Here is a 144,179-nt window from a genome sequence, read left to right on the forward strand (position 1 = left end):
AGTGGTAGTCCTTTGTACAAGGTGCAGGCAAGATCTCATCTGGAATATGAGCTACAGAAAGAAAAATGGAAACAGTTTAGAGATTGCTGTATACTACCTCTGTCTAGGAAATGAGAACACGACCTAATCCTAACAAAATATGATGAGAGGTGATCTTGAGTCCTCTCTGCTAGTCTGGCAGGCAGACAGCAAAGGTAAAGCGTTACTTAAGCCACAGAATGAGACGGAGTTGTAGAGGCTGGCTGTGAGAAAATTAGTGTGGGCTCTTGAGAAGACCATTTATAACCCTTAGATCAGTGAAGTTTAGGAAATGCAGAATACTCAACTAGCAATGCCCTGATGTTTGCTTGGTTCATGACGAGGCTGGGGCGTATCTGCCCATGCCAGCTGGGAACTGGACTTAGTGGCCATGTTCTAGGTGAGGAACGGTGCCAGAGCCTCTGATACTTACTTATTTCCCCTTTTGTCTGCAGGAAACTGAGGTGCTGGAGGAGGAGAAGTCAGTGCTGCAAAAAGAGATCGCTGAGCTCCAGAAGGAGAAGGAGAAACTGGAGTTCATGCTGGTGGCTCACAGCCCTGTGTGCAAAATCAGCCCTGAGGAGCGCCGGAGCCCACCATCCAGCAGCCTCCAGAGCGTTCGGACTGGAGCGAGCGGAGCGGTGGTGGTGAAGCAGGAGCCTGTGGAGGAAGAGATCCCGTCTTCCTCTTTGGTCCTTGACAAAGCCCAGAGGTCTGTCATTAAGCCCATCAGCATTGCTGGAGGTTTTTATGGGGAGGAGGCACTCAACACTCCCATCGTGGTGACCTCGACACCAGCCATCACTCCTGGCTCCTCCAACTTGGTGTTCACCTACCCCAACGTCTTGGATCAGGAGTCTCCTCTCTCCCCGTCTGAGTCCTGCTCCAAAGCTCACCGGAGGAGCAGCAGCAGTGGTGACCAGTCCTCGGATTCCTTGAACTCTCCCACCTTGCTGGCATTGTAATCCCCCCGTGGCCCCCCATTGCCAGTGTGTTACACCCCCCACCCAGCTCCGTGGGGGGAGCCCCTCTCCATGGGATTAGAGACAGGCACAGGATCGTTCAAGCACAAGGGCAGCAAGAACAAGGATGGGGAAGTGCTGCAGCTCCAGGAAGGAGAGTGAGGACCAACGTCAGCTCCCTGGAGGCAGGAAACGGCAAGGGTGGGACTGACGCACTGGGACTGTTTGGAGAGGGCAACGTCCCCTCTGTAGGGACTGCCTATGGAAACCTCTTCTCAGCCGTAATGGACTTGAGGAACACTCCTGGCCAGGACGGAAGGCGAGCTGCAGACAGTTGCTAGTCGTCCCTTTCCTTTGTGAATTGATCTGATCGGTTATGCTCTGTGCTTAGATCATTCTGGTTAGTTGACCTTACAAGTTCTTCTTTCCCTCTCTCTCTCTCTGCTTATCATTTCCAATGTTGTCGATCCCATGACATTTCATCCAGTTGCTTTGAAGTCTAAAGGCTTGTTAGGATCTTTCCTCTTGGGGACAGGCTGTGGGAAACTTTGCCTGGGCGGGAGGGGATGGCCAGGAGCTGGTGGGGGGACCAAGAGGAGCCCAAGGGCTCAGCGGCAAGGGCAGAGCTCGTAACTGTGCCCTGTGGCACAGACACAGTGAACAGAGCAGGAGCTCATGTGGAAGCCTTTTTTTCCTTAAAAAGTAAATACATCTGTCCCCTTGGGCTCCTCAAAAACCAAGTCAGCATCTCAGGGCCAAAGTAGCATCAGAAAAGCTGCTGGGTTGGCACTTACCAGTGTCTTTGGCAGGGTTTTAACCCCAACTTGGTAGATACCAAATCTGCTGCTGGACTCATTGTTTACTTTTCCTGGGCTGCCTGCTCTCTAGAGAGCACTGCGTCTCTTTCCCCATCAGGTTTCCTGACTCAGATGCTAACCTCTTTCTGTTAGTAAAATCCTCCCCTCCCGTTGGCCATGTTTGCAGACCATACTACCAAAAAGTGGCACCGTGTGCTATAAATCCAGGAGACTGGCAGTGGATAAGGAGGTGAAACCACCTGGTTGTGCCATCGCTGAGTTTTCCCTTGTTGGGAAACAAGGCAGCGCAGATCCACACAGTTGGTACCAGCAGGTGGTGTTTGCTCAGAGCTCCTCAGTTTCTGAAGCTGGGGGAAGGCAGGGATCCAGCCTCCAGCATGGGCCTCAAGGAGCTCCTGACCAGGCAGCAGTGGCATAGGTGATCTGATGGCCTGCTCAAATGAAACCAGAGCTTCTGATAACATCTGGTGTGACTGACAAATTGACACTGGAGGAAAATCAATTACCATTATTTGCATCTCGGTCATTGGCCTCTTTTTATGTTTTGCAATCTAATTGATCTGGTTTTGTTGGGGTTGACTGGCCTGAAGATCCGAAGCCAATCAGGGGGCTCTTCCTTCAGCCTTGGGTCCTTGTCTTCTCCAGCCACCTCTGGGCTTAGCGCTAACGTTTGCTACTGAGAGCAGTCCCGTGTGTAACCTATTCCTGCTTGGAGCCAAGCTCAGGCCCTGGCGATGTCAAGGCACTGATCAACCATGACCTTGTGCACACGAGGACTGCTCAGCTTGCCAGCTAAGCTGCTTACGGGATAGCTCTTTAGTCCAGTCTGAAGCTGTGGTGGCAGCTATTTATTCTGATGTGAGCTTTTCTTGTTTTCTTTCTTTTTTTTTTTTGTTTTTAATTGACTGAAACTTGGGTATTTCTTGGTCAGGCTGGACCTGGAGAAATGCAATATGCAATGACAGGGCCGGTGCTGTGAGATGCTAAACTGCTGCAGTCCCTGCCAACTCCACTGGGAACTAATAGGGCTCGGTCTTGTGGAGCCAGACCTTTGCTCAGCAGGGCTGGATTCCCTCAGACCCTGGTCAATGCCTATTCCTTGAGTCATTTCAAAGTGACACTACTTTGGCTGTAAAGGTAGACTTTATTTCTTTTCTTTTTTTTCCCCCCCGATTATTATTAATTTTAAACCTTTTTTTTTTTTTTTTCCAGAGCTGCCAGAAATAGAAAGATATGAGCGATCTTTTTCCTTTGTAAAACTGATTCAGTAATTCAGACTTACTTTATTGCTTAAACATTTCCAGCTTTATACCAGTGCTAGAGGTTTCAAATTGAGCTTAATGAGTAAAATTGATACAGGAGTCTGTTTGTCCTTACATGATAATCAAAACTTTTTATTTTTTTTAATAAAGTAGACATTAAATTTTCAGTAGTTAGCACAGAGGATCCAGTTCTCATAGGGTTTTATGTAGACGATGTCACTTTAGGTGAAACCACTGTTTCTCTAATTGTCTCCATTCTGCCAGGTGCTTGTTTGGGCCAGTCTGCATTGAGAATCTAAGGCTGCTCAATAAAATGTCCCTACATGTCATTTCTACCCACTGTGGGCAGAATGCAGCACTGACAAATGGTGAATCCTAAAGTGATACAGATGCTTTTGAGGCCAGTTGACCAGGATCGCTGGCAGGTCAGTAGCATTCGTGCTAGGGGCTTTAGGAAATCAGCTGCCTCCTCAGAGCTAGGTAAGCCCAGCTCCTAGGGGGACAATGAAAACATCTAAAATACTGTTAATCCTTCTTAACAAATATCTTTTAATATATTGCTTGTCCCCTTTTTGCTCGCAGTTCAGGTATGTTGACCATCTTGTTGGCTGCATATCAGTCTGCTGGGCAAACAGGCACTTCTAGAGGTAGGATGGAAAGTTTCTTGGAAAAGAAAAGGTTTATCTAGCTCTGACAAGTAGGCAGGTGGCATAATCCAATTGCATTTCTGAAAAAATAAAAATAAAAAAATCCTTAGGCGTGGCCTTCCCTGCACGCAAACCCCGTATCTGCCAGCCTCCAAACGCCATCCCAGCAGAGATGTTTGTTTTCACATTTGGCCCAGTCCTCTGTGATAGCCCCAGATCGGTCTCTACAAGTTACTTTAGCTTTTTTTTTTTTTTTTTTTTTTTCTCCCCCCAGAGAAAGTTATCATCCTAGACAGGAAGGTTTTAAATAAAGGGCCTTGCCACTCACCCATACCCTCTCCTCACCCCTATGGGAAAGGCACACATCCCAAGGAAGGCTGTAATTCCTACCTTTGCTTCTGCTCACTGAGTTGCTGCCAAAAGGAGCTGCAGCTGGCCCTTGCCCACTGCCTGTTGACTTATCATCGACCTTCTCAGAGGTAGGACAGGAGCATCCCCTTTCCTGTCCTGTGAGACTGATGGGAGCGATTTCAAACTGCCAAGAAAAGGGAATCACTTTGCTATCTGAAAGAGCCCTGAACACCTTGTGCCTGCCCATTTTCTCCCTCAAGCCTCTTTGAGGATGTCTGTGTTAGGACCGCTGGTCTCCTGCCTTCTGTATTTTGTGGATCAGCCTTAACTTTGTGTAGTTGTTGGCAGACAGGTACAGCTTGAAGTCTCCTGCTGTTTTGGTCTGGCTCTGCATACTTCTTTTCAGGTTTGCTGGTGTGCTTTTGGGAATCTTCCCCGCCCCTGAAATGGTATTTTCCTTGAGTACCTTACCTGATGATTCCTGAATGTACAGGAATTCCTAAATGTGCCTCCACATTCTTCTGCATGCTCTGGGGATGCGGGAGCTGTTATAACCAGCATCTGACCTAAAGTTGTTGAAGTCAATAGCAAAAGGCCCAGGGAATTTCAGCTGGTGTTAGGCTGACCCCCTAGTGACTGGCCCAGTGAAGCATCTAATAACACCTGAAGTTAATCAATGCCCAGCTGGGAGGAGCAGTAGCAGCCGCATTGAAGGAAACATTGAGCTTCTAGGTGATGTTTGCCATTCCAGTTTTGCCCTCGTTGTTCCTTCCCCCTCCCTGGTTGTGGCATTGCTTTCATCTATTCCTTTCTTGTAGGTGTGGAGACTGGGTAAGTCTCAAACTGCTTGTGGTGTGACGGGATTTGGGACCAACCTGCTGGGGACAGTAGCTCTCTGTTGTGTTTTTATAATTATTATTTAAATGATCTATTTAGTTCATCTGAACCTTTAATTTTGCTGCTTACTGTATGTAGGATCCACCTGGCCTTCCTCCTAAATGAAAAACAAAAACAAAAACAAACCTAAGACACCCCCCCTCCCTGGTATCTTATTATTTATTGGCAGGCAGCCATTTTGTGCCTGCTCCAGCAGATCTGCCCGCCATTAATTTAACATCCTCCCAACTCACATTCCTGGCGTTTGGTTGTTGCTTTTTAGCTTTTTGTTGATGATTTTTTTTTCTCATTCTAAAACAGACTTCTGAAATGTAAGAAACCTTATTATTTTGACACTTAAGAGTTCATTTTCATTAGGAAGGCCAAGTCAAACATTTTAAGAGGTGGGGGGAACAATCTACTTTTATTTCTTATTTATTTATCATGTTTACATCTTTTTTTTTTTTCTGTTAAAGACTTGGATATAATAAAGAAAGCATTAAAAGTACTCCCATCTTCTTCTTTTTTTAGGATAATATTTTTTTTTCCAGTTCTTTAAATAAAAGATTCTGGGTTTTGTTGTCTGTATAAAATGTAAAAAGAGATATGTTTCTAAAGATGCATTATCATTCCTCTGTGAACAGTAGGTGGAGTTGAGGACAAATCTCAGAATACAAGATAATAATAAAATCCCATCCTGTTTTACTTAATTGTTCCCCTTCTATCCTGTATGATTAAAGGGTTATTCCACTTTCTTGTTTGTGGTTACTTGATATTAAAACCATATTAAAATGTGTAGAAAATAGGTATCCAATTGTTTTTGCTCAGTGAGAGGATAAAATGTTGTATATATCTTGATATACTGTGTAGTTCAAAGTAACATCAATAAGGGATAGTGCATCTTTATTAGAGCGATAAGTTACTAGTGTCACTAAAGTCTACTTTAAGATCCTCAGATATAGAAAGGGCCTGATTCTGATTCCACTTTCCTGTGGAAATTGAAAGCATCAGTAGCATTTCGCTGCTGCGAAGTGAGTGTCAGAGGTGGAATCAAGCCTCAGCGATTAGTATCTGACCATGAGGATAATTGAAGGTTTGGGGGCACCATTATCTTTTTTTCCTCAAAAGTTTTAGCTCATGGTTTTTCTTTTTTTTGTCTGCAGTGAAATAGTTTCTGCCAAGGAGGTTCTTAAAGGTGACTGCTGAACTGGGACCCTTCTTTGCTCGTTGTGATCTTGGTATCGTTCTTGCAGTCCTGGAGAATCTCAGCTCTGAGGTGTTCTCTCTGGTGTTGTCTCTTCTCTGTTCTTGTTATTTTACTGTAATACAGGCCTACAGTATTTGCACTAAAACAAAAAGCTTGTTAGAGAAAGCTTGCTGCTATGAAAGAAAGAACATATTAAAATGGTTTTGCTTTTACAATTTTAACTGAGTAGCATTTTGTAGAATAAAATCAATTTAGATTGAAAAGAAAAATGACTTTTCTTTTTTCCTCTGCACTCCCTCCCCCATACTCCTTTCTTTCTTTCCCGTCCCTAGGTGGTGTGATGGTTTCCCCCCCTCCCCTTCTCCTTTGGTGCTCAGTTGTAATGATTGGCTGTATTGTTGACTATGCTGCTGAGAGTTATGACACTTGTAAATCTTGTTTTAATGACGTTGTGGACACTCTTTTGTATAGCAAGAGCTAACTGGAGTTCTTCTCTCTCTGTTAATTGAAGTCATTAAAAAGCTCCCTTTGCCATGAACAATTAAAAGCTTGCATGTTCCTTCAATATGAACAAATGGGTACAGCATTGCCAGGTGCCCGACTGTAGCACATTTCAGGGCTTCTTTCATTAGAGCAGCTGCAATCCAGACAGCTGTTAGTGGCAACAATGGTAAATGGGGCAGAGGCTAGCAGAACAGACCACCTGGGCTAAAAGGCAAATAATGCATTAATCCTTTCATCTTTGCTTCAAAAGAAAGGGATAGAACTAGAAAATGCATGCTGAGGTGACCTTATTATTTTATTTTTTTAATCCACTGCTTCAGCCAGAAGGACTCAAAAGCTTCTGCTCTGAAAGCTTGGGGTGGGGTGGACACCATGGTTGCTTCACTGGCAGCAAGCAGGAAGTTAATATGCAATTGCCTGGCTCTCCTGGGAAAAGCTGCAGTCTCTGGAGTGGAAGGAACCCAGACACGCCAGGTTAGGAGTGGACGATGTCATATTCAAGTAAAAATACAGTGGTGGGGAGGAGATGGTAGGTGAGTCATGGTTAGACAAGCTGGCGTCAGGCCAAACTGCTTGTTACTCATGGGTTTCCTTAGCAGTAATGTCTACTCTGGCTTCCTGCTGGTCCCTGTCCTCTCTCTCTCTTTTTTTTTTTTTTTTTTTTTTTTTTAACCCCTGTGTTCTCACAGTGCCATAGGGGAAGGTGATGAGAGATGTTGGTGCAACTTATGTGGCTCATGCTTGAAAATACTTGTGAAGTCATGGGGAATGCTGAAGGTATCAGCCACCAGAATGGGGAATACGTGCACACGCCTGTGTGAAGTGAGCTCAGCAGTCAGGAATCCATGTTGTAGGAAAGCCGACATGGAGTGTCGGCATGGGTCGGTGCAGGCTGTTGAGCTGGAGCCAGCTTTGGGGTGCCCCATGGGGCTGAGGATGATGCAGTGAGGGAGAGCCTTTGGGAGACTTTTTCCAAATGCACTTGTCCTGGTGGGGCTGAAGGAAAATAGTTATTCTGGGGGGGGGGCAGGGGGGGTGGCGATTATAAGGAAATATGCTGAAGGATCCATCTTTAAATGTCTATCTCCACAGAGCCTCGGGCACAGGGGAGTCTCCATTTTATCTCCTACTACACACAAGCTTTCCTGAAGGGGAGTGCCTCAAGGGTTTCCTGCCTCACTAAGGGCTTTCCCATTACACTGGTGCACAGAGGCATCCAGCCCCAAGTCTGTAAAACCAGCTCCTCTGGCAGCATATCCCCTTTCCCGCCCCCTCCCAAAAAATGGCTAACAGAAGGATACTTGCTTGCATGCCTGCTGCCACCCTGAAGTGAACCCTAAGCTCCTGGAAGCTGGCAGCATCCTTTGAAAGGGGTTAACGATGTTTGACTGCAAATGCTAGTTGCAAGGCCAGGCCTCCCACCTGATTTCCTTCCGGCACCGACTGGTCGCGGCTGTCTTTTCACCATTAGCTCACAGGTGCTGGAATGTCCGCACCGGTTACCATCATTTGGTTTTGAAAGATGAAATTACACAGCTGAGCAAACTGCTTCCCACCAGTCTTCTAGCTGTGGGAGGCTGAATTCTACTACATTGACATGGAAATTGTGTTTTTCCCGACATCCCCATCTTGGTTTAGATCTCCACTTCATGTAGGGAATTCCCCCTCCTTCTTAAACAGGCTTGCCTCCCCCCACCCTGCCATGCTCAGATCTTGTTGTGCAAGTGAGGGATCTGCTTGTTATCGTGGGGAGAGTGTTTGCTCCCCAGCAGAGTCGTGCTGGAGGGGAGGCTGCCTGTTCCTTTTGCAAGGAAAGGGTGCAAAAACCATCTGTGCCAAGAGCTGTGTTGTGATCAGTTGATTGCTGGGTGGCATTTTTACTGAGTACATGAACTAAGAGAGGTTCCTGGTTCTCTTTTACCTGTCCATTCCCTGTCATGCTAGACTCATCCCTCAATTTTCCTTGTGGTCACATTTCTTAGTGAAGTTCCAAGAACTGGTTCATCTCCGAGGCAGCCTGGTCTTCTTGCACATTCAGAATATTCTTTCCACAGCTCTAGCGTAGTTAACCTTGTGCTTTCTTCTGCTCTTTGATGGAGGGGACACCCTACCTAGGTAAGATCTTTTGTGGCAAAAACAATCCCAGAAGAGTGACCTGAATGTATTACACCAGAGGCAGCAAGGTGTCACGTGAAGGTTTTTTGGTGGTGGTTTTATTCATTTTTTTCCATCATCTTCTTTAATTTGGTCTAGAATCTGCATGAGCAGCTACAGGAACACTGCAGAAATTCTGCAGCCAGTGGAAAGAATAAGTCTGTGCTAAACTTTAAGAGAGCTTAATGGCAAGTGGAGCTGGAGTGGGAGTGTGGGGGAAAGGAGAGCATCCAGAATGCTGGTTTGAAGTGATGTTTCCACTGTCATGTGGGAAGGATGTGACAGAGGAAAACTGTGACATGGTTATTGCATCAGATACACTGAAGTGGAACAAATGATACTTTTTTTGTAAAAAGAAAAGAAAAAGGAAAAAAATACCTTACGGTCCTACTCCTACTGATGACTGTGACCTGATCCTCCTGAAGTTTTGTGTCGTCATAGCAAGTTCTTGAGTTCCATTGCAACGGTGCAGTGTTTCCTGCTCTGCCTCCTGTGGCATGAGAGGCCCCCATCCAGCAGTGTTTGGCCACTGTTAGCATCAGGAGCGATACAGATAGATAATCAACCTGGGTGGAAGCTGCTGGCACGCTCTCATAAGGCTGAGGTTTAAAAGAAGGTTCCTAATGTGTGTTCTAGTGCAGTGAGATCCAAGACACCTCAGGAAGACTTTCCTCGAAGAAGAAAGGGCAAGTCTCCCAGGGAGGTCATGGAGTCTCTGTCCTCAGAGATACTCAAAATGTAGGTGGACGTGGCTCTGAGCAACCTGCTGTTGGTGGCCCTGCTTGAGCAGAAGGCTGTACTAGACAATCTCCAGAGGTGCCTGCCATCTTCAATCATTCTATGTTTCTGCTTTTGGCTCTATGTAGTCCAGAAGTACTATATTGCAAGCATATTTCTTTTTCCTTCTGCAGTGTTATCGTATTTGAACTACAGAATTCCTCTGTACTAAATATCAGCTTTTCTGATGCTGGCTATGTGAGGTCAAACAGATAAGAGCTAGGCTGGGAGGAGGATATCATGGCAGACAAGAATGTAAACTGTTCGGCATGCCACAGTGTGAGTCTCAGATTTCTCTTTTTATTTTGCATGCTCTGTTCCACAGACTAGTGTGGGGGAAGAGAGGGAGAAAGGCCTTACATGGCTGTAATCTACAGCCTGCATCCCACAAATGACTGTAAATGACTGTACAACTCTGCAAGCTCATAGGCAGTGCCAGTACCCGTTGCCATTTGCCTTCTGGGGGCTCTCATACTTTTTTTTTTTTGTCTCTCAGGAATAAGTTTTTCAAGTTTCCAGGAAAGGTAAATTCGGATCTACAACCGGTGAGCTTAGGTGAGCACGTGGGTCAGGCAGGCTCCATCAGCTGAGCGTGCACACCCCTTCTGGTCCCCTCGCCCCCCTTCTGTAACCCTAACTGGGCTCCCAGACTCAGCAGCATTCATCAGCGTTCATCATCACTGATGACACACACTCCTGCTGTTTTTGATGTGAGCATCCACGGCAGGAGACAATGTTTGTTTGGGGCAGAAGGAAGAAATAGGTCAGTGTTTTTCCTTTGAGGAGCTCAAGTTATTCAAGTGCTGGATGCTCTAATATGGGCAGAAATGAACATTTACCAAGTTCATAAAGCACAGCCCTGCTCTGACCTCTCAAAGCCAGGGCTTAGGGCAGGGCATGAGCACCAGCCATGGGCAATGCCAGAGCCTCACACAGCAGGAGCCAGCCTCCATAGCCTTCATCCTGCGCTGATGAGAACTTAGCTGCAATCCTCTGCTCCTCCCTGCCTGCTACAGGTCATAGGGGTGATGGGAGATGTTAGCTGCCTTTTCTAGCCTCCAATTCAATGTTGTGTTTATGAGCCATGAGGACTGTGATTAAATCTCTACTCTGAGCAACGTTCTGAGGCCATACTGGTATCTAATTACCTTCTGCACTTCTGGCAGCTGAGGAAATGAAGATCTGCCTGTGGTGAAAGGGAAGGAATAGGAAAGGAGAGTGACGCCTTTAAAACATCGGCTTCAGGTGCTTCCCTTTGCTCTGCGTGTGTTCTTTGGTTGGCACCTGCAGCTGGGATGTGTGCTCACCCTGCAGCGGTGCTCTTCCTCCTCCCTGCTCCTGTCACCCTGATGCAAGAGGAGGCTTGCTGCAGCAGCCATCATCCCTGTCCAAACCTTCCCCTGGTTGCTGCAGGGATCGAGGTTGTGCAGTGGGGGCATGGAGCAGAAGGAGCTGTGCAGTAAGGATGTTGGCAACCCACAGATCCAAGGACACACCGTGACAGTAGGTCCATGACCACATGGACCTGCTTGTCTTTGGGGCCTGGAGGCAGGACCCTCCCAGGGAATTGCTTTTGAGAGTATGGTTGTCTGCTGTGGCTGGGTAGGTCTGTCAACTCCCTGTGGTGACTGTCCCTGTTTTGTTTTTTGTTTTCACTGGACACCAACTCTTAAATTCCCAGTGCTGCTGCTGCCATTGCTCCATGGGCATGTTCCTGGTGGTGGGGAGGGAGGAGAACCGTTTCCACCACACGGCTGTACGAGGGGCCAAATCCTGTGACCTGGTGCCATTGGGGAAGAAGCCATTAGTAATCCCTCCGGTGCAGTGGTCCCGCCTGCCCAGCAGGATCAATGGCGCCATCTCAGCCCCATTATGTTGACTCTGAATCAGTGAGGAGCGCCAAGGAGCTGGGAGGAGAGGGCTCCTCCCTGTGTGGGGCAGTGCTGCCGGCCCAGGACAGGCAGGCCTTCCTTTCCTGCCCCCCAGTTTTGGAAGAGGTGGTGAAGGGCTTGGCTGCACTCGGGCTAGCCCCGACCCTCCAGGAGGACGGGCTGAGCCCCTGTTAGGGCACGTGCCAGGCTTCCCAGCCCCAGAAGCACAGATGGGTGCCTTCCTGCCGAGACCAGCCAGCTCTGCTGGCAGGTAGAGGCAGGGGTGGGTCTTGGAGCCATTTCCAGTGAGCAGGCTGGCCCTGGGGAAAGCAGGGAGGCCGGGACGGTGAGGGGAGGAGGCGCCATCGCTCTCCTTCCCCACCTCCACGTGAGGCTGGAGGTCTGGCCTTCACAAAAGGGTCCCTCTGAGTGCTGGCCCATCCGTCCCCGCGCTGCTCACTGCCACAAAGAGAGCAGGCTTTTGAGCAAGACTATGCCATTTAAGGAGTTCCTCGGCTGAGTGAACCTCGGCTGACCTCAGGGCGCCGAGTTTCCAGCGCAGCCGAGCAGCAGCAGCGTTTCAGTTGAAAGCACGCCACCCAAAACTTCCCTCTGCGCCTCTGGAGGGGGGCCACGAGGGGTGGGCAGCAAACGGCTGCCAGCAGAAGCCAAGGCGGCATCGAGTCAGCAGCTCTTGGCTACGGCCAGGCCCCTTCCTAGGAAGGACTCTGCAGAGCAGCAGGACCAGCCTTCGTGTGGAGCAGCTCTGGCGGCTTTTGGCAGGCACCCGGCCCCCAGCACCACCAGGCGCTGCAAGTCGGGACACAGGAGCATCGCCCCAGTGATGCGGTGTTTACCGAGGTGAAAAACATTAACAACATGCACTCTGCTCCTCCTGTTGTTTCAACAAGATCAAGGTGTGTACGGGAGAGCCTCTGTGTATATACATGTGCACGCACACGCACTCACGGCGGCTGGCGCAGGGTGCTGCGCAGCACAGACATTTTTCCAGGCGGGCTGCAGTCAATACTGACAAATACAGCATACGTCCCGTCTTGCCCGCAGCAGCTTGGGTGCTTTCCTCCTGTTGTGAAAGCCCCTGGGTGGCTCTCAGCAGAGCCTCGGGTCCGAATGGAGCAAGGTCCAGCTGCTGCTGTGCTGTCAGGAGGGTGCTTTCCCTTGCCCAGTGTGCTGCACAGGACAGGGGTTCGGTGCAAAAAATAATAGAAGAAGGGAAAAAAAATAGTATGTGAGATCATATAATTAAAGATGGTATCAGAATGTCTAATTAGGATGACTGAGAGAACTTGGCTGGGAGACGCAGCCAAGAGCTGAGTTAGTGTGTTTGCCAGTCCAAAGCTCCTTAACAGTAATTAATCCTTAAATGTCCAATTGTTCAGAGTTCAAGGAAACACCTCCTACTACTGTACTTTGTGTTCCTGTTAAGCAAGGAGACACAGCAGGGCGTGTGCCCTTATTCTGTAAGAGCGACACGCCTAGGGGTGTTGTTAGGAACTAGACCGAAGGTTGAGTATAATTATTAACTACCTAAGAGTTCCCAGCATTGCACAATTACCCAGCCCGCCTTGCAGCTGTGCGTTCGCCCGATTATTATTATTTTTTTTAAATATAAATGCTGAGCTTTAGTGGTGCATATGTACAAATTACAGCCAAGTGTCGTCTGGTCCCCTTCCAATGCATTTTGTGTCACTAAGCCAGGAGGCTCTAGTGAAGGAGTCTGGGGGAAGCACACAGACATACATACACCCTGGGTGTGCAGCCAGGGAAAATCAGTGCTCCTCAGTGAAATTCAACAGGCTGATTTACATCAGTTTGTAAATTTGACCCAGAGATTTTTTTTTCCTTTGTTATGATGCTCTCAGTGACTCTTGTATTAACATAAAAGCCTTGTCTATTTACTCTTGTGGGGTTCTTCATTCTGTTTGCATTTTTGAGGGTTGTTTTTGTTGTGCCTTTTTTTTTTTTTCTTTGTTGATATTAGTAGGAGAAAAAAAATGAAGGAAAGGAACATGGGTTTGAAAGGTGAGCGGAGTTGCTTGTCCTGCTACAAGCAGCATTCACTGGGCAGGTAGGAGGGCTGCTGCTGCAGGCTTTGCGGAGTTGAGCCCTCTCTCTTTGGTGTCAGCAGCAGCATTGCATATCGCTGGCAGACAAGAGGGAGGCATGTGTCATTTCCTCAGATGCAGCATCATCTTTTAAGTCGCCTTTCTGCTTTTTTACCCTCTCCTTTTTTTAATTCACCCTCTCTGGCAGGCGTTGTGAGGGCCCAGCTGGGAGCCGGCAGGCCAAAGTTGCTTCTGCAGGGGATCATTAACTGGGGCGTCAGCCAAGGCCGTGCAGTGTTTATAAAACTCAGACAATTAAACGCCGTCGCAGCCTGAAAGGCTATAATTGGAAAGCAGTATGTGACAACGTCCACCGAGAGGGACCGGCACCGAGGCGGGCTGGGCCGCGCCGTCCTGACGCTGTTTGCCCAGTGCAGGTGGCAGGAGGCCGGCCAGGGCTGTGCCAGGCAAACGCCCAGCTGGGATGGTCCCTGCCCTGCACAGTTTACATGCTACCTACTCAAAAACAAAGGCTGGGCAGGGAGGCGAGGGGAAAAAAAGTACGAGAAGCTGTCTGGGGCATGTGGGCTGGGTGCCCCAAGTGACCATGGTGATGCAGGTCCATGGCGGACCAGGCCTGCTGCCCCAGGCTTTGGAAATGGCCATCATCCAGGCCCCATGCCCCAGGCAGGCCTTGGGGTGAGGGCCAGCAGGGTGCGGGCTGGCTGGGGCTCCATGGCTGCAGAGGGGGCAGCAGCCAAGGGCAGGGAATTTTTTTCATCAGGAGACCCTCAGCGGTGGCCACACCACAGGCTACCACTGGTGTCTTGCCCCTTTGCTGGTGCTGAGCCATTAGGGTTGTCTGCTCCTCCGGGTTTGTACAGTGCCCCTGCCTCCACTCTTGGCCTGTTTTGGGGCACTGCAGTGCCAAATGCAATTGATGTGTGTCCCTCATCACTGGCCCTTGGGATCAGCATCAGGCAGCTGCTAAATGTGCCCTCTGAGCAGATCCTCATAATGTCCGTCGAGCGGAGAGGATGCAGAGTACCGGACTGGGAGCACCACAGCCAGCACTGCTCCACGCTCTGCAACTGACTCAGTGCTGCACCGTGAGCACATCCCTTCACCTTTTTGTGACTCAGAATTTTCATCTATCAATTAGGGATTTATGAGGTTTAATTAAGGTCTATGAAGTCCTTTAAGATCCTCGCTTGAAAGATGCTGTGCAGGCATAAAGTGGTGTACGCAACGAAGAAAACAAGAGAAATTAAACGCTCCAGACGAGAAAGAAGAGAGGGCAGGTTTCCCACTGCTTGGTCTCCCAATTACATGCTCTGTGTTTGGATGGCAACCTCACTTTAACCTGTGGACAAACGAACTTGTTCACCCCTTCTTGCAGCAGACAGGCGATGACGTGCAGCAGCGTCTTACTCATTAGTTAGCCTTCAGTCATCTTTCCAGAAGTATGAGCAACTGGGGAAGGGGGAAGGGAGTGAGGGCGGGCGAGCAGTACGAATTCCAGAGAAAAAGGAAGTATCAGCAAGCAAGCTAGGATGTGCAAGGGCCTTTATCGCTGCTGCTGAGATCTAGCTCTGCATAGTAACTAACAGGAATAGATCTCATCTGTCCCTAGAGGTACGTGCCCTGGAGCAGGGAAGAGCTGATGAGTTACAGCAGAGAGGAAGCAAGAGAGTGTTCTTATGCAAGGCATCTATTTCAGTGTCAGAGAGGTGGTAGACTCGACTTCAAGGAGCCTGAGGAAAGCATTTGAATCTAGCTGGAGTGAAAAAAATCGTTTTATCTATGTGTGTATTTTAAGGTTAAGGCCTTGTTTGCAGAGGTTGCTAAACACATGCTTTGTTTGAAGCTCATGCTTAAATTTAAGCATGCGCTTAAGGCCTTTACTGAATGGGGACATGCCCAAATTCGCTGAGGCGCTTGGCGGAAACCAGGTCTAAGTGGAGGGAGTCTGTGAGACTAGCAGGACCAGGAAGGTCCTCAGGAACTGCAGAAAGCAGTGATACATGTACAGCCTTGCCACACTATTCATCAGGTCAGGATGACCTGGGGGAGAAATGGGCAAAAAGGAAGTTGCATCTCCAATCTTTATTTTCTCCTTTGCTTTCTGTACAAACAACTCTGTGGAAGCTGGCTCCAGTAGGTGTGGTCTGTGTATGCACTCTTGGGTGTGCCGCTTTGTTGTGTTAAAAGGACCATTCCTCCCCTAAAAGCAAGTTTCCAGGTTGTCACCAGCTGTCACATCAAAACTCGTGATCCCTCCCATCCCCCACCTGCAGGCCTTCCCTCTTAAGTAAGAAAAATGGAGTTGCCTGATGGGATGAAACCCCAGCCAGCACCGGGCTTGGTGTCTTGCCTTTGTCCCACACTGGTCTACTACCCCTCTGTGTGCCTTCTGGACTGCCAAGGAAAAGAGATCCACATTATTTGCCACATGCTAGAACAGCACCCTGTGTTTGGGGAGGCTGTCCTCCTTCTCATCTCCCCTCTTGGAAATGCTCCCCCAGTCAATCCAGCTTTCCTTCTGGGTTAAGCTTCCTGTTGGGCTGGCTGGTCTACTCTGTCTTTCTGAAAGTGCAGTGCCCCAGATTTGGCACAACATTTAGCATGGGTGAGCATTCTTCGGGATAAAGCATAATAATGACCTTCCGTGACATGCTTATGACACTCCATTAGCATATCCCCAAACAAATGTTTTGTAGGATTTTTTTTTTTTTTTCAATAGCAACATACCATTGACTCATATTTATTACATGATCCACTCTAATTCCTCCAGATTCTTTGCTGTAATACTGCTGCTTAGCCAATTATTCCAAGTCATTCATTTGTGAATTTAATTTCTCCCTCCCGATCATAGTACTTTGCTGTGTTTTTATTGAATTTTATCCAGCTGATTCTGAGTGGCTTTTGCAATTTATTGAGATCACTCAAAATAATAATGTGCAGATTAATTGTTCAGAAAATCCTATGCACAGGCCCATGCCTGCACCCATAGCTGGTTTCAGAGCCCAGCCTTTCCATCTTAAAAACAAAGGCCTCCAGCACTTGATGGCATTCTTGCAATGTTCAGCTGAAATGTCAGGATGAAGCCTGGCAAAGCTGTGAATTTTGGAAGGTTCTTTCAATGAAAATATGGAATAAGAGCATCTGTTCAGCTGGCAGTGGCTGTTGGTCTCCAATCATCTAGCAGTCGTTTGAATCAGTGATATTTTGTGTATTATTACAGGTCTTCAGAGCATGCAGTCCCTGGAAATACGGAAGCTTGAAATCAGTTCTGGCTGTAAGGGCAGGAGCAGAGCTACAGCAGCGGCTGCACGAGCGGACACCACCAGCTCTCATCGAGGGTCCCCTGGCCTGGGCTTCCCTCCTGAGGGCTCCAAAACCATAAGAGAGTTTTTCCCCGTTCCCAGCCAACGGGGCCGGGAACGTGTTGTTTTCTGGAGCAAAATGTTGTAGGAATTTGGTGTCCTCTGGTGGCAGCTGTGAGAGTTACAGCAGGCAGAAGCAAGCCTTGCCCTCGCCATGCAGATGGCAATGGGCGCCAAGGGGCCGTACCCGGGCCGTGTGCTCCAGGCGGAGCACTGATATTCCTTTCCATCTGCACTGTAAATATTCCTGTGCCTGTCTGGCACCCCTTGTTTCTATATGCTCACCCCTCCTATTTATTTTGTGCCTGGGAAGCCGCTCCCCTTTCAGGAGCGCTGAGGGCTGCGTGACCCTGGATGTAAGATTGACTTTGTGGTGGTTGCTTGTTGCTCATCTGGGATTTCTTCGTCTCACGAGAGGAAATTTAGCTTCTGCAAGGACTTCTCCACAGTTGGCAAAGGCCTTTGCTGCTTGCCTTTGCAAGGTCCCTAAGGAAAATAGCTGTTCCTGGTTTCAAAGGCCTTTTAATCCACTTCTTTGCAGGCACTGAATGTTACTGCCCAGGCTTGCCCAAATGTGGTTCCACTCACCAGGTGAAAAAACTGGCGAGTGAGAAGGCACAAAGCACCTGGACAGGCCACGCTTGACTCTTTTTTAGCCACAAAACAGGTGAGAGCATCTCATTGTGTAGATGGTGAATACTATGGTGGGAGGACGCATTTGCCACAACTTGCGGTGTGTAAAGTACGTCAAGGGAACATGCTGAGCCTTATGCTCCTCGCTCCAGGTGCCTCTGCTTGATCCAGACAAAAAATGATTGCTTGCCAGGAACTTGAAATTCAGTGGTCTGTGTTTGGAGCAACTGCCGTCAGAAGGGTCAAAGGGCCTCATTGCTTGTGAGGAAAAGCAGCCTTACCCCCTTTCCCCGTTTCACCAACTGTGTTACCACTTGGTAGTCTTCTCTGTTTCAAGAACAAAACAGGCATTAATAATGCAAAAGGAATATAGCACAGCTGGGACTGCCTCATGGAGGTAAGGGATATGTTTTCTGGTCAAAGGGATATGTTTTCTGACCTGTAGAGGCAAGATGAGAAACAAACTTCTACAGGTGAGTGAGGTTAACAGAGGATTTTTTAGGGTGTGGGTAGGTGGACTTAGGGAGCCTGTGATGCAGTGGGACCTATACAGGCTGACCTTGTGGAGCCTGTGCATGGTACCTTCTTGTGGAAAGAGCTCTAGAGAGAACAAGAGCGTCAGGAGCTACTCACACCGTTGCTGCAGTCACATCTCTGGCTGAAAACAGAGCCCCTTTGTGGTATGGATGCAAACAACAAAATGCTGGCAATGCTCGGGGAATTCCATAACCTAATGGAAAAGAATGGGAGAAAGGCAATACTAGTGTTTATATTTTAAAGCGAATCACAGCACTTTGAGACCTGGGCTTAAATTCACAGAGGTATTTATTTAGGTGTGTGATTTCCATGCAAGTTTTTGAGAATTGGGTACTTTGGATCTGAGACTCAATAGTCTCACCCCAAGACTCACAGGAAGAGAATCTATATTTTCTGGTCCCTGCTGTAAAACACCATCACCGTGCCTATCAGAGGCGGACAGACTGCTTCCTTTGCTATCTGCCTTCCTGCCAGTGCTGCTGTCTGACGGCTCTCCTAGCACCGGCTGACTCTCCAAGGCTGGGTCTGTAAACAGGGCTCTTCAGAAACCAGCATTATCTCCTGATCTGATAACAGAAGGGCCAGCTGAAGATCAGGCCATGGGAAGTATGTGGTCTTCTTGCAGCCCAGAGATTTAAACTAATCCTCACGCTGCAGTAATGTGAGCAAAGACTCTTTTGCAGAAGATCTCCAGATCTTGAGTTGTGCTGTTCGGCGCCCTCGGCCATAGCTGGGCCCCAGCTGACCAGCAGAGAGGCAGTGATGAGCTGGAGGACCCCGCTGTACCCAGCACCTCGCTTCTGTAGGGCTGGGGGGATTTCACCAATGGCATGATCTGCAGCCCACTCACCCTGAAAGCCCCCTCAGGGTATATTTTTGTGTGAAGCAGACCCAACACGGTGTGCATGTCCAAAGATGGGAGCTCTGCTGTGCCACTGTAGGTGTGGACAGGCTCCAGAAGCTCTCCCCAAGCTGGGTGGGGGTCACTGGCAGCTCCCCATGCAGAAGAGGGGAGCAGAGCTCACTTCACCCTGCTGGGTGCAGCCCCTGGCCCTCCCTTTCCCCATGGACACTGTGATAGCCTTTGCAGACACACAGCTAAGATGGAAAGAGGGTAGCACTTCATTCATGGTCTTCTTTCAAGTGCCAGGTACACCTGAAACTGGCTGCTGCGTCACTCTTCCCAGATCTGAATTTCAGTTTCCAGTCATATTATTAATTATTAATATAAAATTAAAGGCCCAGAAACTGCTAGAAAAGGCAGTGAAGAGCAGCTCCAGCTTTTGGTGGAAGGGTACACCAGTTTTTATTTGTGAGAGGTGAGGGGGCACGGGGGGACCTGTGCCAGCTCTGCATGCTGCATAGGGAATCTGGGGTGAGACCACCCTCACGACAGAGCCAGGCATAGCTGATGGAGATGTGCTTTGGGCTTTCCTTCCATGCCAGCAGCTGAAGAGCTTGCGCCCAAGCAATCAGACACTCACTGCAGGAGGTTGTGCCCTCCTGCAGGCACAGGGGTTAAATTTTGAGTTTCATTCCCTTACTGGGCCTGAGGTTTCATTGTAATGCTGCTGCCTTGGGCTACTGCAAGGAGGCTGATGCTTTGTAGTTTATCCAAAACATGGACATAACTTCAGCAGTGATCTCACTGATTTACTTATTACTACAGTTCGAGTCTCTATAGCAGCTCTGCTATATGCAAATATGCAAGCGAAGAGTCCAGTGCTCCAGTCACGTGCTCAGTTTAGACAATTTCACATTCAGACGTGTATTTGAGGCTTTGTGTTTGCACTTGTTTTTACAGGTATTCCTTTCTGAAAGCCATGTTAGAAACACCTAAGATCCTCCTTGCCAGCAGCTCCAGAACCTTGTGTTTTAAGGGGAGAGCCAAATATTAGAAGGCATTTTGCCCGCTCTCTGTAGCCTCACCATATGCAGAGAGGTGTTTTCCAGCTCCTGCCCGGATTGACCCAATAAACTTTTGGTTTCTCCTCCACTGAGTATTTGCGCTCTCTCCAGCAGGTGGTAGCAGCCTCCTTCAAACCGGGCAGCGCTCCCTGCTGCTGCGGGCTTCCTGCCCTGGGGCTGATGTCTCCGCCTGCCCTTGGCCTCCCTTCACGCCCTGACCCTCTGCTGCACTCCTGGCCTCGCCTGTGGTGGCAGATCTGTTTAGGTCCCGAGCATGCACTGAATTTACCAGCAATGTGGAGTGCAGCAAGACAAGACAACGGCACGTCGTGAGGAAATGTAACGTGTCTGACTGTGGCATATGATTTATTCATAGCCGTTCCACACTGCTGTAATGGTCTACCCATTACAGATTGGGGTATGATGGATGGAACAATGCCAGGATATGCTTCCTGAATAAAAAATTCAAGATATAAAGCCATAGCTAGGCAGCAGGATTAGCTGAAGCATCCACGAGTCACAGACAGGCTGAATCTTCAAATGAAATGGAGAATCAGCCTGCTTTATATTTCAACAACAAGTCCTCTGCTGTGCTGGTGTAATATCATAGCTCTGTGGGTGAGATTACATTACCCTCTGATATATGGCCTCTGCATATTAGCATCTGAAAGAGCTATTTCCCTAACATACAGTAAAAGGTTGTGTGTGTGACGGCAGTCATTTTGGGTTTAATTATGAGTGGTTGAGTGCTATGTTGTTATGTTTTCTTTAAATGTGCAGCCATAGATCCATTACTTTGTATTTTAAGACACTGATCCTATAGGTGAGGACATAAATAGATTGTCAAGGTTTCTGGTTTTCAATATTCTGCATGAGTAAAATGAATGCAGGAAAAACTCCATTGAACAGAGCAGATGAGGCAAGACCTAAAGGCCAGGCAGAGAAATCCATTGACTTTCCCACCTATAGCTCCCATACAATGGATAAAGGGTGAAGTTCTTAGGTATTATTATAACTTACCTAAAAACATAGCAATGGGACAGGAAGTCTAACTAACATGTTTGAGAGCACGTATCTGAATATATGTTTAGGAGCTGCTCATTTTAGAGCTGCAACAGGGGCCTGACTTTTGTTTTTGTACCTTTATGGTCTCTTGGGCCTAGATATGTGAAACAGGTACATTTGCTGGAGAAAGTAGAGGCACAAAACGTCTGCTCTTAACCACCATATTCCACACAAAGCTCATCCATGCACTTGTGTCATCAACTTTCTCATCCAGGGCAGATGACAAGAAGACTGACACAACACAGGCAAGGTCAGGTACGAAGTCCATCCAGCTGCCTTTCCCACCTGAGCAGCAGCAGGAGGTGCTTTAGGCAAGGCAGAAGATGTTCTGTGTAGGTCATTAAGTAATTAGCTCTGTGGCTGCAGTTCCCTGGGATATTCCTAAATGCTGTCAGCTGGGGGTTGGCTCATGGGCTGCAGCTTTCCACACCTTCTGTGAGATGTGGCTTTGTCCTTTCAGTAATGCAGAAGCTTCAGCTCATCTCTGACACCTTCTCTGTCTGTGAGAAAATTCTCTCTTCTCTCTTTTGCTAGCTTCTTTGATCTTTGCTGCCACCTGCTATTTGCTATTCAATCTAGGAGCTATTTTGAAGCTTGGATGGTAGGAAGAAGTGTTTACAGAAGACTTACAAGCCTTGCAGTTAGTGCTATTTCCCTTCTGGAGCATGTCACGGAGTCTAAAGGCTTAATTCTTACTCTTGGAGCTGTGGTTTATGGCAAATGTATGAATTAATGCTACCTTCCTTCCCTTTTTCATCCTTTGCTTGGTGTGCAGTGAAGAAGAGGCTTTCTCTCTAAAATTTTAAATGCTTCCAGTTCATTAAGGAGGCTGTTTCTCAGACTTAATGAGAAGTTTCTGCTGAGGAATGAAACAGCCACAAACCCTTATACTTAATGACTAAGACCATTAGAGATAACTCCCATCTGCACAATGCCATACTGATTCACAGGCCATGATGGCCTTGACCAGCCTCACCTGGGGCCTCACCAACCCTGCCAGTGGCCCCAGGAGCTCCGTTTCAACCCAGTTTGGGGATCTGCTGGCCTCTATGCTGTCCTTACAGTGTGTAAGCCTCTCATTTTTCATCATCTTTCTCCTGGTCAAAGGAGCCAGGGTGTCAAACTATGTTTCTTATTGTGAGACCCTGAAGTGGAACAAGCTGCTCTTTCTCAGCTTTCTCAGAGTTGATTATGCTGTTATGTTGGAGGTGAGCAGCTGTTTGTACTGGTGAGGCCTATGGTATGTTTGTGCTGGGATGAAGGGTGGAAGAACTTTTCTCCTCTCTCTGCAAATTCCTACTTATATGTTATCCTGCATAATAGTTGTTCACATTCAAAATAAATCTTACTTTCCCATTTTTTTGCAAAGTGAAGTGGGTGCACGGTCTACGTCCAATGCATTTCCTCAAATAATATCAAATTTCAGTCATAAAGCCATAAAAAGCCATTTGAAGGATGTGCTATCTTGACTGAGCTATCAGGGGTGTCAGTGGTTTGTTTAAGTATTTTAAGCTCTTTACTGAAGCAGTTGCCCTTAATCATTCTCCTATTATCTCTGTAGGAGGTCCAGTTGGGTGTCAGGAGGCTCAGAAAAGACCAGAGGACAGTCCGGTGCTTTGCCTGAGGACAACAGGCTCCTCTTCAGAGGTTAGATCTTAATGTTGTAACTGAAGGAATAGCAGAGTCTTGCTTGGGAGTGTAATGTTGCAGTCTAGCAGTCACTTGTGTGTGTTCTTTGAATCTGCAGAAGTGACCAGGCTACTGTGATGGTTTTGCAGACTTGGGCACGCTGCTTGCATGCTCAAATACTTGACGCTTGGGTTGACTGCCCAAATCTAAACACTGATGTGGTCCTACTGTCTTGTTTGAAACTGACATGAATTCCTCTGCACTGCTGGAGTGCCTGTGGTGCACTATAAGCATGGTATGCCCTGAACTGGCAGTTTAGCTGTCAGGTCATGGGGCTTGTTCAAATCAGGAAAACTAGTGTATGAGTCTGATCAGCCTGGGCCTTAGGACCATACTAGTTTGTGGTCAGCTCAGTGTGAAATTCTGTTTGTTGAACATTCTCTGACATAATGAGGGCAGAGTGAGCTACACTGCTTATCACCAGTGCTTTGTCTTGGCAGATATCTATGAGGAATGTCACAATGAAGGAAAACTTGCCAGAAGGGGAACTACTGATTCAGCCCATGGGGTATAAGCAGAGATCTTCACCAATGTGCCCACTGCCAGCACTGATGGTACTGTACTGGCTTTGCATTACTTCCCCCCGTACCTTTCTTCTTATTCTCCCACTATCAGGAACTTCATGGGCTCACATGCCAGGAGAGGTGATACATCCCTGATGAGGTGTTGGGGCTCAGCCACTTGTGAGGGATATATTTACATTATCTCACTACAGAGCAGGGTTTCACAGCACAAGGTAGAGCTGCATGGGATGCAGGGCTTACTCTCCTCGCTCAGACTGTGACCATCCCATGCTCTTCTGTGTGTTTCTGTTCTTCACGCTGCTCTGGGACTCAATTAAACTTAGGGTTTTTGGAGTTTCAGTGAGTTAAATCACCTTTCAGAAGGATGCAGTGGTTCTGGAACGAGTGGAAGAGAGGCGCAGCATGAGGCTGTTTGAAGATGAGGAAAGATCAAAAGGAGAGAAGAGGAAGAGCACAACTTTGGGTGGATGTGGGCTGCTATGTAGTGCTCAGCTGCCCTGTAGCCTCAGGAACTGAGCCTCCTTCCGTGTTCAGTAGAGACAGGCTAATAAGTTACTGTGTTGTGCGCTGCAGGAAAGAGCCTTGACTCTGCTGGAAGTTGACCTGTGTGACCTTAGTGCTGATGTTTGCTGAGAGCTCCCCTGCAAAGTGACCGGTTCTCTCTGAACACAGGCAGAAGTCTTAACAGGACACTAGATTTCATTATATCCCATGAAAGAATTTGCATGGTTTGCTCTGTGTGTCACTAACAAGCTGTTAAAGCATTTTAAAGTTGAATGAGGGCAACATGTATGCTATATGCTAACTACGCAAGTCTTTAAGTGCTCATTCATTGCACAGGCAATAAAATACACCTGCTAGTCACGTGTTGTTCTGCATGGTGTTTATCACTGGCAGCAACCTGAAAGCTACTGCTGCTCTCAGCTGCAGTCTTCTCTGATAAATCATGTGGCTGATGTCTCAGAGGGAGACAGAAAGGATGAGAAAAATGCCGGGTTGGAGTGCCTAGTGGAGAAGAAGGAGAAGCTGTGCCACTTTACTCCTTTGACCCATGGATGGGGCTATTTATAAACTAAGGTTGCACAGCTCCTTGAAATAATAAATGCAAATGTTATCATTGTTTTGCTTTCCAAAGGTAAAGAGGCTAATAAATTTTATGGCTGCTGAGTTATCAACCTGGTAGAATATAAAGGAGGAAAAAGAAGGGAATTTCTTTCCTTGCAGCCGTAAACTCTAACCAACAGCACTCCAAGTTATCTGTTCGTAGAGGCAGTTATCATGGAACTACTGTTAGGCCTGTTTTTCCTTTGGTTGCTTTCCTTAGAAGGTAAGAATTGAAAGGTTCTTTGAAAATTCTGGTTACACGGTATTTAGGAACCTATATTTTTAGTTGTTGCAAGGTGGGTGTATAGCACAAGTCTTCAAGCAGGGTGAAGAAAATATGAAAGTAAAGCTGTGATCTTGCATGTAATTTGGGGTATGTCTGATCATTTTAGATAAAAGATAGGTGCATTGGTTCCCACTGTTCTGGGGAACGATTGCATCTTAGGCAGGCACTGAAGTTTTCTCATAAGAAAAACAAATAATTAGCTAATGGTGAGATCTGTCCCCAAATGGTGCAGAAATTCAAGGAAGAGACAAAAGTTTTCTCCAAATTCATATCTATGACAATATTCTTTTCAGTGGTAGAAGACTGTTTGGATGGGTTAGGCAATGTCCTGACACTTAGGGCATCCTTATTCTGCTTTTCCACAGACTTTCTGGATGACCTGAGCAAATTGATGTAGGGAGAAAAAAAAAAAAGTGAGGGGTGGTGATGCTGGGGGGTGGATAAGCCTTGTTTGCTGTAGTGGGTCTGTGAATTCCACACTTAGTGCCAGATACTGAATTTGGTAGATGCTCTAGGACTAAAAAAGCTGTGTATGTCTTGGCCTTATTAGCTCTTTGCTTCATCTCTTCCTGTATGAAAGTAATGACGAATAATAGGACTGTAAGGTGCTCCGATAAATAATTAACTGTTAGGAAGTTTTTGTTCTTAACACAAACCAAAGAAATGATCACAGTTTGGCTTTTTAATTTAGCGAAAGAGATGCATGGAGACTGGAGTTCCTGTGAAAACAATTCAGGAAAAAAAATGTTGATTGATAGCAGCCTGTAAGAATAATTATCTGAAACAGGTTAGCTATAAGAGCAAGGGAAGAAAGAATAGAACTTTTATCCGGGTTTTGGAAAAAATTTTAGAAAAATACTTTTTTTTTTTTGTTAAAAACATATTTTTTATTTTTTATTTTTTATTTTTTGTAAAAGTTTTTTGTTGTTGTTAAAAAAATCGTTATACTTTTTTGTTAATTTTTTTTTTTTTGGAGGGGGAAGGAAGAGATGGAGAAAATCAGAAATACAAACTAGAATTTAAATGGTAGAGTAAGGGAGTAATGGTAATATTGGAAGCAGCATGGGTAAAAAAAAAATCCTATGGAAAGCATAAATCCAAAGCAAACAAAGAAAACTAAAGAATGTGTGATCTGGTAAGTTAAAATATAATCAGACAAGCCAAAAATGAATCTATGGGGAAATGAGGAATCATTGCTAAAGCAATAACAAAATAATACATTTTCTTTTAAATACATGTGAAATGGGATCTGTAGTGCTGATAGATACAAAAAAAATGAAAGCTGAAGCCTGAGAGAAAGCCTAATATTTTTTTTCCCTTTGTTGTCTTCTGCACAAGAGCTTAAAAAGGCCTTGCACTAAGAACCTTTCTGTGGAGGGGATAAGCTAGGGAAACTGTCAAATCTTTGAACAAATTGATAATGAATAGCAAAAAACCTGCCAGGATGAGATGATACTCGCCCAAGGGAGTGAACTAAACAAATGTGTTAACTGTGTCCATGTGTTAACTGTTGTGCAAACTAATTCTTCAACTGGCTTTGGTGTTGGGAATAGAAAATGACAAATGTGAAGCCAGCTTTTAAAATGAGCTCTGCTTTAGGAGGATTTGAGGACCTGCAGTGGTAGTGGTACAAAAGTAGTGAGGCTGGCTCCTGTACTAGCAAACGGGTGACACCAGAATAGAGGAGCAGGATGCACTAACTCGGGGTTAATGTGATGTAATGGGGAAGCTTCCCTGTGGAATTGGTACAGAAAGCCCATGACAATGGGTATGTGCCCATGGATTGTTCATTTGAGGGGTTGTTGGATTTCCAAAAATCTTTTGACCAAGAACTTCAGACACCCTTGTTAAGAGCTGTGGAATAAAGAATCGGACTGTGAATTTTCAAACTGGGAAAAGGGGAGAGACAACCTGCAGAGTCCCAGCGTCACCTGTGCTGGGACGTGTACTTTCAGCATATTTGGGTATCAGATAAGGAGATGTGCTAGCTTGCTAATGCAAAACTGCTCAAGATGCTCAAACTGAAAACTTAAAGGGAATACATATGGTGGGCAGAACTTGTTCTAGCTATGCACAGTGGTGAACTCTAAATTAGATACTGCTTCACAGTATGTAGCTGTCTGAACACATCAACTCAGTTTTAGCAACAGTTAAGGAGACAATTTTAAGAATTAGGGAGAGAACAGAACAAAAAAAAAAAAACCAACATATTTCTAATGCTGTGCACAAGTCCAGTTCACTCACCTTGTGAGGACTGTCTAGCCTTTTCATGTTAAAAATCATATGAAAAAAACTTAGGAGGAGAATAGAGGGGAAGAGTGTTCAGACTTATGAAACAACTTCCACATGAGAGGAGATAAATAGGCTGACTATTTAGCCTAGAAGAAAGATGGATGGGCATATGGAAAAAGACATACAGATGTGTGCAAAATGGTGATGTTTGTGGAAGTATGGAAGAACAGCATGAAGGAGCCAGATCAAATTATTAGCTGGTGAGAAGGGATATTTTTGAGAATAATCAAATACGATGCTCCTTTGCCAGAGAACTTGTGGGGAAGCCAAAAGTGTGAATGAGTCAGAAAACAAATAGCAAATTCATGGAAGAAAGGTCTCAGGAGTTCTTCAGCATTAAGTAATTGCTTGCTCAAGGAGCCCCAGAAGCACAGATAGTTATACTTCCATGGTATATCACCCCAGCTGTTTTTTTCCATGCTGTCTCCCTAAGAACCTGAGTTTGGCTGGTGCCAGAGGCAGCATCCCAGATTAGACTGGCCTTCAGTCTGGTGCAGAATGGCTATTCTGAAGTCTTTCAAATATTGAGACTTCCTTCCCCCTCCTTACAATCCTGGAAACTGGGACTGGACCCTCTTTCTTCCCCAGTGTAACCTGTGGATCTGTTCTCAAATAGGGTTGAAATCAGTGTTTAATAAAAAAATCTCAAAAATACTGAATTTCTACAGCAGGTTGGCATAACGAAGATGAGTCCCCTCATTGCATGTGCTTCTGGTATCTCAGATGAGAGCTGGGATCCTGGTTATTGTCCTGAGTAAAATGTCATCTAAAAGCATGGACTGAGCAAACACACATTTTAAATAAATGTTACTCAGCAGTTAGGCAGCAACTGTTTGAATTTTCTACCAAGCACCATAAAAACAGCTGGAGTTTGTGAATACTCATGGCTGAAACTCAAGTGGAAAAATAATGCGTGGAAGTTGGTGACAACTATTGAAAATGGGCAGTGTGGCTTGAGGGATGGGCTGAGGTGGTCATGGAGAGCGGTGGTGGCTTTCTGCCACCCTGCTGACCATTGCGAGTGCCAGGACCCATCTCAGGAGGGGTGTGGGTACCCCAGAGCCCCCTGCCCATGCCAGGCGCATTTCCTCCCTGCAGTGCGTGCTGCCAGCTGTCCTAACCCAGGTGTGTCTCGCCTGCTGGGCGGAGCTGGCTCTCCATTTACATTTTGGTATGGAAAGAAAGGCATACGAACAGGTGTATGCAGCAGGACTAAATATTCCCAGGTTGGCTTCTGAATGCTAAGGGAGAATTATTCTAGGAACAGAATAGGAACTTGCTAGACCCCAACGGCTTTGGTGTGGCACACAGGACAGCTGTGAGCATGCTGTGAAGTTCAGCTGAGGATCCAGACCCAGGCTCCATCTCAGATTTTAGAATAAACTAAAATCTATGCATACAAATCCAAGTGTATACTAAAGGAAAGAGAATAATGTTTGCTGAAATACCTACAGGCCTGACTTTTGGCTCCACAGAGTATTTTATCTGTCAACACTTTCTAGGAAGAAAATAAATTGCTGCTGTTTCTGTATCACTATGGCAAACCCACAACAGTGCGACGTTGCTCTCTGGATGTGGAAGATGTAGATTAATGTGAATTGTTCCTTTTTGAGGAGTTTCTGCTTTTATGTGCTCAAATGACCCAAAGTTTGTACAGGGCAAGACTAGGTTGTGCTCTCAGTGCATAAAAATTGGGGGTTGGCTCACGTGCATTTGTAGCTGATTGCAAAATCACCTTTTGTTAATGGAATTAAATGTTTATTAGCTGTCCTAGCTATTTTGTACTTTCCATGACAAATAAAGATAGGTTGCTTTCTTTGAGATACAAAGCTAAGTTCCGTCATAACTCAGGAGAACAGCAGTGTATGAACTGGGCTGAAGGGGAGAGTGGTTAGAAAACAGTGGTTAGAAAACACTGAAGGGTTTTTAGTGCTTGTGGAGGATGAGGTCTATCAACTCTGTATATGACTATTGTATTTCACCGCTAATTTCAACAAATGTCATCTGATTATAACAACTAAAAGCTTATTCTAGCGTAACAAAAAAAGAATATATACTTGGCTGTTGGGGTGCGCTTCATCTTTGGAAAGTAGGGCAGACGAGAAAGGTTACAGCTCTCAGAATTGTGTGGTTTTAGGTTTATTACGTTTTTAAAGGCTTTTTCTAAGGTTAAAAAATTTGTGCAATTCATTATTACTATTATTATTATTTTTTTTTACCTTTTTAAAGGACAGACGGCTCATCTCTTGGAAGAACAAGGGAACCTACAAGGGAAACTAAAGGTAAAGTATGAGAACAGCTTTATAATTTTTTTTTTTTTTTTTTTTCCTTTTTCAATATCTGTCACCTCTCTGGCTGCTGCTTCCTCTGAGGCTGTCAGGAAAAGAGCTCAGTGCACTAAACTGTTTAATTTTGTAAAGAATAAATGCATAGCAAATGACTCAGCTATGTGGTACTGCACTTTGAAGGCCTAATCAGGACATAAAAGTTTCTCCGAGCAACATTTGTTATTAGGTTGCACATCCTGTACGTAGGCTGGCTGTGGTTAGTGCTTGTTCCTTGTTACTCTTTTAGAAACGGAAGATCGTTGTCTTTCATCTTTCTTTGAGGTACTAGAGGTGGGTCATACCTATTGTCAGGATGCAGAAGGGCGTTAAATTATTGTTCCTAGTGATAGTCAGCTGTCTCTCATGCTGAGTTTATTTGCATCATTCACATCCTTGCCCTAAATAGAAGTTTTTCTTTTTTTTTTTTTTTATTTCATAATTTCCCTCTTTAGTGCTTTCTATGATCATATGGGAATTTTGCCAGTTGCCAGAGACCCAGAACATGGGCGATGCTCTTGGTTCATTTTACCTTTCCTGTTGCATACCAGAGCTGTGGCTTTTTGTTGTGTACGTTGGGTACCTTGCGGTGTGTGGGGATACATGCAGAAGCTGTTTTTGTGATTTCTTCCAGATTAAGCACTTGCAGTCCACAACAATGACCGTAACAGGTTATGTTCAGCATATTTTGTTGCTTGCTCTGTGGGAATTGGTAAGAAAGCTAAGCAAAAAGTGTAGAGTTTTGGAAGAGTGGATTTGACAAGTCCAAGTCTATATTTCCATGTATTTCTAGCAGTGGTGTAACTGTTCTTTCAAATCACTGTTATATCAGTAAGGGCTTGGTATTGTGTGAGAATGGAGCCTCTATGTCCCCTCCTTTTATCAATTTCCTATTTGGACATAAGTAATCAACCATATTTATTTCTTTATGTCAAAGGCTCTAAGAAGCTTCCAGCTTTCATGTGAGCATGTGATGCCACCTGAGACTCCTTCATCTTCAGGTTTGTGTCTAATATTATCCTTGTAGAGGCTTTCCCTCCCACCAATTATTTTAGAGTGGTTGTGGGGAGAAGGAATTCAGCTGTTTTGAAGGGCTTTATGTGTGGGGGATGTGACTGAAGTAGGGGTGAGCTCTGTGAAATCCTTAGTTTTTTGGTTTTTTTTTCTTTGTGTGTGTGTGTGCTCATAACAATACTTAAGTTTCTTCAGATGTTAATTGAGGATGCTGGTATTACTTAAATCATTCAGCACTGTGTTTTGTGGTTTCTTCTTGCTTGATGGCTGAACATTTCAGTGCATCTGAAGTATTTACTGAGCACCTGAGTAAAGTTCCTCTGTCTGGCTGACTTAAAACTGCCAGTCAAAAAGATCAGCATAGACTTCTTATTGCACTGTTTTAATAAGTTTTGCCATATTAAAATATGCTGGTGAATGTAAATTTCTTTCAAAGTTACTGTTCTTTTCTAACCTGGTCTTCGACTTTTCTGCAGTTCATGCTCTGAGGCCAGCTGACATTACTGCAGTCACTGCAATAGGAAATGTGCAAAGAGTAAGTACATCACTGTGTGTGCTGAACGTGACCCATTTCCTCCATTCTGACTCTGTGATGAGGTGATGATGAACTGAGCTGATGCTGTAATTTGGGGTCCCGGTTAGGGCATGGAACTTTCCCTGAGCATCAAAGGTTTCTGGCATTTTTTTTTTTTATTATTATTTTTTTTTTTTTTTAAAAAAAGGACTGGAAATACCTGCTGTTCAGTGTTCCAGTGTACTGTGAGTACAAAAATAGCCATCTGACTTCATGACTTCATGCAGGAGGAAATTTGATCACAGTGCTCTTGCAGAGAGCCACGGTATTTGATTAGCATGCTTGGATTTTCCTAACAATGAGCGGAACAGATCGAATAACTAGAAGAAGCATTTGGGAAAACTCAAACTGGAAAAAATCTACAGTATTGTTGATCACCATTAGGACAAATCATCAACAAATGTAGTAGATTTTACATCCCATTTAAATGTTTCCATCCTGCAGAGACTGGATTCCTGTCTAAAAGTCAGAAGCTCTAGATGAATCATAAAGATATACTTCTGATGTATAAATCACTGGGTGAAGATCTACCTGTTCTGATACAGTTAGATTTGGATAATTTTTACTTCATAGTTGGATGTAAATATCTGAAATAGATTTGAGGCCCAATTAAAAGTGTTTAACCACAATTCTCAAGCTTTGAGGAAGTATAGAAATGTATATAGTGGGCAAAAACTGGGAGCCATTTTGGGGGCTATAAATCCCAAGAAATGGGGGACATTCTACTTTGTCACAAAACAACCTTCAAATTTGAAATGGTATTGCTTGAGATATTATACATTTCCTTGGTTTAAAGGCTTTCAAAAAAATAAAAATCAGCAGTCCTGGACTCCCTGCAAATACTTCCCTCTTTGGAAGAAAAAGTTTTGTCTTAAATCTAAAGTTTCTTCACCCTCAGACTGGAGGCGTGGTCCTTCAGGCCAGGTCTTTTTTGTGCTGATGTCTTTATTGCCTGTGGGTGGTGCCATAGAAAAATGTATAAATGATCTTCTAATTAGTATCTCCTTTCTTAGAGCAAACGTATGCCACTGTCTCCTCCTAGACTATTTGAAATCAGTGGAGTTCCTCTGTTTGTTAAGGTGTTGTTTTTTTCAACAGACACTGTGTTGGCAGAGTTCCATCCATGTAAATTATCTAAATGACTTCAGGTCATGTCCCTTGTTGAAAAGAAATAGAGAAATGCAATATGGTTTATAACAGCATTTCATTTGACTGAATTTGAGTTCAGCTAGTCAAATTTTATTTTAAGCCATATGTAATAAATTCATTAATGAAAGCAGTACCCAAGAAAAAAAATACCAGACTATGAGAACACACTGTAATAAGGAAGTGCTGCAAATGACAGCTCTGGAAAATAATTTAAATCTGTTGTAAACTGCAACATAATGAAGAAGAATATGTAGAAAACTGCTACTTAGAAAAGAGGTGTACAGCAGGGGAACAGTGTGTGTAGAGCTAATTTACCCTATGCTTAGTGGTATTCTTATTGCCTGCTTTTTCACAGACACCAGGACCCAGCGTTCATCAAGAAGGCTTACTCCAAAGGTAACCATGAATTGCTAGCATCGACTTCTGTCATGATCCTAGTTTATAAAATATCACAAGGTGGGAATTAGGTACAAGCACTTCTTATTGTTATCTAGAAGGGAGAAAGCCCATTTAAATATAAAAGATTTGTGCCACTGGATCCTTCCCCATCCTTAGTTAACAGAAATCCTTTGTACTTGGAATTATTTATTTATTTTAATCCAAGGTATGCAACTACCTTAAGGTTGCAATAACCTTCATTAAGACTTGTTACTCCATGATGAATCCTGTGTAGTAAATATCATCCACTAGTTAGAGACCAGAAAGCAGAGATTTATCAAAGCAAAGAATTAACCTAGGAGTGCCAATACCCTGTCCTCTGCTTGATTGATTCCCAGTGTTTGTGGGCAAGTTCTACACCACTTTCTTCTTTATTGCCCTTTTAGTAGATCTAAGTCAGTGGGAAGAATCATATAGTTAAACCTTGTAGATGCAAATCTGTGTAGCTCTTTTGAGGCATTCCAGATGAGGATTTGGCCCTGCAAAGGCAAACTTTAGAAGACTAATAATTTTAAATGGTTGCATGAACAGCTGTGTCCACTTATGTATGCACACAAAGAGGTCCTAGCATTGCTTGTGTATATGCATAAGCACAAAAATTGCAACAGGCAGAGTGTGGAGAGGCAAAAGAATGAGATCCAAGACTGTGTTCTTCCTCAGCAGTATCTGATGACACGATGGTTCTAGGGAGAGAAAGTTTCATTCTTAATTTCAGCAACTGCTGTGAATATGCAATCTGAGCTGTAGCTTATGTAGTAAGAGACTGGGGCTCTGCTGAAATGTAAGTGTTCTTTGAGAAATGGAATAACAGCTTCCTGTTTTTTCTTCCCTTTCTATAGCACAGGAAAGAGCCTCCTTGACGTGAGCGTGGAAACTTTAGCAGGTGTGTCTTGCTATCACACAAACTCAAACAAATTAACTAAATGTCAAGCTGGCCGAAGATCAAGGGCTTTGTTGGGCTGCAGCAGGGGTTCAGCACAAGCATGCCACAGGGGTGTAGGGGGAGCCTGAGGGAAGGCACACATGGGTGCATGAGTGCAGTGCAGGCTGGTCTACCTGTGCTGGCTTTGAACAGGCCATCTGGGTAGCCCCAGTCCCTGCTGGCATGTCTTCACCGTGCTTGCTGCCCACACTGTCCAAGTGTGAGCTTGTGTGGGTTTGCTCCTTCTGCTGCCACGTGCTCAGAATTTACACTAGGACTGCCCTTGATGCACCACATACATGCATTTAACCATGAGCTGGTCGTGAAGGTAGCCTTGACTTGCTTGACAGGAGTTGCAGGTAAAACCTTCAGGTCCACTGAAATGCTGAGTTGAGTGGTGGATAGCTCCAGGGTCCTCCCCTCCAAACCTTCCAGTGTCTTAATGACACATCCATTTCACTAGCTGGGAAAGTGGATTAAAAACTGGCAGCTCCTTAGTGCTTCAGGAGCTGTCTCTGCATGGCCCTTCTCAGTAGCTTCATTTCTACAGCCACTTGTATTTAAATCTGCCAACACTTCTTGTGGCTGACATGAGAGGTGGGGGTGGATGTTTCTGACCTGAGTGTGGAGGAAAACTCAGACATCAAACCTCCAGTTTTTAGGAGCTATCACCACTGGGGAACAGCTGCAGATCATCTCAGGTGCCCCTCATGCCTGCCAGGAGATCACCAGGTCTTACATGTTCAGCTATGTTTATAGTGAAATTGCAGAGTAGTAGTCCCATGTATCCAGAAATAGCCTAACCCATGTATGTCCTTCAGCTCTCATTAGCAGTTTTAATCCCTCGGTCCTGCACCAGTCTCCTCTGCCTGGCACAACGGGATCAGATGGTCAAGCCACGTAAGTGCAAGGGGTTTCTGGCTGGGCAGTTCACTCATACCTAGAAAGGTGGAGGATGGATGTGTCTGATAATGGAGCACTTCATGGGACACAGAATGTGCTCAGTACCAGCTGAGGCTGCACAAGGCTCCCCAGGGACAGACCCTGCTATGGAGGGTCAGTTGTCACCTCTCAGAAACAGAAGGAATGAAGCCCCCATGCGCTTTCAGCTCTGGAAGATTTGACTTAACATCAGGACTCCTTCTTTATAGCTGCAAAACAATGTCTGAGCTCACATAGAATTAGAGTGTGCCTACCAATCTGTGTTTACTGTCTTCATCTCTCTAAGTGCACACCTGAAAGTGAGATGTCTGAACATGAGCTAATCACCCCAAGCTCTCTGTCTAGCTCAGACAAGTGTCTAATCTTTACATATTTAGGAGAGAAAAGTTGAAAATCTGAAGTTTCAAATGTTATTTGACTTTATGACAAATCAGCTAAAGCTTTACCCTTAATGATGTCTTGACAGATTCTTTCTTTGTGTTTTTCAGAGACCTCCTGGATCAAGCAGTAGAAGTAGTGAAGCTCATGAAAGAGAATCAGGTTTGCTTAAAGCACAGAACAGTTCAGAGCTTGGTCTCCAAGCTGGAAAAGGGGGAAGTGTGATGAAATACCTTAAACACCACTTAAAGGTCTCTTCAAAATAGAAAATGCTGTTTCTTGAGGTTAATAGACTTTAGTCTCTCTGATGTAAATAGTATCAATCCTGTACCTTTTAAGATATGAAGTTTTATTCCTCGAAGTATCCCACCTGGTTTATCTTTGTCAGATTGGCTGAAGAGGTTGGTATGGAAGCCAGAATTTTTGTTTTGCATTGGTTAAGGATGCAAGACCTCTGCTAGCAAGATTCCATAACTGTGCCAGTGTTTCTGAGAAGCCAACCCAAAATTATAATTCTTGAAATTTGCTACTGCCTCCTGGTCTCTCAGGATCATGTTTTTTAAAATGCCAGTAAAGCTCCAGATATGCTTTGGGTGATGTCAGTGGTTGATGCTGGTGAGAGCTGAATTATCACATGGCTGAGTGCTTTGAAAATCCCATCCTGGAGTTTGACATACTTGTTTTTTCTTCTGTTCTTAACCCCCAGGCACGTTATTTTGTAAAAAAGCTTTGACATAACTGGCAAATGTAACTGCCAAAGTGATTCTGCTGTTGCCTGCTCCTTGTAAAGGCAGCACACCAGACTGCACATGAATGGATTTAGCATAAGTTTTTTGTGGAACTGCAGGCTTCTAAGCAATTTTCTTTGTGACTGGCGAGTGTTGCCTAATGAACTTAGCACAGATGGACAGGGCTGTAGCTCTTAGATTTTTGCTCCACTCTACATCCCTCTAGTGTGACCCGATCTCTGCAGTTCAGGAATGGTAACTCTGTCATCAAGCTGCATCAGTAATAGAAAGAAACAGCATCAAGCTTTGTGTTGAGATGTGCATGCTCGTTTCCAATGAACCCTCCAATGGCCACAGTGATTTCTCTGGCTTTATCCTGAGATTTTTAGAGGAATGAATTCAGCGTTAATGGCAGCATTGGCTTCCATCCATTTGCTGCTTTCTCTAGGACAAGCTGTTGAGTAGGATGGAAGGCACTGGAGTAGCCAGGGTTATGGGCAGTGGGCTACTCATTGGGCTTGCTGATTTAAAGCTATAGCAAATCTTACATGAGAAAGGAAAATGACAAATAGGGCTCTTACCATTGTGTACCTTTCAATTTTTTATTTTTATTTTTTCTTTCAGATGATGGATTTCCAAAATGACTGGAAATTGATCACAGTTTTCTTTAGTGCTGAAAACCCGTGCTCTTCCTGTGCTTTCACACAACCGGTAATCTTTTCTTGGGGTGGTTAGCAGTCAAGGCAGGTGATAAAGTCACTCTTCCAAGCTCTACCCTTTGCCATAGTGAACCAAAGCAGTAGCTGGTTCCAGGAGGTTGGAAAGACACTAGTCAGTAATGTAAGCTTCTGATGCACGATGTGTTTTGTATTTATAAATGTGTACATGAATTAGAATCTTAAGTCTGAGATGACATAGTAGAATAGTTCTCCTACTGGTTTTGATGGTGTTTTTCATCTCACAGGAGAAATGCATGTTGGAAAACCTGGAAAAACTTCAAGAGGTCTTGGACTTCTTATATAAAGAAGTAAGATTTATTCATCATTTTTTAATAATCTGAATCCTTTGATTTATTTTTTTTTTCTCTCCAGTCTCCCTTACTATGCTGCAGCTTATACCAGTGTTCAAGTGACTTAGAATATACATCTCATTGACTTCAGTCTTCTGGCTGTATTTATTGGCAATAAGTGTTTTATTTAAGCTTTACAAATCTGATGCATACAAGCAGAAAGCTAAGCAGTTACCTGTCCATCCTTTGTTACACAGGCTGATGTATTACTCAGTCTGTTTTTAAAGTGATTTGCATTAATAACGAAGTATGTCAGTCTAGGTCTGAAATTTGTTCCTTTTTAACTGTGGTGTTCATGAAAATAAAGCTAATTACTGGATGCATGGAGCTACCTAGGCAGTATACAGGCTGCTAAATAGATGGTGGTGACTTGTGTGTACCGGGGAAAACACCCATTAAAGACCTATATAAAGATATATATAATGTATTTTTTCTCTCATTATGTGTCAATTTTAAGACCTCAGTGTTTCTAAAGGTTTTCTAGCTGAGTGAGCTAGGACAGATCTACTTCTTTAGGAAGGTTTCTAAGAAATGCTCTGCACTGAGTCTTAGTCTACTAATGAGCTAGATGAGGATGTATCACTACTAAAGCAGAATATTAACTGTTTATCTGAAATACTTCAACAGCATGTTCCAAGAATTTTGTGTTGCTGGATTGAAGGCCTGAAGGGTATTCTAAACCTGCTCCAGTTTCATTACATTAGGCCACAACCACTCATTCCTCTCAGGCTAACTCTGACGAATATTATGTATGGGTAGAGTTTCACCCATGCATTTGCTTCAGATTCCCAAAGTGAAAAAAAGTGAAATATCATTATGTAAATGGACAGCTGCTTTCTCCTTGGGGGAGAGGTGAGGCAGGATGCACGAGTGCTTGTGCTATTACACAGAATGTTTTATCTCCAGGCTTTGCATTGGTACATTGCCACAAAAATGGTATTTCCTAGCTTCTGTGAGTTCAATTTAGTTGGCTGGCAGCCATGTAGTTTATGTAAAATGAATTTTTGGGTCTCGGTCAAGACGTCATGGTCACAAGTATTTCACAAATGATGATTAACATTATTCTAGATGGCAGGCACAGGAGTAGGGTTCAGGAAGGAATTGGCAAAGACTGTGATCATTGATTTTATGAGGGTAGAATCCCAGCCCAGAGGTAACACAGGTGACGTTATAGACATTGTAATTCACTTTTACTGCTATTTGCTAATCTCCAATTGCTAGTATTAATATGACTCTTTTTTACTTTATAACTGCAGGTTCCCAAAGCCTTTGTAAATCTGGTAGATTCCACTGAGCTCACAACTTCTTTTCTTGTGTGCCAAGATCCCAATAATGCAAGGTAATGGAGATTCCTTTAAATTTTCAATACTGTTCAGACACATAGCTTTGTATATATATTAGTTTTATACCTATCAGGTAGAGTATTCTGAATGGCTTTGTGCTCTTAACACCAAAGTGTGTCAAAGGTTTTTAGATCTCCCCTTTGTTTTTGCAGGCATAGATTTACTGGGAGGAGTAGGTGCTTTAACTCAGCAGCTTGGGTAGCACATTTCAATAACATGTACTGTGGTGGTGGTGGGTTGACCCTAAGCAGTAGCCAAGCACCCACACAGCCCCTCTCTCATTTCCCTTTACCACATCCCAACAGGACAGGGGAGAGAATAGGAATAACGAAACCAAGAAAATGTGGGTTGAGATAAGACAGTTTAATAGATGAAAGGGGGGTAGGGGGAGATAAATGACTCAGAGGTAATAACTCACCACTTCCCATGAGTGGACCAATGTCCAGCCAGTCTCCAATCAACAGTGACCTTGGAAGACAAATTGCCCCTCTTCTCTTCTACCTCAGGTTTTATTTCTGAGCATGATGCTATATCAACTGGAATATCCCTTTGGCCAGCTTGTCACTTGTCCTGGCTGTGTCCCCTCTCTTGTCCAACCCCAGCCTGCCCACTAGGTGGGACAGCAGGGAAGAAGAGAAAGCTTCAACACTGCAAGCACTGTTCAACAATGGCCAAGGCGTTGGTGTGTTATCAACAGTGTTTTAGCCACAAACCCAAAACACAACGCCATATTGGCTAGTGTTAAGAACGTTAACTCCATCCCAGCCAGACCCAATAAAGTCATTATGGTTGCAAGACTGTACAGTCCACCCACTCCTTGAAACTCGAGTTGAAAATTCTGAAGGCTCTTTAAATGCTTAGGTTTCTAGGTATCAACATTCACAATATTCACAAAAGGAATAATGGATATTAAAACATATTGTTTGGCAATATGGGAGCTACTGCTTGGGCTTAGGGTATGGTAGCATGGAACTTCCAGCTTTCCGGTTCTTCTGTGGTAACTGCTTGCATAGATGTTTTCATCCATCTCCTTCTCTCAGCACCTTGTAAAAAAAGTGCGAGTAGCTTAAGTCCCAGTTTAGTAGGGAGTAGGAGTGTGCACATGGGCAGTTATGATAGAGTAGTTTACAGCTGATTAGATTACGCTCCATTTTACTCCACAGTAATTTTTTTTCCTGTGCTTGTGGCATAATACACTGTATATACTAATATAGTAATTCTGAAGTGCTTTACAAGTTTTGCAAATATATGGCTTGGGAGATGTTCTATCAGTCAAGGAAGAGGTCTGGCTGCTGCATTACTACATGCATATAACAAGCATAAGCAGAGAATAAGCTTTCCTTGACAAAAATGATTGCATGGAGAAATTCTAGCAAGCTTTCTTATCAATGGGCTCTTGAAGCTGTGTTTATCTGGTTGAACAGTTCTATCAGTTTGTATGCTTTGTGCTTAAGTATAAAACTCTTGGGCTCATCTCAGCCTCAGGCCCAGATCCTCTCCCAGATAAAAGTCTCAGCATTTAGTTAGCAATTCCTCATCTTTGGACTGTGCTTTCAAAGAAAAATATGAGCCTATAGCAAAAGAGGAAACTTAAACGTCTAAGAAGAGAATAGTGGCTGACATTTCCAATCCCATGTTAGTATCTAACTTCAGGCACTGAAATTTGGAACATAAGTGGGATTTAAAGTTACTTCCTTTATTAGTTTCTCACTAACTACAAGTGTTGTTTACACAAGAATTAGTGGATGAAGCCCACTTTATGCATAAAACTCTCTTCATGTATTGTATGAGGTTCTTAGATGACTCTCTGTGTTCCTGCCTGTTAGGCTTTAGTAAGATGCTCATCCTGAGTTCATTTTTTTTTCCACTCACCAGCACTAATAAAAGCATTTTAACAGAAATACTGCTCTTTTACAGGTTTAGCTAGTTTTGTGAAAAGGAGAGAGTGCCTGATCTTGACAGGTGCTTACTGCTTACACCTGCAAGCCCCACAAAAGGTTTCTCAAATTCTCATTTATCCAGACATTTTCAGCTGAATATACCTTTGTTGGAACCAGGCTGATCTCAAAAGTATCTTATGTTGTTCCTGTCAGCTGCCTTGGGAGAGGGTCTGAGTTACTCTGTCAACTGCAGAAATACAGGGTGAGATCTGCATACTGAGTAGGTCAGAACTTTTGCTGAGAGTGGCCAGCTGCTTTATAATGTCTAGCCACCCTTTAGCATAAATAAGCTTTTGAAGCACTGAGCTTCCATCCATGTTTCTAGATGGAGGTCTTGTTGATAAACACTAAGGCAAAAATTCTTCTGGAAAGTATTTTGAGTGTGTTCAATTTTCCTGTGTGATTATAGACAGGGAAGTATTTGAAAACCAGTGCAGCACCTATTTTAAGCTTGAACATGCTGCTAGCTTGTAAGACCCTGTACTAATCCAAGTCTGGCATATTTTTCAACTGAACAGGCTTTTGGGCAAAGCAGTAGTACAAAGCTCTGGACATGGAAATATATACCACTGATTATATACGTTAAAAAAAAATACAACTCTATATAGCTTTGTCAGTGTATGCAATAATTTAATCTTCAATACATGCTTGTCAGTGGCTTCAGAGTCTGTGTTGTCTTGTTTATCTATTTATCTTAAATTTATAATGTCCTCGTTTTTCATTCTCTGCAGCAATCCTGTTGGGAATCAGTGCAATTGTGTTCACGAACACTCCACGCTAGATGATAACATACTGAGGTGGTCCTATCAGGTATGATATATTCTGTGATGCTTGGTGCTTGTGTTGCTAGATATTTCTCTTCATTTTCTAGATTAAGCTAAAATGAGAAGTTAAGGAAGAAACAACAGTGAGGAAGTTGAAAAACTGTCCTTTTACCATGTCTGCAACAATTCTGACTGCATTTCTTGGGGGCACCAAGAACAATGGAGATGAGTTCTCTGTATAACCTGAGTCACCTTAGTGTCTTTTCCAGTTTCCAACAACACTATAGTTCCTGGCAACCTAGGATTTGTTATAACCCGTTAGAGGAATGATTTATCTTGTCCTGTAACTTGGCTGTTGATGCCACATGACTTAGAGGGAAACTTTCTGTAAGACAATGATAGTCGTGCTGGAATTCCTTTAAAAATGGCGGGGAGGCAAATAACCATGATATTTCATTTCCTCGCTAAGCATGCTACTCTTTCAAAGAAAATGATAGTAATTCAAGGTAGCTTTCTTGTAGCCACAAGGAGTTTCTAAGTATTGCATAAGAAGATTTCATTAAATTACTGTCTTTGTTCTGGATTACAGAATTTGATTCTTGTGGTTTATTAGGGATGGAGATAATCTAAGTTCGCTTTAAGCTCCAATGAATTGCACATATATTACACTGTCTGCATAATAATACTCATCTGATTATATGGTTGTCTATTCAGGATGCTTGGGGAAAACTGCTAGAGTCTGCGAGGTATGATCAAAAAGATGACTTCACTGTTGTTCTTCAGCCTTCTTTCCAAGAAACAAATCTGTTGCTCAGACTGGTGAGTAGATGCAAGATGCTCCATTCTTTCTGGATTGTGTCTGGTGAGACTGAGTGCAATATTCAGCTGGCTTTTTCCTATCGAGGCTGTATAATGCCAGAAGACAAGCATAGTCAGGTATACAGGATGCACCTTGGCATCAGATGCTGAGGTACTGACATTGGAGCTCAGTTCAAGCAGCAGCATCCTGAGATCCTGTGTTTTTTGAATGCTATGTTCCTGGAGAAATCAAATCATGGAACATCTGTAGAATAGATCACAAGTGTCCAGAAACTGACAATGCTGCTAGTTTTTCTCTATCCTTGCAGTCATCATTGTTCATTCACCCCTGATTATGCTTATGTGTGTTTGGAAATGAAACCAAAGGAAGGTAACAAGAAATATTTAAAAATGGATAGGGGAAAAGGATAAAAGATTCATAAACTGTATTGGACAGTAGAATTATCTCCCTGCAGGTACACTGAGATTAATGCAATCTGGGATCCTGGAAATGAATTTTGTACACAATTTGTTTCTAGTACAGCCAATGGCAAATACATATTGATAGGGTTGCCTGGAATGTCAGACATCCTTCACCACAGGTAGTTTTAAACGAGAGCTCAAAGGTTAAGGTTGTCTGAGACCTGGCAAAGGAGAGAGGAAGATAGGACTTCCTAGATAATGGCTAATTCAGCAAGGTATCAAAATCCAACATAAAACACTTGGTGGCTATTTGTATATTATGTTGGTGGTGAATCATGGTCCAGTCCTAGGCATTGTAACAACTCCTTGAATGTGTTTTAATGCTGTTGCTCCCCTCAGCTCAGTATCAGAACAGAGTGGACTGTAAGAAGGAAATTTTGTCTTCTGGAAAGTCTGGGGTCTGCTATGTTGCAAAATCTTCCTTTGCTGTTGGGTCATTTTATGGCAGACTTGTTTTGTTGATGATTGGTCCATGTACAAATGGCAGACTTACCTTTCATGACAGGACTTTCTCTCTTAGTAAATAGCTCTGTTATTGCCTTCAGTGCCATCTTATGTCATAGTTACCTTCTTTGTTTCCCCTGATCTGTAATAGCAAGCCACCTGACCACCAGGCTACCATCTGGAGTTTCCAAACTCTTCAGTCCCTTTCATGTAAAAACAAACATGAGCTCTTAAGACAAACTCTTCATGCTTCCCCTTTTTTAACCCCTGTAAGTGTTAGCTAGAGAAAGCGTTGTTTATTCCAAATTGTTCATATGATCACATCTGCAAGTTTCCCTGATGTCCTGTATGTCACTATTGTGATTGTGTTTTGTTGTTGCTCCAGTGGTGGTCTTCTGCTGACACTGTGGCTTACGGCACTTGGTACAGACTCTTCGTAGCAACTCTGCACTATCTAGGCTTTGAGTAGCAGGGCAGGAGGGGGAGGAAGAAAGTAGGAAAGAAACATCCCATGACTGCTATCCTCAGCTGTGCCGAGTCTGCTCTTGGATACTGCTGTCCCTTCATTTCTGCCTTATGGCGATAGATACAGCAACCGCTTACAAGAACAGCATCTGTTCTGTCTTGACACACCACCAGGAACTGAGATCCACAACAAATGGCTTAATGGGAATACCAGAGATTGTGATTCTTGTAGATGCAAAAATTTATTTTATGAAAAGAGAGCTTCTGTGGCTGAATGTCTCATTTCTTCACGCAAAGCATTTTTTCATGGTCTTAATACTCTCTTTCAGGACAGGGATGACTTCATCACCACGTCAAAGACAGAAGTGGAAAAACTGGAAGAAGATTATACTTTCTTGTCTGTGGGTCTCTGGAACAACATGGTGAGCAGCATCACAGACACTGGACCTAGTACAGAGGCTTGGTAGCAACTCGACACTAGCCAGGCTTTGACTAGTGGGGAGGGGAAGGAAAGTAGGAAAGAAACATCCCATGACTGCTATCCTCAGCTGTGCAGAGAGTCTGCTCTCTAGCAATGCTAAATGCCCTACATTTCCAGGACAAATTGTTCTGTTCCGTGGCTGCTACTTCCTATGAATTGCTTTTTAGAAAGGCTTTCAAAGTAGCCCTTCAGGAAGTCCCAGGGAATAAGAGAGAGCTGTGGCAGACCCTTTTGCTAGCCTCACCTCTGTGGCAGAGTGGCACAGTGACAACCAAGGCTTGTCATAACCTGAGATTATAATGATTATACCCTTCTGTCTCATCTGTTTTGTATCCATCCCACTCTTTACATTGTCGGTTTCCTTATTAACTGTCATCTGCTGCTGCTGTTGCTCATAGTAAAAAGGCAATAGACAGCGTTAATGAGCTCCTGTAGCGATTCAAGAGCTGGATGTCCTACTCAGCTAAGGAAGGCATCAATGGTGCCTTCTAATGGAGGAGAGGGGGTGTCTGAAAGAAATATAGCTTCTCTGACCCAATCAAGCTTGAACACAATATCCAGTTCTGCAACAGGCTGTTTTTTTTTTTTTTTTTCTGGAAGCTTGATCTGTCAACACAGTTTTTTTACACATTTGTATGTGTAACTGAGTGTATGCACATACAGCTGGAGCAGTTTGCATTTCAAAATTGATGATGGAGACAAATGAAGGAAAGGGAGTTGTTTTCCAATATGAATGAGATTAAAAAAAAAAAAAGGCAGGCACATGGTTTTGTACTCAGCAGAGCAAAGCAGAATTCTATTGCTTAGTGCATATTATGTTTGGATATGCCCTGATACCAGTGGTTTTGAATAAGTTGTTAATAATACTGTTCCTTCTGGCTTAGAAACTCTCAAAATTTTCTCTTTTATTAAATTCTTATATCACATGGTTATAAAATACACAATCTTATTTTAATTAAAATGAATTTGCAATGGCCAATTAAATTAAATTTAAGGTAAGACTTCCTTTTTCCTTGTTTTGCAGTCCATGGGGTGTTAAGCTTTTCATCTGAGAGCACCAACTATTTCTGCAGCTGTCTGAAGCATGACTGAAATAGTTCTATACTGCAACTGCCTTTTAAATAACCATGCTTAAAACCAGATGTATACGGATTGGTGTGTTCTTCTTTTATGCTAATTCTCGCAGTAGTAATGCTATCATAGTGTTGACCATAGAATGTCTTGGGTTGGAAAGGATCTTTAAGATCACCTAGTTCCAACCGCTCTGCTATGGGCAGGGATGCTATCCACTAGATCAGGTTGTCCAAAGCCCCATCCAACCTGGTTTTGAACATCTCCAAGGATGGCGCTTCCACAGCTTCCCTGGACAACCTGTTCCAGTGTCTAATCACCCTCTGAATGAAGAACTTTCTCCTAACCTCTAATCTAAATCTCCCCTCTTTTAGTTTAAAACCATTCCCCGTGTCCTGTCATTATCTGCCTGAGCAAAATGTTGCTCTCCATCTTTTTATAAGACCCCTCTAAATATTGAAAGGTCACAATGAGGTCACCCCAGAGCCTTCTCTTCTCCAAGCTGAACATCCCAAGCTCTCTCAGTATTTCTTCATAGGAAAGGTGCTCCAGCCCCCTGAACAACTTTGTGGCCCTCCTCTGGACCTGCTGTAATAGTCCCACATCCTTCTTGTGCTGGGGGCCCCAGACCTGGATGCAGCACTCCAGGTGGGACCTCACGAGGGCAGAGCAGAGGAGGACAATCACTTCCCTCCACCTGGTGGCCACTCCTCTGTTGGTGCAGCACAGGACGCAGTTGGCCTTCTGGGCTGCAAGCGCACACTGCTGGCTCGTGTCGAGCTTTTAGTCCACCAGAACTCCCAAGTCATTCTCTGCAGGGCTGCTCTCAATAAGTCCTCCCCCCAGTCTGTGTTCATGTCTGGGATTGCCCTGACCCAGGTGCAGCATCTTGCACTGGGACTGGTTGAACCTCATTAGGTTCACATGCGCCCACTTATCTAGCTTGTCCAGGTCCCTTTGGATAGTATCCCTTCCTTCTGGTGTATTGACTGCTCCACTCAGATTGGTGTCATCTGCAAACTTGCTGAGAGTGCACTCAATCCCATTGTCTATGTCACTGATAAAAATATTAAATGTAATCATTGATCAAAGATATTAAACTAATCATTTAAGGAAGTAGGATTTACAAGAAAAGGCCCATTATTCAACCAGATGACAAAGCTAGAAAAATTTTACAGTCTCTCTAATAAAAGATATCTTTCTATGTATGTCTGCCACTTTAGATAGTTAGTAGGACACAGTTAAAAGTTGATCAGCTGTTGAAGCTTTAACCTTGAACAAACATGCTGCATCCAGTTATCTTTTTTGCTGTTATCTGTGACGCTCCTCATAGCGATGTCAAAGTTTCCATCTCAGTTCTTCTATTGGAAAGTAGATGCAATGATAAGATTCATGTTGGCTTCTTTACCGTTGTTTTGCTTTGGTCTCATGAAGTAACTAGCTTCACTAACTGAACAAAGTAGACACAAAGTCAGATTCCTGTAGTCTGAATTTGAAACATTCTATTTCTGTCAGTTCTATAAGAAACTGGGTGAGTTACTTGTCTCAGTATTGCCATCAGTGGTGATGTTTACAGAGGTCACAGTTACTACCATCACTTAAACACAATCTCTAAGACTCTAGAAAGAGGTGGCATGTCTTCCACAAATATTAACCATTATAAATATCAAACCTAGACAAAACCAAACCACGTGAGTCATGAATGGCCTTTTACATCTGTTTAGTACAGTATTTTCATCAGCAATTTTTTGAAATGAAATGCTGTATTTTTTTCAACGAGTGCAGAAAATGAATACTTCTGATGAGAGAGTCCAGAGTGCTGCCAGATGCTCCCATTTTGTGCCTCTCCAGCAGGAATTGTTTGCAGCCAGCTGAACCAAGTTTGTCAGAATTTGAGTTTCATCTAAGTAGATCAGTGTGATCTATTATATTTTCCAGAGCTTATCTGTTGGAAACTGACCTCCAGGTCTGAGTAATATCCATCTCTCTTTCCAGACCATGCAATTACTAGGTTTCAAGGGCTTCTAATGGTTTTCACTTTTTTTTTTTTTTTTTCCTAAATATCCCATAAATCTTTTCTTTCTATGGCCACTTGCTGTCCAACTTTTCTGATTTCAATTTATGCAAAAGGTCAGTACTAGACATCTTGAATATTCTTTGCAAGGAGTTACGATAACATCATCCACATTCTGAAGCAGCTATGTTGCTTCCTCAAAACCTAGGCACTGAAGAAGGGGAGAGGGACAGGATTTCTCTCCTGAAGTTTGGGAATTATTGCAAATGTACTCAGTTAATCCAGCACTGGTTTCTCTTTTCTGTCCTCTCAAATTCTTAGACTTAGGTGGCAACAAATTCCTTCTGTCCCTTCAGATATGGTCTCCCTTTGAAGCTTCTGCCATCAGAAGAGCCTTGTTTCCCTGTGCCTTTTTTCTTTTTTTTTTTTTTTGTGTGTGTGTGCACATTTCCTTATTTTCAACTACCGGCTCTATTTTATTTCAGTGTTTTTTCCTCAGTGTGAAGTGGCCCCTGTAGAGAGGGGACAATCTGGAGGAAGAACAAGATGTGCCAAAGCCACATGTTGCTGTTGGTATGAAGGAACAGAGGTCTTCTCTTAACAATTCCTTTTCCCTTTTGCTTTCCAGCTACCTCCCTTTAGTGGAATTTTCTTAGCACAGCTGGCAATTATCATAAAGGTACTTTCCTGGGTAGGTTTCCTTAGCTGGCTGTGATGGTATTCTGCCATTTTAGAAAAGCAGATGGCATGCAAGACTCTTTCAGTGTAAAAAGCACACTGGCAAGTGTCCTTATCCAACAGGGTTCATTCTAACTGTACTTCTCAGTAGAGCTAATAGTTTATGCTGACCATGTAACGTTTAAAAACAAAACCAAAAAAACCCTGTTGGGAACTGCTAGGAAATCAAGATTATGATTTATTGTGCAGCAAGCAGCAGAATGAAGAGGTGCCTAAAAACTGCTTTCAGAGTGTTTCTCTCCTCCTGCTTCTGCTGGGCTCTCCTTATATTGACATATGTCCTTATGTTGTTTTGAGGCTTTGTACCTGCCTCTTCATTGGAATGATTAACTGCTACTTGGCCAAAGGACAAAACCTTGAAAATCTAGTGGCAATTGGCAGTAGCACTGGACTTCAGTCTAGCTGAGAAGCAGCTGAGTTAGTATGTGCTAAGGACTTGTCTTAAGCATAGCTGGGTATTTTCCTGAAACCCTCCTAGTTATCTAGGAGCAATGCAATTCAAATGCTAAGCACATCAGAGAACAGTCAGCTAAATGACATTGGGTAGTTAGGAAGGGCTGAGAGAGGCTGTTTGTTTACTTGACAGCTTTGATGTTTACCACAAAGGGTCTGATTAATTTTGGCAAATGCCTACAACTTCATCTGGGGAAATGTAAGAGGGCAAAGCTCCTTTCATGTGCGTAAAGAACTCAGACAAGAAGCTCTTGCACTCGTGTCTGGCATTCTTTTGTGTAACAGACAAGGCCACCAGAAAGCACCCTGCAACCCAGAGAGAAACAAACTGAAACCAGGCAAGAACCTGAAAGGAAACAGTATCTGCATGAGGCTGTACATGTCTCCATTCTGCGCTTGGTGGTTTACGCTCAGTCAGAAACTGCTGCAGTTCCAGAGCAGACCAGACCCTAACCTGTCTTTATGACAGATGTGCTAGGATTCAGGGTAGGTTTTTGCTGAGCACAACACATACTCAATGTCTGACTTCCTATGATGAGGACCTCAGGACCTTGCAGCTCTCCTGAAGAGGAATTGTCTGTTGTCCCTGAGCAATCTGGAACAAATTGCCTTCTGGAGAAATTCACTTCCATCACCCAACGACATACATATGTCTAATGCTTATTTGCAATTCATTCCTAGCCATGAAATACCACTTTTGTTCCATGTTCTGTGGGGTGATTCCATGCTGGTAGAATATTTCCTTTTAAGAATACAGTTAAACAGCTATTTTATTTTTTGTTGTATGAGGATGGGAAAGCATCAGCCCCCAGTGCATTTTCTCTCCAGGCTTCATTATTTTGCATACTTCAGGGATATTCCTTTTATTCTTCTTTCAAAAACAAATACAAACCCTCTTCCTTCAAGTGCTTCTTTGAACGAATCTGACTTTGTAAGCCTCTTCCCTATTTTTCTGATTTATTTTTTTTTTCAACGTTATCTTCATTGATGGAGCAACCAAAATAGAATACTACATTCCTGCCCAGAATATATCAGTGACGTCAAGCCTGTTACTGCTGCATTTTTCAATGCCTTCAGTCTGGTTTCTTATGTAGTCTGTTGCTTCTGGCAGCTGCTGCTGGTAGTGCAAGCTGAGCAGAGATTCACTGAGGAATTTAAAACAGTGACCAACTCCTTTGGGTGTGACTGCAATTTAATTAGCTCCCAGCAAGGTGCATGAACAGGTGAAGTGATTCTTCATGGTATTTACCACATTGTGCTGTCAGTACTGAGTTATGAATTATGGATTTTTTTTAATCTCTCCATCTTGTTGGAAGGTAAACAAGAGCCAGCAAATGTAAATATTATCAAGCCTCTGTGCAGAGTTGGAATGCACCTTTTGCTGTTGTGTCATATGTGTGTAAATGTAGATAAAAGAAAGTGTTGGAAAAAATAAGTGTTGGAAAGTGGGATAAATTATCAAGGCTTTAGCTGAATGGGTTATAGCCATTACAGGAGTGGTGCATGATCTTTAATTCATTCCATGTTTCTGACTGTTGCCAGATGAGTTTGCAGCGTAAGGAGCACATGAAGGTAGTGTTCACAAGACAGAAGGAAAGAGTTAATTAAACACAAATGTATCACCAAATAGATTATTTTTAGTTTTCCATTTATATTAGGGATTTTGTACTTTCTCCTGAGCTAAAGCAGTGTGGACTTCAACAAGCCCTCAGTGTGTAATCTGAGTTAGAGCTGAATTTCCTCAGAAGTTTCAATAATACCATTTTTACTTCAAGGTTTCAATCAGTTGCTTTTCTTCCCACACAAAAGTCCATGTCTTCCCTCTATAGCTTAATATATAGTAAACTGTAGAAAGCTGAATAAAGCTTTCCCAAGCGTGCTTTTCTCAAATGTTAGTGAGCATGGGCTTTCACAGCCTAGCAGCAGACAAAAAAAAATATATGGTAGTTGAGGCTTGTGTGGATGGACAGGATGCTGCAAAAAGTTGTTACTTAATAGTGGATCTGTGATAACCTGCACTTTGCTTTCTCATAGCCAGGCCAGCTGGGAACTGACTTGTTAATCACAGCAAGGTAAAAACTGCATATTGTAAGAGGAGAGAATGAATCATGAAGGTGGTTGGAGCTATACTTTTCCCAGAGCATGTCCACAGTTACTGTGGTTGAGCTGATAAATAGCAACCTGAATGCAAGCAATCAAATGCTGTGGTATGAGATCAATGCCTGCTGGCCAGCATTCCCAAGAGCAGAGTTAATGTGTGGATGGTTGCTTTAATTATGATGGAATGACAGTCTGTTCATGGGAGAGGCCTTGTTTTCCGATCCTAGATTTTGTAGGTATGCATACGGTATGTCGCATGTAGATTAATCATAAGCAAAGCAAGTTTTTAATATGCATTAATGTGTTGGAAAACTTGAGGCACTAAAACCTTTGAGTTACTGCTGCTCTCCCATCCCTGAACAGCATGAGTACAAGTCCTGTGTTCTGTCCCTTTCCAGATGGAGCCAGTTGGGCAGAAGAAGCCTTACGATTTCACAAAAATGCTTCAGATCCAATGTCCATCTCAGGTAAAAGGATTTCCTTATTACTATGAGATTTTTATTTACTCTTTACAGAATTTCCAAGCTTTCAAATATTGTTGTCATCTTCTGAATTTCTTAGAAACATGAACTTCCCTAGGGTACTGCACTGCAAAAATTTAACATTCCTAAAACTCATTGAATCTTTCATTTATTATGATGAAACTCTGAAAGCAAGAGCTTTAGGTAAAGTTTAGTTAAATCACACTACTGTGTCAGATAATGCAGGCTAGCTGACTTTTGAATAACAAAATAATAAATTGTGAGTAACAAGTAAAGCATTATCAATATTAAAAACTGTGTCAACAACAAAATTGAATCCATACATTTTTCATCCTTTGACTTTTCTGTGACTTGACTCTGTCTTCTGTCAGATTTAACTATTTTAGTACATGAAACTGTCAATATCCCAGTAGCGTCTTCAAGGTCGGAGCATCTCTGAGGTTTAAAAGAGCAGGTTCTTGAATGTTTTTGCATTTAAGCACCAACTTCAATAATGTAATAGTGATAAAACATTACTAGCATCAAAAAGCCTCACTGAACAGCAATTAAAGCATCAAAGATATTGAATTATCTATTTTGTCTGATGTTAGGTTTGAGGCAGGAGGCAGTGCTCTGCCTAGGGCGTTCCAGGGCTTAATTTTCAGGTCTAACCTGGCTTACTTCACCAGTGCAATTTCATTCAGAAATAAATATTGTATAGATTTTCTTCTCTTGGAAAACATATCCAGAAGAATGTAATGTCAGCTGACTGTTTTCGCTACTGTTGGTTTTAAAATAATAATAAAAAAATAATGCTCTTACTTCTGCAGGAAAATCCATATTTGTTCACGTATAGAAATAGTAATTACTCACCTACCCCAGAGACATCAAACATCAAAGAAAGATCTCAGGTACAGTAAAACTGTTTACAGCAAATGGACTAAATGTATTCCAGGGAGTGGGGCAGGTGGGTGGAATTGTGTTGGAGCCTAATTAAACAACGTTACTTGGGAAAACTGAATAAAAAGCTCTATTTCCATGCTTGACTAAATAGTCAGACACTTAATAGCATATTTTATCCTTGATGGATTTTGTAGAATGTAAATCAGCATAGAGGTCTTCAGCCAACCTATAGTAAATCTTGTATTCACTGTTAAAAATGTATTTTAAATGTTTGGATAACAATATTAAGTTCCCTGGGATAAGAATCACAGAATCACAGAATTTCTAGGTTGGAAGAGACCTCAAGATCATCAAGTCCAACCTCTGACCTAACACTAACAGTCCCCACTAAACCATATCCCTAAGCTCTACATCTAAACGTCTTTTAAAGACCTCCAGGGATGGGGACTCCACCACTTCCCTGGGCAGCCCGTTCCAGTGTCTAACAACCCTTTCGGTAAAGAAGTTCTTCCTAAGATCCAACCTAAAACTCCCCTGGTGCAACTTAAGCCCATTCCCCCTCGTCCTGTCACCAGGCACGTGGGAGAACAGACCAACCCCCACCTCGCTACAGCCTCCCTTGAGGTACCTGTAGAGAGCGATAAGGTCACCCCTGAGCCTCCTCTTCTCCAGGCTGAACAAGCCCAGCTCCCTCAGCCGCTCCTCGTAGGACTTGTTCTCCAGGCCCCTCACCAGCTTCGTAGCCCTTCTCTGGACTCGCTCAAGCACCTCCATGTCCTTCTTGTAGTGAGGGGCCCAAGAAGATAGTGGAAATGGTGCCCTTTAGTTTTACTGTGGAAGAAGCTAGATCAGATTGGTGTGACGCTACTGTTTGGGTTCAATTTTGTCTAATCTACGCCATAGCAAAACTAAAGAAACAAGTGGTGGTTTTTTTTTGATAGTTGCAGATTAGCTGTGCAGAAATAAACAGACATGATTTTTTAGTTATAGTCCTCTGATTCTGAGCAGAACTTTGTACTCCTAAACAGCTACAGAGGGAAGGCATAATGCTCATCTTTGTGCTCCAAAATACAGTGTCTAGACTACACCTGTACTTAAAATGGACTATATGTCATTGGAATAGTAATGCATATTCCTCCTCTCACTTTAATGCAACTCCACCTGTTTTGCTAGTTACTAATGGCATGCAGACCTCTGCAAGGGACAAACAATACCTGCTGATCTGATTTTAGAAATAGTTATGGTGTAGGAGATGAGAAGAAAAAGGGGAGAGGGGGGGGAGATAAAAGTGAACAGTAGGGCAAGACAAACACATGCCATTTCCATAGCCAAGTTAGCTTCCTTGAGAGCTCTAGAGAGACCTGGGGCAAATGTGTGTCCTTGGGTCACGTGCCACTGTTCATGCTGGTGTACTAATGGTCATCCTTCACTAACAGTAACCCTGGGGTGTGTTTCTGTCAGCGGGCTACAACCCAAATGTATTAGGAGAGCTGAAGTAACACAACCCTTCTGGATGTGTTCTGCAAGCCTGGTACTGCCCAGCCATAGCATTCACTGTAGGCCTACAGCGCTGTCCAATGGCCTGGCCATTGTGTTGTAGGGCTGTGCCTCAAGAAGGCAGGCTTGTGGCCTGCTGGCGAAGGTACAGTTTAGTGTTGGGATGTTCCAGTGATGTTCAAGAAGACTTTCTCAAAAGAGTGCGAGCTTGCCTAGATCAGAATATGGATGCACAAACAGTTGCTTAGCTAAACATAGCATGGCGCAGAGTCTGAAATAAGTGGCCATAATGGTACGCAAGAGCAGTGCTGCACGTGGCCGTGCAATTTGTGAGCAGTCTGAGCTTGTCTGCCATCAGAGGGTGGTTTTTGGCATGGCCCAAGGAAAGGCTGATCTGGGTGGATGTGCACAAAGTATGTGGAGGAAGTCCATTAATGTAATGCTCTTAGACATAAATGGTTCAACATGACCAGAGCATGATGAGTCTGATGTAAAGTCTTGCACTATCTTTTCCCAGGAGAGGAGTTATGGAACAAATATTCCTTGTTACAACCAGAGACCTTCTGATACAGTTCCAGTTTCAGGTATGGTTTTATGCAATTTTATTGTAGAGCCGCTTCATCTGATGGAGCAGGACCTGTTTTTAGTTAGAAAAGGTACACTTTTATTTGTAGCGGTGCATTCTATTGACTGTGATTTAAAAATCCTTTGTAACAACGTGGATGGTTGTATAGCAAGATGCAAGTTTTCCCTCAGGGATAGTGAAAGCTTATGCAACTGCAACTTCCATGTGCAAGCAAAGAAGTGACAATGGAAAAGCCAGGAAGTTGTCAGTGCATAGAGCCACACAGAATCCTGTCCCAGGTGTGTTTTGTCTTCTCTCAGAAGCTATGATGATAGAATCATAGGCTTGTGCTGGTACTGGAGTGTGCCTGCCTTTCAGTGGTTCCCACCGGTTGGAGGGAACATGAGTCAGCACAGATATAAGACCTTACTGCCTCCCTTGTCAATGTAGCTAATTTCTAACTAAGGTACCAAAAATCACTTGTTTGGATGTCAGCGTCATTGTGTGTATTAAAATACTGTCCTTGTAACGCTTTATGCTCATCCTAAATAAAAGTTCTGATAGCCATCACATTTTTTTTATTATTATTTCCTCCTTCCCTAATGCTGCTTTTATTTTTATCAGTTCATAATTTGAGACCAGCAGATATTCAGGTGATTGCTGCCCTGGGAGATTCACTCACAGTAAGTAAAGATCATTGGATAACTAGCGTTAAGCAACAAAGGAGCACTTCTGAATTTTAATCCAAGAGAGAATGCATATAATTATGCCCTATTGGGCCAAACAAGTCTTCATATACTCTTTTCCATGCTTCACCTTGTCTGACTGGTAATCAGATCGTGGGTCATATGTGTGGATGGTTCTCATTTAAAGTCCACAAGAGTGCTGAACAAGAAAGAACTGCAAGATTAGATTGTATAGCAGCAAAAACACCTTCCTAGAGTAGACTTGTAACGCATTTTTCCTTATTGACTCTACAAAGCTCTCAAGGTGCTGGCCTTCAAAGCCATTAGTAAGCAGCATAAATAGAAAGAAAAAAATCTTCAGCTAATGTATAGATGTATATGTATGATAATACCAAAGTCTATAAAGCCATGTCCACCTACACTGACTAAATGTTTGAGTAAAATTATGGTAGATCATGAGGCATAACAAGTAACTTGTCTAAAGAATCTTTTAGCATCATTCCTGGAGATAACTACCTGAAAGGTTTACTCCTAGACTGATGGTGATTCTCCAATCTGTGATGACAGCTTCGTTGCTCAGATTGTAATTCATACTTCTTATTTTTGTAATAATTACTACATTAAATGTTTGTAATCCCTTTTCTTGGGGAAGCTGGGAGAAGGAAGACAATCACTGTACCATGTTTTAATGTGACAAACATTACAAAAATTATTCATTCAAGACCATTGCTATCTTATTTATTCCTTATGCAAATTTAGAATTATATGAACATTTTGAACACACTCAGCCAACTTTGTCTCACTTCTTCTAATCAAGAATTTGACAGAGGAGGGTAATTCACTGGAGCAGAGTTGTAATACCCTCAGCCCTCAATTCTCTTGAGAACAAAGATTTGTTATATTTTGGGAAGTTGATGTACCTTGACTCATTACGATCCTCTTTAATTACTTTCACTAGCATCAGTCAAAGAACTAGTTACTGTAGCATTTCTTATTTTCTGAAGGTGAACTCCACTTCTCTGTTTCCAGGCAGGTAATGGGGCAGCATCCAAACCCCATGATGTTCTGGATGTCCTGACTCAGTACCGAGGTATTTCTTGGAGGTGAGTCCCAAGAATTCCCACCAATGGGAGGGAAACCCTTTTCTTAGAGTTATGATATGTATACTTGATTCTGGGAAACAAATGGAGACTAGTGGAGAGCAAATTTGACTACAATTTTACATGGAGGCAGATGGTTGTGTTTTTACTCATGTTAAATACAATATTCAAACTAGCAGCTACCTAGAGTACGATGTAGTGTGGCTGTGTACATAGATGAAATGGGGTTCTCACCAAGATGGCCTCTTTCTCCTCTCATTGTTGCAACAATTGCAAAGGGGACTTCTAGAACTCATTGCACCACTTAGGCATTTTGTGTTTGTCCCTGCTATTTCTACTGTTTGTCTGCTCTACCAGCATTTTAGCCCATGTGACCTGTTTGTCTCAGTTAAAATCAATGGTCTAAAAAAGGCAGAATGCGATCTTTTTCCTGCTGTTATTTCATGCATAGTCTCTATTTCCTTGACCCTTTCCCAGTATTGCTTACATCACTCAGAACAGCTTATCAATTAGTACAGAACCTTACGTATGCAGCACTTTAATAGACAGGTCCAAAAGCTATTCTGAAGAAAGGTAATCATATTCACTTACTAATTTGCAAGCATATGACTTAACACCAGGCCTGTCAGGCTGATTTTCTGCTCATCATTTCTTACTCATTTGAGAAACTGCAGCTCTATAGAGGTTTGAAGAGGTATTAGAACACCTCAAAATATTATATTCCAAATTAAAGGGGTACTAGAGGGATCCAACTTTTAAGATTTTGATCTTTAATAATATTCTACTGATGTTTTTGTAAAAAGAGTATACAGGCATTCTGTATAGTATAAGGAATGGAAAAGAGTGCATAGACAGTGAATTTTACCAGTCTAGTAGTAGTCTTCCAGCTGAGTGAGATTGGGGTGAGGAGTTGGGAGGTAGGAAAGGTATTGAGTGTACATACCACTCTTAAATATATACTTTTAGAACTTTTTATGGGTACAAAGGGTTTGTTAACTAGAAATGCAAGTAATAAATATTTTAATAGGGACAACAATAGCTAAATGATAGCTTTTTAAAATTCTTATTTCTGTCAGCAGTGTTTTAACATATGACACAAGATGCGAAGACTGAAAGGGCAGTTAGTGTACAGGGATATTAATATAATTATGATTATGGCAGTCTCTAATTTGTCACCCTTCTGGTATGCACACAAAGAGCTTGCTTTGACTTAATACAAACAACCACCAGAGAACGTGCTGTGTATATGTGTAGAAAAATCATAAGGGGGAGCTCTCTTACTTAGTCCGTCCGCTACCTTAAGAAGTCCATCATATTTTGGAACTTTTTCTTTTTTTTTTTTTTTTTTTGAAGTGTTGGAGGAAATGAAAACATAAGCACGGTCACAACACTAGCAAGTAAGTGCTTTTTACTGTAAACCTGATAAATATCTAGAGCTGTTTATTAAAGAACCTGTTATAAATAAAATAAAGAAAAAGAAGTGAATACAGACTTCACAATTTGTAACATGGCAGAATGGATCACTTTGTATTCAATGTCCAGTGCTGAGTAGAAGTTGTGTAACAGCCAGACTGTAATTTGTTGTGCATGACTTAACCGTGTATTTTGTAATTCCCAGGGGTTTGGTTGTTTCTGTATTCTGTTGGTTATAATTCTGTCTAAAATGTGTTGGGGATAGATGAACCAAACATCTCAGTTCATAGCCTTTTTATGTGTTTTAGAGGTCAGGGCATTTTAGATTTGGGGTGTTTGTAAGGTTGCTTTGCACTCTAAGATCTACAGCGGGATCTAGGTCTTTGGGGTTAACACATCTGGGGAGATCAGGCTAAAGGATTTGATTCCTACCCATCTCCAATTAATGTAATAGTATGTATCTCCTGCCTGAGCATACTCAGCCTCAATTACCAGGCAAAAAGGCATAGCTAGCCCATGTGATCGTATTAGGTCATGATGCATAGAAGTGTTCAAGGCCAGGTTGGATGGGGCTCTGAGCAACCTTGTCTAGTGGGAGGTGTCCCTACCCATGGCAGGGGATTGGAATTAGATGGTCTTTAAGGTCCCTTCCAACCCAAATCACTCCATGATTCTATGATATCTGAATGCTTGAAATTCAGAAATCTGAAGGCAAGGTAATATTTAAACATTTACTATGCTTAGAGGTTAAGTTCTTGGTAGGTATCTCTTAAAGCTTTTAAATGCTCTGTTACTAAGATCTAATCTTTATAACCTCACTTGTTACCTGCTAAGTAAGCAACATTTCAGGGTGCTCTCTTTTTCTGCAGATATTCTTCGTGAGTTCAACCCAACCTTGAAAGGGTATTCCACTGGCACTGGAAGGGAGACTACAGAAAATGCTGCACTCAACCAAGCAGTGGCAGGGGATAAGGCAGAGTAAGAGAAAAACTTTTATTTCTAATAGAAAGTTTACTTTTCATTTAAAATTCAATTCTAACTAAAAAAAAAAAAATGTGGAAACTGTGGAGTTTGACAGGAGTGCAGATAAAGCTGATAGGCAAACCCAAATGCAATTCTTTTGCCGTTTCTAGCAGGAAGGCTGAGTGATGGGGCTTTTAAAGTTTTTCTTATCTCCATCAAATACATCATCAGCAAAGGCCAAGATTCTCAAATATTTTCAAGCAAGAAGCCCAAAGCACTTTACAGGCACCCATCAGAAAGCTTCATATCCTGTTGTGAATATTCACGTTTTATAAGAGGTATATTCAAATCCTTTTGTTGACAGGACCACAATTTCATGTAGAGAAACCAAAAGAAAATTATGAATTGCTTATGGCCAGTCTGTGGCAGAGCTGGGAATTAACTAGACACCACTATGCTCAGTCTTCAGTGAAATTCATATAATTTTTTTTCCTCTTGGGAACACTTCTTATAAAACATGCATCAGTGGCTTGAGGCCATGTAATAACATTGACACACGCATGGATACTTCAGTGATGTGTGTATTAATAGCATCTGTCTGATGTTAGGAAGGAGTACGGTGCACTTGTTTTGTGGTAATGCAGTTATTTTCTATACAGTTTATAAAAGTGTAACTATGCAGCATTTGCAAAGAGGTCAAGTACCTCTTGGATACCATTTTCTCACTTTTTTTCCCTCATCATTGTCTCAAAACAGCCTTTTTGGGTAATCATACCTCTCATCCTGCATATAATAAAAACTGGGGTCCCCCCCCCCTTTTTTTTTTTAGTTACAAATGCCAATTCATCGGCTTTCCTCTTTACCTTGGCATCTATACAGAATTAACTTTTTTATTATAATTTTTAGGGATGTTCCTGCACAGGTTAGAAGACTGGTGGATCGAATGAAGAATGATACTGTGAGTTTAACATGTCATTGATATCGTTAGAAGAATGAAGTTATGTGGTATCATTTGTTTCTAACAGCACCACAGACCAACAGCAGATGCCAGACATAAAGCTATGTGTACAGCAGTGTACAGTGTAGCATTCCTTAGTACCAAGTGTGAGTCAGTACAAAATCATCTATAGTTAACTGAATTTGTACCAGCACGTGATAGGACTGCTGTGGTTTAACCCTGCAACTGGCTTAATACCACACAGCTGTTTTATGCTTGATGCCCCCTCATCTGTGGTGGGATCAGGGAAAGAATTAAGAGTGCAATAACTTGTAGGTTGAGATAAGGATGGTTTAAAAAGAAGGGGCTAAGAAAAAGGGGGAGTGGGAGGGGAAAAAAAAAAACACACAACAAGAAGAATAAACAAAGCAAGTGCACAATGCAATTCTCACCACATGCTGACTGATGGCCAGTCAGTTTGTGAACAATGAGAGTCCACCCCAGCCAACTCCCCACAGTTTTATCACTGAGCACAACTCCATGTGGTGTGGGACATCCCTTTGGTCAGTTAGGGTCAGCTGTCCTGGCTGTGCCCCATCCCAGCTCCTGGTGCACCCCCAGCCTGCTGGCAGGGCAGCATGAGGAGAAGAAAAGTCCTTCACTCTGTGCAGGCACCACTCTGCAACAGCTAAAACATCGGTGTGGTATCAGCTTTATTTTCATTTTAAATATAAAACACTGCAGCACACCAGCTACTATGAAGAAAGTTAACTTTATCCCAGCTAAAACCAGGATACATTTCTTGTTATCAAACCCAGATAACTGTAATCTCCCCATCATTTTAGCACAAGTGGCTGGTAATTTCAGTGCAGTTGCCTCCCCTCCCAACCTACAACACTCTGTAATATGACAGAACTTTTTCTCTGATAGGATTTTGCCATGATGCTGTTAATTATCATGTAAGCACACGTTTTTGCCAGCTGTGAAGATGCATGCTGGATGTTGAGGGCAAATGGCAAGTCATAAGGAGTGACCATGTGAAAAACTAATTTTTCTTTAAAAACAACTTAGTCCCTTTTATGAGTTAATAACCAGCTGACTTTTGCCTTACACGTTTGTTGTTGGGAATTATCTGATTAATGGTCTATAAAACACATATTAAGCTGAGGATTACTTGCATATTTTTCACGTAACTACTGCTTTGATTGTTTGCTATTTGTATTTTGACAAATGTGCTATGCAATCAGTGACCTAGGTTACGTGATATTATTTTGGTTTACCAATTGTGCATTTGGAAAGCAGCCAAGAAGCCTTCAAGGTAACTGTGTGTACGTGTCTAGTATAAATATTCTGTTGAATACATATTGGTAAAAATATTTACAGATACCTTCCTTTTTGTGCACTAGTAAACAACAATTCACTCAGGCTATATCTGAAATGAGATTAACAGGGGTAGCAGCTAACAGTGAAGTGTTTGGATAGTTTTCATTCCAACCAGTATTTGTCGAGGCCTCTAAGCAGTACTCTGTCATATTTATTGGCTTGGAAAGATTACACAAAAGAAATTAATGCAAAAAACTTGTATTTAATGAATTAACTAGAAAGAATGTTCACGTTAGTGGTAACACATCTTTGATTTAAGAGCTCTTTTTTTCTCTTTTAAAAACACCTGTGTAGCTCAGGAGGAAATTATTCCCCTCATTCTTTTAATTTGGATAAGTACATTTTGAGACCAAGCTACTGAGCAGTGTGTTTATCAGCTGGGATATGTTGCCTTCTGCCTTCAGAGACAGATACTTTCAAACCACTTGAGGCTGATATACTATTGCTGCTTTTCTTCGTGGTGTTTTGCACTGAAAAGTGTCAAGATATTGAGTACAACAGCAGCTACATGGTACAAATTATATCTGAACCTGCCCTCAAAGCCAAGAAGGTGTATGCTTACTGTAGCATAATTACTTTGCATTGGTTATCGCTTTGCAAAATCCTTTCAGAGAAAAAATACTATATTTTTTTTAACAGTGTTGCTAAATAGTCAATAATGCCCCTCAATTCTATGTAGCTTCTCTCACAGCAACACTGAAATATGTTGCCCTTCAGGGTTTTCCAGCAGTATAACTGCATTATTTATGACACAATAAAATGCATACTATCATTTTTTGCAATGAAGATGTATTCCCAGAGTTGCAGGAGGAGTCAGTTGGTGCGTACACAAGACACTATTAAAAAAAAGTGTACAGATGGATTTTTTTAAGCAATAGTTTCCAGAAGCCAGTAATTTTGGATGGTACTATTGATATTATAAACCTTATTTAGATCATAGTAGTTTGTACATCAAGTCATGACTACAAATTCATTTTGTTGTGAAGAGACAGAGAAGTACAGGTCCCCTGAGGTCTCCTGAGAAATATTAAATTTGTGTTTAGTCTGATGCCCAGCCTTTATTATTATTATTATTTTTTTCCTCGTAACTTTCATTCTGTCTCTTTTTGTGTATAGAGAATAAATTTGCAGACTGACTGGAAGCTTGTAACACTCTTCATAGGAGGAAATGACCTATGCAAATTCTGCGAGGATCCAGTAAGTCACTCGCTGCCTGCAGCGTGATCTTGGCCAGCCTGGGCATTGGGTCTGTGTGCGCTGCACTGGGTGAGAGGGCACTCAGTGGGGTAAGCACGTGAGAACCAATAAGGCAGGTCTCATTTCTGCAGCTCTGCTGTGTAGCTGTGCTGAGACCTTTAGTTTGTTCACCCTAATGTTATGATAAAAAGAGAGATAGCTTTAGAACGCCTGTAAGTTACATAATTGTGGCTGCTTTCTTTTGCTGTCAAGTAAGATAACTTTCTGCTGTCTAATCACTTTACCACCTGTAGATAAAAGATACTGTCAAGGTTTTTCCTTTTTCCTTTGCCTTGTGCACGGTCATACAAGCGTCTCACTTAGTGTTCTCTTACTAGCTTCAGTGCTATGGGAATGGTTTTACCCACAGCTTGTGCTGATGCAATTACATATAGTACAACACAGTATAAAATATATATGCATACTATATGTAACCTTTGATCTATGCGATTATAAAGTAGGTGAAAGACTGGCAGACTTCTCAGATAGCAATGAAATATTATTGTCTTATCTACTTACAAGCAGCAGAGCACATAGTTTTGATTTTTCATTATTAATTTCAGATCAGAAAAAACAACAAAGAAGCACAATAAAATGGTTATAAAACAGTGAAGGAGCAATTTACCCATTATTACTTTCTGCTCCTGACCCAGACACAAAATGGTGTTTGCACACAAGGGTGGGTGGCTGGGAGATAGGCCGGTATCTGAAGTTCAGGATGATTCTTCCTTTATGTTGCACAGCTACAGATTGTGCCAACCATCATGCTCTTGGTGAACTTTGATTTAGGGAATGAATAAGGGAGCTGGGCTGTCCCCTTTTGTAGAGGAGGCCAGTGGGGGGCTCACAGGGAACTTGTGCTTGAAATAAAATCAAGGAGAATTAAGATGAGAAAGGAAGAACTGTTTCTAATGAGGAAGTTTATCTGACTCTGGAATAGTTCCATGAGTGAAGAAATACAAGTCAGATGGAGACAGTTGAATTAGATGATTCAAACCACTGAGGCTGAACAGGGAGACTGATGCTAAGAGGCAAGTAAATGAAGTGATTTAATTCCTAGAGAACTACAAAGTTTCTCTGGTACATTTTTCTGTGTAGCACACAGCTGTGCCAGTTAGTATTTGTAGGAGGTAAGGAGTACATGGGAGGCATGTTGCTAATATTCCATACAGCAGAAATAATAATACTCTTACAAAAAAATGATCTCTTCCAATGATGGTCCCCATTAATGAGGTGTTAGCTGTGTTTTTAAGAGTGGCCTAAACCAGCATGGGGTGGAGGATGTTGTAATGACTGATAATGCACCCTGAATTTGAATCTCCCTCGCTGCTATTCTGTGGCTGCTAGATCTTTTCTTGGGAGTAAGGCAGCTGTGACAGGAAAGAAGAAAAGCAGAGAGAAGTTCTACAAAAGACTGTTACTCTCGACCCAAGACTTAGAAATGTGAACGCTGCTATGAGAGACTCCAGTTGAGCCTGCCTGAGTAAACTGAATGACAATAAAATTAAACCCTCTTATTTCAACAGATACGCTATTCTCCTGAAAACTTCACCTATAATATTCAAACAGCTTTGGACATGCTTCACAGAGAGGTAAAACAAATTCTTCTAGGATGTGGGAGTGGGGAGTGTGACCTGTTTGTAAAGCAGTCCCTGGTTACTGATTGAAAACTTAGTTCCTTGCACAGATTGTTGCATATTAAAAAATAAAAATTAAAAAAAAATCTTTGTGAGAGGCTGAGAGGACTGGAGAAATATTTTACAGAAGGAAAGAGGATGTGCTGAGTTCTAGCTGATGTGCTGTAGAAAAAAATATAAAAAGTATAACATATGACCAAACGTGATTTTCAATGACTAGAAAGTGCTTTGATATTTGTTACAATCATAATCTATGATTCTACGATTGTATCACAAATAAATATATCTGCGGTCATGAGAAGAGGTTCTGATGCTGCAGATGAGGGTGAGGCTGATGGTGAGACTGCTCAAAGAGTTAGCAGTTGTCTGAGCCATGCTGGAATCTGTCACGATTTGTTTAGACCTTTTCAAAGTCATCATTTTCAAGTGACCAGACGTCACTTTTTAAAATAAAAATAGCCAGTGCAGGCAGGGGCTGTAACTTGGTATTGTCCATGAGGGGGATTAATTATTGAGAAGGAACTTTGCACACCTCTGTTATAAATAATGCAAGCTGCCTGAATCAGCAGGCTGCTAGCTGAGGTCTGCTGTGGCTGTGTAAGGGCAGAGGTGGCACTCTGTGCTCCAGACGTCGGCTATGGGTTTGCTTATTCTCTCGGCAGGTTCCACGGACGTTTGTGAATCTGGTGACAGTGCTTTCCATAACAAGCCTGCGTGAGTTATACGCAGAGAAAAACGTCAGCTGCCCAAGGACTCTTATGAGGTTTGAAGATGATTTATTTTACAGCTCTCACTTTTGCTCACAGAGGGCTGGAAGGTCATCTTGGGAAACTTTTCTTAAAGGGAAAAATGTTCTACTATTTTGTCTGTATATGCACATGCACCTACACGTTAATTTCAGCTTGGCATATAGAAATACCTGCCTTTCACTGATTCTGTATCTGAACCCCGCTGTAACCACTTTTTATGGAGCTGCCATTTCAATGATTTATGCTGCCAGGGAGTTAAAGCCTGAGCAGAAAACTCAGCTGTGCACTCTGTGGGCAAAGACAGAAAAAAAGAGTAGGAGAGTTATGTTGTTTGCTTATGTTGCTTACATTAATCTAGTTTTATCTGCAAGATTACCTTTATACGATCTTAAAACTCTCCCTCTTGCTTCTGTACTGTCTGATCTCTGTAATCTCATTGCTGGTTACTAGTTTCTCTGCTAATTAGTTTCTAAAGTTGATGTCTGGGATATTTAGGCACACCACCTGTTGCTTTTTGGATGAATAATCCTCCCAGGTCAATGTCAATCTGCCATTGCGGTGGCAGGTCTGGGCCACAGTGACCTTGTGGTGACTCAGGCAGTGTCTGGCATGTCCCCCTAGGCATGTTCCTGGCAGGGCTTACTTGATGTCAGAAAAGCAAGAAATTACTGCTTTTCCAGACAGACACACAGAACAGCCTTGTCCTGTGTGTGTAGGCAGCCATTATGCCTCTTGCTGCTTGGGTCAAGGAGCTTGTGCCAGGTATCAGGCACCACGGAGTGCAAGAGCTTGCTTGGAGGCCAGAACCACAGGAGGACTACAGGGCTTCCTGTACCCAGCTGCCCCACTGAAACATCTGCTTTGAATTCATCCTGCTGGATCCCTTCCTTCACAAGGGAATCTGGAGTTGCTTGACACGGCTGGTAAAACTACGTACTTTCAGGTGTCAGAAGAGGAGAAACATACTTGTGCCCCCCTTGGTGTGATTTAAGGACTCTATGGTGAAATCAGTAGGAAAACAAAACAAAACAAAACACACAAAAAAACTTTTACATTTAGAGCACAGGTGCTTCTGCATCTAGTCACAGTTTCATTTTAACAAAGGTTACGGGTAGAGTGCACATGGATCTCGATATCCTAATCATTGGACAAGGATAGTTAGTGGAGCTCTTAAGATTAGATTATCTCAGAGTACTTATAACCTTATCCCATCATTTCAAACGCCATGCTGAATTTAATAGCTGTCTGACAGCAAGCCAAGTTTACAGGGAACTGAGAAGACCCTGTGTGGAATACCAACTGCCACGTTACCTATTTGAAGAAAAACCCAGAGGAGACTTTTGACTTAGAAAGCTTGTCTTTCCCGAGAGTCACAAATAACCGAAAAAAGAGGTTATCTCCCATAACATTGCTTTGCTTGTGTTATTAAAATATTTCTGAAAATATATTTTAGGCTTGTTTTACCTCTCATACAAATGTTCTGCAGAAGTAGAATCATGTTGTTTTATTAGTTGCTCTCTATTCAGACAAGTTTGGAGGTAGGGACACATAGACTTTATACATATCCACATTTCTATGGGAAGTATTACTCAGGGATGCTTCGTTATGAGCAAATTACAGGAGTTTTTAAAGGAGTCATTTGATCTCATTTGCGTTCACGAAGTGATAAAGAGGCATGCCTGGGGATGCCTCCATGGGGAGCACCAGAAGAAAAAACTCATGTGCTAGAGGACCTGTGTGCAGGGAGGGATAAAGGTGACTAACATGAGTTCACAGAAATTTAATATAGCTCAGGTTGGAAGAGAAGTTAGGGGTCATCTACCCCAAGCCCCTGCACAGAGCCCGGCCAGCTTCGAAGGTTGAGCAGGTTGCTCCAGGCTGTGTTGGGTCAAGTTGCGAGTCTCGCCGAGGACAGAGGACCCAGCTTCTCTCTGGGCATCTGGTTTGGTGCTTTACCACCTTCCACATGCTGCAACTTGGGTTTAAAGCACCCGTCCTCACCCATTCCCACAACTGGGAGCTTCACTCCAAGCAGCTCACCTGCTGCGTAGTTACTAATGCATAGTCAGGTGACCCTAGGTGACGTAGTTAGGTGACCCTAACTCCCTTTAGCAAGGCCACAGGTGCTGCAATAGCTGGGATTGGGACTTTGTGGTTTCTCTCTGCCACTCCTTCCTTTTCCCTCTTGTCCTGTCTTCATGATTTTATCCTTAATAAACATGTTTCTGTTCAAGAATCAGGGTTGTGCAGAAACTCAAAGATGACATTTAATCCTAACATTGAAAAATCTGTCAGAAAAAATCCCCCCCCAGAGAAGCTTTTAACCCTGTGGATTTTCTGCTTGTGAAAGGGAAAAAGATGAGCTGGTCTCAGCATGTTGTTCTCATCCTGCAGGCTTTTGTGTCCTTGTGTACTGAAATACGATGACAATTCCAGTGAGGTCGAGCAGTTGGCCATTTTCAACAAAAGGTATCAGGTAAGACTAAAGCATTTTATTTATTTATTTTTACACATTTAGTGTAATCTTCTGTTCTCTCCTGGCAGTAGTGTGGGTTTCTTTTTGCTTTATTTATTTATTTTTCTACCTGGAATGAGAAACAGTGCAGTAATAGCAGGGTCTGTGGTAAGGGACTTAAACAAGTGACCACAGGGGTGAATATTTGGAGTTGGAGAGCAGTTTGCCCTTGTTTTAATGACATATTTGTAGTTGTGATGTAACAACAACAGCAAAAAAGCAGTTGTGAGGGCGATGTGAATTAGCTCAAGATCTTTACAACTCTGGTTCACTAAAATAACAAGACAGATAAGTAAAAAATCTGTTAAAGAGTCATAGAAAGTAGAGGGCATCAGTGTGCCAGCAGTTTCTTGATCACTTATCTTGTGGGAGATAAGATTAAGTCAAAGAATGTGATAAATTTGGAATGAACTTTGGGCACGGGCTGCCAGCCAAACTGAAAACACTTCAGTAGCTCTGGAAGAACATCTTTTTGACAGAAAACCTAATTACTGAGCATGTTGCATGCCTGTGTCAGTCAGGTGACAATCCACAGGCTGTCTTGCTGTAAAGATGTCAGGGAAGAGTCTCTGTAAAAGACCTCTGCGTTTGCTGCCTGGCACAGGCTGGCAACCGCTGTCATGTCTGGGTTTCTGCACGGAGGAAAGGGAATGCCTGCATAAGATGTACAGTAATGAGGGGCCCAGTGAGCTGAGTGTAAAAGAAAGAATGATGACAACTTGTTTTTTTTGTGCTCTTAAAGGAAAGAACCAAAGAGTTAGTGGAGAGTGGAAGATATGACACTAGGGAAGATTTCACAGTGGTTCTGCAGCCATTCCTGACTCATATCGACATGCCAAGAACAGAGGTAAAACGAAAACCAACAAAACCCCTACACTAAATCCTAGTGCAGCAGAGATTTTTTAGAATTGTCTTGACTTGTTTTGGCAAATGTGACCAGCAGTATTCTTGCCTGATAATTCTTATAATCAGCTAAGGTAACATTTAAAATAGCAGAAAATGCTTATGGAATAACGTGGAGATAACGGGCAACAGCAATCCACACCTTGATGGCACTGTTTTAGACACTGAAACGTTGTCCACTCCCCTACAATTACAGACAACCATGCAGAAGATACTAGTTCAAGGTATTCACCAGGGAGCACTCATCCTATACCCCCCACACATCACAGAGGCCCTTCCAGTACTTTGGTAAAGCTAAGACTTTTAGAATAAAAACCCACGTGCCATGAAAGACTATAATGTGTGAGTCTCTGGGGAAATAAAGAGTATGATCAGTGTCTGTGCACAGGTATTCTGTACCCAGGGTCAGAATGGTCTGTGTTCCTTAATACCTTGAAAATCATACATTAAAAAGGCTCAAAGGGCTTCTCGGTCTTGAGTTACTAGAGTTCTCCAGTCCTGTTTGATTCTCTTGGTCTCAGAGACCTTTGCAGCTACATTAGTTTGAAGTTAAGTGGGAATTTCACAGGGAATAATGCACAGCTTGTTGCATTTTTACTACCCTCTGTGACAGCACCCATCTTGTTCTCTAGGAGGGGTTGCCTGACAATTCATATTTTGCCCCAGACTGTTTCCACTTCAGCCAGAAGTCTCATTCCCAGGCTGCACGTGCTCTGTGGAACAACATGGTAAGATTTTAAAGGTTGTATTTGTCTCACTTTGTCCTCTCCATCCTGCTCTTAGCAGGAAAAAAAAAAAAAAAGAGGGAACTACTATGTAACTATACTTCTCTCTTCTAAACCATTAATTATGTTTATAAAAGTTAAGAGTGTTCTTTTGAAGAAAAGTCACCTGAGCTGTTAAACCAGTCATATCAAAACAATAAATCTCAGGATATGTTAAAGCTATGAGTGTTGGACTTCTCTGGGGAGATACTGCACACCTGGTACTGATCATCAGACTGCATTTGTTACGTATGGGGATTAAACTTCTCAGTATGAAAAGCATCAGTGAGTGACAACACCGGAGAAGGTGTTGAGCAGAAGGTGCAGTGAGCAGCATTTGTCTTGCTGTACTGCAGGGGTGGTTCCAGCAGCTGGCAATGCGGTTACCCTCTGCTCTCTGATGCTCACTTGCTTTTCTTCTCTGCCCCCATCTTATTTCCCCACAGCTGGAACCCGTAGGGAAGAAGACAGACAATCAACAAATAGGAAATGAAATTTCTCTCAAATGTCCGAGTGAGGTAAATAGCAAGCATATCTGTATTCGTGTGGGGGTGTCGGGGGTAGCTGGAAGTCTGCTTCAGTCTTCACCAACTGCCTGGAGCACTGTCTCCACGAGCCGAGATGGAGGGTTGGGGGTAAACTTCCTCACAGTCATGTATCATAGTCAGCCAAAACACAAGGGCAGAGTGTTTTGCCTGCCTAGCATCTGTGTTGGATGAAAGACCTTCAGTGAGGGAAATAGAGCAACACTGGCACTGGAAAGGGTGGCTTGGCAGAGGCCAGTGAAGCTACCTCTGGCTGGCATGAACCTTTGATGACAAGCTTCTTGTTAACCATGCATAGCATGGGTGCTGTGAGCAGGGTCCTTAGAGCATTCTGTAAATTCTGGCTCTGTAAAATAGTGCTGTAGGTTTACACTGTTATTGGATATTTAAAATGCCTTTTTTTTTTTTTTTTTTTTTTAATCCCTGGGCTTTGTTTGCATTAAGTTGATAATCACCTGTAGACATCTAAGAACTTGGGGAGTGGAAATCTCCCTGTATTTTTCTTATGCTTTGCATTGACTCAGATTGTCTCATTTTTCAGGCTGAGCCATTCCTGAGGACATATAAAAACAGTAATTACACATACCCTAACCAAACTCCAGTAAGTATCAACATCAGCATCCCTCTGTTACTGTGCTGCCATTTGTTCCTGTATGGCCATGAATCATGCTTTGCACCACAGGTGATATCAGTCTTTGGCCAAAGGGCAAAGAACAGGAAAGTATTCCTTGAGTAAGGCAAAATACATCCAGAAACACCTGTAAGGACACATGCTCAGACAGCACAGTTATCAGTACTGGATGCTAATCCAAACAACGCTGAATATGACTACTGAATTGGGCAACCAAGACTTGTCTTATTACTTACACGTTAAACATGCTCTGGTTTATCCGCTTGGTCTGCTAGGAAGATCCGGGTTACTACTGACTGTATTTTCTATCCAAATGATATTCATCTTTCTTCTTCTCTTTAGAATTATGGAAGCCAACTGCTATGTGAAGACAGATCTCCATCCTCCCCTTCTTCAACTTCAGGTAGTCTTACCTGGTTTGTGTTAGGAGGCTGAATTACTTTTAACTGTCCTTATTTTTGCTGAAATGATTGCTGGACTGTGAAAATACTGCTCAGAAAAGATGTCATGTTTTTCAGCAACTACTTAATAGACAATATGCCAAACCATCACATAAGGTAACATTCTAAATAGCTTCACTCAGCTTATTGACAGTGGAGAACTTCAAAATACCTTGCAAGAAAAGCCAAACTTGTGTGCTGACACAGCTTTTAAGTGATACCACCTACATCTTAGAGAAGGGGACTGGAAACACAGCTTCATGCATGTTGGTCTGGGATACAGCAGTATTCAGTTGTTCAATTAACTTCATACTGTCTTCTCCTTAGTCCTTCTCTACCTTCTTAAAGCTTTTAATATGCTGTTCCTGGTTTATACAACACTGCATTTTTTTACCATTAGCTTAGTGTTGGATGTTGATTGCAATGTATTGTTATTTGCTCCTTGCTCTTCTGTCTTTTTGGTAGTAATGTTAGCTATTGAGGGGCTCGATAATGTGCATGTGCTGCTGCTACAACCATGGAAGATGAGCTGGAGACAGCTCCTGTTTAATCACCTGGGTATTGCAAAAGCAATGTGGCTGAGCATCAGAATGCACAACAACGTGTTTTACATATGGAACCATGAAAATGCATGACTGTTCCCTATCTGGTTTCAACTGCGTCTCTCTCTTTTGTAGTGCATTCCCTAAAGCCAGCTGATGTGAAAATTGTAGCAGCCCTTGGGGATTCTTTGACGGTAAGAAGAGAGTTTTTACTGTTCTCTTGGTAAAACTACAAACATGTGCCATCTCTGGTGGAGGTGAAATAGCTGTTGTACCTAGATGTAAAGATCCAATCGTTTGCAGATGGTAATAGACCTAACAGCTAGAACAAGAAAGGTGTCAGTTCCCCTGCACTATGTTCCCCTCCCCCCCCCCCACATATATTCACATGATTTGGAACACAGACAAATCCTTTAAAGAGATGTTTAAAAGGTTTGCTGAATTGGAGACTGAAGAGATCAGATGTTGCTGAAATCAATGGGACTTAATGCAAGCATTAGGGTCCAATGTTTTGAAGTTCTTATGAACAGATCAGTGAACCTGTCCTTTTCCCTCGGTTCTTTCTGGAATAGTGTGTGACTAAGGGATGCTGGAAAATAGTGTTGTATTTACGTTATCATTAATGGATGAACAGGGATGAGAACCCTCTGACTATCCATTTCAGGAGATACTCAGAAGGTTTATTTTGCCTGTTTTAACTCTTAGCTAATTTCCTTATTGAGATGTAGTTCTTGCTGAGGATGATTATCTTTGGTAGGCTGGAAGGAATATGTGTCAAGATAAAGACATCCTAAATTTTGATTACATGTTTATGCCCATTTTTTTCCTACCAACCAAAGACTGAAGCTTTACAACCAGTTCATAGGAAACGTTGGGTGGAAAGACATTTGAAATAAAGGATCTCTGAATGTGAGCCTTAACAACAAAGACATGGTTAGTGCTTACAAACCATGAAGCCTTTACAACTGTCTGACAGGCATGTTGCTAAAACTCCTACATGCATAAATAGCATTTCAATGCAAACATGCAATGTTGATCAAAGCAAGATAGTATCTAGCTGCAGTTGCAATATTACAATATCCAGGCCCCTGCAGGTGATTCTGTTTTTAAGTATTGTATGTAGAAACTGATAATAAACTCTGTTTTAATAGAAGCAGCAATTCTGCATTGCTTTCTGATCTGGACTTGGCCCATGCATAGTTATTCTGAACACCAGCCTTCCATTAACTCAGTAAAGCTTATATAGGGGAGAAAATGTATTAGCATGGTTTTAATCTGAAGTATTAGTATGATATAATCTAAAGTAGCAGAATCTGTGATAGCAGCAAATAGTCTACCTGGTATTGTGATATAGTAAAGTACTACCTAATACACGGATTTACATGAGACCAAAGCATCACAGCTGGCAGATGCTCTGCTTCTGAATTCCCTTCTTTTATTAAAGAGGGATGTAGTTGCCAGCTTGCCCTTCTTCAGTATAAGTGTAGAGGGTGCTTTCTTTCTTCCTGTTATACTACTATAAAACTCACCATTTAGCGCAATATTTTTCACATAAAGATATTACAGTGCTTCTTTCTGAGATATGTTTGTTTTCTGTGTTGAGTTTTATAGTGTTCCTTATTAGCCTGAAAGCTTTATGGGGTTGAGATGTTTTCATCATTCTTGAGTAATGCAATGTAAATGAGTTACTCAGCTCACCCAGACCTACAAGGAAGCTTTTGTTTCACTGATTCGTCATTTATTTTCTGCATTATATACAGTATGATGCTTGTAAATAATTACAAAAAGTATTGATGCATTTTTCAGGAGGAAGGTTGGGGAAAAGCCAGATGTCTTCTAAAGCTTTAGAAGCGTTGCATTCAGAAGTAAATAAAATGACTAATGTGTGAATTACTATTATGCTTTAATTACTATTATGCTTTCATTTCATTGGGTTTATGAAATATAATGCCCAGGCTGGAACGGGAATTGCCTCATACAATCTCACGGATTTGAACACCGAATACCGGGGACTGTCATGGAGGTAAGTTTTCCGGCAAGGTGATTAGAATATGTGTACTATTTCCTGTGCAAAATACTATCTTCCACGTGGTCTATGGCTTTCAGCTGTCAGAAAGTGGAAAAGGATTTGCTTTCTGGCTAGCATTTCTTGTGAAGATGTATCAAGATCCAGTATTTGTCACAAAGCTGGATTTACGCATTTTTTTTCAACAATAGAGCTTCAATTTGCCTTTTAACTGCTCTCATGCTTTTCTCTTCAGCTACTGTGACAGTTTGTATTTTTGTGGTGGGTTGGAGATCCACAAAACTGGAGAAAAGTCATTGGAACAAAGAAATTAGGCCGTGTTGCTTTGGGGAGTTCTTCTCAATGTTCGACATTTCTGAACTTTTTGTAGAACCACGAAAAACAGTTTAACTGCAGAACTTTTACCACATACCACACAAAGTCATAAATGATTAAATTGGAGGTAGGGTGACAAAGTAGCTGAATTGACACTGACTGAAGCAGTTCTATGCTGTCTTATCCCCTCTACAAAAGCCAAAGTGTGGCCTCAGTGTGGCCCAGCATTTTAAAAGCTGGAGAGAACATATTCCTGTGCAGAAAGCCCAAAAAAGAGATAAAAGAGCTGATGCCTCGGCCGTATGTCACCTGAGGGACTAGCTGGTTGGTACTGCCTTAGAGCAGCTTTGTGAGGCTGGAACTGGTTTTCTGCCCTGAAAATCTGCAGTACTTTACGGCTCAGTCATTCAAAATGTAGCTGTCTCAGGCATTTTCTGGTATTTCATAATGATTAACTCTGCCCCTGCAGAGCTGCATGCACATAAATTTTTCTGATGAGCAACATTACTACTGAAACCTCAGCTATTTTCCCCAATAGCACTTGCACTTCTGTCCTTTCCAAGTAATATGATAGTTTGATAGTTACCAGATTAATAACCTTTCACCTTTTCTTATGAGGTATAGAAGGTTTTCTCTTTCTGTGTTGTCTGTGTCCAGCTAAGAGATGAGTGACTTGTATTTATCTTTCTCATTTTAGTATTGGAGGGGATGCCTCGTTAGAGAACGTAACAACTCTACCTAGTAAGTAAATGCTTTGCTAGATCTAGCTGGCAAGTCTGGAGAGAAGGAATGGACTGATTCATAATAATTTTACAGAGAGCTCTAAGCCATCTGAGAGTAATTCACAAGACCTACCTTTCAAAGAAACAATATCCTAGGACTAATGAAAAAAAGTTTCCTTCATCAGTGACACTGAGAAGCAGCTAGAAATTTCTTTCCTTCCTTTTCCCTCTCCCTTCTCAAACTGCTTAGTGAGTGTTATTTGAATTTCTAAATAAGCTTGCTATGTCCATGCTTGTGGTGTAATTAAAACTTGCTTCTAATAAATATTCTACCACAGTGGTTTTTTTTTTTGTTTTGTTTTGGTTTTTTTTGTTTTTTTTTTCAAAAAGGGATGCTTACAGAGAGCAGACCTCTTGGGTAAATATATCTCACTAGCTGGTGGTAAATATGTCTCACGTAACCTGAATGGAATAATTTTAACTTTGTTTTCACTGAAACTTGCAACTTCTCATAACTCAGCCTACTCTTAATGTAAAACCACTGGAGTTTCAGTTTGGATTAACTAAAATAAATTTTCATCTGAAGAATTGACAGATAAGTTGTCCTTTTGTGTGTTGCCCATTATTGCAAGTGGAATTAAAAAGGATATCATTAGAATGTCTTCTTGATTGTTATAAGCAATTAATTGATTCACAAGGTACAACCTTTGACAAAGCCTTCATTAAAATGTGGGTAAATTCAGTCTTGGAGATTAAGGTAACTTTTATGGTTTACAGCGTGACCATTTTCACACTCAGCTCAGCATGTTGCTGTCTGAAATGACTATTGAGATAATAAAGTGTGGTGGGAGTTCACCAGAACTGCACATCTGAGGCTTTCTTCAAATGTGTCAGTAGTATGAGATGTTGCACAGCTGCAAAGTGGACCCAGATCCTCTAGCTAAAAACAATCTCCTGCTTTAACCCTCCTGGGTTAAAGCCCCTCTGAGGCTCATGTCACAAAGTCACCACAGCATGACTGGGGTGGTTTTAATTTAGACTTTAACAGCTACAGCATGAGAGAGAGCTGGACATGGTAGTCCTTGGTTCTGGTCAGCTGCTGGTGGCAGTGCACGGCACAGCAAGCATGTCTTCTCTCATCACTGCTAGCTGGTTGTCCTTCTTGCTGTGTGGTGGATTAAATGAATTGAGGCTGCAGCAGCTGCAATGTGCTGTCAGAACGGTGACAGTGCTGATCTCACTCGGCGGGGAACAGATATATTTTCTCTTCATTGTCATCTTTCTTTTTCAGACATCTTCAGAGAGTTCAATGCTATGATCGAGGGCTATTCAACTGGCACTGGGAGTGAGAATGATGTGAATGCATTCCTTAACCAGGCAGTTCCCGGAGCAGAGGCTGAGTATGTAGCTTTTTGTTTTACTTTTGCAGGTGATGGATGCTTCATCTACTTCCCTTTCAACTGTCTCAAATGCTGACACAACTTGCTCTGAACAGCAAGCAAAACCAGTCTAGTTGGAGCTGAAAATTAGCTCAAAACATATTAAATGTATGGGCTTATTTCATACTATAACTTTCAAATGAACCCAAAAGTCCAGGTTATGAAATCCGTAAACAAGAAATTAACAGAAACTGGTGGTGGTTTCTACACTTTCTCTTCAACATCCATTCATTTGTCTATTTGTCTATAAATATCTAGATCATGGATGTTTTCAGAAAATGAACATGAAGTGAATTGTTAAAGAGTTACTTGGAGAAAATCTATATGAAGTCTCCCATAACTGGCCTCAGGCATATGGATAGGCAGGCAGGAGTGGTTGAGAGAGAGGAAAAATCAGCCACAGTCTGGACTCCAGAGAAAAAAAAAGAATTACTAATGGTCATATGTGGGTTTTGGTGCATTGCAGATCTTGTGCAGTTGTAGTCAGTTCTGCAAATTTAATAGGAATTGTGATGTCTTGCAGTCATCTGAATTTGGCTTTTTGATTTTAGTCACATCTGGGAGACTGCAGGAGTTGAGCTTTGATATACTGCTTATCCTAGAAGTCCCGGCTTCTCATTGAAAGACTCTGTCCTATTTAATTAATGAAACAGATGGCTGCTGGAATTCAGTCATAGTTTGGGCACAGATTTTGGCGGACTGTGCCTGGGTTTGACATTGTTAGTTGATATTACCCAGAACTCCATAATTTAATATTTTTGTTTGTTTGTTTAAAGAAAAAATCATCTTCTTAAAGAGGCCTTGGGAGCGACATTCAGAAGCCAAGTGAGGTGTCTGAGTTTGCTGTATCTAAGCAATGATTGTTAGGATTTATCAGGTATTGTTTATCACTCCTTTAGCACACCTTGAGTAACTTCTGACTCACACTAGTAATCTCAGTAAACGCTTGTATTTCCTGGCAGAAATGGTCTGCTAGGTCTCCTGACATATGTTACAGCCCCTCATACCTCAGAGAAGGGATTTTGTTTCCTAGTGATGACTGAATGTGTCTGTTTCTGTGTGTTGGTGAAACACTTCCAAGGATTATGGCTCTGATTGAGCCACTTACTAGAGTTTATCACCATGCTGCTAGATGCAGCATGTATTACTTGAGGTTTTGCTTTTTATAGGAAAGAATGAGATAGGTGGTTGTCTTACATTTTATATCAATGAAGTCCTAAAGTAAAGAATTCCTGTAAACTGCTACAGCAATACCCCTGAACTTTGAGACACCTCTTTTGGAGTTCTTTTCCATCATATTGTGGTGGATCTGAGGAGATGTATGCATCCTAGTTTAATTATTGAAATGCATTGCAACATAAGGAAATGTTTCTCCTGTTTTAGATACTTGGCCCTGGAATGATAATGCAGTCCAGCATTTATTCTTCATCACCTAAAAATATATCTCTTCCTATTACCGAGAGGACAAAAATAGCCCATGAATATCAGCTAATGCTGATATTTCAGAATTGCTACCTTGCCTGTCTCACTGTTGGGTGCCAGTCTGGAAACTGTTTTCCAGAGGTGCTGGGCCCTTTCTGAAAGGAGGTAGTTCTGCACCTTTACTAGCTTTTGAAGAACAGGACTTATTGAAGTGAAATCACTGTTTAGTTAAAGTAGCAGTATAGACAAAACTTTCTTGATCTCACCCCGATTCATTGCCAAAGTGCTTAAGTACATGCTGGAATTTAGGATGTGTCTAAAGCATATTGTTGAAACAGAGCCTGGCTTATGTCTCTGATTGCACTTGAAAAAATGAGGCTAAGAACTTAAGACTGAGAGAACAGGTAACAGGCACTGTGAATATCTGTTTCCCATTAGCAGACTTTCTGTTGATTAAGATCTAAATTTGGTGGAGGCTGCAGCTCAAGAATGGATGATTACTGCCACTGCTTCATTCAAAATGTTCAGTCTTACTGACTGTGTTGGCTCAGGATGCATCAGCACTTCAGTGACTGTACGAGAAATGAAAGGTGTTGCAGACTGCCAGCTCAATAAGGGACATTTTTCTCTGCATTAATATTAAAGTCAGTGCCCTAGCGTAGTATCCACAGTAAGAACAGAAGGAATTTTTAACCACTTGTGATAGTTTTGGGATATAAATAAGTAGGTTGTGACTTTGGATAAGGGTAATAGTGAAGGGAACAACTACATATGTGGGGTGCCTGTGTCACAAGTAGATGTGTGACAGGGCTTATTCCCCATTAAATACTCTTATGTTAGTGTTAGATCAGTATTTGGTTGGAGAAGGGTGGTGAGGAATAACTCCTGTTCCTACAGCAAATACAGCATTGCAAATGAGAACTAAGCTCTGGTTACTGTACAAAACAAGTAGCATGCTTATTAATGTCATATGATGCCCAGAGAGGGCTACGAAGCTGGTGAAGGGCCTGGATCACAAGTCCTGTGAGGAGTGGTTGAGGGAACTGGGGTTGTTTAGTCTGGAGGAGAGGAGGCTCAGGGGAGACCTTATTGCCCTAAACATGCTACCTGAAAGGAAGCTGTGGGGAGCTGGGGGTCAGCCTCTTCTCACAGGTAACTAGTGATAGGGCTAGAGGGAATGCCCTCAAGTTGTGCCAGGGGAGGTTCAGGTTGGAAATTAGGAAAAAATTCTTCTCAGAATGAGTGGTTAGGCATTGGAACGAGTTGCCCAGGGAGGTGGTGGAGTCACTGTCCCTGGGGGTGTTCAAGGAAAGGTTGGACATGGTGCTTAGGGACATGGTTTAGTGGGTGACACTGGTGGTAGGGGGACAGTTGGACCAGATGATCTTGGAGGGCTTTTCCAACCTCAATGGTTCAGTGATTCTATATACAGAGAAGTGTTTGTAACAAGAACCTACTGGCAGATGCAGCTCCAGAGCTGCCTGGAAGGCCAAGCTTTCTAACCACTTTCTCTTTTCTATGTATATTTGAGTATCAACATGTCAGGGCAGTCAAACAAGGTTGAAGTGTACAGCCAAGGTAACCCAGAATTAGTAGCAATTTTATATACACATATATATGAACATACATATGCATTTGTATTTCTACATATATATATATATATATGTTTGTGTATACATTCAAAAGAGAGAGGGTGTTAGCATGGCTATTGAAAAACAGCAAGGCTGTCATCTTGTATAAGTGATCTTGGAAGTTGCTTGGATTTTTAATTTGCTTAGAAAGGCAGAGTGTGCAAAGCTGTTTTACACAATTGGAAATTAAGTATTGACTTGGGGTGCAGGCTACAAGAATGGGGGATGTGTACGCAGTGAACTCTGAAACACCTGAGCTTTACAGGGCTGGGTGAACCATGGTGTGTGCACAAACATTGCTCAAGAGGTCAGTTAAATATTGAGACTTGGGATTCCCTCCTCGTTTTAGTACACGAGGAATAGATTGATAGTAGCCCATTTCTGATCAGGCCATCTGCTAACAAACATGTTGCTGTGTCTGTCATTTTAGCTGCTAAGCAGTGTAGTAGAAAGCTGAACTTATGGTTCCACATTAATTATTGAACTTGAGAAAAATCTGTATTCAAATCCAATTCGATGATGACTCTTCATAAAGATGTGAACATGTAGTTTGATTACTGCAAAATGAGGGTTACACTGCCTCATCGTTTAACTCTCCTGGTATCTGACAGCTCACAGATTTAAGGTGTCCAAAGAGCATTAATGTGTGCTCTCCATAAGGTTGTATTGTTCACTCATTGGTTGCTCTTCTTCACAGGCACTTACCAACCCAAGCAAGAACTCTCCTGAGACTAATGCAAACTGATTCTGTAAGTTGCCTGGGACTCTGATCTTATAGCACAAGTAGAAACAGGTGTTGCTTCACATGATAGATACATCTGTAAAGAAGCCAAGTGCATACCAAAGAAATTTGTGCTTACTATTTTCTTCTTTGTTACAGAGAATTGACTTCAATGCTGACTGGAAAATCATAACCGTGTTTATTGGAGGCAACGATCTGTGCAACTATTGCAAGGACCCCGTGAGTATTAGAACCGGTTAACTAAAACTGTAATAAGACTGTGGTATCAGTATGTCAAGGGAAATCCACAGAGCCTTAGAGCCGTCACAGAGATTATCAAAACAGCAGTACGTACAATTCACAATTGAGGTTGCTGCAGACAGTGCCCTGATTAAAAAACAAACAAACAAAAAGTACAACAGTTACCAGCAACCAAGTAAGATGGTTGTGTTCTCTCTGGCTTACTCCAGGGTAAGAAACACTTTTTGTCTTTTCTGACCATGAGCAAAAAATGGAAGGGAAGAAAAGCTTTCTTTGCCTGATCTGGTACCTGCTCTACTGCTAGCAAGGCCTCATTAGATATCCCAGAAAGAATTATACTGCTCTGAACATCACTGTCTGACATCAGTCCAATCCTACAATGGTTGTCATCACTGCATAACTCATATTGTAGGAAAGTGCTAGGGACAGGTGAGGTATGTATGAGGGAAGTGCATGCAGTGCAGCAATGTATTCAGCAGCAATTCATTTGAATTTTATGCTGCTCTGGATTGTGAAGAAGCCTTTAGGGCTGCTGTAAGGAGGTCATGGGAGTTGAGTGGGCAGGTGATGGGGAGAGGCCACCCTTCTCTGTCAGATCTTACTCTCTTACTTTAAATATGAAAATTTCCTGTGAGTGCTTTCAGTTCTCCTGCAACCACTTGTGCTTGGGAAATGTGCTGCTTCTGCAGTAGCTTTGCTAGGCATCTTTGCTGCTACCACCAAGTATTATAGCTTTATTTATAGCCATGTCCTTGACTAGCAATGATTTCACCTGATTTTATGAGAGCTTATCAATTGGCTCTGAGCATGCCTGTGGCTGCCTGATTTATGCTTTTCAGCACGTGATTAGGTTCCTTCCCGCATCCTTATGTAAAGCACCCAGTGGACTGGTTAAACATACAGCTACTTAACAAGGTTTATTTTAAATCCAAAATTTGACTGAGTCTTTATATCTTTTAGATTAATTGATATGCATAAAATTCTTGGCCTCTAGAAAGAAGCAAGAACGTTTTCCTGACCACGGTGTTGTATAGCACAAAAGGAAAAGAATTAATGTGATTCTTTATCCTTTCAACCCAAATATCTTGTGTCCCCATTTAGCAATAATCTCTTCCGTTCTCTTTCTATTAGGATCACTACTCAGCTGTAAATTTCACCAGAAGAATTCAAGAAACTCTTGATATTCTGCATGGGCAGGCAAGTATTGTGAAATTGTCCTGGTATTCTAGCTTAAACTAGTGTATAATTGATTGATGGGTTTCTTCCATTTTGGTACCAAATGTTATCTGCCGACTTTGATATGAGCAACTGCTCATGTATTATCTGAGAGTAGTGAGATGCTGTTTGAAATGAGAGACAGCAGCACTGAACCACGGTGTTGGAAAAGGATCAACAGCTGAGTTGCAGTTTTGTGGGGTTTGTTACTTTTTTTTTTTTTTTTTTTTTTTACTCCTCCTAACAAGGGAGAAAGGGAAGAGGCGTTGAATGGCTGGACTTTGGCTTAAATTAACTGAGCTGTGGGTTGTATAACCAGTTCCTTATAAGGTGAAGTCTGACTTTCCTTTCAGGTTCCAAAAGCTCTAGTGAATCTGGTTGACGTGATAGACATCCTCCCTCTGAGACAGTTGTTTGTGGATACTCAAGTTCCGTGCCCCACTTTCATGGCAGAGTAAGGCTTGTTTGACTTTCTTTTGTACTTGAACTTATTTTTTGTGATGATAAAGCAACTTCTTTCTCCGTGCTCTTTTCATCATAGAGAAGTATGTCCATAGCACTACAGTCCTATGGGCATCTCATCCACTGCTGATATCATTCTGCCCGATGGGGTTGCCATATCTTGGCTTTGATCTAAAAGATTCCCAAGTACATTTGCTTTGTTGGCTGCAAGTATTCCAGGCAGCTCCTTATACTAGTCTGTGACTATCAAGTATAAGTAATGGCAGGCCAGCGTTAGTGCAGTAGCTCACAGATGCTACTTGGCAAAGTTTATGAGTCAGGAGGACTGAGCTGCATGTTTTAAACAGTAGGGGTTTTGGTTTTTTTTGTTTGTTTTTATTTTTTTCAATTTAGCTGAGACTTATTAGGACTTCTGATGTTAAGGTTAGATAAAATAAGGCACTCTGAGCTACTATTAAGAAGCAGAAGTTTAGGATTCCTGAGCTATAGCAACACTTGGTTTAGAATAAGAGTAAAAGCATGTGAGGCTGTTTAGATTAACACTGGAGAGATTAGAACATAAATGTCTAGTGATCACATCAGAAGGCAAGGCTTGCATGGGATTTGGGGCTGGGACTGGAAAAGGGCTAGTAGCACTAGGATTTCATCTGGACCTGGGAAGGCTTACTATTGTAAGATTATACATATACTGTAGTATAGTTCTACTTACTTGTGGAACTATGCTTTGTTTTGGGCTGCTTTTATTCCTGCCCAGGGCTGGTTAGGATTAAGCTCTTGAGCTGGTTAAATTAGGACTTGCATAATAATTCCTTGGACTCTTGTTACGGTAGGAGAGGATATGGTCTGTAAATCAACTTGACTGAAGACCTTCCTGCCTGAAGACGTTATGGTTCTGGCCTTTTCAGCCTGCTGTTAGCATAGATGTGTTTAATCCATAAACCTGCTTATAATAGCTGAGACCTCAAAGCAGGGACACCTCAGAGTAGGGTGACTCTTAACAGATCATTAGTTTTAGTGAAGCTTGGCTCACCTTATCTTGAGTTAATATTTGGGTACATAGAACTCACTGGGCTGCTGCTGCCTTTGTTTCTTAGCTCTGAAGTTTACAAAATTTGCCGAACATGACTAGCTTGTAGTAAGCTAGGCTCCTGCATCTAAGGTTAAGAGTATAGATGGTTGTGCCGTAGAATTTAGGACTTTAAGACAAGGAGATCTTCTGTGCATTTCATTCAGGTTTGAACTATAAGGTTTCCTGTGATACACAATGTATACTTTATTGTGCTTGGGTTAAAGTTATTTATACAGGGTACCTCAAGATGGGGTTGAAGTCTACAAGTATTTGGATTTTATGGCATTTTGAGGGAATATGAAGTATTTGCAGAGTGGACAGCTATCTCCAGTTTCAGTGGCCGTATTGTAATGAATAATTTACATTCTTTGCTGATCCTCCAAACAAGAACAAATTTTATATCTTGGGAAGGCAAAAGGAATTGTTGATTGGAAAGGTATCAACTCAGAGATAATACAGGCAGTAAATTTCAAAGATCTGCTTCGAGAGGGAATGGCATGTGTCTTTCTCTATCAGGCTGCAGGGACTTTGGATGCCAAGAATGGGACAAACTGGCATTGTACAGAGTACCTCACCTTTATATGCCTGGGGGTGAAACCAAACTGGTATTAGAGTAGTATTGTTCATGAGGCAGAAAATAATCCAAGGTTAATCCAGAAAATAATCCAAGCAAAATAAACCAAGGTTTGAAATGGTAAACAATTGCATGGACAATAAGACACTTTCACAGAAATTCAAGTGTACAAATTTCCTTGTTACTCCCATGTCATGAGGGTCTTGGGTGGCCAAGGACAATTTGCATTCTAAAATATCTAATCCTCTCTGTTTTTGTTTTCTCCTCTAACCTCTCCCACAGTTATCTGTGTAGTTGTGTTCTCACAGGAGAAGAAAACTCCAAAAATTTAACAATGGTGAGGGAAGCCACCAGAGCTTACCAGGTATGTTTATCAAGAGAGGTGCAGTTACTTTGCCTCCAGTTGAGATGAGCTTTTGATTACCAAGCAACCTGCCTGTTGATAGCAAATCATAGTGGCCTTCAGGGTAAAATATTACTATGAGCTAAGCAGGAGTTAATTTGATGTTATCAAGAACACCATGTGATGAAAACCAGAAGTAAATCTCTTCAGAAAAATAGCATTTCCTGATACAGATGGACAGGTGAGAGTTCAGTCACCAAAATCCTGTCCCTCACAACTGCAGTATTGTGTTGCAGGCTTCTCAGCCACTTTTGCAAGACTTATCTTTTGCCAGTGTCTCTGTCTATTTCAGTTAACAAGCAGAAGCTTCCTAATGATTCTTGGTCTCTCTCTAAAAGAAAGAAACAAAAATGCAAACTACAACAACAAAACAGTTTTTATGCAGAGATGTTAATGGGTTATTGGTGGCTGTTTTTGATTTCTTGCAGCTTGGTGTTCAGGGACTGGTGGAGTCTGGCAGATACGATACTCATGAAAATTTCACAGTGATCATTCAGCCCTTCCTCCGAAATACCATGATTCCTCTTGGACAGGTATGGTCTAAAGAGACTTCCGTATGCAAAGAATTAAACGTGGGTATCTAACCTTTACAGAAAGTATGCAAAATAGTTTCAGCTTGTCATGTGCTTTTCTTATTAGAACTTGTTGATTTTTAGTATAGTAGATTAGATTTCTTTGTATAGTTATATGCTCTTCGTTTTACATATTGTTCTGTCAATTTGAATTGCTTTTTTGGACAACGAATCAAACCTGAATTAAGAGGTTGGTTTGCATATGTTCTCAAGGATATGTAAATACTTTTCTTTCTTAAAATATAGCGTGATTAATAAAAGATGGAGATATTAAGTTACAGTTCTTAAAGCAACCTAGCTACGTTGCTCACTGAAGACTAGAACATCGCCTCCTCTTCATGTCCCATAACTTATGTGTCTGACAGAAAGAGAAGTTTCTATGATCTAGAGGAAATAGTAGTTTTACGTACTGAGCCCCTTTTCCTGTTATTGGCAACTGTATTTCAGTTCCTTGAATAAGTCCCAGCAAGCTATGAATCTAGGAAGTGATCTGTACCTTCTCTGAAAGTGAAACTCCACTTGCTAATTTTCATGTAGATCTGTGCTTCTTTCTCTCACCTGGAACTAAATGCGGATACAGCAAAATATTGAACAGGGTTTGCCTTAGCTATTGAACCAATAGCTAGTGATAAGTTTGAAGAGTTTCAAATACTGCTACATATAAAACTCTTAAATTTAGAAAACTGGTTGAGAACTTCACAGGTGAAACAAACAAACAAACCAGGCTTTTATTATTATTTTTATTATTATTATTATTTTTGATAAAGCTGGCTCCTGTGAAAAGCCATCCTTAGGGGTTTTGGTACTAAGGTTAGGAACACAAAAATAAAAATAGGAGAAGCAAAATGTTTCTGTACTTTTTTTTTTATAGTCTCACAAGCATTAGCTGAGATTTTAAGAAAGTTCAGGGTGTTGTCTCTTCTTATCTCACAAAATTCAGATATTCCTGAACTGAAAACTCTGCCTCTAAACTTGGCAAAAGATCGGATATAGATCCAAATGCTGGTAGTCATCCTCATTAGCTTGCTCAAACACACTGAATCAAAAACCTGCTCAAGTTTTGGGGGAGGACTGCTCTGAACAACAACAACAACAAAACATTATTTCAGTTATCTGTGATCTAAACTCTTGTCTCAATATTCACGTGAAAGCCAAGGTATTTAAATGTCCAAGCCTTACTTCCTCCAGATGTCCCAGTATCTGTATTAAAGTACAGCTGTGCTTGGAAAGGAGACTGTACCAGTACTTGGTCAGTTTGACTGCCTTCTCTCAAGCACTTGTTTTTTGCTCCTTTCAAGCTTGCAGAACTGACACAACTGTGAGAAGATGGATGGCCTCTGTTCCTTCTGATACAGTGTCTATAAGATACTCATTCACATGCAAAGGTACAGCAGAGCATAATGGTGCCGAGGCAGCCAGTTCTGGTGTTGTGCCAAGGAGAGGATCCCATTTTTCTCACAGAACTCAGAGAGAGACTAGATACCAAACTCAAAATGGTGTTTTTGCTGCTGCTTTCAGAATCTGTCCTTGGAAGCACATAAGTATTTCAAGCTAAGCTTTTCTGGTAGCTAGTGGACCTGCTGAAGCACGCTTTGTATCACCAGTTGTTGAGGCTTTCCATACTGGAGTGGCAAGAACAAGTAGAGTGAACCTTTTGCGACTGGCTCGGATCTGGCCTCAGCAATCTGAAGTTGGAGCACTGTGAGTTCTTCTGTGCTTATATGTACTTTATTCTTTCACCTGTAGGATGGGCATCCTGATGTCTCCTACTTTTCACCTGACTGCTTCCATCCAAGCCAGAAAGGCCATTCTCAGCTTGCCAGGGCTCTCTGGAATGCTCTGGTAAGGTGACAGGCTCTGCACACAACACAGTATTTAGCTAGACCTGTCTACCATTAAGATTATGTAATAAACATTGCAATGAAATCCTAGATAACTCTGTAACATGGTAATAGGTTCCCAGCATTTGTTTCTTCTTTTCCAGTCAGGTATCCTCAAATTTCTGCCTGCTCACAACCTAGAAGCTCTTGCCCCTTAGTTTCTGTGGGGAAAGGAGGAGTGCTGTTAAGTGCATGATCAATCAGTCATGATTTCAGCTGAGCAGCTTGAAATCTATTTCACCCATTGTCATGCAGTCAGGATATTTACTAAGGATGATGTTTCTATGGGCTGATATGAGAAACCACCAAATAAAGAATCGTGACTACATATGCCAATTTAAAATGAATTACTTAAAAGTGTTTTAAATCCTTGTATTGTGAGAATCTCACTAGGAATTAAAGTAGCTTTAATTCAGTTTAGCTTTGCAACCTTTGAAAATGAATAAAACTTGGTAACAATGAGTCATAAAGATTGGTTAAGCAAACTCATTTTACTTAGGATTGTAGTGCAGTAGGAGTATGCATGCAGTCCGGGGCAGTATCTTAGATCCCAAATGGTAACTTCTTTATACTTTGGGGTAATGTCTTAGCTGAAATGATTGCCTGCAATCATCAAGCAGTACCTCTAATTAAATTTTGTTTAATCTTCTACATATAAACAGCATCTTGTTGGAGCTGCCATCGTGCAACTTAGCAATAAAAACTGAGGGATTCTTAGTGTTTTCTCTTTTATGCAAGAGAACAGAGTTTACAACCTCGCCTTCTGGCAAAAGTCCAGGGTACTTCATGTGCTTGCCAAAATCATCCTGGAGTTTAAGCTGATCCAGCATAGCTTTCCACTTCCCATTTTAAACTTCTTTCTAGAGTTGCTGTTTTGTTGCTCAGTTGCCATGTTCCTTCTGAGGAGCACAGGCATTTCAGACTTGGGTAGATCAAGGTCTGTAAATGCAGGCAGTTTAAAAAAAAATAATTAAAAAGTGAATGGTGCGTTTAGATTATTTTGGATAGAATTGTTATACAAATGTAAGATGGGCTGAGAGAGCTACAAACATTTGCTTATTTATTTTTGTCCCTCCTAGTTACAGCCTGTAGGCCAGAAAGCTGACTCATTTAACTTCATGGTTGACGCTGTCCTCAGCTGCCCGACTCAGGTAAATATACCCATGTTGTGGAAGATGGGTATCAGGCAGCCCTATGCGCTTGTGCGGCCTGCATTCAGCAGTGGTTCAATACGTCTGGGGCAAGTTTGCTGAAAACTTTCCTTCTCTGCTTACCTCTGACTGAGCAGGTGCCATCAGTGTACCTGCTCTGGTATCCCTCGGCCTTTTATTGTGCAGTAAATGCTGACTGAGAACGTGCTGATTTGTGTTTTCAATTTTAGCCTAAACAAACGGGCCTTTCTTCATCAATGCAGGCTCCATTAGTAGGGGACAAAACCAACTATGCAGTCTGTACAGCCTCTCTTGGAGGGAAGAGAGTGCCATATAGTAGTCAATCTTTTATTCCCCTCTGCTGACAGAGGTCGAGGTTTCTCCAGAGCTTACATCAGTGTCTTTTGAAATAATTAAACATCAAACAATGTTTAATAATTCGTGGAAAGCTTAGGAGAGGGGAATGTTAAACTGCTAATAAGGATCTGGCATATGTCATTTTGCCACAAGGTGCTAAACAAAAATCTTGCTTCTGAATTTTAAAGTAAGGAGCATGGTTTCAACATTCAGATACCTGTTTTGCAGCTTAGACAATTACTTTTTTGGTGTTACCGTATCTTGATGACACTTGCTCTGGATTGTGCCATGTGTTTTTTGCCTAATCTCTCTCTCTCTCTCTCTCTCTCTCTTTCTTTTTTTTTTTTTTTTTTTTGTAATTTATTCTTTCTCCCAGGCTAAACCCTTCCTGGCAACATATAAAAATAGCAACGACACCCATCCAACCGTGGTTCCCACCAGTGAGCCAGCAGAGGTAACTGCTGCATACTTTGCTGCATTTCAGACAAACTATGCAAAATGGTCCCTGTTTGGTGACAGTTCACACATCATCCTGAATCTATAAATGTGATAACCTATTAGCACTTTTCAGACAGAGAAGCGTACCTTGCATTGCATCGTTTTCTATGTAAACAAACGTTAAACTCTTCTTTTCCCAAAAGGCAGACAAAATTAATTGTGTCAATTGGTGCAATTGTATCAAAATTTTTCTCTACAGTAAGTCACCCGAGGCGCATCATTAACTCATCCCTAACAGTAGGGGAAGAGAATTTAGGATCCTGAGTACCCAGATGATCTGAGGACTCTTCTCTGGTCACTGTACTCCATGCACTCAAGTGTGCTCAACCTGTAGAGGGCAGTCCTCTTTACTTACTCGATTTGCTGCCAGCTGCAGAGGAGGTGATGGGGATCAGTCCTCAAAAGGATTCACTTTCCATGATGACTGAGCAACTACCACAGGGCAGATTAAACAAACAGCAGAAACAAACTTTGTGTAGGACTTGAAGAAATGGGGCAGTAACTTGCTCTTGACAAATGGTTGCTGGCACGCAGAGTTTCTGCAAGGGTGGCTGTGTTTTGGTGATACAAATATGGTTGGGGATGGCAGTCAAAGTGGACTGGGCTAGTTGAACATAACGGGGGTCCTCATACCTAACTAAATTATGAAAATCTCTGTGAGTCTTGAAGGTTGCAAAGAGCAACCGCTGATACTGTTTCAACGAGCAATAGTTTGCAATGTTGAAATAGGATTTTTGTCCGTACAGATAAAATTATACTTTTAATGTGTAATTCTTGCACTTACTGAATCTCAATGGCAATAGCTTTTGAAGTGATGAAGTACAGGAAAGAAGCAGTAGAGAGAGTAAAAGAACAGCTTCTGCTCTGATCTAAAAATACTCTCAGCTGTCCTTTCTAACTTCTAGAAGCATCCTTTAACTAGCTGGTTGACAGTAGAGCCTATTACACCATTATAAAGGAGAACAGACACATTTGTCTTGACATTTTTTAATATTATCTATGCTTTCTGAAGACCACTATCTGTGTAGTTTTTCTCTGAAAGGTAGAATTGTACAATCACAAAATAATTCAGGTTGGAAGGGAACCTCAAGGCATCCGTAGTCCAACCTCCTGCTCCAAGTAGGGTCAGGTCTGAGATGAGCATAAGGAGATATCTTTGCTCTTACAGGGACTGCCCATTACAATGGTTATGGTCTTTCCCTCACTGCCATTCTAGCTAACATTGATGAATTCTACCAAAGAGCATGGCCAACACGTTCATCAGCTGCCTCTGCTGGTGAATGTGATGTGTAAATTCAGAAATGTGTGGTTGACTTGGTTTCATTACTGGTGGAATAAACATAATAGTTATGACATCTCTTACAAATGTATGGTAAAATCTATTTATTTAGAGGTTGACGGTTCTGTTTTCTGAAACTTTGTAGGGTTGAAATTTTCTTAAAATTTTATGTTCAGTGAAACAAGCATTTTTTGAAAATTTCCAGGAAAAGAATAGGAAAATACACAAGAAATAGTAATTATGTAATGCATGAATATAATGTAACTTTGTAGAGGCTTTTGTTTACTTCTGTTTTCTTTGGATTTACACCTGGTATCTCTTTAGACAGAGCATTTCTTCAGACCTACCTCCTAGATCATGGACAAAATCCCAAGGCTCTAGAGGAGGGGGAAAAATATATCCTTCTTATTGAACCTTTGTTATAAGTAATATTTCTAGATAATACATTTTGGCTTTGACAAAAAGATATGTTTTGGCTAGAAAATGTCACCAAAAGTAATTAATGTTTGGACAGCATTCCATAAAGAAGAGGACACACTGATCTTAAAGGTCTTTTCCCACCTAAATGATTCTATGATTCTGTGACTGTTCCGCTGTATAGGCACCAAAATAGGATCTATTTTTGAATTTGTTTTTGCCCTTTGCTGTACAATTAAACTATATATGTATTCCATGTTGTCTTCTAACCATAAGGTGACACAATTTGATAAACTATCATTTCAGAATTGGGGCAGTGACCTGTCGTGTTCAGAACAGACTCCATCCAGTCGTGTCCCAACATCAGGTGAGAGTGAACTCATAAGATAAAATCCCAAATAGGAAAGATTTCACCTTTTTTTGTTCGGTTGTTGTTTTTTTTTGTTTTGTTTTGTTTTGTTTTTTCAAGATCAATAAGATCTTGAAACTGCAAATCCTAGATAGAAAGTAATCAATAAAAGCTAATATGCTTAACTGTAAAGCAGGAAAGTCCATCCTGCCATACGTGACAAGCTTTACAACACAGCAGGTGTGCTCTCTGTGGATAAATACAATTATATTTATCAAATCCATATATCATATATAGCAACATGGCAGATTAAAATTGCCTAGGTAGGTTAGTGGCTCAGCAGGTGTGATTTACCTGGTGAGCCTTGTCTGATAGGAAGTGCAGTAGCAGTGCTGTTCATAACTGGGAGGTTTTATGGGCAGATTGCTAATGGGAAGTATTGATCTACGTCTCAAATCTTAGAAACCCTAAACATATCTAATCCATTTTCACTTTTTTCCTACACGTGAAAAGCTTTTTTAAGGTCCATGTATTTCCTTGTTGGTTGAGTACACTGTTGCAAGCAAATGGCAAGAAGTTTTGCCTTTTGCCTAGCAGGTATGTAGAACTTGAGGCTCATTCTTCCTAAAAGTCTGTAAAAATACCATCAGGTTGGAACTAAAGACTTGGACCTTATTCTGCTATTTATTCTGATAAATAGTATTTTGTGTCAGTTATTAATCATGATTTTTCTTCTACCTCTTTCAGTACATGAGCTACAACCTGCTGACATCAAAGTCATTGGTGCACTGGGAGATTCCCTGACTGTAAGTACTGCTGTATTGCCAGGTTTAGAATGAGAAGACTAAGAGTCGATTTCTACCTATAAATGGTCATGTCAGGCAGAAAGCAAATTGCTTTGGCTTGGCAAAGCAAAGCTCATCTACCTGTGCCCCTTTGAGAAGAAATAGCCTGAAGGGATCTGAGTGACATTGGCAGTTGTGTAATCCAGTAATGAATAATTCAGGCCATGACAGAAATGGGATCATATTCTCCATTGCACAGAATCTATTCGAGTGTTTTTGAAAAAGAAGAGGTCTCCCTTATAGTAATAGTATTTTCTGACATAACAAGCAAGAGGCATTTCTCATGCAATAAGAGGTCTTGCTGAAAATTCCTATGGAAATAACTGACGGCTGACCAAAGTGCTTCTCTCTTGAGATAGTTCTGACATTTCAGTATATCAGAATTTTGCTTTCAGCTGTTGCTTCCTGGGTTAGGCACCTTTCAGTTAAAACTATGATGTATATCATGTACTGAGAAACGCACACTGAGAATAAAAGAATCATCATAGAAAATAAAGGCCCCAGAAAAAAAGAATAACAGGGAATACTGCAGATCTGCACTGAAGTTTTTTGAGGAAAAACTTCCAAAATTACACAGCACTACAGAATTGTTCTGGCATGGGATGAGGGCAAATATTGGTGTCAACATGTCAACAACTCCTGAGCTAAACTGGTGCTCATTCTAGCAGCTTCAGCTCCTGTAGAATTCAGGAGGAGTTGAATGGACTGAAGCCTTCAAATGGTCAGGCTTATCAGCTGGCGGGTGTGCATATCTTCATCTCCTCATTAACTCTGAAAACTGATTTTGGTGTTCCTGATGTAATCCTGGCTTCCCGCCTGCTGAGCTTTGAGCTTTTCTTAGAAGACATCAGTAGTGATCCTGCAAACCTCCCTCCTATCCATTGCTGCAACACTTAAAATTAATTGCTTGATTTCTTCGCCCTAGTGCACACATCTCTTCTTTAAATTTTCATTCTTCAGTACATGAAATTTCTTGGAGATCTGTAACAATATAATATAATATTTCTTGGAGATCTGTAATAAGGGCCAGACACTGATGCTTGAGGACTTTGTCTTAACAGTTGAGCAAGGCAATTTTCATACTTTTTCATACTTTTTGTTCTTATTAGTTGCCAGTGCTACAGGAAGGTGTGACATTTTTTATGGGAAGTAGTGCTGGTTGGAGCTGAGGCTGGGGAGGACACAAATAGAGTATTCCTCACATACACACATTTGCACACACAAAAAAAGTCTACTATAGCCAGTAGCAACACGTACTTTGTACTTCATAACCATCCCTCATGCAGAGGGACTGCAGCAAAGATCTGTCTTACTCCACTAAGGCATACCATGAAGTTGTGGTTTAACCAAGAAGGCAGCAGCGCACAGCATAGCTGCTTCTTCCCCCCTCCTCTCTCCTCCCACCTTATGGGATGGGGGAGAGGACTGAAAAAGGTAAAAATGTAAGAACTTGTCTGTTGAGATAAGAACAGTTTAATAAGAAAAGAGGGGAGGGGAGAAAAAATAGAACCCAATCAAGTGATGTACAAATCAATTGCTCACCACCAGCCAACCCATGCCCAGCCAGTCCCTGAGCAACAGCAGCCCTCCAGCCAACTCCCCACATATTTATTGTTCAGCATAACACCACATAGTATGGGGCATCACTTTGGCCAGTTTAGGTTAGCTGTCCTGGTTACATCCCCTCCCAGCTTCTTGCACACACCCAGCAAAAAGGCCTTGGTTCAGTGCAAGCCCTGCTCTGCAACATCTAGAACACTGGTGTGTTATCAATGCTATTTTCACCTTAAAACACAGCACAATACCATCTACTATGAAGAGAATTAACTCTGTTCCAGCTGAAATTAAGACACGTCTTTTTAGGAGTACACACTGAAATTAAGCCGTTAGTAAAGTATGAAACTGCAGAAGAAGAACTCGTTTTCATTATTGCTGTCCTGAATGTGAGTCAAGGTGCTGACCTTGGTAGAAGCTTTTGTTTGTTCGTTTGTTTTTTAATTAAATAAGCTGCTTTCCCAGTCCTGTGAGCACTCAAATCCATCACCAATTTCTTTGTTATGGTGGCTTTTCTTTATACTAAATAATAATAGTAGTAAAGTTCACACTGCAGGAAGACTGTTCTCAGGCTAGATGCAGTTGGAGATTAATGAAACGTTGAGCAATTTAGTCATGTCACTGGCTGGAAATGCATCTGTCCAACTTCTCAGCACCATTGCACTGTGAAAGCAATAGATATGCCAACACGCTTATCTGTATTGGCAAAAAAAGAGCCTGCCTACACCTCACTAAGTCTGCGTGTTAGACTAGCAGACTGGGTCCCAGAAGAGAAAAGTGGGTTTTGCACCAAAGATCTGTTTTCTTGGCAGATTAAAAGCCAGCTCCTCTACTGATTTATTTATAGCTAAACTGGCAGGGAATTTTTCATTAGTGTTTTTCCCTGGATTATTAAGTCTCTCAAAATCGGCTTTCTTCAGGAAATGCCAGAATGAAGCATTTTCCATTAGAAAAATCCAAACAAATAAAAGGCTGTAGATGTTAATCTGGTTGCTGAAACTAATATTAGAGTTGCAGTTCCAAAGCCATATGTCTTTGGCCTTATAGCCTGATGCCCTTTGGCTGGGCTGTATCTCCTTTGATGCTCCACGCTCTATTGTCTAGATGAGATGCTTTTGAATATGAGGAGAATGCCATGAATTTCAAGTGTAGGAGATGGAGGGCTGACTGGGGGCAACATATGCTGATGATTAAGAACATGGTAGTACGCTTCTGCTGTAACAGAGATACTGGAAAAAAAATGCCTGGATGCTGAATAATGTTACCTTAATCACTTTCAAATCACATTCTCTGTCATAAACTTGTAGCACCTTTTTCTTCTAGTATTTTATAAATGATTCTTTCCATCGTTTCCAGACTGCTGTAGGAGCCAAATCAACAGACCTACAAACAGACTGGAGGGGACTTTCCTGGAGGTAAAAATGCTTAGTTTTCTCTCTGGCATTTTTGTCCACAGACACAGTTAAAAGTGCAGGTCACCTGGTTGAGTAGTTACACACTGAAAAAAAAAATGGAAATGAAATATCCCATGTGAAGGGGTGTGCTGACACAGCTGTAGTAGCTAAATTCTACTTCTATCAAACCGATTTCTCCCTGCTGAGACTAAATATAGGGGTAGGGTAGGATGCTGAGAGTGATTATGCTGGCTAAGGCCTTGGGGAGTCAGAACTGGAAGAGAAAGGGAGTGATTTTTGTGTTGTTAGTTTTATGTTTGTTTACTTGTTTTATTTTTTTAACCAGACCTGATTGCTACCAGCAGGCTCCTGTGCCCCCGTCTGGCAGTACTAGATTATTAATATGAGTAAATTATCTCAACCTCCTACTAGTCCCTCTGGAATTTATTCAAAATATTGCTGCTGTTGTTGTGATTATCTAATACAGTGTCTAACCCTAGAGAATCTAAGTAAGTGCAGAGTGGCATGAACACAGTGAGAACACCGCATGCGCATTCAGTGAAGATATCCCAAATATATTTGCAGTTACAAAGTGGGCAATGACGATATATATTAGAGTGGATATGAGTCTCAGTGTCCACAGTAGAGTGGAAGGAAACTGCCTATTTCATGTAGGCAAAAGTATGTATGGTAGATAGCGTTATGTTTATTCATCTTCCTTTTCTCCACTCTACCCCCACCCTAAATGCATATGCAAGCATAGACATGTCAGAGGGCCTGACAGAGGTGGTATAAGAAAGTATTGGCTTGTTACAAAGATGTTATTTGAATGGTAGAGGCAGAGGCTTTTTTCATAATCAACATTGCAGAATCCCAAATGGGTGGTTAATGAGCATTTAATGCAGTCTCTCTTCTACGCGTAACTGCACACAAATGTAATTTCAACAAGGTCACACGGAGCAATGTTAGTGAGGAAAATTTCCTTTCTGTGATGGGCATCCCAGCATGTCCATATGAAAAATTATTTCTCCCGGTACATTCTATTCCTAGTTTGGCATAGTTTCTACTTTAGCTGAAACCCTGCTTGATTTAATCTGAAATCTCCTTTCAGTACTTTCCCTGAATTCCTACTTGTCCTGTGGTTTATATTCATAGCCTTGTTTGAGGTTAGTCTTTTTACCTTCCTGGGCTGCTACAGCAACATATGGTGACAAAAAGACAGATGGTTGCAGAACTAATCCTACTTTGTGATTCTGTTCTTTCCCTTTGTAGTATCGGAGGTGATGGGACCCTCGAGACCCGAACTACTTTACCTAGTGAGTATCTTGGAAAACCAATGTGAGTGAAAGGCAAGGCAAGTAATTACTCTGAAAGTAGTCCAAGTAGATGCTAGGAAACATCTGGAAATGATCACACTTTCCTCCCAAACAGTGGGGGGTGCCCATCTGTTGTGGATATGAGCAGTTCATGAGAGTCACAGCTGAAACCCAGGCTGACCTTCCTAGCTGTAAAGCTGATTCAGCCCCTCCACATCACAGGATCTGCATGTGACGGTTGCATCCTTTTGATACAAATGATGAGGAGTAAATGTGCTGAAGGTGGCAGAAGTCCCTGGCAGATCTGTTCCTTCTTTGTTTCATTTTGTGCTTTCCAATGACAGGCTGTAATGGCTGTGGGCAAATTAAGAGTTATGAAACAATTAGTGATCCATTTAGAAAAGATTGTTGATAAGGTTGTGGTTTCCTGGTGACTTCTCCTAGTGATTTCGAATTAGTAGATCACATTGAAAAAATCTAAAAATACTATAAATTTCTTGTCGTAGCATTCTGTGTAACTGGTTCCTGTAGTTGCCATAGAAACCACTAAGTGGTCAGTGTGACTATAAATTAGAGGGGAATTGGTTCACAGTGGTTCTTCTATTTATACGTGATCCATGCTGTGGAGCAGTTTGAAAATACCTGACATTGGTGGTAATAAGATCTGATATGTAACATGATGAACAACATGTTTAAGGAAAAACAGAAAATACATTTCATTATGTATACAGCACTGTGAGACTCTACAAAGAGGTTTCAGACAGCACTACAGACACAATAACAATAATAGTTTTCAGGCACCACGCTTCACTGCTGAGGGTTTAGCTGAAGCCTATAAACATGAATAGAATTCGCTTCTCTGCAATAAATAATACCTTAATGAGAAGCTGGAGGAGCGGGAGGTAGAGGACTGTATTTGGAGCATCTGCTCCTGTTACACGAAGGGAAGTAACCATGATTATTTAGGCACTCACACTCCAGAACAGTCAATTCCCTGGGAGCTGTGTGATTTTAGGGTTGCCAGGCCCTGGCTCCTCAAGGTCACAGGGAGAAATAATTTTGTACTGAAGTCAGCACAGTAACTTAAGTCTCCAAGGCAGGTATGTCTATAGCAACAATGCTGGTTGTACTGTGGATGGTTGAACATTGTGTCTTCTCTTTTTAAGATATCTTGAAAAAATTCAGTCCAAACATCTTTGGCTTTTCCACTGGTAGCAGCAAGGAAACAGCTGGATTCAACGCTGCACAGAAAGGTGCCACTGCACGGTAAGTTCAACTGCAACCAAGAAAGGGTGGGACCTCTTCTCTCTGCAACCAAGTGGGTAGGAGAGAAATGATGGGCTGGCAGATTATTCTTGAACTGTATCTTAAGGTTGAGTTAATGCTGATGATTTACTTGTACCGTGAGTGTTTCTGTGGTTTGATTACTGATTATATACTTTTAAATTCAGTATTTGGGGATTTAATGTTTAAGTTTTCTAAATTAGAGATAAACTCCCTTTCTTCGTTTGACCTCTGTGCAGAATTTCTGAGTCACTGCCTTAGTTATGCTTCTATTTCTATTGGTACCTTTTTCTGCCCAGCCTTCAGTATGTAGCTCCCTGCTTCACTCTCAGGCCGTGTTTGTAATGAGAAAAAGTTTGTGACCATCTCTCTGTTATTCCTTGATGTCTGGGAAACGTGCCTCAAACTAACAAACAGAGGCCCACTGCTACCCTATTTAATACCATTATCCCTTTAAAGGCATTAAAAACTATCCTTTTTGTAGTGCAAAGAAAAAGAGTGTGCAGCTGGGAATTGATTCATTTTCCTTCTTGAAGGAAAACTCCACTAGTTTGTTAAGAACCAAAATATATGAAAGTTCGTATTGCATGTACTTTGCCTGCTCTATGGATACTCACGGAACTTGTTTCCAAGACTGTCTGTGACACCTCCAACAGTTATTAAATTTACTTCAAGAGAGTTTAGGGTAGCTAGCAAAGCCTATGCAGCTACTAAGTACATCATGGGTGCCCTGAGCAAAGGCTCAGCACAGTCATTATGGCTCTGGGAGTGCTAATAATGTAGCCACATTTATGTAGCTGCTGGAAACAGGCAGGGCTTAAGCACAGTCGCTTCCTAGTATGTCAGGAGCTCCAGTCTCCAGCTGGTGTCTCGGCATGGCTTGTGCTTTGCTCTGTGGGTGTTGCACCCTGCCTACAGCTGAGTTGGGAATCTCCAGCCCAGCGATTCCACAGTACAAGCAACATCCTCCAGCATTGTGACAAGCTGTAGGAATTGAAGGCTAGGTCAGGAAAGCTGGTTAGGTGCCCAGCTTCGATGTAAGCACCAAACTCCCCCCCCCACAACTTGAAAAGGAGTTATGCAGCTAAATGTCTCTGTACATGTGGGCATTAATGTTTTTCTCCAAACAAAATGCGGTTAAATGAGCTCTGAGATAGGTAGAATCCATCCCAGTTGCCTGCCACTTGGCAGCCATCCTCACTGAGGCCATTTTGGATCAGATTATTTGTGCTGCTGCTGCTTCTTGGTCCTTCTTCTTGCTCTTCCGTCTGAAGCATCGCTTTCTCTGTACTGATTTCTTCATCTCCTAAAGGTCCCTAAACTGAGGAGCAGGAGAGCAAAATGCTGTGCTTTCAGAGCATGCACCAAAAATGCGTCTGTCCTCTCTCTACAGCAATATGTCAGCCCAAGCACGTGAATTGGTGGAGCTCATGAGAAGCAGCTCGGTAAGTGGATTGTTCCTGAGAAACATCATGGTTGGAAATTTGGGCTGGCCCCAAGTGCTCCCCTTGTCTCTGGGAGATGACTAATTGATGGGACATTTGAGCAGTGACGAGTGCTTTACTGATGGAAGAAAAATCGATGTCCTCGTTCTGGTGTGTTTTCCAAGATACGTGTGCCAGGGACCAGTCATTGCTATTAGGAGATTAACACTTACCTGTGCAAATCCACACAGGTACTGTGCAAACACACAGGGCAGAGACTAATCCTCAGGATGGGCTGAATCCCTGCCACATTACAAGGTTTTTGGGGAACTGGCCAGGGGTCTAGTGTTGGGGACCAACCTGCTGTTGCTGCTCTGCTGAGGGCTGCAAGGGGCGCCCACCAAAAAGGGGACTCACTTTTAACAGAATGGCAGGTGCCGTATTTTAAGATTTTGGGGGGGAAATATGGGAGAAGGCTGAAGCTGTCCTGCTCCAAGTGTGGGTTGAATTTGTCTGGGTGTCTGACTCTGTGTGATTTGTTGCTCCAGAGTATTCCCTGTAAGGGAATTGGAGTGCCTGGTGCTCCTTGGCTCAGGCTGAATGGGAAAGGAAGGTACTGCATAAGCAGGATTTGTTAAAGCATGTGTCTCTGTGTGCCAGCACTCCTGATGGATGCTGCATGCTAGCCCCACTGTCAGTTACCAATTGTTTGGCAGAGTGAAGGGAGCTGGCATGGCTCTTCAGTAAAATAGTACATGGCTCTAGATCTTTGTTTTATTCACTGCTTTTTATGCATCTTTAAAAAGAAGGGGGAAAAGTCCCTGCTACACTTTGCCTCTCCGTGAAAAGCTTTCTGAGCAAAGTATTGGTTAAAGAGGAGAATTCAGACCTATGGGTGATTCCCAGGCCCTTCCTCTATTTGTGGGATCCTTTCACAGATGTTTGTTATGTAAATGCACCGCTCTAAAAATAGTTGCCTTTGATTCCTTTCTTTGTACTGAAAGCTACAAAATGTTTTGATGAGATCCAGCTCTCAGCAGCGCCTATTGTTAGATTGTGGTGACGTGGATGCTGCAGCTGCCCTTATATGAGCTCGGTGAAGTCACCGGCCTCCTGGACTCTTCTATTTTCATCTGCTCTCCGTTCCCTGGGGCACCCCTCTCCCTCCTGGCCATGGGGGCAACGCTTGCCCAGCTGGCAGGGATCCCCAGCAGCTCCAGTTCCCCAGCTCCCGTAGGTCACTCCAGCATCCCCTCCCAGCACTCTTCGTCCCCACGCTGCCTGCAGTGCTTGGCCGTGGCTGGCAAATGTCCCCTGCCTGTCCCTGACCCGAAGCTGTTATCTATTTCAGCACGCTTGCTGCCACAGACGCACGTCCCATGCTCAGCCACCCTGACAGTTTTGTCTGCTGAAGGGGCTACCCTTACAGAAGCCAAGGTGACTTGCAGCTAGACTAGCAAATAACTCACTCACAACCCCAGACAGACGCTTTTCTGCTGCTGTCTTAACTCAGCGTGCCTCTTTTCTGCTGGGCTGTCTGTACCCTCTGTAGCCCCATCTGTAAATGTTACCTCTACATGCCTAAACGATGGAAACCGAAATCTATTTATTTTATGTGCCACTAGAAAATTAACTTCAAGGAGGACTGGAAGCTGATCACTATCCTCGTTGGAGGCAATGACCTGTGTCAATACTGCTTTGATAAGGTTTGTATCTCTGAAGCAGGCATGCTTGTTTGGGCACTTGGCAGGTGACCAGCCCTGGAAATTTAACCTTTCTCTCCCTCCGTGAGCCAAAGCTCCTCTTTGTTTAAAAAGCACTTAGGACTACCATGCCTTTCATCTGCTTTCATCTGTATTGTATCAGAAAGAAGTGCACAGCTTTTAATTTTGGGGCACTGTAGCTCCGGAGCAATGCATTATTTAGGAACCATCAATCTGCCCCGTATTGAACAAAGATATAAACTGAAGAGCTCTTCCAGCTCAGCTGGACAAAGTAATCAAGACAGTGTGGTGTCTTTGGTGTGTTGTTATGGGGACACAAATGAAGCTTTATTCTGGGAAGTGCCTCCATGTAATAATTATTGGGGATGCCTGTTTCTCACTTCAGAATGACACCAAATGAAATACCATCCATTTATAGTGAAAAAGATGTCTTACCTAGCTGCCAGGAGCCATCTCCTCTGAAAAGGTTCCTATAACACAGACTATGAGGGCCTGGGCCCCAGCTCATTGAAATAACTGGGGATCATTCTCTCAGTTATGGTCAGTTTCCTTTAGAGACCGCTGCAGGCATTCTTTGGCCCCCATGGCTGCACCTCAATAACAGAACAAAGCTGTTCTGCTGATGGGTTTTGTGTGGTCTGGCTGCCTCCATATCAGTTTCATCAGACCAGCAGTTTAAAAAACAACATAAAAAACCAAAGCAGCAACAACAAAAAAGCAAAACAAACCACAGAATGTATTGCTCTGTTCGTAATGTGGTCTGGGTCTCATAAAAGACAACATGAAACCTGAAGATGGTGTTTATGGAGTCATTAATCAGGGAAAGACTCTGCCCAGAACTATTCTATACCTCTGGATTTTCTGCAGAGATTAAATGAATACATTAGTGCCATGGAAATACAAGCACTATCAACCTCTGTGCGTGTGGCAATAAACCTCTCGATCCAAAAATATATCTGCCGTCAGAAGGAAGAAGGAGCACTGAGCTGGTGTACCTTCTCATGGGACACCTGGCTACTAGACAGTCTGTGGACTCAGTTGTTCTGATAAAACAGTTAAACTTAATTACTGAAAGAAAACTGATCCAATTGTATTTTTTTTTTTTAATTACCTAGGAAACCTATTCAGTGCAAAACTATGTGAAGCACCTTCAAGACACTCTGGACATTTTCTACGATGAGGTAAGCTTTTAAGATACCCTAGCAAGCTATGTTCCTGGCAAGCACCCTGGTGTTTTTCCTCAGCTCTGATAGACTTTCAGTGATTATGTTTCATATGAGGTTATCTTCCAAATAGCTGGAGTCATAATGCAGCACTGACGAGCAGTCTAACAACTTGTGTTAGACAATACCCTGAGACAGTGGGCTGCAGTTTTAGGAAAAACCAACTGTGCAAAGTTTAATTTACCCTAGAGAAAATGAAAATGCCCCAGGGAGTGAAGCAGCATTTCAGCTAGCTTGTGCTAGCTGCCAGGGATTTTTTGGCTGACATCCACTATATGTACGTCTCCTTCTCCCTCCCTTTATACATTGCCCTTGCGCATGCCATTGGTTGCAGCCGGTGGAGCTTGCACTGACTCACTGACCTGCGGATGGCACTTCGTTCTCGCTTTGTAGTGGTATCATGTTCTCTGACTGGGTATGTCTGCTTATTATAATCCCTGCAGCTTCCAAGAGTCTTTGTCAACATGGTGGAGATACTAGAGATTTCTGGACTGCGTCAGATCGCAGCGAGCTCTTCAGAGTGCACTCTGACAGGAATGTAAGTGAGCAGAACAGGTCTTCACCTTTAAAGTGCTTGGATTTTTTTTGTGTGTGTTTTTTGGTGTGTTTTTTTTTTTTTTTTTTTTCTGATCAGTCTAAACTGCTGCTACAGTAAGATAGCCACGTTGAGCTTTCTGAGCCACTTTTATTGCTGCCTTTAGATGAGTAACACTAGTTTGCATCAACTTTCTATTCTTCCAATACTTAAGCTAAAAGGCATGCACGTGTAGATTGCAGTCAGTTTTCTTAGCTCTAAAGCAGTATATCATGGCATAAATCACTATACAATTGTCGTACTACTGAACTTCAAAGCCATTTTCACCTAGCCGTTCTCTGCTCCACAGCTCAGGCTGACATCCCCGACGCCTCTCTTTGCATTCAGTGCTGCATCACCCGTGGTGCAGGTTGGTCTACTGAGTGCACAATGCATGACCAGGAGTTCCTTTTCCCACCAAATGCAGGAGACCAAAATCTCAAAGAAGACTGAGGGAAATGATTTAGAAATTGGCAGAACCTTCAGAGGAGTCAGTGTGGACATAAAAAGGCAGTTTAGTCTAGCAGAGTAAGGTATAGAAGACCAATGGTTGGAAGCTGATGCCTAATGAATTCAAATGAAGTAAGGCACAGGTTTTTAATAATAGAGATGATAAACTGCTAGAACACACTAAAAGGGAAATCAGTGAATCGACTGTCTTGCTTGATGTTTTCATATTAATTCCAGACACCTTCTTAGAGGATGTATTTCAGTGAATCATAAGTTATTACCTCTTGTTATAGGGGTAACAGAATGAAAAAAACAGTGGTCTGAGGAGTCACATCACATGAACAATTTCTCTTTTCTACCTTTAAACCCCCAGATTTCTGAAATTCTGCTGTATGTCACTATGTACTGTTGTTTTTTTCATTTGAAAACATGATGTGATGCTAATGTGTGACAAAGTAAGTGCATTTGTCTGACTTTCAAGAGTTGAGTCTTGCAGCTCATACCGTCTGTGACAAGTGTTCCCTGAAAATGAAGTCAATGAGGACTTTTTTTCCAAAGCATCTGTCCTTTCCTAAGTCAACAAGGAGGATCTCTCTCTGCATGTAAACTTTGGGCAGTTATTCTGAGCTTCTTGAACTGACACATTGCTGAAACACTGCATAAATGACTCAGGGTTGGCTTTTAATTTCTTTCATTGAAGGAATATTTGCCCGTGTTTCTTAAGCCCCAAGGAAAACTCTTCTGAACTACAAGAAATTAAGAGAGTTAACAGAGATTTTCAGGTAACACCTTGATTCTGCTTGATTCTGTAAGTGGTCATCTTCTATTGTGTTTCTTCTTATATTTATTCTTTCACTCTCCTTCCTCTCTTACACATCCTCAGAACTGAGAGGGGTGACGTGGAAACAGCTTGGCTACAGTTTAAAACCCTAGCCTGCTAGCTGGCTAGCAGCAATGCAAGTCTTTCCTGCCTTATGATTTGAGCTCAGTTCTGAGCTGGCAGCAGATTGAAACTGGTTTTGTTTCCAGTTGCTGTTTGGACAGCTGAAAAGGAGTTACTGATGACGTCTGTTTTGTTGATACGTGTCTGTTATGAATCCATTGAACAGCTCACATGAATTAACATGCCAGTGCAAGGATGACAAATTACCTTGCGTCAGCTCTGTTGTCGTAACTCTTACCAGAGAAAATGAACTGAACTAACCTGATATTCCTTTCTTTTGGCATGGGCTGAGAGTCAGTACACAGATAGCTTACCATGGGTCAGCTTGCTATCTGAGAGTAACTTTTCATAGCCTCAGGCTTAAAATTCACTCAAATTTAACAAAGGCTATAAGTAGACACTGGAGCAGAAGATTTTTCTTTCGTTGTTCCTGTGAATACAGGGATTGCTCTGTTAGATCACAGTATGTTCTCCATTCCTCCATTCTGTCTCTGGCAGTGGATGTTGTCTGATGAATCTGACCGTGCTCAAAAGGTCCATATCAGAAAACATTCATATAAACTTATTCAGGGGGATGTTTTCCTTAGCTAAGGGAAGGGGACTAGGACTGTTCTGAGACATGACCGGGAGCCTTAGAGTTTAAAACCATAAGCTTGCAAGTAATAGTAAGATGTTTTTATTATCTGTATGAATGCCTGTGCCCATAGTTTTCAAAAGTAACAGGTGGTTTTCAATGCTTACGCATTATTTTGTTTCAAGCACGCCTTTCTGAAAAATTAAGCATGCTTTGAATGTCTCAAGTTGGCATTCTGAACTCATCCTTCATTTCTAAAAATTTTGGTCATGCTTCTTTTTCTAATTTGCTGTAAACTTTAATCTTCTTGTGCTTGTGACACTGATTTCAGTAAGTGAGCTATGAAATACATTTTTGCCCCCCAATTAAGCACCTTTACATTTCAAATTATCCTTGCTTCTTTGCATTTTACTCATGAAAATCTCTTCCAAATTATTTTCTTTGCCGTTCTCTGGACTGCTTAATACTGTTCAGCTGGATTTGTACTAATAAGCTGTGCTTACCTACACTGAAAGAAGTACAATATGCACGTTTTTAACGATAGTTAGATAATGATAGATGAGCCTTGCGAGTTACTTTTCTGTTTCCAACTTTGCAACTCCATACAGGCTGAAGCCTTACAGCTGGTCAACAGTGGTCGGTACGAACAGCGTGAGGACTTTGCAGTTGTTGTGCAGCCATTCTTCCGAAACACCTTGTTGCCCTTGGATAGGGTGAGTCCCATTTTTCTTTCCCATCATGCAAGGACCAATGTCTTGATTTCTAAGTCAGTCTTTTCATAAGGCAAGGACTGTTTTTTCTTTTTTTGCACAGTCTACCAGCACACAAACATTTGCAGTGGGCACACAACATGTAGGCACCCTCTAGCTTCATCTGAATTGCATGTCCCCTTTTGCTTCCACTGTTGGAGGGCTTGGTTGGCCTTCACCACAATTTTCTTCCAATTTAGGTTATTGAATGTGTTCAGATTACCTTCACATGAAAACCAGCACTTGGGGAAGATGCTGTATGCCTAGCTCACCCAAGGCTGGAGAAAGCAAGCAGCCTTTGAAGTCAAAGGCTGATTCTCCCTTCTTTTCTCCAGCTCTAGCATTACATATACCGTGTAGTAAAGGACAAATTCTCAGCATGAATCCTGGTCAAAACTACTCAGTTTTACATAATACTTATTTTGTCATATCATCCCTATTTTGTTCTGCCAGCCTTCAAGTCCAAAGAATGATTATCATTTTGACAGTGATGAAGCAGATCTTCCCTAAGACAGACATTTGCCTCAGCTGGGTAAACCGAGTTTTGATGTTTCCTGAAATTCAGCACAAATTTCAACACCTGAAAGGTTTTAATCCTATGTCTGAATTGTGGAAGTTTAACAAGCAAAAATAAGCAATTAGATTTTTTTTTTAAATGATTTTTTTCATTGTGGAGCATTGTTCAATGGCAGGGTCCACATAAGAGCTGTGACTATTAGTTTAATGACAAGTCTAGATTTGCTATCGAAATTGCAGTGTAAAGTTGAGCAGGATGCATTACACTAAAGATCTCAAGATGTGGTAATCTGCCCACAGTTAGGAGCACCGAACTTTATGTGCATTGTCAAAACATGAGCATATTGCATTTAGAAAGGTACCAAAATTGTAAAGCGGTATGGCAAGTCCAGTGCACTTTTTAGATACAAATTTAGATATTGTCAGGTCTCAAAGCTTAAAGTGAGCTTAGAAATGTATTTTGCTTTTATTGCAGGATGGCAAGCCAGATCTGAGTTTCTTTGCTGCAGACTGCTTTCATTTCAGTGAGAAAGGCTATGCTGAGATGGCTATGGCTCTCTGGAATAACATGGTAAGAGGCTACAAAGTAGATCTCCATGTGCTTGTGGTAGGAGTCCCAACAAAAGGTCATGAGAAAGGTGTCTAAAACGAAAACAGTGAGCATATCAGTTTTATTTCTTGTTAACAAGAGGAGGACTACTGAACTGAGATCCTTCTTAATCTGCATTGCTTGGGAACACAACCCAAAGCAATTTTGTTGCAAAACAAACAAACAAACAAAACCACAGTATAAGCTGTTGCTCATTCAACATGAGAAACCCTGAGAATTTCAACGTACTCTGGAGGAAAAAATCCCTTCGGATTCTGTAATTAATATGCACTAAAGCAAAAAAGAGCCCAGTTAAACATGCAGTCCTGTAGTTTCCTGAAATGTCTGTTGAACGAGCTTGCCTATCTTCAGTGAAGTCTGTTAGATTTATTATGAAAACAAACAAGTGATTGAATTTTTGCTGCCATTAATAGTGTGGACATGTTGTATCACCCACTCTAATATCTGAAGCAGTTCTAGCAGAGTCACTGAAATTAACGAAGGACTAAAATCACACCTATGATTCCTCTACTTGCAGTCACATTCCTTCTGCTCTTTTAGGGGAAACGGTAACTTTTGAGCAGTGCTGGCAGTGTGTAAGAGGCATATGCTGGACTTGATAACTCCACGGTAACAGTCACTTGTGGAACGATGTTGTTTCCCACAGTGGAAGGAAGACTATGGCATTTTCATGCCATGGGGACACTTCCTCTTCTTGTCTCATAACCAACAGTTCCCAAACACACTGTGCAAGCAGAAATGCTGTATCCTGGTTTGTGCAAGAAACAGGCATAAATGGAAGAGAAATTCTTTTTGCTTTACTTAAAAGTTTGAGCAAGATAAGGAACTTACAGCATATTTCAGAATGAATTTCAGCACAAGGGCTGGGAAATCCAGGGCAGAAATCTATGCAGTTGCCCAGTGTCCAGGGTTATAGAAAACAGTGCATGCACTTGTGCTAAATAATAGATTTGTACACACTCCGCCAATCTGCCTGTTTTTCAATGTCAGGCTTCACTGTCTGGGACTCCAGCTGATGGCAGCCTGGTAGGCTTCATAGCTCTAACAGGGCTAGCAATGGCCCAGAAACCCCTGGCAAACGTAAACAGCATCCCAATTGTGTGTGGCTGCAAGTCCAAGGAGAAAGAGGCAGTACCTGGGCATATGGTCCCCTTAAAGTGGGTTTGTTGCCATGTGGTATTCCTGTCAGCCGTTACTCATTCCTGAATCATGATTAGTCCTTTTTCTATGCCACTGGAGTTTTATTCTGTCCAGACTGTCACTCATTTCCTACGCACATAAGAATATTGACACAGCTTTCTACTGGGTAGTGGAGATCGGCTTCTTACTAATGCAAAGTACAACTATTCAATCCACAGGGCTCTGTCGATTCGTGTTGATTGGACTATTTCCTAGTTAAATCTAGTTCTTGTAATGCATCCCTGCTTTTCATTCGTTGTCCATGTACAGAGAGGTTGTGCAAGCTTACTGTGAGGCTGTATTGTTTTTCTGTTCCCTGAAAAGCTCAGCAAGCAGTAGGCTAATGGCCAAATGACATGGATTCTTGTCAGTACACACAAAGGGCCAGACTGTGCCTGGCCACTGCGTGAGTATGCAGGGGTGAGGATGGCTTAGGAAGCTTCTCCCGCACCCTGGTGATCTCTGCCCTTCCAGCTTCATGCAAAGCAAAGCGTGCTCCTGCTCTCTGAAGTCAGAAAACTCTGTAGTCATAACAGGTCCCCTTTGGTTCCAAATCCACCTCATTGGTCCCCTGGCCCAGGAGAAGAGCGCACAGACAGCATGGTTAGCTTGTGTTATGCCTCCACGTTTGCTATATGCCCTTAGAGGAGCCATGTATTTCTTCAAGAAATTGTTCTACACTCACGGGCTTGAGGGTGCTGTCATCTTCAGAGCTCAGAAGCTAATGCTGCTCCTGAGGTACAGATCACAGAGTTGAAGTGGGGAAAAAAAAAAAGAAGAAAAAAAAAAAAAAAAAGGCTGGCTGCAGAATTTTGCATCATATCATCCTTTGCCTGCTCTATGCCAGACTCCTTCCCAAGGGGTCTGGCACGGGCAGTGTTACAATTACCTACAAATAAGCAGTCAGGCAGAACGCTACAGGAAATGAACCACATATCTTACAGATCACATCAGAATTTGAGCTGTTCCCTTTAAGATGCAATAAAACTACCAAATTCAGTCTCCACAACATTAACTAGCAGGCAGGGTAAATGATTAGGACTCCTGAGTCCAGCAGGACCCCATAGCAATAAGCAAAACCTGGCACTTTTTTTTTTTTTTTTTTTTTTTCCTCTATCATCTTCTCTGCACTTCCTAGCTTTCTTCCCTTCTCCGGTCATATTTTAATACGGGAGGCACCAGCTCCTGCATCTTGCACTGGTTCATCTCTCTCCTTTGATTTTCAGTCTATTTCTGTTTTGTATTACCAGACTAGAGAGAGGAAGTATTCCCGATGTTTCCATATGGGAATCTGATTAGTTAGAATTTTTCTCCATATTGTGTGGTGTTTGTCAGGGTGTTGTTTCTCTCCAGCATACAGCTGACGCTTTAATCACTTGAGGACAGTAGATGTGCATATACAGAGCAGCAGAAGCAACAGCAGCCCTCTGTACTGTATTCCCAGAACTGCTGGATGACAATTTTGCAGTCCTCTGTGGGCCAGTCCTCAAGTCATTACTTCAAGCATGTCTGTACGCAGTTGTAAACACTTCAGTTAACGTGACTGATCAAGCTTCTTCTACTTGTTAGCTTAACTATGGTAACGGATGGCATGTGGAGTCCTTGCCAACCACAGATGTTGTGCCATTAGCCTGGACATATTTTACTTTGCATTTGAAATGGACTCAAAGTGAGCCTATGTTCAGTTAGTGCAGCTTAGCTGACAACTGATGATATAAAAGGCGCTGTTTAATTCACTTCTTGCAATCTTGTGAACTTAACCTTAGCTAAAACTCCAAGGGAATTATTTGTCTGAGTGAAAACTGCAAAGGTTGGTACTGCCTCATCCTGTCTCTGTAACTCTGCATCGCCTTTGGAGCTGCTTCCACCACCATGACACCTAAGCATCTTTCTTTCAGTAGTGTGTGCTTAGTAACGTGACTAACATCTGTTGTGTGATTGTTTTTTTGTGGTTTATACTGTCATTTGAGATGTCTGTGGCAGACCTGGGTGAATAGTGAACCACTTGGCTTTAGCAGAGTATGTGGTAGTCAGTTATTTTCTCCTGCACTTAGTGCAAAAAGAGGAAAGGCTTCTCCTGTTCCTTGCTTCCTGAGGGAATTTTTCTGCAGACAGTACCTCAGATTCTTGGTGTCTTTAGTTCATGAATGTTAAAATGTTTGGAAACTTTCCTGTTATTCAACTTCTCCCATGCTTCTTCATTGACGCAAGAACCTAAAGATTGGATGAAAAGTTGTAGCCACCCAAGTCAGGAATCTGAGGAGAAAAAAACTCATTGTTTACTATTACTTTTCCCTTCCTCAGATGGAGCCAGTTGGTGAAAAGCAGACTTACAACAACTTTACCTATGACAGGTCAAAACTCAAGTGTCCAAACCCCGTAAGTAAAGGCCAAGAGGCCCATATTCTGCTTTGTCAACTTTTATTTTTTTCTTCTTTCTTCTTTCCTTATGCGTAACTTTACTTTTTTATTAGGAATATATATTAGTGAAGGTTTTAAACAGCAAAAATACGCTCCTATTTTGTTACACATAAGAAATTATACTGAGGATTTAATGTAAAAGAATTGTCCTTACTGCAGCGGAAAGCCTTTACTTTAAGCCACTTTTAATGAATCTGCATATTTCCATTTGGTTGCCTGCAGCAAACAGATTTGGAAATGATGCCATCACTGCTGTTTCTGGACTGGCTTCTCCTTTTTTTTTTCTTCTAGGAACTTTCAGGCAGTAGGGCAGGAAATAGTTTGAGCTAAGACAGAAGGCAGAAACAGTTGATAGTCTGTCTAGAGTCTGACAGTTCCCATCTCTGGGAGGGGTGATGGTATATTGTCTGAATGCTGACTGCCAGTGGCCTATGGTCAGTAAAACCTTTGATCTCTCCTTTGCAGGAGAAACCCTTTCTTTCCACGCTGAGAAACAGTGGGTTCAGGAATTCAGCTCCCAGCTCTGAGAAAACTGAACCTTCGGTGCCCTACTGGGCTGTCATTGTGGCAGCGTTAGCTGGAGTCCTGGTGGGTTCTGCACTCATCTGGGCTGTGTCAAGAAGAACCATGAGACACCGACAAGAGACCAAAACAGAAAAGAACATGAAAACAACATCTCTGTAAAGCAAGTGGAACAAACATCTGGTTCTGCTGAGGCTGCTCTCTGCTGTGACAGAGACCAGTAGCATGAAAAAATGGTTGGACATTAATCAAGCTTCTTGGTTAGCCAAGGGATTTTGTAGCCCAATAATATTGATCAGAAATGCACTGTAGGACTAGCTTCTGCAGGTCAGTGAAGTGGGCAATGCCATTCTAAGTGTTAAAGCTTTTTTGTTCCTGGTTTCGTGAATATTACTTAGGCTGACAATTGCTTTCATGAAGCAAGAAAACTTGTTCATGTACCTTGGCACCTTATTTGCACATCTGCCCTTTTTTTCTTGTAAAACTCTGTATATAAAATGTTAGATTCAAGTCCATGATTGTAACCTGGTGTTTCCTAATGCCAAAGTAAGTGCAATAAAGAAGAAAAACTGCAATTTTGCATATTAGATTCAAGCAAGACTGTTGAGTTGAAGGAGCTAAGGTCATTCTGCACAGGAAAGTACCATACCATGGAAATATCCTCAAGCAACCTCTGAGCAACCCAGAACATCCCTGTAGCATCCGTGGTGCAGTGCCTTGGACACAAGCCACTGTCTAAGATTGGATGTGGAGCTGGGCCATGGACATCACTTCTGCAAGGCTAAATTTAGTCCCATGTCTTCTTGCCCCGTAGCTGTATGGCAGCTGGTCCAGAACGGCCCTTCCTGTGAGGAAGTAATTTCTTCACTAGCAGTGGAGTAGGGGATCTAAACAAAAAATGAGGTACGTACTGGTAACCTAGCCTTTTTTCAGACATCTATCAGGAGATCGGAGGAGAAATTTCCTGGTAGTTAGACATTCCTTGTATTATACTTGCAGGTCAATTTCTGATCTACTAGCACAGATGATACTGCATAGACTACCTGTATTCCTGTTCTTCAAAACCTTTATTTCATATGTCAAATACTTTTAATTTTGATTTTATTGAAACCAAAGTGTAGTGTTTTTGTTTTTTTGTTGTTTTTTTTTTGTTTGTTTGTTTTTGGCGAGGCATCAACATTTTCATTCCATAAATGCAAATGAGCTGAGAATTAAATTGTTTCAGGGGAAAAAAATGTTCTGGGGTTCCTAAACGTGCTCACTATGCACACACAGAAGGTGTTCAGAGTCCTCCCTTTTCCATTTCACTCATTGTTCTTGCAGAGATAAAAAGAGGTGGGTAAAATACAAAAGGTTTAGTCAGGTTTCAAGAGCTGTAGCTCTACTCATCCCTTCTTTGATCTGCTCTCAAAGGTTGGACTGTTACTGGTAGGACTGTTGTTTGCATAAGTCCTATCCACAGGTGTGTCTGAGTTTGGGAGCTCTATATGCAGCCCCAAACAAGGATATAGTTGCAATGCAAAACAAAAGCACCTGCATCTTGTTTCAGTGCAGCTCAGGCATAAGCTCAAACAGCCCATCTCTGCTGCTCTTCCCATGCCTGTCTGTGTGCACCATTAACCATCTACCTGGTATCCCAACTGCTGGTATTTATTTAGTTCAATAATTGGAAGCAAATGCAGCCTTGAAACTCTAATGCAGGAGATGGCAATTACCGTATTCCTGTCCGTTCCATAGCATCCTTACCTCAGAGACGACGTACTACAGAAATGTTCCCTGCAGAACCTGTCATCAGTGCTAGGTATGCTGAAGGAAGCTGAAAACAGCAGTTCAGTGCTGATATACAATCTAAACAATGCGTGCATGCGTGAAGTGGAACGGGGGTCCTAGAACACGAGTAAGAGCTATAACATACTGTGTGGTGTCTCATGTCAGGTTCTTCCTGCCTGGAGATGGATGCAGATCTGTTTTTTCTGCTTCACACTGGTGTCCCCTGCTAGAAAAACCAGGGAGCCCCTTTTCATTCTGCCTAGGAGGCTGAATTTTGCCCTGAGGTTCTGAAATCCAAAATATCAGAGGTGCAGCCAGTCGGGTAGTGAGGGAAATGGATAGCTCTAACCTCCTCCAGCATTTTGAAGGATGCTGGTGGAAATAATTCTTGCACGGGAGCTTGAATGATTCTACTTTGGACTGCAGATTCTCACTTCCCTGAAGCATTCAGCATTGTAATGAATGCTGCCTTTACTGGAGCTTTTAGGAACTGAGACTATTGACTTTAAACTTACTGTCTCTGTGATGCTTCTGCAACAGGAGACTTCTCCAAAGTTTCTCTGGGTGCAATAGAACTCTACTGCAGGAGCTGTGGAGGTGGAGCAGGAACTGGTGGCTCCTTACTTAGCCTATGGAAATATCTTCCGGCATCTTTCTTGTGTAGACTGAAGTATGTGGTGAACTGCTCTGGTGTTTAAAAACAAAAAAATCATTGAAAATCATGCAGTTTGCAGCTATTTTACGAGCAAAACTGTTTCCTTGAAAATATTGATGCTAAGCATTCCCTCTGTGCTCATTAAGCAGCAGTAACATTAAGCTGGAATGAGTGACAAATTATTGGGTCTGGATCTTAGTCTGACTGCATTCAGTGTAGTGTTAAATCAGAATGTAATCTGTGTACCCTCTCTGTCTGTTGTCCATTTTTCCCTCTTTTCTCTGCTAGCCTGCCCTTGTTTTCAGTTGCCCTGTGGTATTTTCCCTCACTGGACTGCTGGGTAGGCCAGACTGCTCACTGATGCACAAAGCAGGAGAGGTGCAGGAGGATCTTCAAGTCTATATGGAGAAATGAATGAAATGGAAGGTGGTTTAGTCCAGGATGTCACTTTATACACCGTTGATCTCAGCTGCTGCTGAAAAGCACCTCTTCTGTGTACAGTGGCTTCCTAATGTCTTCTGACAACAGCAAGCAGTCATTGTCCAAATGAGTGCTGTGGCTGCAGGCTGTGCTGCCCAGCTCAGGCGGCTGTGAGGGGCAGCCGGGGGTAGGTGCTGTCCTGTTGCCTGGCCTTGTAAAACCAATCCACCCCTCAAGCAGAGAAGTGACGGAGTCTAATGAGCATTGACAGTTTGTCTACAGCTTAGGCAGCAGCTGAACTGAAGTTCTGGCCTCTTTTTTGCTGCTGAGGGATCTCCCTCTTGTCATGGTACAGTGCCTGCATTTTGTTTTGGAATCACAGAATCACAGAATTTCTAGGTTGGAAGAGACCTCAAGATCATCAAGTCCAACCTCTGACCTAACACTAACAGTCCCCACTAAACCATATCCCTAAGCTCTACATCTAAACGTCTTTTAAAGACCTCCAGGGATGGTGACTCCACCACTTCCCTGGGCAGCCCGTTCCAGTGTCTAACAACCCTTTCGGTAAAGAAGTTCTTCCTAACATCTGACCTAAAACTCCCCTGGCGCAACTTTAGCCCATTCCCCCTCGTCCTGTCACCAGGCACGTGGGAGAACAGACCAACCCCCACCTCGCTACAGCCTCCCTTGAAGTACCTGTAGAGAGCGATAAGGTCACCCCTGAGCCTCCTTTTCTCCAGGCTGAACAATCCCAGCTCCCTCAGCCGCTCCTCGTAGGACTTGTTCTCCAGGCCCCTCACCAGCTTCGTAGCCCTTCTCTGGACTCGCTCGAGCACCTCCATGTCCTTCTTGTAGCGAGGGGCCCAAAACTGAACTCAGTACTCGAGGTGCGGCCTCACCAGAGCCGAGTACAGGGGGACGATCACGTCCCTAGCCCTGCTGGCCATGCTGTTTCTTATACAGGCCAGGATGCTCTTGGCCTTCTTGGCCACCTGAGCACACTGCTGGCTCATATTCAGCCGACTATCAACCATCACTCCCAGGTCCTCCTCTGCCTGGCAGCTCTCCAACCACTCATCTCCCAGCCTGTAGCTCTGCTTGGGGTTATTGCGCCCCAGGTGCAGGACCCGGCACTTGGCCTTGTTGAACTTCATGCAGTTGACCTCGGCCCATCGGTCCAGCCTCTCCAGATCCTCCTGCAGAGCCTTCCTACCCTCGAGCAGATCGACACACGCACCTAACTTGGTGTCATCTGCAAACTTACTGAGGGTGCACTCAATGCCCTCATCCAGATCATCAATTAAGATATTGAAGAGGACCGGCCCCAGCACCGAGCCCTGGGGGACGCCACTAGTGACCGGCCTCCGACTGGATTTGACTCCATTTACCACAACTCTCTGGGCCCGGCTATCCAGCCAGTTTCTAACCCAACGAAGCGTGCGCCAGTCCAAGCCAAGAGCAGCCAGTTTCTTGAGGAGAATGCTGTGGGAAATGGTGTCAAAAGCCTTGCTGAAGTCAAGGTAGATCACATCCACAGCCTTTCCCTCATCCACCCAGCGCGTCACTTTGTCATAGAAAGAGATCAGGTTCGTCAAGCAGGACCTGCCTTTTGGAGGACCAAATGGTACAGGAGAGTTTCACCTACTGTGATTTTGCCCCCAAGTCCAGTTCAGATGCTCAGTAACTAAAGGGAAGGGAGGGAAAATTCAGAAAAACATTTCACCAGTTTCTGGATGGTGAGATACAGGAGAAGAGATACAAATTGCAAATGATATCATTTTAACAGTTGGTTAGTCTGTAATATGTGGGTACATGTGGTCAGGAATTTTGTTACTTTAAGGGGAATTTAGCTAAAATGTTGAGATGAAACAACTATACCCAGTACACCTCCTCTCCCTGCCCCTCCCCAAGAGAGGGGCTTTGGGAATCTCACCACTCAGGCATGGAAAAGCCCTGGATTTTTATAGCTCTGCAATCAGGTTATTCATTTTCCCTGAGCTATTTAAAGAATTTGCTCTTGGGGGACAACAGGTTTGCAGTGCTTGATCTCTTTTAGCCATTTTGAAAGGAGTAATATGAGATTTTGGGAACAGCAAGATAAAAGACTGTCCAAAAGGTGGTTCACAAGTTACTTAAATGGAACATATTTCTGGGGTCTTTGACCATCACAGGGAGGGGTGCTCCTGAGATCCATCATGTTTAAACTATTTCTGTCCTGAGTACACAGTTTGCACATCCAGGGACCTGAGAATTATTTCCAGCAGCAGTAGTCTGTATCCAAAAAAGAGAGTGGTGGAGGAGGGGAAGGAAGCTGCTATGTTTAAATGTAGCACATGCCGAGTATCTTCCATTTAGCTGCAAGCAACTGGCCCTGCCATCGCTTGGCTTGGACACCAGATGTTACACCATCTTTCACCTGTTGAATTCCTTTCTGACTGCAGCGATTTTCTCATACGTTTTGAAACGCAATACTGTCAGCACGTGCCTGACAGGTGCAGAAAACTTTAGCTGCTTTTGATGAACATCCCAGCACAAAGCAGAGTTTGTTCTGTTTTCGAGCATCAGAGAGAACAGTCACCCAAACGAAAAGACAGAAAGCCTGTGGCTTGAGCAATTTTAGAAAGTTAATCCAATGAAACGTAGGAGAGCTTATTTAAGAAATGGTTGCGACTACCTGCTGGCTAGAGGCTGGAAGAAGCTGCCTTGCCTTACGTCTTTCCCTTTCTGTGACCTATGTAATTGTCAGTTGTAATGCAGTCATAACTAGAATAAGTTATGTGGATTTTACTGAGAAAATTTCATTCATGAACTTTTTTTTGTTTGTTTGTTTTTTTTCTAATTACAGAACTTGTAGAAGTTGGGTATGAAAATATGCCCGTGTCCTCTGTTGGATAGAGTATGGGATCACTGAACATGTTTCAATGGTAGGGTCCTTCGCACCCCCCTGGCTCTCTGCTTCCTTACTAGAAGGATTTAATAGTCCCTTGGGACTAGCAGGGCTCTGTGGACGTGGTTCAGTGAGAGACAGCAGAGGATTTCTGCTATTGATCCCTGGGCTGACCCTGGGGCGAGTGATTTCAGTTGGAGAAACCAGCTGCTTCCGAACATCTAACAGAGCCTTCTCGCTGCTGTAAAGTGGTTATGGATGCGAAGAAGGAAATCAGCCTGTTACTTTCGGCTGGTCTGCATCATAACCATCACAGATTGCTTAAAATTCCTTGTAGCGTTAACAAACAAGCCATGAAGAAAAACCCTTTTGCTACCATTTGTGTTGGTTAGGTGACTGGAAGCACCACCTGAGGGCCCCAATGGGCTGAGGCTGCAATAGGAGGAGGTAATCCCCACCTGCCGAGCCCAGGGCTGCGCAGTAGTGGTTCAGTTCAACAGCAGCAGGGAGGCTGGGCCTTGGGCATTTCAGAAAAAGAGTGGGTGAATGAGATGAAGTACTTCCAGTGCTCTTACGCCAGCTCGTGTTTGCAGTCAGTGCCTTCTATGTAAGCTGTAGGAACTGGGGAGCTCAGCAGCTCTCCACCCGCCAGGGATTTACGTGCGCTTGCTGGGTTGCCCGTGGGTATCCTCTGAAGCAGCTTTTGGATCCAAGTAAAACACAGGAGTTAGAAATAATTGGGGAGGATGCAGCTGGATAGATTAGACACCAGAAATCAGGGATGCACCTTGCAAATTTCTAAGGCTGGCTCTGCTTAGCTCTCACCTTTCCCCAACAATCACCAAGTTCAGTGCAGATGTGGGGGCCCCCAGACAGTGCACCCATAAGGAAATACAGCCTCTGGGGCCCGGAGTGCAGCAGCTCCTTAACGTGCCGCAGCCAAGTTGTGATTACGTGAATCATGTAATAACCCCGAGTAGCCATCCCGGATCCTCTGGGGATCTGAGGCACGGACACACCTCGGCTGTGAGTCCCAGACAGCCGCAGGGGGAGGTCAGACAGCACGGTGCTTGCTGTAGGCAACAAGATAACAGCTCTGGGAATGTGCAGATGCAGAACTTCAGGTATCTCGGTGCTTTGTGGATCCGAGAACGCAGTTGACGGCAGATTCTGGAGGAATCGTGGGCTTTTGTTGGACCATGCTTAGCAGGGTTAGGCATCTGTATTCCATCCCTTTAAAAGTCATCTACGTTAGCTTTTTGTGAATCTGGGCTGAAAATGACACAAATGCTTCACGGCCCTTGACATAACATCTATCTATCACGCAGTTCTTTTGTGGCATGAGCTGACCTTTTGCTGCTCCTGCTGCACTGGTCAAACAACCTCTTCACCCTTTTTCCCCTACCTGAGACACCCTTTGGGTACAGCTGTCAGAAATCTGTGGTGCACGGCAGGTAAATAAACCAGGCAATTAGGACATTCCCCTGTCTGTTACTTATCCCAAACGAAATACTCAGTGCCTTTGTTGAAACATCATTTAAAGTGCTTTACAAATATTTATGAGGGTAATTTGTGTGTCCTAACATTCCTGTGAGATATCTTATTACCCCCCTACTAAAGATGATGAAATTTATGTGCAGAGAGGTGAAGTGATGTGCCCTGGGCTACGCGATGAGTCAGTGACCGAGCAGGAAATTAAAGCCAGAAGCCCTGGCTCCGCAGACACAGCCCGGTTGTGTAACCACTACACAACTTATCACTCAATCACTAGCACAGCCGACTAGTTGCTGTGCCAATTTTATGCCTGGTGTTCCCCGCAAGTGCAAACACAGTGAAACATCAGCAGTCTGTACGAGCGGCGAGGAGCTCTGTGGCACGCAGGTCAACAAGAACCAGGTCTGCCCGCTGCCCCGTGCCGTGCCGGGCACCTTGCAGCACGCTTTGGCAGGGGCCCAGCCTGTGATTATCGCAGGGTGGGGAATGGAGAGCAGGGAGAAATGCGCTGCTCTCCGGTCGTGCTCCCACTTGCAAGACCCACGCCCAGCAATTAGCTCGCCGGGTTCCTCCCCCTGCCTGCCCGATGCGAGGCTGCAGGTCGCACCCTCTGCTTGCCCGGCTCTGGAGGGGTCCTTATCTTTCGCTTAGAATAGGAAAGGTCAGGACTTCCAGGGGTCTGAGCTCAGCTCTGTTTGCATGGTGAAGGTATGTCCCTTGGGACAGAATTTTTCTTGGAAATAAAAATCCTCTTGGGAAGAAATGATGTAGCTGAAACGGATGTTGTCGTTGTTGTTGTTGGTTTTTTGCATTGTTAATCAGTTTGTCTGCCATTTTTTCTTACTTGTTGGAAGAGAAATGATGGGGAAAAAGCTGACCTAAAGTGAAATTTTCCTTTTAAGAGTGTTATTTCAAAGGTTATTTAGCTATTTGAAAGAGTACTTAGCTTCAGGATTTTCAGAAGTGCAGGATGTCCACCTTTTCATTCACTTTCCAGCTGAAAGCTTATAGTTGAAAAACATTACTGATTTGGAATCTTTTTATCCTTTTTTTTTTTTTTTTTTTTTATATTACCATCTTGATTGTTGAAACAGGTACTAACTCTAAACTGTCAGCATGTCCAGGGAGAAAGAAAAGTTCTTTCTTCTGAATAATTCCAGAAAATTCCAACTTGCTATGTAAGTGCTCGAGAGGCAGCCTCCCTGCACAGCTCCTCCTGAGTGATCAGCGTGCCCTGTTTGTGCCAGTAACTGTGCCAGCTGTGAGAGTGACCACAGGCTGAAACTGCCATCGTGTGTGGTTGTCATCAGTGTTGTGTTGTGTGTGGTTGTCATCAGTGCAGCTCGACAGTGCCAGCGTGTAGCTCCACAGCCAAATTATCCTTAGGTGTCTTCAGTGAGAGACCACGCCACGCTGGCACCGTTCTGCAGCGGCTGTGTGACCCGACTGCCTGGGTAAGCCTTTCCCACTGACTCCCACAGCAGCTCAGAATTAAAGAAAAAGAAAGTGTTTTTTTTTTCCACTGAAGGCTGCCCCCATGCAGCCAACATCTCCACCAGCATGTCCTCAGCTCTCACCTCCACCAAGCTGCTGCTCTGTCCCTAGCAAGGGCGATCTGCTTTAATAGGGAGCCTGGTACCAGCCCTGCTCGTCCTCTAACCTGCAAACAGCAGCCTGGAGTTGGGGAGCTGCTCTTGTGCCTGCTCATCCTCCTGTCAGCCCATTTTTAGCAGAAGCCTGTTGCTAACTCAAGCTTTTTGTCTTTGAACCGCCGTGACTTTATAAGAAAGCAATTGGGAGCTGGAATGGATCTGCTTGATGGGAAACAGGGTTGCCTCTGCAAATTATCGAATGCTAAGATTACATTATTTACCAACGTGTTCTCCTTTGGTCATCCTTGGAGCTGCACCGACTGGCTCCTGGCTCTGAAAATCTGATTATATCTTAGTTTGGCCGCTAGCACCAGCTGCCTTTGGTCTCTTTTATCTCTTTGAACGGGTCAAGCAGAAGTGAGGTGCTTCAGAGCCTGTTCCCTGTGTGAAACCGAGGGAATCCAGAAACGTATTAGAAAGGCATTAGCTTCTCCTTTTCTCTCTCTCTTTTATTTCTTCCACTGGAGCCCATCCAGATAGAGCACAAACAAGGAGAGGATAAATGCAAAGTGCTCTGCTGCCCTGAAAGCATGCGCTGACGTCAGCTTTCGTGAACTGGCACTTTAATCATCGCATGGGGAATGTTTCTCTCTCTCTCGGCAGCCTCGCTTTGAATTTCTCCCTGCGTGAACATCAGCATTTATGGCAAGGAAGATTTATGTTCTTTGCTGGTTAAAAAGGGTAGTAAATTTGTAATGCTTTTACAAGCTGCTAGACCTGGAGAGAGCCCTGGAGATCCAATACCCGGTAGGTTCAGACTGGGCACATCAAGGGCAGCAAAAGGGCAAGCTCCTTTCTGTGCGTATTTCCCATGTACTAGAAGCTAAGCTGAAAAGCAAGAGACCAGTCACCATACACAGGGAAGTTACCAGCTTCTCAAAGCCAAACCGTGCAAAACACTCTGAAAAAAACATGTAGGGTACCTGCCGCAAGGGACAGATGGATTAGGGACCTCCAAAGGTCTTTAGAAGACATGCAAGCAATTTTTTTTTTTTTTTTTTTTTTTTTTTTCAAGAATTAAGCTCTAAAAACGAGCAGACTTGTTTCTGATCCTGTGTCAGACCTGGGACGAGTACTTTGCTCTCCTCCTCTACCCCAGCTCTCCCGGCTAGAGAGCAGGCAGGCAGATGTTGACCCCTCTCACGAGACTCAGAGCAGCGATTAGTTCGCTGCAGCTCCCAAAAGCACGCTGAGCTCCGTGATGGGGCGCTCCGTCTAAGTGCCTCCTCGTGTTGTTGCCCAACCTTCTGCTAGGATTTAGCTGAGCCTGCCCCTCTGCCCCTACTGCCGTGGAGCTGTGTTTTTGGTGTTTCCCCGATGTTGCGTGGGAGCAGGTGTGAAGCAAGGGTAGGATGCACCCGGCCGTCCTTGGCTGTTTGCTGTAGGTGTGCCCACAGGTGAGATCTGCCCCCGGCACGGTGGCTGTTGCGCTGCGTGAGTTAGGATGGATCTCGGTGGAGCAATGTAAAGAAAGATTTCTTCCTTTATGGTGCAGGGAGATTACCTCACTCCAAACGTTCAGAAATGTGCTGGGGGGGGGGGGAGATGTCAGAAACTCATGATGCTAGCAGGCTATTGTCAATGTAAATGCAGTCAGCTGGTCCCATCAGCTGCTTTCATTAGACCGCCTGCCTCACAACAAAGTGGCTTCCTAATTATAGCCTTGCCTTCACCCTGGGTACGGCACAGCCCTGCGCCATCAGGTGCTGCCGCTTCCTTTACGCCTGTCGGAGCACGGGGCAGCACCGAGCTGCCTCAGCACCAGGGCCCTGCTCGCCCGTGTAATTAAAGCAGGATTAGAGAGGGATTTGTGGCGGCTGCATTCTTACTCCATCGCTCCTGCACGGTGCGGCTCTTGCTTCTTGTGAGGGCTTAGGTGGCCAAAAAGCTTGCGGGCGTTTAAAACACATGTACGCACACATATATATGCACATACGTATTCCAGTTAATGATGCATTTCCCAGGTATTTGCAAACTTCCCTGGTCATGTGTAAGAAACAGAGACAGAAAGATAGGGAGGGAGCGAAAAGGTTGTCATTAAAGATTTAGCTAGAATCCCTTCTTAGTCTTCCTCCCAGCTCCATCTCTCACACCAAAAACACATGGGAACTAGAAATATTCCTTCCTACCAGCCACACAGCCATTATACTTTACTCTCTTATCTTATAAAAACAGATACTCCCTCTTAGTTGCCTCTCCCTCAAGAAAACCAAAATTTTTTTCCAGTTGAGCAGCCAGCAGCTATCAGCTGAACTCAGACCACCACACATCATGAGCTATCTGCTGGAAAATCCTGAGCAGTTTTGGTTTTTAATAGTTATTTTTTGTGTTTGCTTTTTGGATTTGGAGTGCTTGGTTAATGTTTTTTAAACTTTCAAGGCTGGGGACATTTTTTACTTTTAAATGAAAGTAGCAATTTTCATGTAATTACAGAGTTGTATACGACAGCACCAAATGTTGTGAAAGCCGTGATATAATCTTTACAACGTTCCTGATGTCATTTCACAATTTGACTTGCTGATAATAGGACCCAATTTTGTTTTCCTGCTCTCTCTAAGCCTGCCGCTTGCGAGCCATTTTTTAAGTACAAAGTTAGTTAAAATGACCGGCCTGCTCCTAATCTCGTATTTTTGATACGGTCTGCTGCTCACCAGAAAAGAAAATACGTGATGGCCTAGCTCGTCCTGCAGCTTTTCTAGCACAGGCTCAGCTACTGCACACCAGCCTTTGGCTGCTGTCTCATATTAGCTCCTGGGATTAAATAAACTACATTTAGTCACCGCAATCTTTTGTTGTTATAAATACATTTTTGATGATACAGAAGTGAGTTATAATTTTTCTCCACAGTCTTACTGGGTATTCCTGTACTGGTTAGAACTGGACAGGAAAACAATAACCAGTTACAGCCACTGCAGGCCAGCAAAAATACAGGCACACAGAAATTCCCATTTTGGGTGGTGGTGAAGTGTCCTGGTTAAAATTTGGGGGATGTTTTGGAATATGACATTTCTTTTTTCCATGACAAATGTTTGTTTTTATAACACAAAAACTCACGAGGCAGATTTAAACAAACAAAACCCAACTGCGTTATGATCAGTCCCCATCGATTATTTTTTGAAGACTTGCAACATTCAGAATTCATTCCAGTGTGAAATTAATATTCCAGTGCACGTTTCAAATTCACAATTCGTGCAAGAGAGGGCTTATCCTTCTGTCAGCCCCAGCGGTGGCAGGTGTTCCTGCTGAGCAGGTGCCACGTTGCTCAGCCCTGGTGGCAGCAGAGTACTCGGTACAGCAACGTTGCTCTGATGAGGATGGCAGACCTGCTGTAATTGAGATGGTCGCGGCATTATGGTTCTCCCCCCATATTCGAGCTATTTAAAGGTTGCCAAAACGTGTGTTGCTAGCAGCCAAAGCAGCTCCCTTGCCATGCTGAGCCCTTGGTTCTTCGGTGGGGTTTGTGGCACCCTGTGGTACCCAGGCCGGAGGTCAGGGAGCTCTGAGTCCAGGTCTGTGCTCCTGTGGCATGATGTAACCTCAGAAACACTCGGCGATTCCACTGCAGCGAGCTGGTAATGTATAAACAGTTATTTAAAATGCCGTGTCCTGAAATACCCACCTCATGGGGCAGGGAAATAGCCGTCTATTACCGCTCTACAGCACCGTATAATCAAGGGAACTGCCAGGTAGGTGACAGCTGTGGTGCCCTCTGAAGCCACGTGGCCCTGAACAGCATTCACTAGAAAGCAGTGGAGAAGTGACTGTCGGCGCTTCTGGCCCTCACTGGCTCCTGACGAGTGAGCTGATCCTCCGGGATGATCTCATGCGATCACGTCTAAGTCTGCCGTGCCCACTTGATTGGCATTTATGTGCTGGCAACCTTTATTTCCAAGTAGCTGTTCAGCTACGGAAGCTGTTCAGCTGGGGCTGCAGCCTGGCTGCTGACTCACCCTGCCGAGGCTGGATTCAGATCTCTCCTAACCTGTTCCCAGCAACGAAGTCTGAAGCCTCGCATCCACGCTGCTGTCTGCCTCATCTGTGTTTTATGCCCTAGGAGAGAAGTCCTTCTTCCTCTCTCCCTTCTCTGACTTTTTTCTAGATAAAAGAACACAAGGACGAGTGGGACCAAGGAGAAGAAATCCCTCTTGCTGCACAGGCAGCTGTTTGCATACCCCCTGCACCTGTTTGCTCTCCCTATTTTTTACCCTACACAATCCTAGGAATGCTTCCTCAAAGATCTTTTCCTCAGCTATCTCCTGACGGTGGCCAAGATGGCCACCTGCCATCCAGAGGAAGAGGAAGGCTGGGCATGGGGTTTTCCTTGATCCATGCCCAGTGCTCCTTCTGGAGGTGCCCCCACTTTTTTTTTTTGATCCGGCACTGTGTGCAGGTGGCTGCTCAGGCTCTGCTCTGTGCCTTTCTGTATGGCACGGTGACCTACATACCTGTCCTTCTCCGCATGTCCCAACTTACCTGGCCCTCCCTTTTCTAAGGGTGATAATAAAGGAGAGACTTTTCATTATCTATTGGTCTCCACCTTCCAGTCCCCAAGTTGCTTGTGCTGCTATCCTCCACTCTTGTTTGTTTCTGAATAAGAGCTAACTAACCTAAATGATTTCCAGCCAGGCATCTCTGTGGAGTATTCAACCTTAATCCATCCACAATCTTAACTAATTGGATTGCTTTGTGGAAGAAAGCTGCCCGTGGTTTGACTTTCTGCAGCACAGTTAACAAAACAACACCAAAAAAAGACTAATTACTGTTAGGAAGAAAAAGCAAACTGCATCGCAGCTTACCCTCTTGCACAAGAGGTAGAGGCACTGCTGAAATTCGCAGAGGAGGTTTTGCATGCATAAGCAAATCTGTGGACTGCGTGGTGCTTAATACTGCTCTGCCCTTGTAGGTCAGTTATGCGGGGAATAAGCAGCAGCATTCCTGCAGCGAGTCATGCTATCTTACGCCTGACTTGTGCTTCTCGTACCATTCAGAATCTGAAATGCTGCTTCTCTCTAGAACGTCTTACAAGTAATATCATACTTCTGCAAACAACACTGATGAACTGATAAATGCAATTAAGTAGATCAGCAGCCAGCTTGAGAGGTTAACTAATTAATTTGAGAGCTAAGAGTCCAAGTCAGGGCAGTAAGTGCATCCACTCATCACAGAGGCACCGTGCCTATTGCTTTCTGCGCTGATGGTTAGCACAGCAGTGCTGCCTGCTGCTGCCCTTGTCTCCTAGGCTATGGGACATCTGCCACGGCTGCATAAATTACGTTCAGGAGACCAAAAATCAAGCAGTCACCCTTGCACTCCTGCTCAAACACTCCTTATAATGCCACCACATCCAGGCTGAAAAATACTGCTGGCGGCTCCTTGAACAAGGTCTGCAGTTCACATATGTCATGCTGCAGACTTTCATCCAGCTGAAGGTAACCAGAGGGAGCCCAGCTGTGACCAGTTATGGTCAGAGCCACCTGGGGTTAGAGCTGACCCGCGGAGTAGGAGGTCACTTGCTCACGCTGTCTTGGAGGGGCTGAGTCTGGGTGCTCTGTGCTGGCCTTCGCCAGGCCTGAAGGTTTTGAAGCCCAGTCTGTCTTCCTCTGTGTTAGCCCCACGTGGATGTTGCCTCATGTTCATAAAGGTAAAGTTGATGTCAGCTAGACCAAAAGGTCTGCCTGAGTGTGCTTCCTGTCACCTCTCTGACACACGCCACCAGCTGAGGCTGAGCTGGGATATAAACCGAGCCTGATGAGCACCAGAGACCTGTTTGAATCCCCAGAAATGAGGTAAGGGCTGCAATGATTTCATTTCATTTGAGCCCTTTTTAGGAGTCTAGGAGAACACCAGTCTTTAAGCAAATCTCAGTTTAATGCATTTAGGGCCCGTGTGATGGATGGTGCCTATAAATACCGTGTAAGCGCACAATAGGATATTTAGCATACCATTTCCAACAGGCTTCGAGCCAGGTTCTCTGCCTGGCTCCTGCAGCAGCTTCCCCAGGACTGGGGGGATGCTGTGGGTGCTGTGTCCTCAGGGGGGTCCCCAAACCCACCCCCATCATTTGGCAAACCTGTCACCCAAGGAGTGTGACAGGCAGGGGAGGTGCCTGTGGAAGCCAAAGGGGCCATGCCCTGGCAGCTCTGGGCACAGTGTGTGGGTGCTGCTGGCCCTCCTGTTTACTCCCAGGAAGAGGAGAAAATAGCCCAGCACAGGCACCATGGGGCAAGTGGTTGCAGGCAAATTGTTACACAAAACACAAGGAGAAAAAATAAAGGGGGTGGTGGTGGTGAATTGTTTCCCCCCTATCCTCCCATATCTGTTTCTCAGAGATGTCTGTGGTATTATTTATAATATTGGTGCTTTACCTGGGGAGAGAGAGGGCTTTATAGGAATCTGATGGTATGTTTCTATATTTAAAATGTGTTGTTTTGTTTTGTTTTGTTTTGTTTTTAAGCTAAAGTAGAAAAAATATTGTGTTACTGTATTAAAATTTGCAAGTACTTAGTATAATCTGGTGATTAAAGCAGTCTTTTACTCGGATGCTTGTAAAGCATAAATTCCCCCTGCAGAATGGCTGCTGTGGCGTTTTGCCAATTAACCTTTGTGTGCTTTGTTCCTGGTTTGGATCTGGGAGCTCAGGCCGCTCGCTCGCTTGTTTATTCGTTGCTGTTAACAGCACGCTTGCCGATTGAAACGCACAGAGCTTGCTAGGCACGCTTCAAGTCCCCCACCTCATGCAATATTGATGTCTTGTGGATCACAGAAGAAGCCTGACTCACTAGTAAAGAGATATTAAATAAACACGTTGATAGAAAGCAAACAAACTTGGCCCTTACGGTGACGATGTCACAGTTTTAGGGCTAGCAGAGGCACAGTAAATGTGAGCTTAGTGAAATGGTGAGGAGATGGGAACTGTCTTTTCCTCACAAACACTGGCAGTTGGTGGCAGGGCTCTGATGTGAAGAGCAGGGACCCCCTCAAGTTTGCCTGTGCCTTACCCCATATCTCGTATTCACATTTAGGAGCATGATATATAGTATTTGCCCTTCTCCTTCCATTGCATTGGTGGTCCTGAGGCCCACGTCTGAAGATACTGGTTGAGACCAAAAATATTTTAAGCTAAAAAGCTTATTACAAGCATTGAGTATTATCAAATAGGTGGAATATATATTCTGTGGACCATGCTACATTTATTATTTATAACTTACGAATACGTGATGCTTCAGAAATATGAAAGCAAATTTGCTCTCTCTGTTCAGGGTCTATCAGTTTGCGAGTCAGTTTCAGAGTCTGCAGTCTGAAAAGGTCACTTTGCCATCTGTAAGCAGCTTTAAAGCCTTCATGGACCTTAAAACATCGGGCTTAGCCAGTGGAAAAAAAATCTCCTGGAACAAGATAGCTCTGCCAGCAGAGAGCTGGAAAATGGCTGTGATGAGCCTGCCATCTCCTACTCTTGATGCAGGTAGAGGAAGGAGAGCAGGATTCCTAGAGCCAGAGCATATGTCTGCTTCATCACAGCTTCAGCTAATAATTCTCACATTTATCTGTTCCAGGCTTGTCTCCAAACGACCAAATGTAAAACCTGACATTGCCTTATGGATACATGAAACAGTCGAACTGGTGAGTGGTCCTGGCTCCACAGAGCCTGGCGTTCCCTTGTAATCTTTCCTGCCTTTCTTTGTCACTGTGGCCAACATACCCCACCACTCAGCCACCAGCACCTGTAGTCTGCTTCTTCTCAGTAGGCCCATGCCAGCCAAAACATTCCACAGGCTAAGAACGTTTCTTTAAATCCAGCTTCTTTCCACCCTGACTACCAGTATCTGCCGTGAGGGGAGGTGGTCATGTCCCACCACACAAGCAGTGCCACAAACATGTCGAGGTGTCTCTCAGCACACAGCTAGCTCCTCGCCCCTTCCCCGTACTGAAGCACCAAGCTTTGTGACTTCATAAAGGAGGTGCCTGGAAACACGGTTCCCCCTCCCCTGGGCAGGGCAGAGAAGACCTACAAGCCACTGGGGGCACATCGGTCTCCTTGGAGCAGCACAGCTCAACCAAGGGGTAAGCACCTGGTCCTTGCTAATTTGACATGAGCACTTCTGCTTATCTGCTTCCTCCTGGTTAACTTTTCCCTTGAGTGCTTTTGATGCCTGCTGCCTCATATGTATGAGAAAATCTGGGGCAAGAACCCACCTTGCTGCCTCTCTCCTGCTTCCGACCCTTCCTTTAAACGTCTTGCTAGCTGGCGCCAGCTGCCAGCGTTGGACTGTGACTAATGTTCATTTTCTTGCACAATAGTATGCTGAGCTTCTTATTACCTAACTCCAGCCTTCCTACCATCTTCTCTTCTTATTTTCCCATTTATTTCATGCATCCATTGCAAGTCATCAGCTCTTAGATGTCGGAATTGCCAGTCTGCTTTACTCAGGAAATGAGGCTTAGGTGATTGTGCTCTGTACAACTTCAAATGACTGTTGAATACATTGGCTGATTCAATTTGGCTGACGGAGAGCAGGCTCAAAAGTAATTGAATTCCTACAAGTCTTGTGCAAGTAGGCAGCTAGCTGGAGCAGAGAGGAGCTCTTAGGCCATGGGACAGAAAGGGAGGTAGCTGATGTATTTGCATCGTAAGAGATAACAAACTATTCATAAGGGAGATACATTAATCAGTGTCCAAAAAGCTAAATTTGTACCTTCAAATTGCCACAAGACGCTCAACCTGGAATCTTGTGTATCAGTGCTTGTTGAATTGCTTGTTTTTTTATGTATTTGCACTGTGACTGGGACAATAGTTTTAGCTCCCTGAGAGGGTTCTTCAGTCTGTTATTACACACCATGAAGTAATAATAAGAGTAATAAAGGCAAAATGTACTAATGAATGTTTCCCATCCAAAAAGCTATTTGGGGGGGTAGCGGCATTCTGTAATCCTTCCAGGCTTGGCACTTCCACATAGATTTCTCTGCCACGGCCTTGTAAAAACCGTGTTTGGCTTTAATGCTCTAATTTTGTTCTTCTTTTCTTTCAAATGGTGGCATAATAGGGCTCAAATGGACATCTGGGCTTTATTCATTGTTCCTGCTGGGGGTTAAAGGTAATTCTGGCACTGTATCATAGTGCAGTTGGGGTATAGCCATCTTCTCAGGCTGCCTCCTGTCCTGGTCTGTGGATCTCAGGAGACCTCCTCACCACCAGCTCCTTTGACCGCTGCAGCTCTAAAAATACCTGGAACACAAAATTTTACCCACACCATTTTGTTTATTGCCAGCAGCAAATCCTCAGCCCTTGCCCACCCCATTCCCATTCCAGGGACAATCTTAAAAGTAGCTAGGTGATATGCAGGGACGTGTAACCCTGCAAGAAGTCAACTGCCTTGCTGGTGGTGGGTGACATATCTAAACTTGGGTCAAGGTTCCTGGCTCTTGACTGCACACAGAGCAGAGGAGATAAGTACAATACTAAAATCATCGAGAGGTTTTGTGCAGTAATGCGTGCTTACCCAAAACAGGGTGGAAGGAAGGATGTAACCACAGGCTGTTTTTTTCTGCAAAAAGACATTTTCACTCTATAAGAGAATGAAGAAAACAACAATAACAAAATTTGTGCAGGAGTTTGGCTGTCATGTTTCATGCAGTAGTGCCATGTTACAGAGATAAACATCAGTGCTTGGTTTACAGATTGTCTCAACACCTGGAAGGCTGCTGTAGAGACAGGTTTAATAATTAATTGCTATTTCCCTGAGACAATGCACCCTGGATCTCTTAAGGAGCACACTGTATGCCGGGTAACAGGAGGAGCAGGCAAGAGGCAAAAGCATTGGGAAAGGTAAACAGAGTGAGATCAAATAACATTATTCCTCATGTCATCATAGAAATTGGACAATAGTCGCCTGATCCTTGGAGAGCGTTGCCTGGAGATGGCCCAGAGAGTTTGTGGTCAAAATGTTGATATTCCAAGGTCGAGTAAATGACTCTTGGCAGCAGGAAAGATGGGAGCAGATCAATGTCATTATGGTGGGTTTCTGTTATATCAGCTGGTACAAATGTTGACCCTCCGCTTTTTAAAATAGATAAGGTAGACTTTTGTGGGTAGAAGGTTCTGCTGTCACCGATCCCACAGCTGTTGCTGCTGATGTCATTTCTTCTGCTGGGTTTCTTGCCACCCCTGCCAATGCTGCTGACACTGCTGCACGTATGACACTTAAAAGTGAGTGGGCTTGAGTAGGGGTGGGCAAATGATGTATTTCAAGGTGCAGGGGATAAAAGCATCCAGTGCTTTTCACAGTTTGCAGGGAAGAAAAACCCTCGGTATATCAACTGCACCTGTCTACAAGTAAAATATATATTTTTAATCATTTGTAGACACGCAAAATATTTCAGCCAGAGCAGTATTAATGATGGACTGTGTTACTTAATGTTATTTCAAACTAGAGTACAGGTACAAGCATTGCAGGGCAAAGTTATTTGGTAAAATGGATTAATAGATATATAGCAGTTGATGGCAGAGCACTGCATGTTCTGGTAGAAGCGCTGTTCTGCAAACTCTGGTACAGCGTGTAATCTTATCATAAAAGTTTATTTGATCAAATGCATGTGTTTGCTCATGTGAATAGTCAAATCTCAATGGAATCAATGAAAGGAGCAAAATTATGAACACGTATAAGATAATCTTACTCTTGTAGAGATAGCTGCTGGTACGTGCCATGCCATGAGTTTAGGCTGCTAGTGATGTGTGTGCGTTTCATCGCTGTTTGAAGCCTGTTCATGTCCTGGGCAAGACAAAGTCTATTTTTTACAATGATTTTTATTGCTGAACAGGATCTTGATTTTAGTGAGCCAGAAAGTGTTCTCTGATAAAAGTGTCAGCTCAGATGGCTTTGAAAAATGTGTTTTCTTATGAACTGTAGATGGGTATGAAGCTTCTTCGATAGTACAGTGTGCAAATTGAAATACTAGTCGTGGTCCTGGGAAGCTAAATTGCTTTTACAGGTGTGTATGATGCAGTTGGGCACATTTTCCCAGTGCTGCTGAAAGAGGAAGGAAACCCTGAGCTGGGTTTAATAGAGGAAATTACTTGGGACCTGACTGGCTTCTGAAGGATACACGATTGCTGAGGAAAAGCTATGTTTGGCAAGCTTCCTCTTCATTTGTGGCCAAATGCTCAGAGTATAAGGCATCTTAGGCCAACTGAAACTACTTTTATACTACCTGAGTTTCTTACCCTGTTCTTTATAACCATTTTGGTAGTTTTTTACTGTTCATCTGCCATGCAAAACCAGACTAGGCTGAAGCACGGCATTTATCAACCAAATCTGTAAATATCTCCTCTGTAAGACATTTGAGCTAACTCATTGTCTCTGTCATGAAGAGAGACTTTAAAATATGAAATGGTAAGTTGTATGTGAAGAACCAGTAAGAGGAGATGAGGGAATCACTCTCTTGTTTATGAAAAGCAACAAATAGCTTGTGTGACTCCATGGTGTCTGGACTTCTAGGCGAGTGCTGGAACATGCAGTTGTGATACAATAATTGGCTTGTAAAGATTGAACCCATTTCAATCTCAGCTCCATCTCTGATAAAACAGCTTTTTCTTGTCTCCTTCTTTGCTGTAAGTGCTGGCACTCTCGCTATACATGCTAGTGATAAAATTCAGGGGCTGAGTACTTTAATACTTGCAGTGTTGGAAAAACATTAGCTAAGCAAATCTTCCAATATTTCTGTAAGAACAGTCATAAGAATTGTCTTTTTACCTGTAGGAATAAGGGAAAATGGAGAATATAAGTGACTTAACTGTAGCAAGTTAGTGGCAAAGTTAGGATGATGTTATTGATTTCTGCATATCCTCTACAGACTTGTGAGAATTACAGTCCCTACTCACTCAGCTGAGTTGCCTTGGGCTGCCTTGTGCAACACTGGCATGGACTCAGCTGTAATAAGTGATGGGATCTCAAATTTCTGGCATTGATCTTCCTTCAAAACTCTGACGCTAACTGAGGCACTGGAAAATTCTTAAGGCTGTTGAGTTTCTATGTCATACCCTCTTCACTCATGCTAGTAAAACCCATGTAAGAAGGAGTTAATGAGGCTTTGCACATCCGTGTTTGTAAAGCAGAGCATTGCCTGGTGCAGTGATGGGAGAAGCTGCTCGGTTCCTCACACAGTATGTGCAGGGCTCACTGAGCAGCACTAACAGCATGGGGAGGAGAGGATGATCCTCCCAGGTCCTGGCAAACCTAGCCCTGTGCACCAAGCTTTGTGGATGGGAGGGTTTAAGACCAGCCATCCTAGTGTTTATTCATGGCTCTGCTCACCAGCCCAGGACCCTTTGTGATCTTTCGCACTTCTCCCCGATTCCTTGCAAGTGCAGTGGTGGTGGAGGTGTGCCCAGAGCATGCAGAGCAATTGCATGCCCTGATCTATGTAGGGCATCACGTACAAGATCGTGGCTATGTATCATAAACTTCCTTGGAAGCTGCCTTTTGAATGGCTGCCCAACTCACAGCAAATGCTGGATCGGATTTCTGCATTGTCATTCGTGTGACAGCAGTCGCTGTGCATCTCCCTTTAGACCACGGTTGCCCAGGGTGGACCCCTCCTTGTTTCTTGCATCCTAGAACAACTGCAAGCTATGTGAAAAAAATACTTTGAAGTATGTGGAAGCTTCCAAATCAATATCGCGTTTTCCAAGTACCCACTGAAATTATTTTTTTTTTTTTTCTGAAACATGAACTTTTAAAGTTTGATTACAAGTGACCTTGAAGCAGCATTTTGCATCTAGGCCTGTGCAATGATTCACTTTTTGCTCCACTTGCCACTGACGAGAATGGATCAGCTTCAGAGTTTGATTTCCTCTGTGGAGTTTTCTAAGAGCTGGAAGTCGGTGATTAATTTTATTGGGACAATACATTAAAAAGGAAGGACCGTGTCATTCTTCTTCAACAATGCTTCTTCCGTAGATGACAGGCTGATAAATTACAGGCGTACAGCAAATCCTGAAATGCAGTCAGCTGCCTCGTGCTGGCTGGCTGGGACAGCAGGAGCAGAACCCGTGGCTTCAGTCAGCGAAGTCTGGTGGAGGCTTTACCCCAGCCTTAAACCAGAACTGGGTGATGCACTTCTGCAAGCTGCTGTGGTTCAGGAGCTGCTTCACAAATCTTGAAAAGAGGGGAGAGGAGCTAGAACCAGTAATCACATGAGCCATCTCATTGCGTTTATCCCCTCCTGTGGGTTAATTCATGGATATTAAGCCCTGCAGGGACTGTTATGATCATCTGCTCTGAACTCCTGCTTACGTTGTATAATTTAACCCAGTAATTCATGCATCGAGGCCAGCAACCTGTGACTGAACAGGAAGGAATTTTTAGAAACATTCTTAATCCCAACTCAATCATTTCACTTAATGGATAATTCTCCAAAAAAGCCTTGGAAAGCCTTTCACCTGATTTTCCTAAGTGTTACCAGTAGGTAATCAGTCTGCCCAAGGTGATGCCAGGAGTCGCTAGCTAAGGTTGGGGAAGGGAACTGGGTGAGCGAGCTCCCAGCTGGTGCTGTCAGTGTAAGAAGTCCTTCCACCCCAACATCAACAACATGCTCTTCATCAAACTGAAGCACAAAACTTGTCTTTCAAAACCCATCAGCTGTTGGTTTCATTAAGTGCCTCTGCATACGGTACTCTGCTGTGCAGCCTCTTACTATTTCGGACTGCAGTTTAAGGTGAAAAGATGCTCTTCAGAAAACCAGCACCTGATGTAAGCTGGGGTTTAGAAATGCTTAGCTATTTGTCCTTCTCCTCCATGTGGCTGAACAATTGCAAAGCTGAGCTGCAGCCTTCTGTAGCAGGAGGCATCCCGGGCCTGAGGAGGCATGAGGCACGGCTGCTGGCTTCTGGGCGCAACCCCTAGCATGCAGTATTTGTAATTCTGTTAGAATTAACCAGTGTTAGAGGCTTTTACTGCTGGGGAGCTACTGGTCAGGAAAAAAAAATCCATCGGTGTTCATGCTCTTAATCAGGCAAATTTCCACTAATACTTATGCAAGGCCATCATAATTTTTCTTGAAAAGCAAAGCTGATGAGCTAATACAAAAACACATGCACACACGCTCCTGTCTGTCATTTTTAGGGACGCTGATGTGTTCTTAAGAATTTGGCCACAGGTTTTGAAGATAAAATCTGCTTAGTGGCTCAGATATTTACAACGCTGCCAGCAAATATTCAGAGAGGGACTGCACAGCAGATGTGCACACACAGGGGACACACGTGTCTGTTGTTACAGACACGAGAATCATTTTCCATGGTTGTGTGTTCCCCTGCTTATGCTGCTCACTTGTGGTGCACCTTTTGTAGGGCATTTTCTGTTGCTTGTCTTTTTCTGTTAGTGTCCTAGAGAATCCTAGTGTTGTTGTTGGGGAGCATCTAGTTGTAATCCTTCTCAGATAGTGCTGAAATCTGCTTTTTTTCCAGTGTGACCCAAGCAGGGAGGACAGCGGCAGTACTGTTACAGCTGTAATGAGAAAGGGAGAGAGAATCCTGTTCCCTGGGGGTTCGTGGGGGATGGATGCATTTCTTCTGAGTCCAGGTTCAGGGTAATAAGCTTTACAGGGTGAAGGTCTTTGATACCATAGCTGGTAAGAAAAGGAAGGGGGAGGACAAGTAAGAAGTAAGTATCAAAGTCCCCATCTATTTAATTACAACCCTCACTTGAGATCACCGAACTGGAGCCGTCCCTGACCCCCGCCAGGGAGGTTTCCTTGGCAGAGCTGCAGAAACACCCAGTGCATTATGCCTGGGGGCATTACATTTCTCTGCAACTCAGGCAATCTTAGTGTCTAACGGCGGGTACTGTATTTTAGTAGTAATCGATTCTGTAGAAAAATAAAGCATTTACTTGGGATTTTTCTTATTCAACCATTGATTAAATGTCTTTGGCCTAAGCACCATGTCAGGGACTCCTTATCCACCTCCACCTCAAGTCTTTTTCAGACTCAAGGATTTTAGGCTAGACTAGCCCACCATCCTGTATACATGGGCAAGGGATTTATTTTTTTTTAACCTTACTGTTTGCTGCATTGAAGTGTATATCATTTCTTTATGCCAACTTTATCTTCAGATCAATAATCCTGGCATAGGCTCTTAACAATCTTTGAGTGTTTGTTATTTCGAGTCATTCTTCCTCCTTTGATTCTTTGTAGTTACTTACTAGGTTAAATCGGGAGAGAAAACACTTCCTTGCTGAAAGTTGAATGGGCTTTGATGAGCCACAGATTTCACCTCACCTAATGCTTTCAGCATACTCACGATAGCAAGAGATTGTGAGCCAGTTTCCTTTGCCTGGACTAGTAGTGACAGTAACATAGTGATCACTGTTCAAAAAGCAAGCATTCCTAAAAGCAAGTAATCGTAAAGAATCCATACATTACTACAAAAGAGCACCAAATCTGTTACATCAGATTCTATAAACTGTTTTTAGAAGCAGCTTTCTGAAGAAGTAAAGAATTCATTCACTATGTTTCTATAATCACGATTTTCTCTAGGGGCAAGCAATTTATTATATCGTATAATGTGGCCACATAGCACCAGTGAAAAACCGTGCTAAGAGAAATCCAGCTTTCTAAAGCACAAAGAAGCAGAGCTGGCATGTGATTTCTGGCAAGGGCAGAGTATTAGCTCTTCTTTGGAATTAGACCAAACAATCAAATTTTGACGTTGCTTCCTCTGAACAAGCAAAATATGGCACAAAGACTGTGAAGCAAGTATGTTAAAAAATGTAATGAACTACAGATGTATGGCAGGGTTTGATCCAAAGCTTACTGAAGTGCATGGAAAGGAACACTTTCTCAAACACAATGTGAATGAGAGAAAGGGAGAAGGAGAAAAAAGTGAAAACTTAGGGAAAAGAGGAGCAAAGAAAAAAAATGAATGAGGCAACAGGATACTTGGGATTTTATCACAGCTCTCTATCCCTGTTCCCATGTACATTCTTCACTACCACTGTTATTTTTTCAAGTATTCTTTATGGCAAGGCTGCATCTAGGACCCTGATCCTGGCCCAAAAGCTCTCAGCACGAAGCATTTTGCTAACTGTCTGTAAGGCTCTTCTGTTCATACCAAACCTTTCAAGAAAGCGCTGCTCTTCCTCCACCTCAGACCTCCCCTGCGGGGCTGCTGGAGATGCCTTCACATCTCCTGGGACCTGCCCCTCTCCCTGCCCTGCTCACGGAGCTGGCACGTGTGCTGCTCTGCCGCAGAATCGCTCTTTTGTCTTTTCCTCATTGTGAATTCAGTCTTTGCTCAGGAACAGACAGCCAACCACAGCAATCTTCTCCAAAGGTTCAGAACTAATCTTAATGTAATCTGTTGGTACCAAAGACATTAGCTTCTTTTGAATGAGACTGGATGAAAAATTAATGCAGATGCTTATCCGATAAACTGGTTTTTCTCAGTTTATGGAATTATTCTGCACGCCTACACATGTTTTTCAGTGTGCCTTTCTTCCAAACCAAAATTCAACCCAGGTGAAGTTTACCTTCCCTCCGTTACAGTCATCAGGCTTCTAGTTGAGTGAACTTTCCTCTTTGAAGCAAAAATCAGTTCTGTGCTTCAGGCAGCTGTATTCACAGCTCTGGTCCAAAGCACCCAATCTTCTTGGAGTATATAATCATTTATTTGGTCCATTGTGAAGTGAGAGGTGCTAATGAGCATGGGACTTCTAATTGGCAAGATGGGTGCTTGCAAGAGAAAACGCTACTTGGAAAAGTTGCGTGTGACTTGATTAGGTCCCCCACTGGGGGTCCGGGCTGCTAAGCTACTGGAAAAGTAGGGCAGTCGGCAATGAGGGAGCCCTGGGGGGGGGAGCGTGGTCAGTCGGGTTACTTGATGTGGCTGTCAGTAGATCAATAGGTCTCCCTGTTACCAAGGAAATATTTCTTTCCTGAAAAAATGCTCTGAAAATGACAAGAAATCTCTTACTACTGTGGCTAGGAAGAGATGTTTTTTGTTTCATGTTTTATGTGTTAAAGACTCGAAGCGGGTGAAAAGAGATTGAACCACATTGGTGTGAGGTAGCAATGGCAGTTGCAGAGGTGGAAAAGGGATCGGGGAGCACCTTGATGAAGGACACCAGAAGCAGGCGTGGTGCTGGTGACTACTCTGACTGGGGGTCCAGATCGATCACAGCACAGACCACGAGGCCACCCAGGCCTCTGCCATCACCCTGCCTTCCCCATGGGGGGAAGCAAGTCCTCCATCTGCCCAGCCTCTTCCCCTCACTTGCCTTCGGATACCCCATGGCACTGAAAACACCCACACGCCGCTGCCATGTGCATGTTTCCGAGGAGTGGCACAGGCAGGGCGTTTGGCTGGTGGCCCCGTCACGCGGCTTTCGGGGCCCTCCTCTCACCCGCACCCGAGCAGACCTGAGCCACCGGGCCATTACAGCTCGCACACAAAGCTGGGGTCAGGGGAGCACCGAGCTGCTTTCACTTTTTAAGATCTTCTTTTAATCTGTTGTTCAGCCCTCCAAGGAACATACATAAACCCCAGACCCTCCAAACCATTCACTATTACTTTTAATTAATTATAGTAACCCCAGCTGCTTTGTCATATAGGACGTAAACAGCTCTTTTGACTAACTAAATGCTCAAATCAGGTTGGAGGAGGTTTTAATTAGTTAATTTAATTAATCACAAAGTCTGTTCATTGCTGTTCGTGTGCTGTGGAGCAATCAAAATGGCTGTTATTATGCAACGAGGCTGCAGCTGTCTTTCTTCCCCTAAGATAGTTTAAAAAGATGTTCTGTCTGTGTTTTGTAATCTGCAACGACAGGTGTACTTTGTCTTAGGTTTCTGTCTTACAGTTTAATACAATTTAATATCCAGTAGATCATTTGTTGGGGAAACATGCTATCGGGAGAATGGGTTGTGTCATTTATAGAGGAAAGGTACAAGTTTGCAGTGAATTGGGAGTTCCTTGAGTACTGCAGTACATCCTGTTCCTAGCTACTGAAGGTTGAAAAGGACAAAAACATCAGAATTCGAGACTAGATTAAGAAATGCATACACAGGAAAAAAAAATCTTTAAATGTACTTTTCTAGCAAAAATGAGGTAAAGCACTGTAGAAAATCAAATCCTTTACTCCTATAAAATTAACTTCCAGGTTTGAAATCTAGTACAGCGTGAGACTGGAAAAAAAAATCCAATGCAATTAATTTGAGAAGCATATTTTGTAACTTTAAAAAATGAGATAATCTACAATAGTCTTATTTAAGAAATATACATAGTGCTCATAAAAATCTTCAGGCTGACCTCTATGCATATAAACCCTGTTGGGCAGACTCCTCTGCTGTGTAAATAATGGTAATTACTCTGAAATCAGTGACCCAAACTCTGACGATTTGGATGGGCTGAAGATCTGCCTGTACTCATTTTTCATGTGATAGGCACAGAATGGGCAACAGCGAGGCCAGCTAGCTTCCCAAGCAGGGCAATTGTTCCTCCACCCAGATCAAAAGGGATTATTTCTCGCTGGGAGTTGAAAGGGATCTTTAACCTGCGTACAGTGCTCGGTGCTGGGTCTTTGTGTTGTGGTCAGCCGTTCATGCAAACCCTGCGTGTTCCCACCACCTCTTCTCTCCTTGGCTGCCAGGTCGTAACAACGTGCGGCCACTGCTCACCTGGTCTAAACTCACGCGGTAGCCCGGAGGTAAAAGACACGTCAGCACTAATGAATCTTTGAGGTTGTCTGGTTTGCAATTCTTCACCTAAATTACACTGTTTATTTTCCAAAATTACACAGGATGCCTTGTGTAATGGCATTTCTTGAAGAAGAAAGTTTCTGCTTTTCTTAGGCATCTTTCTTCATGCCCTCCCTTGGAAAATTGCAGGTGCATCGTAGCACTGCTGCGAGAGTTATTATTATTATCTCTACTGGGAAATCGATCGGTGCTACAGAGGATAACAACAAACCCTTATGGCAAAGAAGAGATGATATTCTCCTGTGGTGATATTGATGACACTGATAGATGGTAAATACATGGTCAGAGAAAACCCCACTGTTAGTCCAGCAGGATTGACCTTAAACAGCTATGTACGCCTATATACATTCTGATTTCTGCCTGCCACCACGCAAAAGCAATGGGCGTAGTATACTCTTAGGCTGAGTGCCAGCATTAAAATTGCATTTGCATCACTTTTGTTTGTTTTTAGAAAAATGCTCTCGGGTCTGTTTGCTTGAGTAGTGAAGCAAGAATTTCATTATTTAACATGAGACTCTGAGTCCTGGAGTGGAATACCAGCCACTATTCCTGTACTGTTCTTGCAGTCAAAAAAGCAATTCTGAAATATATCAGAAGTGTCTGACCCCTCCTGGTTCTCTGAAAGCCTCAGCCCCTGCGTCTACTGCATGTCCTGTGATTGAAAGCACGTGTCAGGGCTCCGCAGCACCTCTGGTCCTTGTTTTGCCCTGGAAGCTTGTCCTTCGTGCAGCTGGCAGTGGTGGTGGAGGTGTTCTCTCTGATGACTATTTTTATTTGAGGTCCCACAGAGGTCAGGCTCTCTCTGCTGGGTACCATGCAAACACTTCCTGGGATGAGATGCAAACCCAGCGTGAGGCATGGAGGAACCCCCTGGTATATTCTGCAGTAGAGATACAACACCCTAATTTCATTCCACTGTCTGTTCACGTTTGCCAGCAGTGTCACCAGGACATAGAGTTCTGCATTTGCTGTTGTGGCTGTTGCTAGCAAACTGTTCAGCTACCAATCTGTTAGCTAGTACTTACAGCGTGATGATGGACTTTGTTAAAACAAGCAGAGCTCATTGAACAGGTCTACGTTACACTGAAGGCGTGGTTGCGGCTCAGGGAGAAATGAGGTTTCTCCTTCATTTGGTCTAGAGGCCTAAATCTGCCTCCCCGGGGTCACCATCAACCTGTGGCTGATGCCAGAGCCAACTTGGTTCCAGTCCTTCAGGAGGGGGATGCACTTCAGACTTGTGGAGGTGAAACTCATGTTGTAAGTGTAAGATGGCGTTATTTTTTCTCTGTGATCTAATAAGTAACTTTCTTCAGACTTCTTCAGGCCCCAGCCTTGCCAACTTTAATAACTTCTGTTATTGTTTTCTGAAGGGCAGCATTTGCATTGTTGAGGAAACCTAGCAACACTCCAGTGAAAGAAAAATAATTAAAATGCGGCAGACTATTAGAAACGCAAGACTGAATTACGGTCTACTGGGGAAAACTAATCTGAGTGTGGCTAATGACATCCTTTAGAAACTGATACTCAGCTAAAAAGACACATTAATGTCATTTGTACTGATAATCTACTATGTTTTTGCTTGTTTAATTTAAACCATTCAAAAAAATTTAAGGTTGTCAGTATTTAAAGATCCATTGGAATGTCCCTTGAAGTGACAGACATTTATTTCTCATTGGCAGCTTAGATATGTTTACATTTCATGGTGTCAAAAAAGGAAAATGAATATGAAAAGCCTAAAGGGAAAAATGACTTCACAGAGATGACAACCAAAGTCGTGTATGTTGGAAGAAATACGTAGGTAGAGCCAGTGAGAAAGAAGCTCAAATGAAGCAAATTCCACCCTGGTGGCCCTATTAATATGTGATGTAGTTTAAGGCAGATTGGCTGGTCCCTATTCAACCGCAGCTATTTAAAACCCAAATTAGATTTTACCACAGTGGATCCCTGGTTAGCTAATACAATGCAGAATGGTACGAAACTCTGTCCGGGCGGGCTGTGAGGTTGCCAGCATGTTCTACCAAATCTACCTTGGTTTTCATAATTGTGCTAAAGCACAATAACATTTGGCTTGGCAGACGAGATTTAAGATTTGGGTTTGCTTTTCAAGCTTTGTGTTGTGTAGGGTGATTGTCATGACATAACTACTTCAACAAAAGCCCGAGTGTAGACACAATTACACCAGCAAAAAAGGTGGTTTTGTTGTTATGGCTTATGTTGCTTGCCAAGCTGGAACGCGTTTGACAGGCAAGAAGCTCTCGTTGTGTAGGAGTTTACCGGTACAACTACACCAGCATGACAAAACTTCCAAGTGTAAACAGGAGCTGGGTGGTGATTCAAGTCGGGATGTCTGCTAAACGCTTACCAAAGTGCCATTTGTTTTACAAAGCCTCCCTTCCCCGGACAGACACGGGGCCTCCCTCTTGGTGGGGAGGGAGAATTACGCCTGCTCCACCTGGGGAAGGCAGGGCCAGTGCACCGAGCACCACAGGAGGGTGGTACAACAGAAAAGCAGTGCCCTGGCAAGCACAAAACCATGCAAAAATCAGTCCTTGCCCTGCCTTTTCTTAGGTTTGTATGACTTATCTTAACACTTCCCCATGTGACTTGTGACTGGTGTAACTTCCTTGCTGGCCAGTGCCATGGGTGCAGATGCACAAGAGGAGTTTAAGGCATAGAAATGCCTATTTTGTACTTTTTCTGTAGTAAGAAAACAAGTATTTCAATTGAAACAGAGGGGAAAAAAAAAAGAAAAGAAAAGAAAAAAGAATCCTTAGAATCCTTTAAGATCGTGTACCATTAATATTTTGGAAATCCATAGGTTTAATGAGATGAAAGAACTAAATGCATGAATGGTGTCACTAGCAAGTCATCTGAAGAGTGTAAGGGAAAATGCTTTTAAAATCTTTGAAGTAAACAATCATGCAAATACACAGATAGCTAACACTTGAGGCAAAAGATGTTCCATTATAGTGGGAAAAGTCTTTGTTCTAAACAATTAAAGCTGAAATTCCAGAGTAGATGAGAGAAACCTGAACTCCTCAAACATTTGACAGCTTTAAAGAGAAATCTGCACGGGTTCAGAGATAAGCCTGCATGAGGAGGGTTGCTGAGGATGGAGCCAGATTGCCTGCTTATGCAGTTCCTATGGACGCGTTGCAAGGGCTGAAAAGTAGGTCCTGCCCACGCGGGGCCATTCAAAGCACCAGACAGGGGCGTGCAGACTTCCCAGAGGACCCAGGAGAAGAATCACGTCCTCCACAGGGAGATGAAAAATCCCACATGCTAACCAGGGAGTTAGCCTGTAGGTAGTACCATGCGGCAGGGTACAGAGAGCAATTTAGGCTGGATGGGACCTTGGGGGGTCACAGGGTCCATCCCCCAACTCAGAGCAGGGCCAGCTCAAGGCAGCTCTTGATACCTTGCTGCAGGCTTGCCCTGCTCAGGAGGCTGGGAGTCTCTCTCCACAGCAAAGCATTTAGCAGGAGGAGGACTTGCTCTTTAAAACAAGGCGGTGGTGGTGACGGCCAGTTTTGCAGGACGAGCTACCAGGTAAAGCGTGCACCCAGAAAATGGGATTTCCTAGATGTGTGACAGTGGCCGGAGCGTGCTGTGATCCCCAGCCCATGGGGTAGCCTGACAAAGAGGGAAACATTTCCTCCTTCTAGTAAAGCTGGAGTGTGTGCATCTGGGCTGTCGGCATCGTGGGGTTTAGGTGAGAGGTGTGGGCAAGCAGCCATGCAGTAGGACACCTGAGCTCATAGCTCTCATAGCTCTTAAGGGATTTTATATAAGGCAGTATAATCCTTGTCTGGGACATGGTAATAATCCTGGTAGCAGGAACAAAGGAATGAATAGTTCTTGGATCCTCACGAAATAGAGACGTGAGGTATCCGTACCCTCTGTGCTGGCTGCAAGCATGTGGGGTGGGGGACTTACCCCACCTAGGATTTACCAACCAAAGGCTTCACTCGGTGGCTGTGACTATGGGTATCACAGTTTGGGAAATTAGCTTCGCAAGAAAGATGTTTAAGACTGAGACACGTACATATTTTTGGAGGTCTGACTATAAGTATATATGTGCTACTGTGACTGTTGTATGTGACAAAAAGCTTTATATGACAGAGTTCAATCTTCTAGATGAAAGAAAATTGGGGGAAAAAAACATTCTCACTGCACCTGAAAATGATCTTTTTTGTTGTTTTCATTCTGGGTACAATTAAGCCAGGCATTAGCATTACTAGTGTAATCTTTTGATTCTGATTGTTTTCAGTAATATCCGTACACTGTAACAAGCTTTGCTGTATGAGAGTCATGACTAAGCTTTGAATAATTTGGATTCCACTACAATTTTTAATAGTGTTTTCCAGTTTAGTGCTTCTTCCCTTCTCTGTTACGGTTGCCATTATAAGTTTATAAGATTTCCCAGCAAGAGGATTTCTTACTGCCCAGACCTTTCCTATGGAGATACTTGGCAATATTAGCAACTTTTTTTGGAATTATACTTATGTCACATTTATACAGCTATCAAGGGGGCTGCAATTCTCTTCCTTAACAAGCTCATTCATGTTTACTGATAATTATTTTATTGAATTCATGCATTCATTTCACTGAACTTATGCATGACAGAACATCGTCAAAAGCTGTATCTTTTCTCAGTGCTGGCCAAGACAAAATGTTTTAAACTTACAGCCCAACTTGTGGCTAGCATATGATTTCCTAGCTCCATATTTTGAAAGGACTTGCCACAAGTGGAAATGTGATTACCTAGGATGATGCAGAGTGAGCTAATCTTTTAAGGCTGGTATAAATGAGTATATAAAAAAAATGCAGATGATGACTGGGAGACCCTCCTTCCTAGTAGAATAAGAGATGAAACAGAAGAGTTAATTTATACTTTAACAAACAGAAAGTCAGCCCACCGCTCTCAGAAGAAAAAGACAAGCTGAGTCTTGCCAAAGATGCTGCAGCAGTATTTCCAACCACCAGAAGAGTTACAGCTTCTCCTTGGTGGCTGGAGATCTGTTGTCAAGATCATTGGTCAGACAAATGAAGTTTATTCTGATTAGAAAGTACCCATATTTTAACAGATGAATATGTGAAGTTTTAAGTATCTGTCACTCCAGCTATTCTGGTCATTTTGGAATGAAGGTGCTCGATAAAGGCATTAATTTTTGAAAGTCCTGGGGACAGCCCCCCAAAGGAGCTCAGCTTTGAATGAGGGATTTACACCACTTAACTCCAAAACTCCTCTCATGAAGAATGTGTCTTATAGATCACCAGACTCTGAAGAGACCATGTGTTTCTGCGCTACATACAAACAAGTGTCGTGATCAGGCCTGGTACGTTAAACAAGGGCAAGGCTCTGAAAGGAAAAATAAAAAAATTAAAAGGCTATTACTTTCCCAGCTGTATCAGATCTCTCTTGGTATGTATCTCAATGTTTTCTGGCTGGCTGTGCCAGCCAGTTCCAAGACCAGTATTTTGTGATTTTTGGGGGATCTCATTCACAGACCCCACTGCCTCTGTACAGGGTACAGATGGGGTCCCAAATCCCCCTACAGGGACAAAAGACCAGCACCTGCACCCCTTTTGGCTTTGGGCCTTATTCAAAATGCAGCTTTGCCCTTTTCATTCTGCCCCTGTGAAAGTCTTGGAAGTGTTTATAAGAAAATATCTTATTTTCCACTTGAGATAGAGCCTCAATAGCTCAGCTGAAATTGCCTGGATGTTCTAAACTTATGAGCATCATCCCACCAGAGATGTGTTCTTGAATGTTAAATTTAGGCTAATTGGAGGCATATCCTTTAATTTAGCAAGCTGAGGTTACTAATACAGATCAAGAGCTAAAAATTAACAGTGGAGATGATGTATGCTAAATGCCTAAGTGATATCTTAACCTATAATTATACAAGTTCTGTTAATAGTGAATAATTCAATTCTTCAGGGATTTCAATAGTCTAATGGGCTGTAGTTATTTCCAATTTACAATATGGTTGCTAGGTTTCATTAAAATAAGAAAAAGGATGTATAGCGTGGTAGAAGAAAATTGGTGTTTGAAGTTATCACCCAGGAATCAAAATATGAAATTTAAATTAGAAGGTGTCCAAGCAACACAATGGCAGCAGAGCTGAGCGGGGATAACGAACGCGAGCGATGTCGGAAGAGTGAGTACGCAGAGGGTGTTGAAGGAAGGCGGCTCTAGGAGCAACACGCTCTGTGACAGCCAGACCTTAGACGCTACACTGCGGCAGCTTGTAGAGAGTCCAAAACGTGTTACAGACCTCAATTAAGCCTTGCTACATTCTTCTGAAGCATCTACGTTTCCTTATCAGTGCCTTGCAGATGGCAGGCTGAGGCACGATAAGGCCCGTGCCTTGTCGGAGCGGTGTGTTGGCTCGGCCGGGTTGCACAGGGCCACAGCCTCCTGCTAGCCCGTGGCTGGGGGCAGTTTGGCCACAGCAGCATGTGGGGGCTGCTTGTCCCCCTGCCCTGGTCACCACCACCCGTCCCATCCTCGCACCGCCATCCCGGCTCTGCTCGGTGGGGCTAGGGCAGGCCGCCCACCAGGTTGCCCACAGCCACGCTCCTTCCTTCTGGGTCTCTCCCAGCTCCTGTTCTTTCAGGCCTTACCATACATAGACAAAATATTTTGGGAACACCTAGGACAAATTAGATTACCTGAGAGATACTAAAAATACCACGCAAATAAGATGAGAGGAGTGACCAGCATGTGTCACAGTCTGGTAGAAGGCAAGGCGGCTGACATTTTGGTATTTAAATTTGACTTTCAATTTCGTGTTAGTTCTTCTGAAGTATACTTTAAAGAATATCTGCTTCTTATGAGCAGATTAACAACTAAAATAAATGTTCTTTTGTGCCTAAAGATTAGCTACTTCACCAGTGTTTTGTTAGTGATTCATGTTACCTTATCTAAATTCAGCCTCAAATTCCTCACGTGCATATCATCCAGTTTTTGAATCTAAATTAAAAATCTGCATTTCTCAAAAAGACAGAAAAGTTTTCTTGCCTTTTTCTTTTTTAATTTTAATACCTTGAAGCTCTGCACTATCCCCATTAGTGAATAAGCCACAAGATAAGATTCAACTAAACAGTTCTTTCTTTATAAAATAGGTTTTCCCAACAACTCCTTTTTATTTTTTTTGTTCATGAATCAAAGTAGCCTCTTACATCTCACACCCAAATACATGTATCCATTTTGTTACATATTGCTAAATATCTCTGATTTACATAACGAGCAAGAGCAAAACTCCACGTACGTTGAGTTAGTTAAGTTACTAATACTATGTAATTACATAATGGAGAAATAGCAAATTCAAACTCCTAAAATGCTGATCACGGAGTATATTAAATTACAGCATTGCCTCAACTGCAGGGCAGGTGCGCTCCGTGGCACACCCTCCGTCCTGCAGACGACGGGAGAAACCAGGGCCTGCCACGGCTCCTCGCCGGCACCCAGCGCCCGAGGAGCCATTTTAGACCCGAGCTGGGTCCTGCAAATGGGACACGCGTGGGGCTTGTGCCTGTGTTTGAGGCACGACCCGGTGAGTCACAGCAAATACTCATTTTACTCAGGGATCCAGAAAGGTGATGTGCTTTGGCGTGCAGGTTCACTCTGAAGGTAGGAGTAAAAAGAAATGTGTCCTGAGCCTGCTTTTACACTCAAGCAAAGACTGGGGGCCAGCACTTCAGGATTTGGCTCAAGGCCACGTCCCACCAGTGACTCCGAGGTCTGCAGCCCCCTGAGCCTCCCTCCTAAATCTTGGATAGGTCCCGAGCAAACCACATCCATCTCCCAGCTGCCCAACAAAATGGTGTACCTATTGGGATTGTATGGTTTAATTATTTACTGTTTGGAAAACACTTTCAGAGTGATAGAGATGCCTTGTTAGTATGGAGTTATGTTAAGCAATAGCAACGCAAATCAATAAAAATCGCCAAATAATTAAACATCTTCAGACACTTAACACCCACTGCAACTGCCATTAGCCAGAGGTTTGAGGGCTGTTCACAAATTGCTTCAGCATATTATAAACTCCCTGTAGAGCACTCAGATGTCCCGGCGATGGCAAGGCATGCTGCACACACCACAGTCCTGTCCCTGTGCTATTAACAGTAATGGTTTCACACTGAACACTCCTGCCCTGGGAATACAGATGAGGACACGGCACACTAGAGATGCATTAGCAAGAGGCGAGAAATGTGGATGGTCAGAGCACACAGAGGCGAGACCGTGACTCACTGCATAACCCGAAGGAGCTCATTTACCTTCTCTTCTTTAGCGTAACCCTGTGAGAAACTCGTAACAAAATTTAATTACTCCATGGACTGTTATGTAGTCTGATTAATAATATTTAGAGAACACTTTGAGATCTCTGGATAAAGGCTGTTTTTTGTTTATTTTTTTATAAGGATATTATTACTGCATTCATAGCTTTCATTTTGTGAGTAGAGTCCCAAAGTTTAAAGAAGCCCTTTCTTATGATCTGCACACATTTTATTTCTGTGAAACTCTGGCTGCTAGTGTCAAATGCCAGCATATTCACAGGGCACAAACCATCTGCTTTTGCTGAAACTAAATATTCTTGTGTTTACTTAGGAAAATGGATACAGACATTTTCAGTTCTCACAGCTGTTCCTCCCTGGGAAAGAGGAGGGTAGGAACATTTTTGTTCTCCAAAGCAGAGGAAATAGTAAGCTCGACTGACATTCCCCAAACTGAGGTCTTCAGATCCTGGAGGCCCAAATTATTTGCCTTGTTTTGCTTCAGAGTCCTTCCCCCTTCCTTGCTTAGGGAGTAACGCCACAGCAGGTGTTGCCAATTTCTGATAGTTTGTGGGCAGCAGGACAGGCTGCCAGGGGAACTGAGATTGTGTCATGCACTAATAAAAATAATAAAAAACTTCTCGCTCTTTTAAATAGTTCTGACACTGAGCGATGAAGTAATCTGTGATACTTAGTGCTGTGTGTGCTTTACCTTGTGGTTTTGCATGTGGCTCCTGGAGGCTCTCTATCATGCATTCAAGGCA

General features: G+C 43.0%; 2 protein-coding genes across 2 annotated transcripts in view; both read left to right on the forward strand.

Annotated features, from left to right (window-relative positions):
• FOSL2 (FOS like 2, AP-1 transcription factor subunit) overlaps positions 1 to 6,688 on the forward strand; it is a 15,543-nt gene extending 8,855 nt beyond the window's left edge. Inside the window, exon 4 of the mRNA XM_035321904.1 lies at positions 474 to 6,688. Within this exon, the coding sequence (XP_035177795.1) occupies positions 474 to 983 (510 nt within the window). The 3' untranslated portion in view covers positions 984 to 6,688. The remainder of the gene's footprint in view (positions 1 to 473) is intronic.
• Positions 6,689 to 20,806: 14,118 nt separating this feature from the next.
• On the forward strand, positions 20,807 to 108,079 carry PLB1 (phospholipase B1). Its single transcript, XM_035320638.1, has 59 exons — positions 20,807 to 22,250; positions 22,604 to 22,661; positions 29,166 to 29,219; positions 30,199 to 30,262; positions 30,752 to 30,810; positions 32,354 to 32,394; positions 33,276 to 33,319; positions 34,180 to 34,258; positions 34,789 to 34,840; positions 36,031 to 36,117; positions 36,371 to 36,433; positions 37,732 to 37,814; positions 40,490 to 40,568; positions 41,237 to 41,341; positions 43,042 to 43,134; positions 49,968 to 50,036; positions 50,861 to 50,941; positions 52,948 to 53,014; positions 53,620 to 53,678; positions 54,711 to 54,784; positions 56,135 to 56,178; positions 57,064 to 57,172; positions 58,064 to 58,115; positions 60,594 to 60,674; positions 62,240 to 62,305; positions 63,013 to 63,113; positions 65,494 to 65,575; positions 66,357 to 66,461; positions 67,150 to 67,245; positions 67,728 to 67,799; positions 68,368 to 68,427; positions 68,800 to 68,860; positions 69,575 to 69,633; positions 71,395 to 71,462; positions 72,478 to 72,521; positions 73,794 to 73,902; positions 77,692 to 77,743; positions 77,875 to 77,955; positions 79,108 to 79,173; positions 79,545 to 79,645; positions 81,579 to 81,660; positions 82,128 to 82,232; positions 84,018 to 84,113; positions 85,231 to 85,302; positions 86,036 to 86,113; positions 88,160 to 88,220; positions 88,950 to 89,008; positions 91,958 to 92,016; positions 93,268 to 93,311; positions 94,478 to 94,577; positions 95,989 to 96,040; positions 97,645 to 97,725; positions 98,859 to 98,924; positions 99,410 to 99,504; positions 100,691 to 100,772; positions 102,116 to 102,220; positions 103,248 to 103,343; positions 106,866 to 106,940; positions 107,448 to 108,079. The coding sequence occupies exons 1-59, from the start codon at positions 22,234 to 22,236 to the stop codon at positions 107,664 to 107,666; spliced, it is 4,464 nt and encodes a 1,487-aa protein (XP_035176529.1). The 5' UTR covers positions 20,807 to 22,233; the 3' UTR covers positions 107,667 to 108,079.
• Positions 108,080 to 144,179: the final 36,100 nt, after the last annotated feature.

This window comes from Oxyura jamaicensis, chromosome 3, assembly GCF_011077185.1.
Source record: "Oxyura jamaicensis isolate SHBP4307 breed ruddy duck chromosome 3, BPBGC_Ojam_1.0, whole genome shotgun sequence".
Classification (NCBI taxonomy): domain Eukaryota; kingdom Metazoa; phylum Chordata; class Aves; order Anseriformes; family Anatidae; genus Oxyura; species Oxyura jamaicensis.

Excerpts from the sequence above, each read along its gene's own strand:
- PLB1 (XM_035320638.1), top strand. Across the intron at positions 50,037-50,860 it reads AGATCCAATGTCCATCTCAG|GAAAATCCATATTTGTTCAC; the intron begins GTAAAAGGATTT and ends TTACTTCTGCAG. Across the intron at positions 84,114-85,230 it reads GGGCTCTCTGGAATGCTCTG|TTACAGCCTGTAGGCCAGAA; the intron begins GTAAGGTGACAG and ends TGTCCCTCCTAG.